This window comes from Pinus tabuliformis, chromosome 4_1, assembly GCF_031772625.1.
Source record: "Pinus tabuliformis cultivar Carrire ecotype Pingquan chromosome 4_1, CPIR1, whole genome shotgun sequence".
NCBI classification, from domain to species: Eukaryota; Viridiplantae; Streptophyta; class Pinopsida; order Pinales; family Pinaceae; genus Pinus; species Pinus tabuliformis.
Genome location: NC_142303.1, coordinates 15,366,001 through 15,510,179, shown reverse-complemented (window position 1 = coordinate 15,510,179; position 144,179 = coordinate 15,366,001). Strand labels below are relative to the sequence as shown.

At 40.6% G+C, this 144,179-nt stretch overlaps 1 protein-coding gene across 1 annotated transcript; it reads left to right on the top strand.

Annotated features, from left to right (window-relative positions):
- The first annotated feature begins 52,586 nt into the window (after positions 1 to 52,586).
- On the top strand, positions 52,587 to 128,153 carry LOC149173984 (O-fucosyltransferase 7-like). The gene is made up of 10 exons (XM_089420699.1): positions 52,587 to 52,727; positions 103,801 to 103,896; positions 104,141 to 104,204; positions 104,294 to 104,361; positions 104,787 to 104,875; positions 105,005 to 105,188; positions 105,330 to 105,458; positions 113,090 to 113,223; positions 113,400 to 113,613; positions 128,094 to 128,153. The coding sequence occupies exons 1-10, from the start codon at positions 52,587 to 52,589 to the stop codon at positions 128,151 to 128,153; spliced, it is 1,179 nt and encodes a 392-aa protein (XP_089276825.1).
- The last annotated feature ends 16,026 nt before the right edge of the window (positions 128,154 to 144,179 follow it).

Here is a 144,179-nt window from a genome sequence, read left to right as displayed (position 1 = left end):
TATTGCTACAAGAGGTCCTATAATACGACAGGAGGGGTTTCGAAAACCTTTTTAGCATGAAAATGATGCCTTTATGGCATGAAGAGGTGGATGGAGGTTAGAGAGAGTGAAGGAAGTTTGGGTTCAACCCCCTAGCCAAGACCAGGACCTCTCAGAGGTCTATCTTGCAACAAGATGAATACTCACAATGTCCTATATATACTATATAGAGTGAATGTGGAAACAAATTTTTGGGAAAAAATTGAGGGATGGAAAGAGAATTTGGAGGAGTCCAAGATGGAGGTGGAAGACATGCCCTCCACTGCAGATCAACATATCCTTACAACCAGCCACATGAATACATCCATTGATCATTAAAAATTTGATATAAACTATATGGAAAAGATGAGTTGAATTTAAATAACATCTATCTTATGCCATAACACTACTATGCTAACTAAACTGACTTCTAAGCTACATAAAGAAAATGAAAAAAAGAAAACATAAGATTCATTTATTTCCAAGAAATGACAAACACAATATTTTAGGACCGAGATTGTGAATCCTTCCAACCATTACCCCATAAGGGAGGTGATGTAGAAGCTTGCAATCACAAGTTTTATATAGCTTAACCTCTACTGAAATGAGGGAAAGCTATGAAATGCTTGGAATCAAGAAAAAAACAAAAGTAAGAAATAGGTACCAAAGCCTCTGGGCTGGGCCCAAACCCAAGGGTCTAAACCCTCTAAAACTAACTCATATGCATCTCAATAACCAACTTCTCATTATTAGAAAGTAAAAGTCTCATACATCACATAAAAGTTAAAAATGACAATGCCAAGATCTAAGCTCAATAGCTACACCTAGTTGAATCAAATTATTGAATCCTAATAAGCTTTTCATCTCGTTTGTTTATACAAAATGGGAGTTGATAGCAACTCCCTTAAAAATAAGAGTGATTCCCTCCTTGATCTCTGAAATGGTAGATCTGGCCCCTCTTAAGCTTCACTTGCACTAGGAGTTACTCAGATGCCAATGAATTCAAACCGGTGAGAGAGAATGATGTGATCCCAAGCAGATTTATGGAGTTAAGAAGGTGTACAAAACCCCTAGATTCTCTACTAGTAGTCTCCATCAAGCACCTACATAGTAATTGCCTAAAAAATTCTTCGTTTTCCTTCAATTAAACCAAATTAGGCCACCTACTTTGACAAACACATTTTACTCTTCTTATTGAGCATAATATAACAAAAAATGTGAATTAATGTGAGTAAAGGATAGTTTCAAGGATGGAGGATGGCATGATGATCTTCAAAATGTGCCTATTGATGGGACTCATCACTATTGAGCATTGGATAATAGGCAAAAATATCACTAGGAATCTATTATTGAGATGGATGGTAAGATTTCTGATCAAGTTCTTTCCATTTTGATTTACCTTGGATATAATTATAGTTATGTTAATCCTAACCTGTTGGATAAGTGTTGTTTGAGTAAAGAAGTGCATGCGAAATCTCGATTATTGCAGTTGGCTATAGGTACAAAGAAGAGAGTTCATCACTAGCTGAGAGCTTGTATATTTGAGTTGAATGGTATGCCTACATCAACACATTTGAATGTATTGTTGTTGGGATCATATAGTATGTTATTGGGCATGGACTGGTTTTATCTTCATAGGACCAAGGTGGACTATTATGGCAATGCTATTGAGTGCCTCTATGACAATGGGGATCTAAGATTCTTGCAGGGTAAGAAGGAGGAAAAATCGGTTAGAATGGTGACAAATATGCAGGCAAAGCGCACTAGTAGAAAAGGGTGTGTGTTATTCACAGTGCATATTTCCAATGAAAAAGGAAATGAATTTGAGGATGCAGATGTCTTTAGCAGGTACCTAGTTCTATAGGAGTTTCAGGATGTGTTTCTGAAAGATATTTAGATTTTCTGCGTCATAGGGAAGTGGAATTTTCTATTGAGTTCGCACCAGGGGTAGCACTAACATCCATGGCACCTTACAGGATGAGTAGACTAGAGTTGGTGGAGTTGAAGTAGAAATTTCAAGAAATGCTTGACAAGGGATACATTAGGTCAAGTGTGTTGCCTTGGGGTGCACCAATGTTGTTTGCGAAGAATAAGGATGGTACTCTCATGTTATGCATTGATTATAGGCAATTGAACAAAGTGACCATTAAGAAAAAGGTATCTATTTTTGAGGATTGATGACTTGTTTGATCCGTTGAAGGGAGTAGCAAGGTTCTCAAAGATTGATCTGAGATCATGATACCATCAGGTACTCATCAAAGAAGAATACATCTACAAGACTCCTTTTCGAACCAAGTATGGGAATTATGATTTTGTGGTAGTTCCATTTGGTTTGACTAATGCTCCAACTAATTTTATGTGCTTAATGAATGGTGTGTTGAATCCTCATCTTGACAAGTTTGTTATTGTATTCATTGATGATATATTGGTATATTCTAAAAATGAGTTAGAACATGCCTAACATTTGGCAACAATATTGAGATTGCTAAGAGAGCATCAATTGTATGCCAAGCTCAGTAAATGCAGTTTCGTTTAGATAGAGGTACATTACTTGGGACATGTGGTTTCCAAGGAAGGCGTAATAATGGATCCAGAGAAGATAAGGGCTATCATGGAGTGGGAAACTCCCAGAAATGTGGATGAGTTAAGATCATTTATGGGGTTAGCATGTTATTACAAGAGGTTCATCAAGGACTTCTTATAGATTTCTTATCCTATTATGTCATTGGAAAGGCAATATATTTGAATAGAAAGTGGAATGTGCATCCTTTTTTATCAGTTAAATAAGTCATTGAAAAATGCTCTAGTTTTAAAGATTGGAGATCTCGAAAAAGAGTTTGTGGTATGCACAACTACTTGTAAGAAATATCTTGGTGGAGTCCTATTGTGCTATACAACAACCCTCCCCATTTCAAAATTTTCATCCAAAACATTAACAAGAAATGGGTCCCCTTTTTAGGAATTAGATAAAATCAATAATTCAATAACAATCGCAAACTTTGCAAATTCCATACAACAAATGAAAATATTTATGAAAGGGTCCGATCCAATTTAAATACTAAACAAGACCTTCTCGTAAAACAATTATAAAGGAATGTGTTGCACCCTTTGTTTAAAATATAGACTTAAGGCTGTTGGAAATAATACTGAGAGGGGGGGTGAATCAGTATTATCAAATTCTTTTCAATATGCCTTCCAGATTTATACTTTAATTTATTCTTCAAATATTGATCATTAATTTGTATGTCAGTGCCATATAATAATGAACAAGAGCAAGAAAAATAGATAAGCACACCAAAGAACACCAGATATAAGGTGGAAACCCAATGTGGGTGAAAACCACCTGCTGCAATATGTCTCTATCTTCTTTCAATTAGAAATTTCTTTTACAAGGATTTTGTACTGGTGCAGTCCTTTACCAGTATGTAGGCTACAACTTGCAGAGAGCTACAACTATCTCTCATTTTACAGTCTCTCCTGGAAGGGAGCTACAATCCGCTTTGCTCTTCTACTTCTTTAAGGACCATGTTTCATTAATTTTCAGACTGGATCCAAGAAGATCAAATAATCATCAAGTATATGCAAATCACCCAATCTCCTTATACAATCAACCAATGAATCACCCAACTTCTCAGAATGTTGTAAAGAGAAAAGTAATACCAAAAACCTAAACCTAGAACTCTGCAGCAATAGATAAAAGACAGTCAACAAATGTTTCAAGACAGGTCCGCAACTTCACCGATATAATCCTGCGATATCCGCAGTCTTTCTGTGCCTGAACTGCGCAAATCCACACCGTACCCTTCTGTTGCTTTGTGTACCACCGCACCTTCTCCTTCTGCTGAACTGCGTACCTCAACTCAGATACACACTGCGCTGTCCGTCTGACCATGTACCTCCGCACTGTTCCTTCTGTTCCTCTGCATATCTCCGCACTCTACTTTCTTCTGCACTGCGTACCTCGCACTGCGCCTTCTGTTGCACTGTGTACCCCTGCACTTCGTCTTCTCCTGCAGTGCGTACCCCCGCACCTACGTAGTGGATCGCCTGTGAACCTCTGATTAGGGCCAAATTAACAGTCCTCCAATGTGCCACAGTCAGTCAGATCCATAGATCTGATCATGCGCTCGAGAGATCACGACTGATCAATAGAATCGCCTTAAGTTTTCTCCTTGATTTAGATCTGGCTTTGAAAAACCAATCACCCAAAATTTTAGATCTTAAGATATTCAAATTTTCACATGTGTCTAGTCAAGTGATCTCCTTCCCCTTTTTATAGTCAAACCATTATCCACACCATGGGACAAAACCATCAAAAACCAATACAAGGGGTCCAAACCGGGGTTCAATAAATTAGATCCTATACCACAGGCCAAAAGCATAGGATCGTAAAAGACGGGCTAAAAACCAAGGGCCAAACATAGGATACTCCATGTGAGCGCGCTTCTCTACATTGGAGTGAGTGAACTGGGGGACCGCACCTTATGAACGGTGAACTTGCGGGTATATCTGCACTCCCTGGATGGCGAACCTGCGGGTCCGCACCTTTTGAATGCTGCACCTGCGAACCTCTTATTTTCCATCATTTTAAGAGCCTGAATAGAAATTTGCCACTTGAGTGAGTTGCCATCAAGTACAACACCTGTACCATAGAGCCAAACCAGAATCATAATGCCAACAATCTCCCCCTTTGGACTTGATGGCAACCTCAATGAGGATCAAGATCCTCATCGTCATTCTCCCCCTTTGACATCAAGGGCAAAGGGTTATGCTCCCCCTGAGAACATGCTCCTCCTGACGGTAAACCAGATTTATACACCATAAGAGAAAGAGATAGAGACATATTGCAGCAATATTTAGATCAGCATCCATGATCTCCTTCTGTACTTCCTCCAAGATCTTCTACCATAATGCCAACAATGCATTATATGCTCCCCCTGAACCTGTGCCATTCTATCTTCGACCAATCCGCAACCCAACATGCGTACAACCAACAGATGAGATTCAACAACAAGATGATACATCAACAACCCCCAGCTTTTGCCTGAGGTATTCAAAGGTCTCTCTAGGCAATGGTTTGGTGAGTATATCAGCAACTTGTTCCTTAGAAGGAACATACTCCAACTTGACCTTTTGTTCAAGCACTTGTTCCCTGAGAAAGTGATACTTGATCGGGATATGCTTGGTCTTTGAATGCATGACAAGATTCTTTGAAATGCTGATTGCACTTGTATTATCACATAAGATGGAGATGGGTGGAGTACAAGTGATTTGAAAATCCTGCAAGGTCTGTATCATCCAAAGGAGTTGAGTGCAACAAGATGCAGCAGCCACATATTATGCTTCAGCTGTAGATTAAGTAATCAAACTTCGTTTCTTGCTGAACCAAGATACTAATATGGAACTCATAAAGAATGCACCACCATTTGTGCTCTTCTTGTCATCCATGCTTCTGGCCCAATCTGCATCTGTATAAGCATGAAGTGTGAGATCTGTATCTCTAGGATACCATAAGCCATAGTTTTCAGTTCCTTGAAGGTACTTGAAAATTCTCTTCACTGCCTGAATATGAGTTTCCTTTGGATTTGCCTGAAATCTTCCAACTATTCCCACTGCATGCATGATGTCTGTTCGGGTACCTGTTAAATAAAGTAGAATTCCAATCATAGATCTGTAGGTTGGTTGGTGCACTGCTGCTGATTCACCATTTGCACTGAGGCTACATCCTGTGACCATGGGGGTACATACTGGTTTTGCATCTTCCATGCCACATTTCTTCAAAATCTGCTTGAGATACTTGGTTTGAGACAAAAAGATCCTGCCTTCATTTTGTTGGATTTGCAATCCAAGAAAATATGTCAGTTCTCCAAGAAAAGACATTTCGAATTCTTTCTGCATCACCAAGGCAAAGCTTTGACTCATAGCTTCTTCATTGCTGCCAAAGATAATATCATCTACATACACAACAAGTATTAGTAATTTGTCATTTTCAATTTTTATGTAAAGATTGCTATCTGTTGATCCCTTTGAAAGGTTGATTTCACGTCCATTTGAAAAACTTTGAACTTCTGAAATCTTGAGAGAGCAAGGAACATACGGATGGCCTCAAGTCTAGCAACGGGAGCAAAAGTTTCTTTGAAGTCTATTCCTTCTTGTTGAGCATACCCTTTACACACAAGCCTGGCCTTGTTTCTAATTACTTCTCCATTTTCATTCAACTTATTTTTGAAGATCCATTTTGTCCCTAGGACATTCTTATCTTTTGGTCTAGGAACCAACTCCCAAGTGTTGTTCTTTTCTATCTGCTCAAGTTCTTCATCCATCGCCTTGACCCAACATTCATCTTTGCATGCCTCTCTTACATTTTGTGGTTCAGTGGAGGAGAGCAATGCCAAATAGCTTGAGGCTTCTGCAATTGTTCTTCTTTTTTGTACCCCTGCTTCTTTCTGCCCCAAAATCTGAGATTCTGGATGATTCTTTTGAACGTACTTGGATGGAGTCTTCTCTTCTACCCTTATTTTCTCCTCAGGTGCCTCTTGAGGTTCTTCTTCATCATTTGTCTGATTTGGAGAGTAGTCTTCATCCTCTTCGATATTTTCATGATTTACTTGCCTAGGGATGTATCCTTTTTCATTAACCACTACATCAATGCTGTCAACAATTCTTCCAAGTCTTTTATTGTAACACTTATATGCTTTGCTATGGGGAGAATAACCAAGGAGAATGCCTTCATCTACTCTAGGTTCAAGTTTTCCAAGTTGTTCATTAGTGTTCTTGATATAGCATTTGCTCCCAAAAATTTTGAAATGATTTACCGAAGGAGTCTCACCATACCAGAGCTCATGAGGAGTTTGAGTGTTGTTCACTCGGACATTTGTTTTGTTGAGCATAACAACCGCAGCAAATGCAGCTTCACCCCAGAAGGTTGCGGGAGTCCTAGATTCATCAAGCATAGCACGCGCCCTTTGTTGAACCGTTCTGTTCATCCTTTCCACCACTCCATTTTGCTGAGGAGTCCTAGCTGTAGAGAATTCTCTTCTTATTCCATGTTCCTCACAGAAATCGAAAAATTCATTTGAGGTAAACTCCCCACCTCTGTCAGACCCGAGGCACTTAATTTTGTGATCTGATTCGTTTTCAGCCAAGGCTTTGAAAGATTTGAATTTTTCGAATGCTTCATCCTTGTGTTTCATAAGTCCCAAACAAACCATCCTGGAGAAGTCGTCAATGAATAATATATAGTATTCTTCTCCTCGAGGTGACCTTGTCCTAAATGGACCACATACATCTATATGGACTAGTTCAAGAGGCCTGCTGGCTGATCCTTCCTTCTCAGGGAAGTTAGTTCTGGTTTGCTTACCAAACTGACATGATTTACATATGGTGTTGTCTAGAATTTTGATATCTGGAAGACCACGAACTGCCTGGTATTTGCATGCTTTCCTTATTTGTGAAAAGCTTAGATGCCCCAATCTTCGGTGCCATAACCAATGTTCATCATCCTTGCTCAAATAGCATTTTTTTTGTCCTTCTTCAAATATGTATAGATTATTTGGAGTTCTTCTACCTTTGATCACTGTTTTTCCTGTATCAAGATCACGAACGCTACATCCATTTGATTGAAATATGACCTCGGTTCCTTGATCACACATCTGACTGAAACTCAGTAGATTATGCTTCAAGCCATCAACATATAAAACATTTCCATCTTTGACATTTTATTTCAAATGAGCAGTGCCTTCTCCTTTTATGGCTGCAGGGGTATCATTTCCAAAAGAGACTTTCTTACCCTTTTCTAAAGTAGTATATGATTCAAGTTTTTCTTTATCACCTGTCATATGCTTCGAACATCCGCTGTCGATGTACCATAGATTTTCCTATCCTTATGCATAAAAGGCTATCCCACATCTTTCTGGTTGTGGTTCCTTTATTCTCCAGGTTTGGGTGCTTGAGGCTTGTTCCTTTGTCTGCTGAAACCTGCTCCTGCATTCAAAATCTTCATGACTGAAGTTATTACAAATAGAACATTCAATTTCATTTTCAAGGGCTGAAAAGTTGTTATAGGTCCTTTTAGTAATCCCGGTCATACTTCTTTCTTTTTGAGCTTCTCTAGTCATGATTGTCTTATAGGCAACACATTGTGCTGCTTTGTGACCAAATTTATGGCAAGAGAAACATTTGCCATTGAAGAAACTTCTATGATTATCAAATCTACTAGCCAGATAATTGTAATTTCTACTGTCATCCATTATTGAAGCAAATTGAGAAGTTTTTACCTATGGCTGGTTGTAGCTTTTGTTCACCCTTAAGATGGATTGCCCCTGGTTTACCTGGTAGTCTTTGTTTTTTCTTGATGTAATTCGTCCCTGCTTTACCTGATGATCTCCATCAGGATTTTGCTCATTCCTCCTTGCTGCATCAAGATAACTCTTTGAGGTGGATGCTTGAGATTTTTCTCCATTATAACCCAGACCTGTCTTGATTAGTGGAGAACGCTGTACATTGATAATCTCATCCAGAGTTTCAGATCCTTTAACAAAATTAAGATTAAGAACCTTTGTTTTCTCAATTTCTTTTCTAAGGCCAACAATTTCACATTCTAACTTCTCAAGAGATTTTTCCTTTTCATCAAGTTGGAATTGCAGAGTATCAATGATCATATCTTTTTCTTCTAAACAGATTTTGAGTCGAGAAATCTCTTCATAAAAACCATCTACATCTATAGCATCCATGTAATCATCGTCTTCAAAGGCCATTAAAGGTTTATAATCATTACCTCGTTCATCTTCGTCATTATTTGATAGACCATCACTGTCTTCATGAGTGTAGTAACTTTTCTTAGTTGCATTCTGTTTCTTGTTCCATCTAACAGGTTCCTTCCCTTTGTCGATCTTATCCTTGTGAGGACATTTGGCAGCATAGTGACCGACTCTTCCACAAGCAAAGCATTTGAAAGGTAACTTACCTCAGAAACGACCAGTACCCCGTTGAAGATTTCTGACAAAATTTGATTCTTCTTCCTCCTCTGACACGTGTCCTGACTCATAGTACTCTCCTTTGCCTGAAGCCTTGAAGGCAGCTTCTCTCCTGTCTGATGGACCTCCTTTCCTCATTTCATAAGCAGTTAGAATTCCGTGCAGCTGTGACATTTTAAGGTTTTGTAGATTCTCCTTTTCTTCTATTGCAGAAACTTTAGATTCAAACCTAGGGGACAGAGATCTTAGAACTTTTTCAACCACAACTGCCTCTTTTATTTCTTCACCCAAAATTTTCATAGAATTAACAATCTCATCTACACGAAGAAAATAGTTAGCCACACTTTCATCATTATACATCCTGAGATTTTCATACTGAATTCTGAGGGTTTGAAGTTTTTCTCGTTTTACCTGATCATCTCCTTCATAGTTCAGAACAATCTTATACCATATCTCTTTTGCGGATTTAAACTGCATTACCTTAACAAATTTTGATTGAGATAGGCATCCTAATAGAGTATTAACCACCTTTGAATTTGTTTCATATTTCTTCTTCTCAGCCGGATCTGTAGGAGTTGCAGATGGAAAAGTATACCCTGTATCTATGATATCCCAGACTTCTGTACCAATAGATTGAAGATAGGCAGTAACTCTTACCTTCCAATAAACAAAGTTTGTCCCATCAAAAATCGGTGGCCTGATTGATGCTTCCCTCTCGTAGTTGCTCATGATGAAAGATCTTTCTTCAAGCGATCAAGCTTCTTCTGAACAACCTGCTCTGATACCAATTGATGGAAATAATACTGAGAGGGGGGGTGAATCAGTATTATCAAATTCTTTTCAATATTCCTTCCAGATTTATACTTTAATTTATTCTTCAGATATTGATCGTTAATTTGTATGTCAGTGCCATATAATAATGAACAAGAGAAAGAAACATAGATAAGCACACCAAAGAACATCAGATATAAGGTGGAAACCCAATGTGGGTGAAAACCACCTGCTGCAATATGTCTCTATCTTCTTTCAATTAGAAACTTCTATTACAAGGATTTTGTACTGGTGCAGTCCTTTACCAGTACGCAGGCTACAACCTGCAGAGAGCTACAACTCTCTCTCGTTTTCCAGTCTCTCCTGGAAGGGAGATACAACCCCCTTTGCTCTTCTACTTCTTTAAGGACCATGTTTCATTAATTTTCAGACTGGATCCAAGAAGATCAAATAATCATCAAGTATATGCAAATCACCCAATCTCCTTATATAATCAACCAATGAATCACCCAACTTCTCAGATTGCTGTAAATAGAAAAGTAATACCAGAAATCTAAACCCAGAACTCTGCATCAATAGATAAAAGACAGTCAACAAATGTTTCAAGATAGGTCTGCAACTTCACCGATATAATCCTGCGGATATCCGCAGTCTTTCTGTGCTTGAACTGTGCAGATCCGCACTGTACCCTTCTGCTGCTCTGCGTAGCACCGCACCTTCTCCTTCTGGTGAACTGCGTACCTCAACTCAGATACGCACTGTGCTATCCTTTTGACCGCGTACCTCCACACTGTTCCTTCTGTTCCTCTGCCTATCTCCGCACTCTGCTTTCTTCTACGCTGCGTACCTCACACTGAACTTTCTGTTGCGCTGCGTACCCCCGCACTTCGTCTTCTCCTGCACTGCGTACCCACGCACCTACGCAGTGGATCGCCTGCGAACCTCTGATTAGGGCCACATTAACAGTCCTCCAATGTGCCACAGTCAGTAAGATCCACAGATATGATCATGCGCCCGAGAGATCACGACTTATCAATAGATTCGCCGTAAGTTTTCTCCTTGATTTAGATCTAGCTTTGAAAAACCAATCACCCAAAATTTCAGATCTTAATATATTCAAATTTTCACAAGTGTCTAGCCAAGTGATCTCCTTCCCCTTTTTATAGTCAAACCCTTATCCACACCATGGGACAAAACCATCAAAAACCAATACAAGGGATCCAAACCGGGGTTCAATAAATTAGATCCTATACCACGGGCCAAAACCATAGGATCATAAAAGACGGGCTAAAAACCAAGGGCCAAACATAGGATACCCCATGTGAGCGCGCTTCTCTGCATTAGAGTGAGTGAACTAGGGGACCGCACCTTATGAACGGTGAACCTATGGGTATGTCCGCACTCCCTGGACAGCGAACCTGCGGGTCTGCAGCTTTTGAACGTTGCACCTGCAAACCTCTTATTTTCCATCATTTTAAGAGCCTGAATAGAGATTTTCCACTTGAGTGAGTTGCCATCAAGTACAACACTTGTACCATAGAGCCAAACCAGAATCATAATGCCAAGAAAGGCTTCCACTGGAAATCGTCGATGTGATAACGCTATCGAAAAGTGCAAATCACAAGTTATTAAGGAAGCATTCCAAGGGTCCATGTAAACCTCCTGATGCGATAATCCAATCACAATCACCTATCACTGAAAACATGAAACACATAACGAATGCCAATTTGGAATCCGCTGATGCGATTTCATTATTGGAAAAGTGTGCTTTTCAATAAAAGGTGAAATATGATTATTAAACGAATGTTTGTGGGTCTAAAACTTAAATCAATTATAAATGAAAAACAAACGATTCATTGATTTCCTAAATATTATCTCGCCTCCCTATGAAAACTCACTATTTATCGATTGTGCCCCCAATCTGCGATATGTGAATTTCGCTAATCGCTGATCGGGAAAGTCACGATATTCACTTTAAAGAACTGTTACTAATATGAGCAATGCAACATATCATTATGGCATTCAAGTATCACAATTGGCAGTTATGGAAATCATTAATAGAGTAGTTATGGTTGAATCCTTCGAGGATTTCATCCGTGGTAACATTAAAGTTCATATTGCTTATCACGCTTAAATTACCATTAATCTTTTATATTCTGCGTTGGCTTTGAATAGATTTTTCTCTATTATAGTCTTCTATTTCTTTTTGCAGAGCAAGCCTAAGTTTATGAATCCAATGAAAATGACAAAGAAATCAAAGGAACCAAAGGCCCCGTCATAGCCAAAGAGGAACTAGTTAAAAAGGTCTTGATAGCTAATACTACTTGCCTCGGTCTAGGCAAGGCTTCATGGGAAAGTATAAACAATTTACTGGAAGTTGAGGATCTGGAAGAGATCGAAGAAGAAAAGGGAACAGTAGATTCCACTGACAAGTCAGAGAGTACTCTTAAGGATTTGGCTAGCTCTTATCTTCACAGAATAGTAGCCCATGCCAAAGTATTACCCTACAATGACTTGGTCATGTGGGTAATTGAAAGTATCAGCATAACAGACAGAACATTCTTTACGGCTGATGGAAGTATCTTCGGGTCGTTTAGAGTGGAAGATATCAAAAAGATGTACGATTTTCCTGAACCACAGAAGCAGTACAACAAAGCATTTTTGGAATCCTTCGTCAAGGAAAATGTCGTGGAGTCATAACCTATCAGACGGTGAAGGCATTACCCAAAAAAACATAAGCATGAATCATCGGGTATGTACTCCGTAGACTCATTAGCATCTCCTTACTGTTATGCTGGTGCTATGATATGCAGACTCCTTGGAGTCCAAGATTCGGCTAGGTTTTCTATAGCGATGGTAACTTTAATGGAGGCAGTAGTTAACTCTTATATCATGGATTAGGTGACCATTTTGTCTAATAAAATGGCCAACCAAATCCTTGATTATAGGAATAACAGACTTGTGACTACTCGGGTAATACCCCCATTTTATATGAGTGCCTACATTTTGGGCATTATCTATCAATTCTGACTACCCCATTTTAGGTTGGAAATGGACTCCACAGGACCCGAACCCCATTCATATCTATCATAAGGAATTGTGGAAAGCCCATTATAAAAATCATCTTTATAGAATCTATCATGGTTTCATCGTGCTTGTTCATTATGCTATATTCAATAGACCCGCTCCTAGGTTGTTCGATGAAGCCAGTGTTGACTTAACATCAATTGGTAGCTGGTTTGGTGAAGAGAAGTTCACCTACATCAGAATTTTTGGTAGCACTACTGATCCACATGTCCTCCCCTTATACATCCCTAATAAATTATTTGCCAGAGAAATAGCTTATCAGATAATAGTAGAAGGTATGTCAAGGAACCTAAAGAAGTCCAAAAAAAAATGTGGCCTTCGTTCCCCCTCGATGAGGTACTTTCACGCTGCATGACTTCAAACATGCAGAGAAGGAAGTTGAGAAAATTAAAATGTTAAAGTTAGTAGTCATCCCAAAGAGGCAGTATGATCCAAAATCTGTTGCCTATGATTTCACTTCTCATGTCAAAATTGTCAAGTTTGAACATGAGAAGGATAATTATGATGATTTGTTTACTTCAGCTGAGTTATTTTCTCAAGTAAAACAATTGGCAAAAATCAAGTTGGGAGCAGAGGGATTAGAGGAATTTTTGAGGTCCAGGACACAAAGATTGAAAACACTACCTCTGGACTTGTTAGATACTACCTCTATGGTGCAATTAGAAGGCCACTGTGAAGAAAAAATTATGGAAAAGACTCGTGAAAATGAAAAGACCCCAGAAAGGGAGTAGACAAAGGAAGGAACTAGTGAGACGCATGATACGGATATGACTATTGATCCTGCTTTAATCAAGGAATGGGAGCAGTTTGACCTAATCATCAAAAACCCAAATAAATCCCAAGAGCTCACTACACCAAAATTTCCTGTAGCACAAAAGCCTGAAGTTATTAGTGTTCCAATTGAAGGGACAAATGGCCTACCCGGGATTTATAAAGATATAGAAATCATTCCCGAAAATCCTACAGAGGAGATTGTACTAAGAACAGAAGAAATACCACCCCTAGATGTACTCTATAGTCTAAAGCACAGGGCTATGTGTTGTAGGGAAAAGTATTCGACTCGGATGACCCTATCCCACTCTAAGGGTGATAGTACCTCAGCAACAACTGTAAAGAAAACTACTTAAGGTTTACTTCTTTACGAAAGCAAGAGACAATGAGGAAATGCACTAACCGTTGCCTTGCGCTTAAGGTCGAATCCAAACTCTTCTCTTTGGCTGCTTGCTCCCAGCTCCTTGCTCTTTTGCTGGCCCAGCTACAATGAGATCCTGCAAAATAACAAAGAAGGAAACTACAAGAAGCATGCAATCATAACTGATTCAAGGATTAGCATAAATCAAATATACAATTATCACAATATATCATTGAAACAAGTGCATATAGAAGAACCTCAATAGCTTTTATTAATGAAGAAGTAAAGTTCTGAGAGAGTTACAACCATTGAATGCCCCAATCCAGCAACACCTCCCAGCAGAAAGAATTTCTCCTCTTCACCTCCTTCAAGCAATCACCCAATAGCTCTATAGTAAAACCAACAGCATATCATTACTTTGCACAAAATTCCAGCCTCTTGAGCTCATAGGAGAGAGCTCAATATATAGATGAATTGAGAAAGGATGAGTCAGCTTGCAACTGATGTGTAGCTGCCTTGTGTCCTCTCTCTCTTCAGTTGATCTTCAGTTCTTGAGTCCACTTGGAGAACCTTGCTTCCACTTGGAGAAACAGAGCCTCTGACTCATCACAAGGCGATATCCCTGATCCAAGTGTCATTTTTGGAAGATTCCAGAGCAATGACTCAGTGTGCCACTTGTCCCATCTCGCTCAGCGTAGGTGGCCTTTGTTCCACTTGCTTTGCAACGCAGGTACACCATGGAGGAGTTGAGTTTCAGCGCAGAAGCCTAGTGGAGCACCTGCTTTGATTTCAGGATTGCTTGTTTTTGAGTGTTTTCAGGTGGAGAACTGATCTGAGAGCTGTTGGTTTGCTGACCTTGTTCCTCTAGGGGTAGGAACATCATGTTTAGGGACTTTGGATCCCTTGGATTATTGACAATTCATGCCTGATGCTGCAAGGCACAAAATTGTCTATAACAGATGCCCCCTAAAGTATGAGGTCGTTTATCGGGTGAAATGCTTTATTAGGAGGATCTGAAGTTCATTCAATCTACTGAGAAGTGTCCTGTAATAAGATACAATACAATACATTATTTTTCATTCTTTTTCATGATCTAGCTGAGGCGGGCATTCCCATGCTCAGCTTTATAAATACATTTTGGTACATAGAACAGACGATCGTCTGATGATAGACTGATAATTCTCTGCTGAAATTATCATCCTTTGAGAAGGATGATCATCTGCTGCAATGATGTACATATCAAATGTCTTTATATCCTGAATATATATCGCAGCCCGGATGGATGAAACTAGATCCGGGGTCTTCAATCTCTTCCGATCTTCACTCGATGTACAAGTCAATCCATGTGAGAATTTCTTGAAGTCGAACATGGAAAGACATCGCTTGATTACCGGTCAATGATGTAAACCGTTAACAAGCGCGAGAGGAATCACCGATAAGGATGATGACCCTCAAGGTACGACAGTACAATTCACATGGTGGGAATAAAGGACTTGGCGTCTACCACCATGCAAAATCTTCTGGTCGAAGGCCATTGATGTATACCTGTCGCCGGAAGTGAGAAACTTGCCATTGAGGCATGCAAGCTTCAAAGTACTGAAGGGGGTGTTCCTAGATCAACTCCTTGGATAATGAGCTGATGTCGACAAGGAGCGATCCGTCAAAGGAGGGCCTTAATGAATCCCACATCAGTGACACAGAACGGAGCTAGTGATTGTGATGAGGTGAAAACAAACTGTGATGTATGATTCAGGGTGGTGGTCATGAAATGGATGAAGGACAATGTATGGCAGTGGATGGGACTCGGTTGACTCTTTGCAGAACAACATCTCTTGAACATATAACGACACTGATGTGATGGATTGGTAGCATTACCCCAAATGTGGATGGTGTGGCGAGGACCATGGTGATGAGACCGGTGAATGAAACAACCCAACCCGATGTGATACGGAGGACAAAGTGTCATGTTCAAGAGTGACTTGCTACCATTAAAGCTGTGAGGTTCTCCCAATTTTTCCCCAGTCATTGCTGACCAGTACCTCTTTATTTTTATCAAGCTTGAGGAGGATAACATATGCTTGTTCTATAACCTGCCCTTCGGGCAAGCCCATCGCTATGTTTTAACGAGCCTAGCGATAGGGAAACTCGTTCTCGTCTAAAGACAAGTTTGTCGCTATTTAATGAATTTAACGAGTCTAACGACAAGGATAACTCGGTCCTTTTCATTTTTAGAGAGTCTGAAAAGGTACATAAAGTCAACTCCAAAATTCCTTTTTCGTCATCTAATCCCTTAAGTCCGAAAAAGTATAAAACAATACAGAAGGGATGAACTTTCGATTGCTTTAATGAGCCGAACAAAACAAGCGCTCGATCTTTTTGTGCAATAATCCCTCAGGTCCAAAAAGATTAAAATCTAGAGGAGGGATAGCTCTTCCGGTCGTTTAACGAGCTGGAAGGCCAAAACTCGGCAAACTTTTCATATTTTACAAGTCAGTGAAAAGAGCTCAAAGAAGACTCGTCTTTTGAGGAACGAGTGATGAACAGGGCAGCAGCAAATTCCAGGTACAGGTTGGAATATTCCAATCACGGCAGTGTCACAAGGATGGCTAAGCGAAATCACTCTTCGCAGCTATTCCTCAAAATGGGTAAACAAGCATATGGAGATGAACGATTGGCCAAATGAACGGATGGAGGTGAGACTGCAAGAACATGACCAAGGGCTTTAATATGGCTGTCAAAGGTTACATTTACCAAGGTTATTTACCGGTTCATTTTTTCTGAGTGAGGTTGAACTCTAGGGGAAGATTGCTCACAACTTATGTTTATTTCTTAACGAGCATGAACTATGTGCTAAAACTGCTCGGATCTTGCGTTTATTTTTTAAACGAGCATGAACATTGCTAAAACTGCTCGAATATACCAGTCTTAATACAAGGAACGCCTCAGGTGAGGTAGTCATATTTAAGGAGCTATACCTCACTAGTTACTCCGATTTGGCAAGTTTTAACTTTTGCCCCACATCCTTTCTTTATGCAAGCTGGAAACGGCTAATCCTACGAGTTTAACGGGTTAGACCTACAGGTTTAAAGGGAGGACCTAAAAATTTAAAAAATAAATAGTCGTCCCGTGCTTGCACTCCAAAAGGTTCGCATGCCCCCAGGTATAAAGTATAATTTCAAGGCTACCCCTCCTCTGTCCCACCTCTATTTTTCTACTTGTCGTCTTGCTATATTTTTAACGATACTTGTCTTCTCGTTATTTTTCGGTGCCGACGGTACTTGTCTTCCCATCAGTTCACTTTTCTATTTTTGCAAGATCGCAACAGATAAAACATTGGCGTTACGGAGGGAGGTTTGCCTCTTACTTATTATCCGAAAAATGGTTTTGTTTGCTGCCGCAAACTAAACTCTTTTTCCGGCGATGTCTATTACTAGGTTACTAAAGATGGTGACCACTTGTTGCAGCAATTTCATCTCTTTCTTTGGAGGCTGCCCCTACTTATCCTTCAAAACATATGTTTTAATGGGTGAGGCTTGCCTTCAAAGATGGTGGCTACTTGCTGCCGCAAATGGTCCCCTTCCTCGGTATCCTACTTACCTAGACAAGGGGAGCGAGAAGCTGATTATCTCACTCACATAACTTTGACAAAAGAACTTTATCCTAGAACAACCCTCTCTTCCTTCCTTCGGACGGGGTACGGACTAGTCCCATTCTTCTGCGGAAATTAACTTTATACCCAAGGTTTCCTCTACCCAAGGCAGGCCAGGGTGCATGCCCCCTGGGTCCCAGTTACATCTTTCCGAATCACTCGCATTCATCGGGAAGTAGAACCGGGGGTGGAGGCATTCCTTGAGCGAATAAACCATTAAGGGATGGTATTTGACTATTTGCGATGCGTGATCCTGGAAATGAAAGCTGGTCTACGAGCTTGACCATTCTTCCTTCGTGCGGAAAACACATAACTCTAAAGAGTGAGGACACTATCGCCTCCATGCAATATATATAGTCTCGTCCAAGGAGTAAGTTATGTACCAAGGGTCCCTGGGCGACCATGACGTTCATATGAACTGTCTTCCCTTTCAATGTAATGGGAACATTGGGGAGAATCCCTAACGGGTGACTGGTTCCTTTATCAAAACCCGATAGATTTCTCATCTCAGGTAAAAGCGCCGGGGAACCCAGTGCTTTCCAAGCAATAGAGGAAAGGATACTCACAGATGCCCCTTCATCAATGATAGTTCCAGCCATCACCATTCTGTAGATTTGGACGATGATTCTGAATGGGATACTGGCTGGTAACCGGGGTCTGCCTAGTTGATTCCAATCAAAGGATACAACTACGTTGCTTGGTGGTGGGACCGAATACATGGCCGGATACGACCCTGACGATGTTCCTTCCTGCGATAAAGGAATGGGCGCATTGCCCTGATGCTCATCAGAGTCTGTGTTGATGAAAAGAATATGGACGGTGTCATCCTTATCCTCTTCAGTGAGGGTGTCATTTGAAGATGGGTCTTCAATGACGGAGTCATTTGAGGATGAAACCTCTGAAGGAAGAACCGGGTCAACTGCCGTTTCGACCTTTAGACTTTCGTCTGGTCTGGATTCAGTAGGTTCATTCTCAATGACCGACACTTCAGCTGACCACTTGATCGGGCCAGCTGGATTTTCAACTATCGAGGGACTTGGCACGAGTTTTTGGTATCCAGGAGGAAGTCGTAACGGTAAAACCGGACGATCTTCCAAAACTCTCTTCGCCTCGTCTAAGAATGGACATCGGTGGATGGCGTGATCGCCTTCACACAACATACAGGGTGATATTGGTCTCCCTTTTCATCCTTCACTCTCGCTAGTTGACGGACTGCAATCAACATGATTACCAGAGGTTGATGCTACCGGATTGTGCAACCTGGGGGACCAGTCCCTTAGTATCCGGGGAATACAAGGACAATCACGATGGAAGTGGGCCCCTTTGCAAATGACACATGGCGATTTAGGCCCGGTCGGTGCAGTGTGTGGATTTCTGTCAGATGTCTTTTGCTTGCCCCCAGTCGCCTTCGCCTTAGGCTCCTTCTGCTTCTCTTCTTTCTTCTTCTTCTCCTTCTTCTCCATGGAAGGCTGACTTTTTCCGGCTCTACCTTGCGAAGATGAAGGATTAGAGGAAGAATTGTAAGAAGTAGAAGGCTGGTGGGTAGCTCTAGACTGGTCTGACTGTTGATTCGACTGCTCAGGATTAGTGGTGATCTGAACTACATTAGTTGAAAAGAGCCATACAGGTAGGCCAATTGTCAATCCTGGAAGTGACAATGTGGCCATATGAGGCGCACCAACATCTCCCCAAGAGGAGAAGGGATTGGGACTTCCACCAAGGTGACTTCCTTGGTTGGTGGGCTCCATACTTTTCAACCGAAAGATCAACGTGGGAATAACAGGTGATTATGTTCCGATTAAAATAAATTTTATTAACGACGCTTTAGACACAACTTTGCTTTTTCATGTTTTAAGAGTCGAGAAAAAGCTAAAGATGACTCTAGTCTCCTTCGATGTTTTAACGAGCCCGAAGTGACAAATGCTCGGATGGACGTTTTCAGTTATAGAGTTTGAAAAAGACCAAAAGAAACTGCTCTGGAGTTCTAGGCAGAGGGCGTGCCAAACTTTTCGCGAAACCACAGAATACGTTTTACGGTACGGGTGGTCGATCTTCGTGAATGTTGTGTTCACTGCATCGCGATCAGTAGGGCGGCCGACACGGCTTCCTATGGATAAAGGCTTTGTTCCTATAGGGGTCTCCCAATATATACGCGACGGTACGTGGGAGCACAAGTCCGTATTAGTGCCACCGACTCTCAGGAGGAATCACCCACCTTCGTATAGATCGACAGTCACTACGTTTAACGACGCTGGAACACGTCTCTACCTAGACCTCTATGTGTTTGCGTTATGTTACAAAGCGTTGTTATGTAAATTGAATTTATTTTAATGTTGATCTTGTTTAGTAGTTTTCCTTTAAGGATCACCACGAGATGTATGTAACAAATTCCTGAATGCAGTCTAAGATGAGAAGCAAACTTTTCAATCTTTCAACTTTGAAAATCTTAACTACTGAGGGAGAAGAAAGGCAAATCTTTTCACACAGATCATAGAGCACACACTAATGCAAATTTTCCTAAATCAGCATGCAAACAGTCAAATGCAAAATGCACAATGCATGTATTTTCTTTTCCCTTTCTTAATGTTGATGTATTACAAAAAGAAAGTTGTTATATAACTTTGATTTCGATTTCAAGCGAAAGTAAACAAGCTAGTCCAAAATCAAAAGACACCTTAATATTTACTTGTTTAAACACTAGAAATACATGAAATCAAACCATAATGATGAAAGTAAAAAGACTAATCAGCTATGGACAGCAAACAAGCTAACTCTTTAGACCAGCAAAATGCCTAACACAGGTTCAGATCTAAGAGGCCAAAGAAAGACTGGTTAACTTTCGTTATGGGAAATTGTAAATGATGTAAGAAATACAAAAGAACAAGTACAATTTCGTTATATAACAGAGGCGGAATGATGGCAAGTAAGGTTGGTTTCAGAATAGGTATAAGACTGACAACTAGCAGCAAAATCTATAGTGAAACCAGGCAAGAAAAAGGGAGGAAACCCCAACTGCACAAGGCAAAATTGGGCCAACGCAGGTGCTGCACAGCCAGTCTGGCTCTCAGCGCAGGTAGCCCCTTCGGGACCTGCATTGCAAAGCAGGTAGCCTATGTACTACCTGCTTTGGAAAACGAAAGTTGCGTTTTCTCAGTTTCCGGGTCACAATTTTCTCAAAAATGCACAGTTTTTGCTCAAATCAGAAGCAATCAATCAAGCACACACTAAGGGATGACAAGGAGGATGAAAAGCTATCACTAAGAGCTTACAAGGATCCTTGTAGATCAGCTCTTCAAATCATGAACATGCTCAGAAATGAGCTAGAGTGGCTGCCCTCTACTTCGCTTTTGATATAGTCAAAAGCTTTTCGATTTGGTACTCTTTTGTTCAGGAAATGAATAGAAAAATACTACAAACAATCAAACAGATACGTTCCCCAGCGGAGTCGCCAGTTTGTTGTAGGGAAAAGTATCCGACTCGGATGACCCTATCCCACTCTAAGGGTGATAGTACCTCAGCAACAACTGTAAAGAAAACTACTTAAGGTTTACTTCTTTACGAAAGCAAGAGAGAATGAGGAAATGCACTAACCGTTGCCTTGCGCTTAAGGTCGAATCCAAACTCTTCTCTTTGGCTGCTTGCTCCCACCTCCTTGCTCTTTTTCTGGCCCAGCTACAATGAGATCCTGCAAAATAACAAAGAAGGAAACTACAAGAAGCATGCAATCATAACTGATTCAAGGATTAGCATAAATCAAATATACAATTATCACAATATATCATTGAAACAAGTGCATATAGAAGAACCTCAATAGCTTTTATTAATGAAGAAGTAAAGTTCTGAGAGAGTTACAACCATTGAAGGCCCCAATCCAGCAACACCTCCCAGCAGAAAGAATTTCTCCTCTTCACCTCCTTCAAGCAATCACCCAATAGCTCTATAGTGAAACCAACAACATATCATTACTTTGCACAAAATTCCAGCCTCTTGAGCTCATAGGAGAGAGCTCAATATATAGATGAATTGAGAAAGGATGAGTCAGCTTGCAACTGATGTGTAGCTGCCTTGTGTCCTCTCTCTCTTCAGTTGATCTTCAGTTCTTGAGTCCACTTGGAGAACCTTGCTTCCACTTGGAGAAACAGAGCCTCTGACTCATCACAAGGCGAAATCCCTGATCCAAGTGTCATTTTTGGAAGATTCCAGAGCAATGAATCAGTGTGCCACTTGTCCCATCTCGCTCAGCGCAGGTGGCCTTTGTTCCACTTGCTTTGCAACGCATGTACACCATGGAGGAGTTGAGTTTCAGCACAGAAGCCTAGTGGAGCACCTGCTTTGATTTCAGGATTGCTTGTTTTTGAGTGTTTTTAGGTGGAGAACTGATCTGAGAGCTGTTGGTTTGCTGACCTTGTTCCTCTAGGGTTAGGAACATCATGTTTAGGGACTTTGGATCCCTTGGATTATTGACAATTCATGCCTGATGCTGCAAGGCACAAAATTGTCTATAACACTATGGTTAAAAGACAGACGAAAAAGAGGAAAATTGATCAAAGTCCTGTTCTAACTCCTCCGGTAGAAATGATGAATGTGATATGGAAAGTAGAAGTCAATCCCTTTGAGGATTTAACAAAGCTATCTCAGTATTCAGGAGCTTACACAACAACGACAATGGACAAAGCCTTAGAGGTTAGCTAGCTAATGAAGGAAAAAGATCAGAGGATCACTCAACTTGAGGTGCAGTCACTAGAAGGACAACAAAGGCTTAGTCAACTTGAAAAATAGCTAGCAGAGCAGAGACACTAAAATGAGTGACTAAGAGAGTATTTAAAACTAGAGAAACAGATGATTGATGAGAAAACTCTCCATAAACAACAAGAGTTGTCTCAAGAGTTAAGCAGGCTTCAGATGATAAGTGAGCAAGAAAAGAAGGCAAAGGAAGATCAAATTGCACAAATGAAAGAACAGATAGAAAGGTACAGGGGTTATCCATAGGTTAGTGAATTTAGAAAAGAAGCCTTGGAGAAAACCAAAGCCTTGTCCCAATAGTTGAACATTCTTTGCCACAACATATCATTGGCCAACCCATTGTGCGATATCTCTACATCACTAATTGAGAAGGCAGTGGATGCCAGACTAGAATTGGAAAAAATAGATGAAAGGATAACAAATTTTCTGTCTTGGCAAGATTGCATAGAAGGAATGGTTGCCAACTTGCCAAAAATACAAGAATCGCACAAGGAAATCCTATTTTCAGAAAGGGAGTCCCAGTTAATGAAATCCGAAAGAGCAACTTATAGATGCAGAGCTACAATGAACGGTTTGATCGAATTAATAAATAACAGTTTACATATGTCTAATTTGATCTCCGATTGCTCTCCAGGTAAACCCCTGAAAGCAAAGGCACTGGAACATCATTGGAAATAGGATCTAGTGAACAGAGAAAAATAGATTGGAGAAGTCCAAAACTTGGCATAGGAAACATTCTGGTCTTTTCTAGTTAAGCCACATAGCCAAAAAATGGCCATGAAATTCCCTTCTGACGCGGTAAACTGCATGATCCCCGAAATCTCTGATGCCACCTACACAACCTAGCTACACTCCAGGATGAGTCAACCTCCAGAAATCTAGCCAATGCTCGCAATCTATTAGCTACAATCACAAGAAAAGAAGTTGATTCAGTGAATTAGTTCAACCGCTACTGCACTGCTATTTTTATAGTGAATCCCAGATTTTCATGTCTACAGTTAGAATAGCACATAGCGATTTTTATTGATAGTTAGTTTTTATTTTTATTATTTAAGACCCTTTCATGTATTTAGAAAGGGTACTCAATTTGTATTAAAACTTGACTTGGGAGTTACACTTTTGTACTTCTAATATTTTTTTTGTCAAAAGTGAACCAAAGTTTTGCATTTTTGTGAAAGAAGGTTTTGCAAGACTCACACTTTTGCATCTTCTTAGGGTTTTCTCAAATAGGAAAGCTGAATCTAAGTGATTTTTACATCGGGACAATTCAAATGCATACAGTACTATTATCACTGTTTTTGTTTTATTTCTCTATGTGTATGAACATTTCTTAAAACTTGCTATTATTAATATATGTATGTTTTTCAAACAATTCTTTAGCATATCATTTCTGAAGGTTTTAGAATTGTTATCATTTGGATATATATGTCAGTGACATATATTGTGATGAATGTGATAATGTTTTATAATTACTTTGTTTATCTTCTTAAACAAAGTAATCATTATATCAATGCATCTTTCTATTTTATGAATAATCCATCTTTATGATTATTTGTCTAATAGAAATAATAAAAAATTGTGTTGTTAACAGGATACTTGGGTTAGATTAGTTATATTTGTATATTTTTGAATTGCAGGATAAAAAAGTTATCACCTTCATTACACATTACAAAACAATCACCCATCAACTCATACATCACTGGGAAAATGGTCCCATTATATCCAGTCAGAGGCACCACACCAAATGGAAAAGGAGCTGCACTAAGGTCTGGACTGGGTGGTTTTCCCCGATGTTGATGCAATGATTTTAAAGGCATCAACATTATTGGTGCTAGAAGGAGCACCGGAACTATGAATGGCGAGCAAATCCAAATCCATAGCCCATTCTGAGAGTAAATCTCCTTCACCGTCTCCTCCAACTTCTCCCTCGCATTCTAAATCTCCAATTTTCAAGCGAGAAGTTGAAAAAACAACACCCACTACTGAAAAATTGAACATATCGTACAATTCTTCTCTTGAACCCCCTAAAGTTCAATCTTTGATTCATAAATTTCAAAGGATTTCAATATCTCAAGAAAAGTCTGAGTTATCCGAAGGCAGTGTGACTTCACAATACATTCCTTCTTAGCCTTTTACAAGATTACAGAGTGAAAAGCTTGGTATTGAACCAACGAAATTTCCTATGTCTAGTTGGAAAAGAACTAGGAAGAAACCTTTAGAGTCTGAAAGTGAGACTCTTTCATCATCATCATCCATTTCATCCAATCCATTGCAAAGTAAACTATCCACTCCCCAACTTCATATCATAGTTCAAAAGGGTTCAGGTACTCTGACATCCTCTACCCAACCACTTGTAACTACATCCTCACTTTCCTCTATTGTTAGTGTGACAATGGCACAAAATCAACCACAACTGAGGCCATGGACAAATCCAGGGGGAGTCGTAATGCCCGCACCCTTGAGTCAATTATTGGCCCACCCTGAAAAGTGGTTGCCAAAGTTTAATCCGATATCATCATACTAGCAGAAGAACACATAAACAACTTTATGTTGCTAATACACTTAAATGGCATGATAGAAGAAGATGCTGTTGTGAGGATTTTCCCATACACCTTACAGGGATCAGCTAGATCATGGTATTTTTCATTACCACCAGGATCCATTAATAGTTGGAATGCTTTCTAAGAATAATTTTTCACTAAATTCGGAGATGATAGGTCCATAACGACATTAATCAACGATCTCTCCAATCTTAAAATTGAATCAAAAGAACCCATTAAAGATTTCAACTTGTGATTTAATGAGCTCTTAAATAAAATTCCTACTACGTCTAAACCCAGTGAAGAGGTCTGAAGCAAATGGTATATTTCTGCTTTACCTTCGAATATAGCCATCTTCGTTGATAGAGCTGCAAAGCCCACCCTGTCAGAGAATATGAAAGAAGCGATCGCTGTTGAGAAACGTATTATTGCTTTAGAAACAGAAACCGCTCTTGAAGAAAGAAAGTCCAAAAAACTTACTTTTAAAGATGATTCGAAAAAGAAAGAAGCTAAAGAATGATATGGTGGGTTTGCAAAATGTTTTGAAGACTATGTCCAATGAAATGGTAGAGATAAAGGAACAGGTAGCTAAAACCTCCAGTAAAAATCCATTTAGGAACTTCAACAGAGCTGAATCAAAGCCACCTAATGCCATATCTAATGCGGAATTAGATCCAGATAATGATGAGGATGAAGACACAATTTTTTCATCAGAAGAAACAGAAGAAGATGAGATAGTTGAATTTCACTGTATGTGGGACTTCATTTTGCCTAATTCTGATACTGAAAATGAACAAGAAGCTCTCCCAGTAAATACCAGAAGTAAAATCGCTACAAATCCTATTCAATCTACTCAAAAGAAGAAAGATACAATTCATACTGCCAAAGATAAGGCTCCCATGAAGAAAAATTTAGTTTTACCTACTCAAAATCAGCCATCATCTTCCAATCCACCCTCATCATCCAAGACATTGGTAGCCTTTGACTCTATGGATTACAATATTTTTGAAGACATGAAGAAGACTAGAGCGAATATTTCTTTATTTTAGCTTAGCAAGCTCAAACATCAACAGAAATTGTTGCTCAAAGAGTTAAATGTGGTACCTTCTTCTCCTCTTCCAAATGTAGTACTATCCAAGGTGGCTAAAGGAACATGTAAGCCACCATCAGACAAAGTAGATGCTACTGATGTTGTTTTGATTGGAGATAGATCTAATTCTCATACTCTTCCCTTTCTCTTGACCTATGAGATCTACATTAGAAATCTGCACAACTACTTAATAGATTTAGGGGCTTCATCAAACATAATTCCAGCCTTGGTTTGCTCAAAATTAAACATTGAGCCCCAAAAATCTGCAATACATATTGTTTAGTTAGATCAAACTAAGGTTCAATTATTAGGAGAGATTAATTCAATCACCATTAGGTTATCAGCTGATCCTAGAGTAGTTTAGAGAATCGATATATTGATTGCTGACATCCCTGAGTTTTATGGGTTAATTTTAAGCAGGGATTGGTATGAGAAACTCCGTGGTTATATTTCTACTGATTGGTCTCATATGTCGCTTCCCTATAAAGGGAAACCAAATCAAATTAAAATCGATCGAGAGAAGCACAAGACCCATACTTTAATGGAGTTTGAGAAGGAAAATCAACCCATAGCTTTCAATAACAACATTCTCGGAAATTACTCAGCTAAATCATTCTTTGGTAATTTTAATGCTCAATCGTCACCTTTTTCTGTTAATAGTTTCACATCAAAGATAGAAAATTTTTCTCATACAGATACATCAAGGTGTGTTAATATTGTTGAAGAAATTGTAAATAAACCTATAGATAAGTCTGTATTTTGTTCTTTATATTTTGCTAGATCACAATCCAATGTCAGTGCAGGAGCAACATGTATTTTAGTTAGTCCTGAAGGGGAAAAAACTGTGTTATCATGCAGACTAGTATTTGAGTGTATAAATAATACCATTGAATATGAGGCACTGATTCAAGGGCTTTATAAAGCGATAGGCCTAAAGATTCAATATCTAAAAGTATTTGATGATTCTGAGATTGTCATCAAACAGGTAAGGAATACTATCCATTGCCTTTCAGGACATCTCAAGCATTATCAGTCTTTGGTTCAAGACCTCATATCTCATTTTCTAGCATCTAATATTTCTCCTATTCCCAGATCTTAGAATGTAGCAGCTGATTTATTAACTAATGTTGCTTCTAAGCTCCTTCCATCTGAGGATTACAGTCATGATAGGTTTTCAGTTGAACAAATTTTTAGACCATCTGTTCCAGACAATGTCGCCAATTGGCGGGTATTTAATCATGACAAAGACATTTTGAATTTCTTAACTTTTGAGAAATCTTATGATGACCAGATTATTGATGAGGATGATCATGATCTTCAAATAAAACAAAGACAGAATGAGAATTCCATACCTAAATCTGTGGTCAAAATTGAATATTTTTATGATACCAAGGATAGGTTTAAACAAGTCACTAACTCAAAACTTCAAAGTTCTACTTTGAGGTTTTAATTAATAAATCTTAGCATTAAGGCCAAACCACAAAACATTAATCTGGGACTAGGGCTCACTTCAAAAGAAAGATTTGCTTTTATTAGAGTGTTGAATAAATATAAAAATGTTTTTTCTTGGAATTATGATGATCTAAAAAGTATGATACTTCTATCATACAACACACAATTCCAATGATTTCTGAGGAGAAATCTGTGCAACAAAAATTGAGGAAAATTTACCCGAATCTGGAGAGCCACATCAAAGCAGAGTTGAATAAACTCTTGAGAGCTAAGATAATTTTCCCAATCAAACATTCTAAATGGGATTCTAACTTTGTACTTGCTATGAAGAATAACGGTGATATTAGGATTTGCATTGATTTTGGAAATCTCAATAAGGCATGCCAAAAAGATAATTTCCCATTACCAACAATGGAGCAGGCTCTTCAATCGGTTGCTGGTTCCAAGTTAAGGTCTTTTCTGGATGGTTTTTTTGGATGTAATAAAATACTGGTGCATCCAGATGATAGGATAAAGACTACATTTAGAACCAAATGGGGAACATGTGCCTACCAGAAAATGCCTTTCAGTTTGATTAATGTTGGAGTTACTTTCCAAAGAGAAATGGATATAGCATTCAAGGGTTTGATTAACAGGTCAGTTGTTGTCTACCTAGATGACATAATTGTCTTCTCCAAGAAAAGGGAAAATCATCTACATGATTTGAAACAAATATTTGAATGCTGTGAAATGTACGGAATTTCATTAAATCCCAAGAAATCATTCTTCGCTCTTGATGAAGGTAAACTCTTAGTGTTTATCATATCTAAATATGGCATTTACATTGATCTAGAAAGGATCAAGGAGATTTCTGATATTCCTCTACCACACAATAAAAAATCAATGCAATCATTTTTAGTTCAAATAAATTTGGTAAAAATATTTGTTCCTAATTTTTCATGGATTTTTTACCTTTACAGAAAATGATTAAGAAAAATTAAGTTTTCAAATGGGGACATAACGAAAAAGAAGCCTTTGATTCAATCAAACAGGCAATCATTAATGCTCCTGCATTAAATAATCCAAATTTTTCTAATCATTTTATTTTGTATACTTTAGCATCCGAAACATCTTATGCAGCTGTGTTAACACAGATCAATGATCAACAAGTTGAAGCACCCATATCCTTCTTCAGTTCTAATTTACAAGGTGCTGAACTTAATTATTCTGAAGTAGAAAAACAAGCTTTCGCTATGTTTAAATATATTAAACACTTTAGGTCTTTCCTTGTAAAAACTCATACAAAAGTAATAGTCCCATTCTCGGCAGTGAGACAATTGCTAATCCAAAGGGAAGTAGGAGAGAAGAGAGCCAACTGGGTTACAACATTACAATAATATGATTTAGATATTAAACCAACGAAAATTGTAGGAGGTCAAGGTTTTTGCAGGTTGTTAGCAGGAGCTTCAAAAATTCCAGAACATGAAGATTTAGATAATGCTCTTCAAGTAAACGAGATAAGTATCATGAATTCTAAATCTCAATATGCAGATCCGGTCTTTTATTTAAAAAATGGATATGCTCCTCCTAGTCTCTCTCACAAAACAAACGTGCCTTAAGATTAAAAGTAAAACACTTTGAAATCATCGATGATGTGTTATTTAGAAGAAATTATGATTCGATTTTGCTAATATGCCTTGAAAAACGTGTAGCATAAAAGGTGTTGCAGGAATTACATGATGGTCCAGTAGGTGGACATTTTGGAGGTGATACAATAGCTCACAAGATAATACATGTTGGATATTATTGGCCCAGTTTATTTAAATACACCCATGACTATGTAAGGAAATAAAAAATATGCCAAACTGCCAGTGGAAGACAAAGGAAACTAGCGTTTCCTTTACAGCCAGTCAACATTGAACAACCATTTGAACAATGGGGATTGGATATCATAGGAGAGATTATTCCACATACTTCCAAGTAGCACAAATATATCCTTATAGCCACGGATTACTTCACGAAATGGGTAGAAGAAATTCCTTTGAAGGTGGCCAATTATAAAGCAATCATTGAATTCATTGATCAATTCATCATTACAAGGTTTGGTGTACCTAATGCCCTCATTTTTGACAATGCATCTTATTTTTCTGGAAATACCATACTTGAATGTTCTCTTAAGATAGGATTTAAATTAAAATATTCTGCAAACTACTACCCTCAAGGTAATGGTTTGGCAGAATCAACCAATAAAAATATTATTAAGATCATTGAGAGAACTGTTGACTAGAATCAAAAGAATTTGCACAAGTCTTTGATATTTTCATTATGGGCAGACTGCATAACTTAGAAGGCCTCAATAGGTACTTCTCCATTCAACTTAGTGTATGGAAAAGAAGGTGTAATACCAACAAACTTAGCACTCCCATATCTAGCCCTAATGCAATTTATTGAAGAAAATCTCGCGTCTTCTATTCAATTAAGATATGATCAAATCCTTAAATTAGAAGAGGGAAGGGAAAAATCCAAAATAACACATGCAAAACATCAACAGGTCATTAAATCTTCTTTTGATGCAAATTATACCTGCCCAAAATTTTTACAAATTAGTGATCTTCTTTTGAAATGGGACAAAGCGCATGAATACAAAGGCAAACATGCTAAATTTCAAAAGATGTGGCTTGGGCCGTTTCAAATCATTGAGAAGATAGGCTCATCAATGTTCATATTGCAAGACCTATCAGGAAAGAGAGATTCTCTTCCTGTCAATGGGCTTATCTTGAAGAAATTCTTTACTTAAGGAGGTAACCCCTTCTTACCTGTAAATATTTATTATGGAACTTTGTTTATTTTAAATTTTTATTTGTAGAAAATAAGGTTGTAAATAGTCTTCCATTGACCTTTTACTATTGGAAAGTTCTTTAAGGAAATATTGTAAATACTTACTTTCGATAGATGGAAACCTTTAAGGAAAAGACTATAGTTTTAGAAAGTTAGATAAAACATAAAACTTTGAGAACCTCTTTTAGATTTGTAAAATATTCACAAGCCTTGAAAATACTATAAATCATTCCAAGTTTTAAAGAGCTGAGAGAGGTTATTTGTAAAAAGGTAAATACTTTTCCAAACTTAGCATCTACAACTCCAAAATTGTCATCCATAAACTCTTAAGGAAAAATTCATTCACCCCATCCACTAAGTTTATGATTTTTCAGAGTGTAATTCCAAAATATGTCTGATATAAAAGATAAGGCATCTCATCATGAACCTGCTTACCATGATAATAGGGAACAAATTAAACTGACATTACCAATGCTGCATAACAAAACAAGGTAATGGCTTATAATCATAAGACAAGGGGTCTCATCACGAGCCAACTTCTTGAGTTCAATTACAACTAGTGAATGGCATTGTCAATAGCTGGCCACCAAACCAGGACAATGGCTTTTTATATTTTAAAGAAATTGACAGAATAGAAAACACAAAAAAGAGAAAATATGTGTATACATATCTTTTGGAATTTATCTTTCAAAATTTATACTCTTAGATGGATGGGACAATGAATAATTAAATGGCTAAAAGGTAACCCTATCGAGACTATAAATGTCTGCTAGCAGCAGAGGCACTACCTGTGACAATAGAGTAAACTTAAAAGCTAAGTTGGAGAAGCCCCCTTATTTATCTATACCAACCAATCAAAGCTTGAATAAGCCCAGAATTTTTTTATTTTTAAGAGTGGAAAAGGAATTACAAAAAATTGTCATTATATTCAGAGTTAATTTATATTTAACTATTCTTAGATTGTTTTCTTTATCCTCAATGGTTTTCTTTAAACTCGTTAAAACAATAGCGACAAGCTTTTCAATTCTAGACAAGACCGAGTTTCACTGTTGCTAGACTCGTCAAAACATAGTGATAGGTTTGCCTGAAGGGAAAATTATAGAACAAGCATATGTTATCCTCCTCAAGATCAAAAAAAATAAAGAGGTACTAGTCAGTAATGATTGGGGAAAAAGGGAAAAAACTTGAAGAAATTTATGGTAGCAGGTCGCTCTTGAACATGACACTTTCACTCCATCACCATTATTGAGTCGGGTTGGGTTATTCCTTTTGTTGGTCATATCACCATTGGTCTTCCACACCATCCATATTTTGGGGTTAAAGCTACCGATCCACCTTAGTGTCGCTGACATGTTTAAGGGAAGTCATTCAGTTGATAAACCACAATCCAGTTAATGCCTCATCCAGTGCAATACCTTCAACCTTCATTTTTCATGACCGCCATTCGTGAACCTTGTATCATCATATTGTTTTCACCTCCAGAAATTATTTTCTTCATTTCGTGTCATAGATGTGGGAGACATCAAGGCCCTCCTACGATGAGTCACTTCCTATCAAAATCAGCTCATTATCCAAGAAGTTGACTTAGAAACACCCCTCTCAATACATTGAAGCTTGCATGCCTCAATGGCAAGTTTCTCACTTCCAGTGACAGGTTGACATCAATGGCCTTTGACCGAAAGATTTTGCATGGTGTTCGACATCGGGTCATATACTCACACCACATGAACTGTACTATAGTACCTTGAGGGTCATTATCATTATTGGTGATTCCTCTCACATTTGTTAACAACCCACATTATTGGCTGGTAATCAGGCAATGTCTTTCCATGTTCAACTTCAGAACATCTCTTCACATGGGTTGACTTGTACATCGAACAAAGATTGAATGAGTTTCAAGACCCCGGATCTAGTTTCATCCATCCAGGCTACAATATATTCAGGGATATAAAGACATCAAATGTACAAAGAAGCTGCACAGATGGTCATCTGGGCCAAGGATGATGACTCTACATTTGAAGAATCACCAGTCTGCATCTACAGGCAACTATTTGATCTATGTACATGAAATGAATTTATAAAGCTGAACATGGGAATGTCTGCCTCAGCTAGATCATGAAAAGTTATATTATGATGATGTATTGTATTGTAACTTATGTAGGTCACCTTCCAATTTGAAACCTCGGATCCTCATGATAAAGCATTTCACCCGACATCAAGATTTAACACTTCATGCTTTAGGGGGGCAACTGTTATAGACATATTTTGGCACTTCAACCCCAATCTTATATGTCGATAAACTATGGCTCTTCAACCCCTATAAGAGTTGTTTCATACCGTAAAATAACATGGTCATCTGATTACATCATTCCCCAAAAGTTCCACTTGAAAAACCATCCAGAAATGGCATAAACTAAACCATACTGACTGCTACACTAGCTAGGTGTGATGCATACTGAGTGGTACTGTTGTTGGGAAAAGTATCTATTCATAACGCCCCTATCCCACTCTAAGGTGTGATAGTGCCTTAGCAACAAAGAAGGAAAACTACTTGAGTGTTCTTCTTTATGAAATGTAAATGAGGAGAAAGGATGTAACTAACCTGTGTCTTTCGCTAGTTTGTTGATCCAATCGCTCCTCTCTTCAATAGCTCCCAGCTCCCTGCTCCCTTACCGGCCCAGCTTCACCGAATTCCTGCAAGATCACAAGAGAGAGAAACTACACGAAGATATAGATATACATTCATAAAAAGCTCAGGATCATATTAAGCTAAACATGCAAATATAACAAAACATCATTGATACACAACATGTAGGAGAAACTCAAATAATTTTATTGATATGATAAGAAAGTCCAAGAGGAGATACAACCAAGTGAGTCCGGATCCAGCATCTACCTCCCAGCAAAGGAATCCCTTCCTCTCCTCCAACAAAGCATAAATCACCCAATGTACTAATCTCAATCTCAAACCAACAGTAATTCTCTGCAAAGTACAAAATTCCAGCCTATGGATCTCTAGGATGAGGGATCCATATATAGATGTCAGCAGAGAGGATGAGTCAGCTTATGTTTTGACTTGTGGCTTCTCTCTATCAGTTCTTGCTTCCACTTGGAGACTGAGAGCCTCTTACTCATCACTTGTTCGAATTCAGTGAGGCAAGTGTCATTGGAGAAGATTCTGGAAGCTTCCATGGTCTTTCCACCTCGTTGAATGACTCTACCACTTCTCATTTCCCGCTCAACGCACCTGGGTAGTGCATTCAAGTGCATTGCAACGCACCTAGCCAGTGTATTTGGGTCCTTTGCAACGCAGGCAGCTAGTGGAGCTTCTGAATTGATCCTGATTTGACTAGTTCTGAGTGGTTTTTGGTGGAGAACTTCTGGGAGAAGCTGTCATTGGTTGACCTTGTTCCTATAGGGGAAGGAACAACACTTTTAGGGACTTTGGATCCCTTGGATTATGGACATTTCATGCTCAAAGCTGTAAGGCACAAAAATGTCTATAACTGTTACACAGTAATTTGTCACCATCCCTGTTACTCCTCTTGTCGTACCTTGGAGGACTCATCTCGGGAGTTATAAGAAGTGACAAAGTCTAAAAACACTTGCATTATGTTCCCCTGAGTATGTACTTCATGTTCCCTGAAGACACCTTCTACAGATTATCCCTAAAAAATGCTCTTTTTCCATTGGCGCGGGTCCACAGTATCTTACCCGCGCCAATCATGGAGATCCTCAAAAGAGGGCGCGACCATTGGCGCTCTGTCTTAGAGAAACAGTCGCGCCAACCAAGTTTGGTCATGCTTTTTGCCTTAACGCACGTCCGACTACTGTTTCCTTCATTACATGGAGCTTTTTGAGGATAAAAAATCAGTCTTATGTCGAGCTCTATCCTATCTCCATCTTTAATGGCTTTTGGGGATAATGTTAATCCACAATAAGTGTCCCAGTTCATCGTATCCTCCTCCCTTCTTCATCTATATAAGCTTGTCCTTGTGCATTTGACAAGCTAGTGCTAGTCGTTACTGATAGTAGTGATAATCGTTAGTCATGGAGTGTTATATGTTGATTTCTTGAGTTCTTGGAGGAATGCTATTGAATGCTAGAGAGGTTATGCTGCCGGAGAGGAGATGCATTGCAAGACACATATAGTTACTCGCCCAGCCAGGAGAGTTTCAACGTCAGAACCATGGTTGTAACTTTTCCTGTTTGTTATTAATGAATGAGCGACTGCTATTATAGTTCCAATCTCATTGTCTATTATGGTGATGTGTTGATTTATTTCCTTTCTGACTGAAATATAGTTGTGCCTCGGTAGATGTTATGTTGGTATCTGTCTCTTCCTTTGCATGTGCAGGTGTTCGTTTATGATCTGCTGGAGCGAGGGAGTGGGGATATCAACTCTGCTTCAATCATAGCGTTGGACTCCAGGTTGGTCTTCTTAATTCATCTTTGATGCATAACTAGGAACTTGCGTAGCCGCATGGTTTGATTGTGGCTAGTTCTGTTTTAGGCTAGTGGGATCGCCTCTGTCCGCAGAGGGGATTTACCTGACCAACAATTTGGCAACTCCACTGGGGAGAAGCTATTTAGAATTTGTCTTGCATGTTAATTTTCTTCTGCTTGCTTGAGTGAATGAGCTTCCTGAGTCAGTTTTCAGTTTATTCTTTACTGTTTGACCCATCTGAGCACTGTCAACCCGACCTGAGGTCGTATCATTTATTTTTCTAGCCGGCAAGCTTAATTGGCGCGGTTATTTCTCTGACAGTCGCGCCAGTCGGCGCATGTTGCTCAAAAGCAACTCGCGCCAATCCTGTTGTAGCGCAAGTTGCAGGCTGACAGTCGCGCCAGCTCTATAAATTTTGCCTGTGTGTGGGTGGAAAGCTCTTTCAGTCTCTTTTTATATCTCTTACAGCCTCTGGAACTGTGTTGAACCTCTGCTTGACTGGTCTTAGCCTTTATCCCTCAGCTGTTTGCTTATTTCTATTGATTTTTGTCTCAGCCCTAGGACATCTAGTGACTTTGCATGTCTAGCCTTCTGTGGGAAGTTTCGATCTCTTGATTATCCAGTCAGCTTGTTGGTTGTGTTCTGCACCTATCCAGTGATTTGTTAAAGCTTGATCTTCTATACTCTGAGTGCTTCACTTCTAGCCTCTTTGGATTTCACTTGACTTCATTCGAACTTAGATTACATGGTTCAGTGAAAGTCTTTTGTGTTTTTCCTTGCTTGCATGGTTCATTTTGGTGTTTCAGAATTGGTTCTATTTCATTGAGTGAACTTGGATTGTGCATATCTCTTAAAAAAAATTTACATGCATCATGCCATCTTAAAGGAAAGAAAAACAAAAAAATCTTTTGCATCATATTAGTTAGCATTTATTGTTATTTGTTGCTATTAAAAAGAAAAAGAAAAAATTTCATTTCTTGTTATTAGCTGCATTAGGATCTTTGTTGTTTGTTGAGTGATCATTTCATTTGTGAAAAAATCTCAACCCTCCTGTAGATATAATTCATCGAATCAAATGATTTAATTTTGGCATGTAGTTTGCATTTAAGAAGTTTTTGAGATATCACATACGGTAGGACCAAAAACTGAAACATAATCGAAGATAAACTTTAAAATGAACTCAATGAACATAACAATGCATTGGAACATAACGCAAATACTCTAGAGGTCTAGGTTAGAGACGTGTTCCGGCGTCTTTAAACCTGGTAGTTTATCGTCGAGTGGTTGGGTGATTCCTCCACGGTGAAACGATAGGTGCCAATACGGACTGTGCTCCCACGTACCGTCGCGTATATATTGGGAGACCCCTATAGGAATAAAGCCTTTATCCATAGGAAGCCGTGTCAGCCGCCCTACGATTCGCAATGCAGTGAACACAGCATTCATGAAGATTGACCACCCGTACCCTAAAAAGTATTCTGTGGTTTTGCGAAAAGTTTGGCACACCCTCTACCTAGAATTCCAGAGCAGTCACTTTTGATCCTTTTCGGACTCCCTAAAAGAAAAGGTGCCTGTGAGCATCTTGTCACTTCGTGCTCATTAAATATTCGAAGGAGACTAGAGTCATCTTTTATCCTTTTCTCGACTCTTAAAAAATGAAAAGGCTAAGTTCAGTGTCTTAAAATTTATTGGCCACGATAACATCTACCCAATTAGATTTTGTTTGCGTTAGCTTGAGTAGGATTGTTTCTCGTTCAATGGCAGCCTTCCCGGTGCCCACCGGCCAAGGTGTTCCTCCTGATGGAAACCCTAGTCCATTTCCTTCTGTTGGAAATGTCGGTGTTCAATATATCGCAACTTTGTCTTTGCCTGGGTTAACCATCGGTTTGCCCGTATGGTTGTTTTCAAACTCGGTGGTCTCGAGTGTGATAACTTCTGCTCTGAATGAACCCACCTCCCAGGTAATACCCACTTCGAATGTTACTTCCGAGGTCAATGCCGTCCAAACCACCATGGAAAACAAAGCCTCGAAAGCAAAGAAGAAAGGGAAACTGAACAATAAGCCAGATCAACCCAAGAAGGAAACCCCAAAACCTCAACCTGAGGACGGCACTAAACGCAAACCCAAGTATCCTTGTTTTATCTGCGATGAGGATCACTATACCAAGGATTGCTCGAGGCGGTCCGAAGTTAATCGTTTGTTAAAAGGCACCCCTGGGACTCCTCCGATGCTCAAAGAGCCCTTTCCCACCTAACACACTCAAAAAACTCAAATGGTGGTTGACCCTACTCAGCCTCCCTCTTCCTTTGGTTCTCAAGTGTTTATGGCTGGAACGATACCCATCAATATCAGTACTCGAACAAAAGATTACCTGCCATCTACCGGGAAGGAGCTTGAGATACCCTCTAGTGCTCCTCCGTTCAGTTCGGGTCAACCACCACCTTCTCCACCTGAACAACGTCTTGCTGATTCCAAGGTGGACCCTTCCCCTTCTTCGCCTAATGCTGCGTCCTCATCTTCTACTTTGCCTGGTGAACCTCTGGATTCTAGTAACCAGGTGGCTAAGAAGAAGAAGAAGAAGACAAAGAAGAAGAAGACTCCTAAACTAGAGGTTAAAAGTATAACCCAAGTCGAGCCACCTTGTGCTCCTCCGCGGAAGGTCAAATTTCCTTGTAAGTTGTGCAAGGAAGACCACCTTCTCCGCGATTGTCCTGGCATTCCCAGGGTTTTAGAAGTATGGTCTCATGATCCGGACCACCCTGAATCGTCCTCTGTAGATCATGGCGATGTTACCTTACCACCTGGAAACGGTAAGGGAAAGGAGAAGATTCGAATCCCTTGTAAACCTTGTGAAGGCAATCATCCCCTTCACCTTTGTCCATTCATGGATAGAGCCTCTATTGTATTGGAAAGTCTTACAGTTCCCTCAACCCAACTTCCTACTGGTTATCAACGTCTTTCTGCAACTGCAGAACATTCCCTTGCTGACAAAGAAATCAACCAAGATTCCTCTCTTGTCCAGCCTCCTCTTCCTGAATCTGGCTCTGCCAAGCCTGTTCCAGACCAACCATTGGTCGGAAAGAGTGTCGACTCGAGTTCACCACCCGCCGACCACTCTATTTCGGAAGAGCATTCTCATGTTCTTCTCGTCTCCTCAGATTCTCCTAAGTCTGGAAATGACTCTCCTATCCCAGCTGTTTCCGAGAGTCCTACGATTCCCCCACCAAGTAGTTCAGTCGTTTCCTTCGACTGGAGACGTTTGACTACCTTCCGCCTCCCATCCCATGTGCCTTTCTGGGTCACGGTACACGCCTATGACAAGGCAATACCTGGCACTGTCTTGGATGAGGGCACATCTGTTAGTCTTCTGTCTGCCACTATTTGGCAAGCTTTGGGTTCCCCACAGCTTGTGCCCGTAGCATCGAATCTGACTGCTTTTAACGGAAGAACTAGCCAACCATTAGGGCTCCTTCCAAAGTTCCCTATTACTTTGGGAGGCAAGACCGTCTATCTAGACGTATGGGTTACCCAAGGTGCTTTAGACTTCAATCTTCTCCTTGGCCGTGACTATGTTTATGCCATGGGGGCCCTTGTCTCTTCACTTTTCCGTGTGGTTTGCTTTCCACACGATGGAAGAATTGTGACTATCGATCAATTATCGTTTGTTCGTCCACAGTCCCCTCCTGCGCAGTCATCATCCCCTCCTGGTTGTCATCCACCAGTTGCATCTGCCCCACCGCAGGTCAACTACGTGGCCACCTATCCCATGCCTGTATCCAGCAATGCCACCGTTGTGCATAGTGTCCTGGGGGCATTGGGTCCTGAATTCTGAGATGTTGACATCCCACCGGGAGAGGCACTCTTGGAAGCCCCGACTTCCTGTTCATTATGATGAAGGTCGGGTGGAGCATAGTTCGTTTTCCTATGTCAAGTCCTTAAAAAATGAAACTAGGTCGGGTGGAGCATAGTTCGTTTTCCTATGTCAAGCTCCTTAAAAAATGAAAATAGGTCTGTTGGAGCATAGTTCGTTTTCCTATGTCAAGCTCCTTAAAAAATGAAACTAGGTCTGTCGGAGCATAGTTCACTATCCTATGTCAAGCTCCTTAAAAAAATGAAACAAGGGTTATGAGGATAGTTCTTTTACTGTGTCACCCTCATTAAAAAATGAAACAACTCCCTTTCCAAATCGAGTCTTTTGATTAAGATCTCGTAAAATACAAGTCGAGTCTTTCATAGATTTTGAGAGTGAAGCTTCATTCCATCCACTCCGTGAATGCCATGAAGCTTGGGGGGCATGTACCTCGATTTCCATTATCATGCTGGGGGCATGCAAACTTATAACAAGCATAGTTTTTCGTTTCACGCTTGTGTAAACATGAAACCGAATCCAAGCAAAGTTCTCCATGGTTCAAGCTTGTGTAAAAAATGAACCCATACCTGATTTACATCCCGTGATTGCCTTTCATCTGTTAAATCCTGCTAGATGAGCCTTGGTTGTTTCATTCCATCTCCTTGGCCGATCATATGCTTTCACCTGGTTGTTTATCCTTTCCTGAGGAACTGCAGCGATGAGTGGTTTTATTAGCCAACCTCTTAACCTTTACATGTTTCGAGCAAGTTCCACCATTACCGGAACCAGTCGCTACCCTTTATACCACTCGTTCCTTCAGGACGAGTCATCTTTACGCTCTTTTCCGACTCGTAAAATATGAAAAGATTGCCGAGTATTTTTCCTTTTTGACTCGTTAAAGAAAATAAAAATGGAGGTCTGCTTTCAGCTCTTTTCTGACCATTTAAAGAGGAAAAGATGGCCGAGTTGCTCCTCTTGACTCGTTAAATGTTAATAAGGGGCGGTCGTTTTAAGTTCTTTTTGTCAACCGTTAAAACATAAAAAGATTACCGGGTTTTTGTCGTTTCAAACTCGTTAATGGTTACGAAACGATGTGGTTTTGACCGCTTTTTTACTTTTTCAGGTCGAAATCACTAATTATGAAAAGTACTCCTCGATCGTAATGATCGGGCGGTTCTTTCAGGTATTATTTTATACTTTTTCGGGCCCGAGAGACACAACTTTACGAAAAAGGACATCCCTGGAGTTTCCTTTTCTGCTGTCTTTTTAAACTCTCTAAACATGAAAAGACGCCGAGTTATTCCTTTGTCAGACTCGTTAAAACTTAATGACATCGGATTTTGTCACAACACAAGAATATGCTATCCCCATCAAGCTTGTTAAAAGTAACTGGGGTACTCGCCAGAAATGGCGGGGGGAAAAGAAAATTTTTGAACCATAATTATTACCGTGACGGCAGTATGTCGCTCTTGAACATGGCACTTTTCTGCTTTCGTGTCCGGGGTGGGGATATCTCATCTCATATCTTTCACTTGCTTCCATGGACTTGGGTACCTTATTTGACCTATCATCCACTCATTGCCTCGTCATGATGACCTTTGATACATTGATGTCAAATACTGCCGATTCCATTAATGTGCCGCCGATATGTTCAAGAGAAGTTGACCTCTGAAAAGAAACAACCTCCCTCTGATAGTTCGCACAATCTTGATTCACAACATTATCTCTCTATCTCATGTCGATGATGTGGGAAACATTATGGCCCACCTTCGATCAAGGTCACTTCCTGTCGACTTCAACTCATTATCTAGGAAGTTGATCTAGAGACTCCTTTCCGGTGCCTTGGAGCCTGCATGCCTCAATGGCAGGTTCTTCGTGTTCAACATGAGGTTTTCATCATTGGCCTCCGATCGAACGATTCTACGGGTGTTCGGCTTCAGATCATTAACTCACACGCCGTAGATTGTACCTATAGTACCTTGAGGGCCATTGTCATTATTGGTGGTACTTCTCGCGTCTGTTAACAGTTTCCACTATTGACTGGTAATCAGACGATGTTCATGCATGTTCATATATTCACATGCTTGAACTTGTACTCTTGTTTGGGTCGAGATGGAGCGCAAGACCCTGGATTGTGTCTGTTGTAATCCAGGCGTGATTTTTGATACTTGACTCATTCACTGGATGGTTGCGACCATACCTGAGTCAATTCATTGATCCTAACCAGATGACTGCATCCATACTATGGATCTAGATTATTTATGTACTCTCTTATGGATGGTTGCGACCATACCAAGTACATTGTGTAATTGAACTATCAGTCATGTCTCTTAACATGGATCCTCGGCGACAGCAACTATATGGGTTCTTGTGTATTCTTGTAAAGCATTTCACCCCTCTCCACCTCTCGGACTTCATGCTTTAGGGGGCATCTATTACACAGTAATTTGTCACCATCCCTATTACTCCTCTTGTCGTACCTTGGAGGACTCATCCCGGGAGTTATAAGAAGTGACAAAGTCTAAAAACACTTGCATTATGTTCCCCTGAGTATGTACTTCATGTTCCCTGAAGACACCTTCTACAGATTATCCCTAAAAAATTCTCCTTTTCCATTGGCGCAGGTCCACAGTATCTTACCCGCGCCAATCATGGAGATCCTCAAAAGAGGGCGCGACCATTGGCGCTCTGTCTTAGAGCAACAGTCGCGCCAACCAAGTTTGGTCATGCTTTTTGCCTTAACGCACGTCCGACTGTTGTTTCCTTCATTACATGGAGCTTTTTGAGGATAAAAAATCAGTCTTATGTCGAGCTCTATCCTATCTCCATCTTTAATGGCTTTTGGGGATAATGTTAATCCACAATAGGTGTCCCGGTTCATCGTATCCTCCTCCCTTCTTCATCTATATAAGCTTGTCCTTGTGCATTTGACAAGATAGTGCTAGTCGTTAGTGATAGTAGTGATAATCGTTAGTCATGGAGTGTTAGATGTTGAGTTCTTGGAGGAATGCTAGTGAATGCTAGAGAGGTTATGCTGCCAGAGAGGAGATGCATTGCAAGACACATATAGTTACTCGCCCAGCCAGGAGAGGTTCAACGTCAGAACCATGGTTGTAACTTTTCCTGTTTGTTATTAATGAATGAGCGACTGCTATTATAGTTCCAATCTCATTGTCTATTATGGTGATGTGTTGATTTATTTCCTTTCTGACTGAAATATAGTTGTGCCTCGATAGATGTTATGTTGGTATATGTCTCTTCCTTTGCATGTGCAGGTGTTCGTTTATGATCTGCTGGAGCGAGGGAGCGGGGATATCAACTCTGCTTCAATCATAGCGTTGGACTCCAGGTTGGTCTTCTTAATTCATCTTTGATTCATAACTAGGAACTTGCGTAGCAGCGTGGTTTGATTGTGGCTAGTTCTGTTTTAGGCTAGTGGGATCGCCTCTGTCTGCAGAGGGGATTTACCTGACCAACAATAACAGTTGCCCCCTAAAGTATGAGGCCGTTTATCGGGTGAAATGCTTTATTAGGAGGATCCGAAGTTCTTTCAATGCTGGGAGGAGACCTGTAATAAGATACAATACAATACATTATTTTTCATACTGTTTTCATGATCTAGCTGAGGCAGGCATTCCCATGCCATGCTTCATAAATTCATTTTATGTACATAGGACAGACAATCGTTTGATGGTAGACTGATGATTCTGGTGAAATCATCATCCTTTTGGTAGGATGATTATCTGTTCTGCAGTGCTGTACATGTCAATGTCTTTATTTTTCCTGAATATATATCGCAGCCCGGATGGATGAAACTAGATCCGGGGTCTTCAATCTCGTCCGATATTCACTCTAAGTACAAGTCGATCCATGTGAGAAATGTTTTGAAGTCGAACATGGAAAGACATCGCTTGATTACCAGTCAATGATGTAAACTGTTAACAAGCGCGAGAGGAATCACCGATAATGATAATGACCCTCAAGGTACTGCAGTACAATTCACGTGGTGTGAATAAAGGACTTGGCGTCGAACACCATGCAAAATCTTTCGGTCGAAGGTCATTGATGTATACATGTCGCCGTAAGTGAGAAACTTGCCATTGAGGCATGCAATCTTCAAAGTACTGAGGGGGGTGTTCCTAGATCAACTTCTTGGATAATGAGCTGATGTCGACAAGAAGCGATCCGTCAAAGGAAGGCCTTGATGAATCCCACATCAATGACACGGAACGGAGCAAATGATTTTGATGGAGGTGAAAACAATCTGATGATATATGGTTCAGGGTGGCGATCATGAAAGAATGAAGTATAATGTATGGTAGTGGATGGGACATGGTTGACTTCTCTGGATGACTTCTCTTGAACATATCGGTGACACTTATATGATGGATTGGTAGCATTTACCCCAAAGGTGGATGGTATGGCGAGACCATGGTGATGTGACTGGTGAATGAAACAACCCAACCCGACTCAGGCACGGAGTGGAAGTGTCATGTTCAAGAGCGACTTGCTACCAATAAAGGTTCTTTGAGTTTCTCCCCAATTTTTCCCCAGTCATTGCTGACCAGTACCTCTTTATTTTTTTCAAGCTTGAGGAGGATAACATATGCTTGTTCTATAATTTGCCCTTCGGGCAAACCCATCGCTATGTTTTAATGAGCCTAGCGTTATTGAAACTCATTCTCGTCTAAAGACAAGTTTGTCGCTATTAATCTTTTTAACGAGTCTAACGACAAAGATAACTCGGTCCTTTTCATTTTTAGAGAGTCTGAAAAGGTACGTAAAGTTAACTCCAGAGTTCCTTTTTCGTCATCTAATCCCTTAAGTCCGAAAAAGTATAAAACAATACAGAACAGATGAATTTTCGATAGTTTTAATGAGCCAAACAAAACAAACGCTCGATCTTTTTGTGCAATAATCCCTCAAGTCCAAAAAGATTAAAATCTAGAGGAGGGATAGCTCTTCCTGTCGCTTTAACGAGCTGGAAGGCCAAAACTCGGCAATCTTTTCATATTTTACGAGTCAAATGAAAAGAGCTTAAAGAAGACTCATCTTTTGAGGAACGAGTGATAAAATGGGTAGCAACTGATTCCAGGTAAGGGTTGGAATTTTCCAAGCACGGCAGTGTCACAAGGATGGCTAGTGAAATCACTCTTCGCAGCTGTTCCTCAAAATAGGTAAACAATCATATGGAGGTGAATGATCGGCCAATGGAAAAGTGGAGGTGACGGTGCAAACACGACCAAGGCTTTAATGGCTGATAATGTTACATTCACGGTGGTTATTTACCGGAGGATAGTTTATTTTTTAACGAGCTTAAACGCGGGTTGAAACACTTGCTCAATTTTATGTTTATTTTTTAACGAGCATGAACTATGTGCTAAAACTGCTCGATTAATCCAGTCATATGATAAGAATGTCTCATTTAAGATGCCATTTTTTATGGAGCTTGCACCTTACAAAGCTATGCCCCTCATCCTTTCGTTATGCAAGTTCGGAAACGACTAATCCTACGAGTTTAAAGGGTTAGACCTACGGGTTTAAAGGGAGGACCTAAAAATTTAAAAATAAATAGCCGCCCCTTGCTTGCACTCCAAAAGGTTTGCATGCTCCCAGGTATAAAACAGAGTTTCAAGGTTACCTCTACTATACTTTCGCCAAAACAATTGTTTTACCGAGAGAGGCCTACCTCTTTCAGGTCACCCAAAGATTGTTCTGTTAATCTTTCAAACAAAACACTTCTTCGGCGATGTCTACCGAGATAAACAAAGGTGAGCGACGAAGCCCGCCAACTCACATAACTTTAACAAAAGAATATTATTCTAGAATAACCCCTATCTCAATCACGGACGGGGTACATACTAGTCATATTCTCCCGCGGAAACCTACCCTATACCCGAAGTTTTCCTGTCGAAGCAGACCAGGATGCATGCCCCCTGGGTTCTAGTCATATCCCTCTGAATTACTCGCGCTCATCAGGAGGACGGACCATGGGTTGAGACATTTCTTGTGTGAAGAGACCACTTAGGGATGGTATATGACTATTTGTGATGTGTGATCCAGGAAATGATAGCTGGTCCACGAGCTTGACCACTCTTCCTTCGTGCGGAAAACACATTACTCTAAAGAGTGAGGAGACGATAGCTCCCATGCAATATATATAGTCTCGTCCAAGGAGTAGGTTATAATCCAAGGGTCCTTGAACGACCATCATGTTCATTTGAATGGTCTTCCCTTTCAATGTTATGGGCACATTGGGGAGGATCCCTAAAGGTCGACTGGTTCCTTTATCAAAGCCTGTCAGATTTCTCATTTCAGGAAAAAGCGAAGGCGAACCAAGCGCTTTCCAAGTAATAGAGGAAAGGATACTCACAGATGCCCCCTCATCAATGATGGTGCCAGCCATGACCATTCTGTATATTTGGACGATAATTCTGAATGGTATGCTTGCTCGCAAACGGGGTCTGCCTAGTTGGTTCCAGTCGAAGGAGACAACTAGGTTGCTTGGTGGTGGGACCGAGTAGACGGCCGGGTATCGCTCTGACGAACTTCCTTCCTGCGATAAAGGAATGGGTGGATTGCCCCCGTGCTTGTCGAAGTCTGTGTTGATGAAGAGAATTTAGATGGTGTCATCTTTATCCTCTTCAGTGACTGTATCATTCGAAGATAAAACCTCTAAAGGAAAGACCGGGTCAACTGCCGCCTCGACCTTTTGACTTTCGTCGGGTATGGATTCAGCTGGTTGATCTTCAATGACCGGCGCTTCAGCTGACAACTTGAGCGGGCCAGCTGGATTCTCAACTAACGAAGGACTTGGCAAGAGTTTCTTATATCCAGGAGGGAGTCGTAACGGCGAAACTGGACGATCATCAAAAACTCTTTTAGCTTCATCTAAGAAGGGACAACGGTGGATGGCATGATTGCCTTCGCACAGTTTACAAGGAGATCTAGCTCTCCCTTTTTGTCCTGGGACTTCACTTTCGCTAGTTGACGATGTGCTTTCAACATGGCTATCAGAGGTTGACGCCACCGGATTGTGCAAACGGGGAGACCAGTCCCTTAGTATCCGAGGGATGCAGGGACAATCTCTGTGAAAGTGGTCTCCCTTGCAAATGACACATGGCAATTTAGGCCTGGTCAGTGCAGTGTGTGGATTTTCATTAGACGACACTCGTTTGCCCCCAGTTGCTTTTGGCTCCTTCTTCTTCTTCTCTTTCTTCTTCTTTTCCTTCTTCTCCTTATGAACTTGACTTTTGGCTTTGCCAGCCTCATCAAGCGAAGAGGAAGGAGGAGAGGAAGAATTAGAGGAAGTAGAAGGCCGGTGGGTAACTCTGGACTGGTCTAATTGTTGATATGAATGCTCAGGAATAGTGGTGTTCTAAACGACATTGGTCAAGACGAGCTAGACCGGCAAGCCAATTGTCAGTCCTAGAAGCGACAATGTGGCCATATGGGGCGCACCAACATCTCCCCAAGAGGAGAAGGGACTAGGATTTCCACCAAGGGGAATTCCTTGGTTGGTAGGCTCCATTTTCTCAACCTAAAGATCAACGCAGGAAAAAGGGTATGAATATTCTGTTTAAAATAAATTTTAACGACGCTTGGACACAACTTGCTTTTTCAATTTTAAAGAGTCGAGAAAAAGCAAAAGATGACTCTAGTCTCCTTCGATTTTTAATGAGCCCGAAGTGACAAGTGCTCAGATGGACCTTTTCCGTTAACGAGTCTGAAAAGGAACGAAAGGGACTGCTCTGGAGTTCTAGGTAGAGGGTGTGCCAAACCTTTTGCAAAACCGCAGAATACTTTTTAAGGTACGGGCGGTCAATCTTCCCGAATGCTGTGTTCAGTGCATTGCGATTAGTAGGGCGGCCGACACGGCTTCCTATGGATAAAGGTTTTATGCCTATAGGGGTCTCCCAATATATACTTGATGGTACGTGGGAGCACAATCCGTACTGGCGCTTATCGTCTCTCAGGAGGAATCACCCAACCATTAGTGAGGCTGACAGCCACCAGGTTTTACGACGCCGGAACACGTCTCTAGCCTAGACCTCTATGTTGTGCGTTAAGTTACAAAGCGTTGTTAAGTTCATTCAATTTATTTTAAGTTGATATTTTTTAGAAGTTTGCCTTTTTGGATCACCACGAGATGTAGATACAATTCCTAAATGCAGTCTAGAGATGATAAGCAAGCTTTTATCTCTTTTCAACAATGAAAATCCTAACTACAAGGGGAAAAGAAAGACACAATCTTTTCTCAAAGAGCATAGAGCACACTGTAAATGCACTTTTCCTAAATCAAACCATACAAACTATCAATATGCAAATGCAAAAATGCATGTATTTGTTTTCACTTTCTTAATATTGATGCCTAACAAGAAAGCTGTTGTACAAATTTGAATTCGATTTCAAGTGAAAACACAAACATGTTTCTTTTTGAAATCAAAAAGACGATTACGACACTTTATGATTTTGAAGTAAACACTTGTTTCGACACTAGAAATTCACAAATTCAAACCAAAACACAAAAGTAAAAGCGCAATCAACTGTCAACAGCAAACAAATTTACTCCTAAGATCAAAACGACACTTATGACAGGTCTAGATCTAAGGGCGACAGTATGACTAGTTTACTTTTGTAATGGGAAACTTCAAATGATGTAACAGATACAGAAAAAAAATACAGTTTCTTTTATACAACTGAGGCAGAATTAAGGCAGAGAAAAGGGGTTTTCAGATAGGTACATGATGAGCCCCAACAATGTACAATTATTTGGGCTCATTCAACTTCCTAATTTGACTTAATCCACCATTCTCATTTGTTTATTGCATGTTTTTGATTATTTTTATGTTAATAGAGTGAATTTGGTTAGTCATTATGCCAACAAGTCTAATGGGTGCTTTGTGTAGCCTTTTTGGTCAACTTGGAGACAAAATTGAAGGTCTTAATGAGCACTTGGCAGCCAAATTCGTGGGAGCACAAGCTAGAGGATTTGGAGGAAACTGTCCCCCTCATTTATGGACCCTTACCTCGAATTCTCCACCATCAGCTCGGAGTTCAAAGGCCACCAAATTAATGAGCACAAGGGCATCCAAGCAAGTCAAGTTGGACTGCTGTTAACTCCAAGTCTTGGGCAGCCAAGTCCCTAACTTTTAGGAGGACTATTGGGTCCTCAAATTGTATAAATAAGAGGGCTTGGGGCCTCATTTTGGTTAGCTAGTGGTTGGTCATTTTGGTTAGCTAGTTGGTAGTCATTTTTGGTAGCTAGTTAGTCATTTTGTTTTAGCCATTAGTTAGCTAGCTTGTAGTTCGATTTCTAGGCCATGGATTAGCTTTGCTTTCAGCTCATTCTCAAGCTCTCCTTATGGACAGTTTTGATGTACTTTTCATTTCTTGATTAATAAAGATGGATCCAGCTTTGCACCAGCTCTAAATCGCTCTTGGGATGCTGTAGTTCTTGGGGTTGGGCCCATCTCAAGTGCCCAGTACCTCCCTTGTTTATCTTTATGTGTTTGCTGAGTTCTTGAAATAAAATCTGCTCTTTAGATTTAATTCGTGCTTTGTTACTTAGGTTTCTTTTGATGGTTCAAGTAGCTTCTCATGTTTATAATAGATTGGTAGGAGTATGTATGCATTTAGATCTTTTGGCATGTTCTTTCTCATGTGATGTATATGGTTCTCTTTTCAAACAAGGCTGCTGTTTACTCATTCATTAACAATTGGATTGAGTTAGCTAGGACTTGGTTTGTTTGCAAGAATTCGTTGATTTGTTTGAATAAGCATTGTGCAGGGCATCTCTATCACCTTCATCACCTCCTCATTCATATGAGCCTCGTTCAGGTCAGCTCCTCCATCACCAAGTCTATTTCTTCATCTCCCATCTTCTCTTTTGCCAAGTAACCTTACCTTCTTCCCCATTGTTGTCTCAACCACCTTCAAGCCAAGTCAGCCTTCCACATCATCCCACCACCCCATCCATTAGTTCCTAGGTCACTTCAGACCCCCATCCTACCTCCATAACCATCCATGCATCTTCCATCAACCATCCATCCTCAAAAATCCAATTCGTTAACATCATGTAGAAGAATTACAGAACATCCTGTAGAAGACTTACGGGACTATCCTGTAGAAACCCTTGCAGACTTCCTGTAGAAGTTCATAAACACGATTGCATGGCCTCCAGACTTTGTGAAACTCTCAGAAAGAATGCTAGGGATCCCTTAGACCCTCTCTGTACCTGCCTGACCTCTTCCATGCATTTCATCCCTTGATCCATCCCTACACAGTGGAAAACTAGTTAGAAGCACATGCATGATAATTCCACCAACTTAATCAAAAATACAAAAAGATGTTTTCTTCAGATAGTGATAACTTAGACACATGCATTTTCACTTATTATAAGTAATGGCATCATTGGTAGAAGTTTCCTTCACATTCTTTGCATCATAGAGATTAGATTAGTTAAATTAGGGTTTCCTAGGGTTTCCATGTTTTGATTTGCTTTCAGTTCATTTTTTCCAAGTAGATTAGTCTTCTTTGAGCTAGCTTTCGTCCTTTATTTAACAAGCTTCTTCTGAGAGCCTATAGAAGTTGGCTTGAGCCCTAGCGGACTTGTGCCAGCTGACCAAGTGACAGCTGCGACAAGAGCTAGTACTTGTGCATATAGCACCGCCGCTTCCAAGTTTGTACGAACTACCGGGTTGAGAAAATTAAGAGACAGGAAGCCCCAGGAGTTGTAGCATTATTGCTACAATACTGGAGCTCACCATCTTTTTGGCGCCGTTGCCGGGGAAGCGGCAGAGTATTGGTGATTGTTGCTATTCTTCTATTTTCTACTACAACCTTCTTCTAAGTAGTTTCTTTCATTTCCATTATGCAATTTCATTTATGCAAAAGTAGATTAGCCTTTCTTGCTTTCCTAGATTAGTATTTCCCACTTTCATAGATTAGCATTTCCTGCTTTCCTAGAATAGCCTTTCAATTCCGCATTTCAATTCTGCAAGCGTAGATTAGTGTTTCAATTTCGCAAGCGTAGCCTAGCATTTCATTCTTGAAATTTCATTTGAGCAAAATAGATTAGTCCTTTCCTGCTTTCATTTCAATTTCGCAAGATAGTTAGTTGCAGTTCAATCTATTTCATGCCTTGTAGGAGTAGAGCTAAGTTAGAAAAATGATTGCACAACACCCCCACTGCTTCACACAGCCAACGTTCTTCTTCGATGGCTGTGATGAAAGAGCCCCTGGGTGGACATCAAGACATATCTAAAGAACCTATAGGGGAGAAGAAGAAGAAAACATTCCTCTGAAGCAAATGGCTACAAGTAGAGATGTTGGGAGCAACATCTTGTCCAAAGATGAACTTGAAAATCAGATCAAAGATTTCAAGAGTGATATGAGGCAGTTTCTTGCCATGCAACTGGATACCTTGCGGATCCAAAAGAAGCAAGAAGAAGCCAAGAGGGCTTTGGTCATTTTTTGTCCTAGGTGCCTTAAAAAGCATCCCAGGAACGAATGTCCAATGCACTCCCTAGAAGTGTGTTTTGTATGTGAAGAATACCATCCTACAGATCAGTGCCCTTCCTTGCCCAGAATCAAAGTTGCATATCAAAGAGCCAAGGGAGCCACTGAATCACTCTATTATATGAACCAAAGGAGGCCACATGGACCTAGATCTTACCAGCAGGAGATGCAAGGGATACCCGAGACCTATTATGACCCTTATCAAGCCACTTTCATGCCTTCTTGGGATCCCCCTGCTCATCCTTCCTGGTCTACACCTCCTCCTTGGTCATATCCTCCTTGTTCCTTCACAGATCCATATCATGCCCAACCAGTTGCTCATTCATTTCACTCTTATGCTCAGCCACAGCCTCAGTGGAATGCACCTTATCAGGAGTGGAGGCCCCAGTACAACTCTCATCCCGCTCATTTTCCTCCACCACCTGCTCATCCACAACCATCGCCTCCTCCTCCACCAAGGCAACCCCAAATGCCTACCCAACCACAATGCCATCCATCTCCATCTCAAACTCACACCTCCACTCATCTACCCGTACCTCCATTTCCAAAACCATGTAATGGAGCAGCTCAACCCAATTGCAAATCTGAGGCACAACACGTGCAAATGATTCCTCGTGAGCTCAATGATGTTCACCAAAGCTCAGGAAAAGTAATGCAAAAAAGAGATCATCTTGAAAGCATTGAAGGACCAAAAGCAAAAGAAGAATCAAAAGAGGAGATCAAAGAACCATGGGTTGCACTTGATAAAGAGAAGACATCAGAAGCAGAGATAAAGAAAGATCCCTCATGGTTACCATTAAATCCTCCATGTACTCAAGAGAAAGATCAGCAAAAAGAGGAAGATGAGAAAGTCATGATAGAAAGTGACCTGAAGAATGATACAGATTAGCAAAAGGACCAAGGATATCAAAGCTATATTGAGACATGGTTCCAGACAGTCACTAAGTTGCAGCAGTACTCTCTTCCTCAGCTATGTTTTGTACTTTCAAAGTCAGATCATTTTGTCTCTGAAAGTTGGATAGTTGTCAAAGCATGCATTCCGAGCCTTTACATCATCTTGTCTCTAATCTCGATGTGCACATGGCTCCATTGGAAGTATTCTTATACTTGAAAATGATTTTTTTTTTCAAGTAGGGTAGGGTAGGAAAAAAAAAAGAAAAAAAGGAAAAAAGTAAAGAAAAAGAAAAAATGAAAAAAGAGGAAAATAGAAATCTAAGGTGAAAACCTCCTCGGAGGCGCCTTAGATTGGCTCATTGATTGAAAACCTCCATGAGGCGGTCAATGGGTTGAAAAAAAAAAAAGAGAAAAGAGAAAAAGATCTTTGGGTGAAAACCTCCCTTGGAGGCGCCCAAGGCAGGCAATTAGGGTGAAAACCTCTATGAGGCGCCCTAGTTGTTTTTCAAAAAAAAAAAGAGAAAAAGAAAAAGGAAAAATAAAGCTAATCTCCATTGAATAAGTTCATGTTGTAGCAATGACATTGCAGGTTAAAGGAGGACGTGTCATGACAGGAGGAGCACTCAGATCAAAGACAAAGGAGGTTTTGTGCCTTCTACAGGAAGTTTCGTATCTTCTACAGGAAGCTTACAAAAAAGCCAAATTGATCTCCAAAGAGGACCTGAAGGCTTGGAATATGTCCATGAGGCCTACACTCATCTATGTTTCCACTCCTCACCACTTTTCCATCATTCTTTTCATGTCATTATGCTTCTTTCCTCAAAATTGTGTTTTCTACAGGATGCTCTGAATTTCTACAGGAAACATCCTGTAGAACCTTTGGACGAGCCAAATTCAATCTCAAAAGTGAATCTAATGGTGGGAATCTATTGGTTAGGCCTGCAAGCACTTGTGTGTCCATCCCTTGCCTTCATCCATCGTTTCTTCACCTCCTTTTGCTTCTCATTGTGCTTCTACAGGATCTTCCTGTAGAAATTGTGGGAAATTAGGCATGCATTTCAAAATGTGGTTTGGCGAGCATGATAGCTTCCTCAAAGGTTCATAAGCCCTCCTGCAATCTTCCAACTCCTCCTCCATCATCTCCATACCTGCATCACAGCCAAAATTCATTTTGTCATACCATGCAAACACATGCAAAATGCCTTGAAGCCAAAAACACATAGAGCAGAATTTGTTTTTGCCATAGCTTGAGAACCATGCATCCATTTGACAAACCTTTCTATGGGGGATTGTACAAGGTCGATGACAACATGCCTGAGCAGTTTCATGCAATTCCGGTGCACGGTTTCCAAGAAATCAGCCTCCATCACCATCAGCCATTTTTGCATTCTCTCCATAACCGTGCATCCGTTTCAAAACCTGTTTCATGGGGAGATGCATGTGGGTGATAGAAGCCTACCCAAGCAGTTTCAGCCAATTCTGATGCACGGTTTCCGAGAAATCAAGCTCTGAAATCTTCAGCCATTTTCCAATTTTCTCGAAATCCGTGCATCCATTGATCACGAATTTGCTATGGGAGATGCATCATGATGGTAGGAACATGCCCACCGAGTTTCAGCTTGATCCGCTTTGGCGTTTGGGAGAGATGTCAAAAACAAGTTCTGGTTTGGTGAAGATGCAGCAACAGCAGCTTGGATGTGCAGACTTGAACGTGGAAACAATCGTCTGGAGCTTGGATCCGGCAAGAGGACACCTGCACATGAAAAACACAATCAAAGATTAGCAGCCCAGCCTCATGCAACCATAAAATCAAATGCATGCAGCAATGACAGCCCACAGCAGCTCACGGCAGCCATTCAACTTCGAGGTATGTGACAAACCCATTCTTCTATTGCATAAAATTAATTTGGAAACTGCATGAATGAATGAAATGGTGAGATTAAGCCACGGATTAGCAAGGCTCAACCGATTTTCTTCCCTAGCACTCAGTTGAAAATCACGCAGCATGCGTGGATAGTCATTCACGTGGAAGTTGGAAAGCACAGTTAGTGGCAGATCTGTTGAACTCTAGTGCACAGGACGTCCAATAATTAACAGAGAGAAGAAGACATGCAGTTCATAACATCACTGCAGTTTGAAAAATCTAGCGCACATGTTTTTGCCACCTCATCACCAAATCACGCAGCAATTCAAGGCGGCTTGGCTGAAACTCATGAACTGCTGTTCATCTGCACTTTCCACGTCCTCAACTGAAGTGTGCACAATCAGTTAATTGGTTCTCTATCATCAACTCATTGATGGTTGATTTATTTCTCTCCGAAATGGTTGTAATGATCATGATGCGAACATTGAACCGTGGAAGTTTAATGACCGCTATGCTGCTATTATGGATGTTTACGGGTTTCTTTGCAGGGTATGCATTGTCACGTCTACCTAAGATGTTCAGGGGCACAGAACAGAGGAGGAACATGCTGAAGGCCACATTCTTGTTTCCAGGCATTTCCTTTTGCATTTTCTTTATTCTCAATGCACTGCTATGGAAAAAATCAGTTGGTGTAGTTCCTTTCGAGACTATGTTTGCCTCAGTCCTTTTATGGTTTGGAGTTGTATCCATTGGACTGTTCTTCAGATTAACTTCAATATGGCTGCATCAGTTCTACTGTATATTTGGGTTCCTGTTCATTGTCTTTGTGATCCTCATGGTTACATGTGCAGAAATCACTGTTATCTTGTGCTACGTTGAAATGTGCAGTGAAGATTACAACTGGTGGTGGAGATCTTATTTGATCGCAGGCTCCTCAGCATTTTACTTGTTTCTCTATGCCACATTCTAGTTCTTCACCAAGCTGGAGATGACAAAACTTGTTTCTAGAATTTTATATTTTGGCTACATGCCCATCATGTCATACTCATTTCTTTGCTCTGACCGGTATAATGGGTTTCTATGCATGCCTTTGGTTTGTGCGCACAATATACTTATCAGTGAAGATTGACTGAGGCTCTGCATGCAGCTACCATTTTTCAGAGGGGCCGTTTAAATTTCAAAGATGGACACAATCCGGTCATGGGGCAGACTTCTACAGGAAGCTACAAGACTTCCTACAGGAAGTCTGGAAATAGAGCAGCAAGGGGGAGAAGATGAAGGTTGCCACAGCAAAGCTGGAAGGAGAAGGAACCCCCAACCAAGCAGACCAAAACAGTTGAAACGATTTCTACAGGAAGACAGAGTCTGTTTCTACAGGAAGACAGAACAGTTTCTACAGGAAAGTTTGAAAAGAGGGAAGCCAAAGGAGAAATCGGCCGAAATGCTAGCCAAGGAAGTCACCAAGGCCATCAAGGACAAGGGGAGAGATTTGGTTGCTCAGAGGATGAGCAACACTTTCAGTAGGGGGGTGATGATGAGCCCCAACAATGTAAAATTATTTGGGCTCATTCAACTTCCTAATTTGACTTAATCCACCATTCTCATTTGTTTATTGCATGTTTTTGATTATTTTTATGTTAATAGAGTGAATTTGGTTAGTCATTATGCCAACAAGTCTAATGGGTGCTTTGTGTAGCCTTTTTGGTCAACTTGGAGACAAAATTGAAGGTCTTAATGAGCACTTGGCAGCCAAACTCGTGGGAGCACAAGCTAGAGGATTTGGAGGAAAGTGTCCCCCTCATTTATGGACCCTTACCTCGAATTCTCCACCATCAGCTCGGAGTTCAAAGGCCACCAAATTAATGAGCACAAGGGCAGCCAAGCAAGTCAAGTTGGACTGCTGTTAACTCCAAGTCTTGGGCAGCCAAGTCCCTAACTTTTAGGAGGACTGTTGGGTCCTCAAATTGTATAAATAAGAGGGCTTGGGGCCTCATTTTGGTTAGCTAGTGGTTGGTCATTTTGGTCAGCTAGTTGGTAGTCATTTTTGGTAGCTAGTTAGTCATTTTGTTTTAGCCATTAGTTAGCTAGCTTGTAGTTCGATTTCTAGGCCATGGATTAGCTTTGCTTTCAGCTCATTCTCAAGCTCTCCTTATGGACAGTTTTGATGTACTTTTCATTTCTTGATTAATAAAGATGGATCCAGCTTTGCACCAGCTCTAAATCGCTCTTGGGAGGCTGTAGTTCTTGGGGTTGGGCCCATCTCAAGTGCCCAGTACCTCCCTTGTTTATCTTTATGTGTTTGCTGCGTTCTTGAAATAAAATCTGCTCTTTAGATTTAATTCGTGCTTTGTTACTTAGGTTTCTTTTGATGGTTCAAGTAGCTTCTCATGTTTATAATAGATTGGTAGGAGTATGTATGAATTTAGATCTTTTGGCATGTTCTTTCTCATGTGATGTATATGGTTCTCTTTTCAAACAAGGCTGCTGTTTACTCATTCATTAACAATTGGATTGAGTTAGCTAGGACTTGGTTTGTTTGCAAGAATTCGTTTATTTGTTTGAATAAGCATTGTGCAGGGCATCTCTATCACCTTCATCACCTCCTCATTCATATGAGCCTCGTTCAGGTCAGATCCTCCATCACCAAGTCTGTTTCTTCATCTCCCATCTTCTCTTTTGCCAAGTAACCTTACCTTCTTCCCCATTGTTGTCTCAACCACCTTCAAGCCAAGTCATCCTTCCACATCATCCCACCACTCCATCCATCAGTTCCTAGGTCACTTCAGACCCCCATCCTACCTCCATAACCATCCATGCATCTTCCATCAACCATCCATCCTCAAAAATCCAATTCGTAAACATCCTGTAGAAGAATTACAGAACATCCTGTAGAAGACTTACAGGACTATCCTGTAGAAACCCCTGGAGACTTCCTGTAGAAGTTCATAAACACAGTTGCATGGCCTCCAAACTTTGTGAAACTCTCAGAAAGAATGCTAGGGATCCCTTAGACCCTCTCTGTACCTGCCTGACCTCTTCCATGCATTTCATCCCTTGATCCATCCCTGCACAGTGGAAAACTAGTTAGAAGCACATGCATGATAATTCCACCAACTTAATCAAAAATACAAAAAGATTTTTTCTTCAGATAGTGATAACTTAGACACATGCATTTTCACTTATTAGAAGTAATGGCATCATTGGTAGAAGTTTCCTTCACATTCTTTGCATCATAGAGATTAGATTAGTTAAATTAGGGTTTCCTAGGGTTTCCATGTTTTGATTTGCTTTCAGTTCATTTTGCCAAGTAGATTAGTCTTCTTTGAGCTAGCTTTCGTCCATCATTTAACAAGCTTCTTCTGAGAGCCTATAGAAGTTGGCTTGAGCCCTAGCAGACTTGTGCCAGCTGACCAAGTGACAGCTGCGACAAGAGCTAGTACTTGTGCATATAGCACCGCCGCTTCCAAGTTTGTACGAACTACCGGGTTGATAAAATTAAGAGACAGGAAGCCCCAGGAGTTGTAGCATTATTGCTACAATACTGGAGCTCACCAGTACACACACTGATAACAGGCTGCAAAAAACAGAGATAAAACTGAACACAAGGATGCAAAGAATCACAGCTGCACAGGGCAAAGGCTGATCAGCGCACCTGTTGCACAGAGAAACTGAATTGCAACGTAGGTAGCCCTCTCGGGACCTGCGTTGAAATGCAGAGTCTCTTCACAGAGCCTGCGCTGAAGCAGAAACGAGAATTGTCTCTGGGTTCTGGGTCACGGTTTGCAGTTTGATCTATGGTTTTTGGCCGGATAAAAGCTATCAATAAGGTACAATTAGAAGGATGATTTAAAGGAGGACTAAGAGCTATCACAAAGGGCAGTTAGAGCATTTGTGGATCAGCTTGTTTAGATCATAAACAGGCCCAGTGAGTGGACTAGAGTGGCAGATCTCTACTTTGCATTTGTAAATGGCAAATGCAGTTCGATTCACCACTCCTAAGTTTATGAGAAGAACAACAATAGAAACACAAATAAACTAACTAGATACGATCCCCAGTGGAGTCACCAATTTGTTGTTGGGAAAAGTATCTATTCAGAATGCCCCTATCCCACTCTAAGGTGTGATAGTGCCTTAGCAACAAAGAAGGAAAACTACTTGAGTGTTCTTCTTTATGAAATGTAAATGAGGAGAAAGGATGTAACTAACCTGTGTCTTTCGCTAGTTTGTTGATCCAATCGCTCCTCTCTTCAATAGCTCCCAGCTCCCTGCTCCCTTACCAGCCCAGCTTCACCGAATTCCTGCAAGATCACAAGAGAGAGAAACTACACGAAGATATAGATATATATTCATAAAAAGCTCAGGATCAAATTAAGCTAAACATGCAAATATAACAAAACATCATTGATACACAGCATGTAGGAGAAACTCAAATAATTTTATTGATATGATAAGAAAGTCAAAGAGGATATACAACCAAGTGAGTCCCGATCCAGCATCTACCTCCCAGCAAAGGAATCCCTTCCTCTCCTCCAACAAAGCATAAATCACCCAATGTACTAATCTCAATCTCAAACCAACAGCAATTCTCTGCAAAGTACAAAATTCTAGCCTCTGGATCTCTGGGATGAGGGATCCATATATAGATGTGAGCAGAGAGGATGAGTCAGCTTATGTTTTGACTTGTGGCTTCTCTCTGTCAGTTCTTGCTTCCACTTGGACTGAGAGCCTCTTACTCATCACTTGGTCGAATTCAGTGAGGCAAGTGTCATTGGAGAAGATTCTGGAATCTTCCATGGTCTTTCCACCTCGTTGAATGACTCTGCCACTTGTCATTTCCCGCTCAACGCACCTGGGTAGTGCATTCAAGTGCGTTGCAACGCACCTAGCCAGTGTATTTGGGTACTTTGCAACGCAGGCAGCTAGTGGAGCTTCTGAATTGATCCTGATTTGACTAGTTCTAAGTGGTTTTTGGTGGAGAACTTCTGAGAGAAGTTGTCATTGGTTGACCTTGTTCCTTTAGGGGCAGGAACAACACTTTTAGGGACTTTGGATCCCTTGGATTATGGACATTTCATGCTCAAAGTTGTAAGGCACAAAAATTTCTATAACCGGTACACTGATCAGGTGCGATGCATACTGATTAGGCCTTCTATAGGGTGTGATGGGCGAGGATGGAAAAATGGCTGAGATAATTTTCTAAGTGGATGCTCATGGGATCTTCTAGAAACTTCTCCTATGACACTTACCTCTCTGAATTCGCCCAGGGATGAGTAAGAAATCCAAGAAATCTCCAAGTGGAACCAATTGTAACAAGTGGAATGACAGTAATCAAAACCCCAGAGATGACTCACACCCTTACACACATCTATAAATGGATCCCTCATCTAAGAGATCTAGAGGCTGGAATATTGTGAATTGCAAGGAAGTGTTGATAGTTTGTATTTGAGAAAATAGCATTGTATTGTTGGTGTGGTCTTGCTATTTCATGAGGTGAAGATGGTTTTATGCTAGGAGGATGATGCTGGATCAGACAATTGGGTTGTAATTCTCCCTTCTATTTAATAAAGTTCTACAAGTTTTCTTCCATATGATTGTGCAATTGTGAATGTTATCATTTGTGAATGCTATTTTATGTCGATTATATATCTGATTCTGTAATGTTTATGATATAATAGATCAAGATTCTTTGATGGTTGTTTGTTACTGTGTTTCTATAGGTACTCTCCAAGTAGGATAAGTATGGGGAGGAGTTGCAAGCTCTATCAAGGGGGAGAGAGATAAAGCAAGGGATTAAGTGGAAGCTCCAGGTTGGTCCCATTGTCTTTCTCTTATCTGTTATACATAAAAGAAATCCTGAATTGCTTTAAACTGTTGTTTCTAGGGTAGCTGCCAAACCTAGATAGCTAGTCATTCGAAAAGACTCTAGTTTTCTCAGAAACACATCCCAAGAAGAATTTTGGAATCAAGCCTCACTCAACATTATTCATTGATCGATCTGTGCAATCTCATGTGGATGCATTCACTGTCATGACCCCTCATCAAACAACTCCACCACTGTCGAGTTATGTTGAGTTTCATGCTCACACACCTGTTCATTTTTCACATCCTCCCAACATCACCTCACTTAATTTTCACGTAGATTTGGTTGTGAGTCCATCGAGTTTTCATATGCATTACGTTCCACAACCTTCGTCTTCACACTCGGTTGTTCCTCCAGATGATACTATCTTCTGTTCTTCCATTCCAGACTCTTCATTTGTTATGTGCGAGGAACAAGCCACTGACAAAGTTGGTGTGGCAAAACCAACATGCACTGCCATTCATGAAGAGCGTTAGTGGGAGCTTGAACATCACCACTCGGTGAAGGATGACTCCCTTCCATCCGAGCCCTCTCCATTCTTTCCTAACATCTTTGGTGAACTTTGCATCCATGATTTTGCATGTGTGCCTTCATCCATGGATTGATTACTCGCAGGACACACTGGATGTTGGTCCATCATTTGACAATAGAGAGGATAAGTTATTCATTGAAAACCCACTTAATATTTCATCTGCCTTTTCTGGAAACACATAGGATGAGTTTGTTCACTTTTCATCTACCCCTCTGTTTGATTCATCTAATCATGAGGATGCCGATGAAATCATTGATTTTTCTAATGGTGGTGGTCATGATCCATTTACTTCCAATTTTATGATGATCGTGACTCTATCAGAGCTGATATTTTGAAGCCACCATTTATGATGATATACCTCATGATGAAGTTGAAACACCCAAGATTGTCAAGGCACTTCAGCCTGAGCTAATGGTTATTTTAGGCCCTCACTCTCTTGGGGTTAGTCTCACTTCCAATCAAGAAATTGTTCAATCACCAAAGGCTCCTCATCACTCATTTGTATGCATTGAAGATCCATCTCACACATAGATCATACTCCCTCTACTCAAATTGCACGATCCTATCGCTCATGCATCGGAGGAATCTTACATTGCAAGCACATTTGCACGACACAAGTTATCTTTGTTTCTTTCGTTTGCTTGCACATCACAGTCAAGAGTGTGCTTATGCTTGAAAGTTGCACACAGTGTCGCATAGTTTCATGATAAGTACATAGACTGCTCGTCATGTACTTGTACTCACTTATGTCCTTTGGGTACTTCACATGAAGTGTGGTTGTATTTATTGTTATATCTTTATTGCTTGTTGGTTCACATAACTAGGTTGCTCACGGACCAAGCCTTCACCAACATGGGTCAACCACTATGCCGGTGGATGCATTGGAGATATCACTTCACGTGATCAAGCCCATGCATCGTTAGCTTAGGAGTAGGAGTAGTGTTTTCTTTCAGTCAGTTTTCTTCGATGCTTGTTTAGTTACTTGCTTTGTTTGTTTATTTGTTTTCTTTCTTGCTTTATTACTTTCTTAGCTTTCACTTTTGCTCTGCTCTTGCTCTTTTTTCTTGTTTTTTAGTTCGCTTGTTTCGTTCATAGGATAGTTTTACATGAAACCATGTATGACTCTTGAAACAAGTTGGGTAAAGTACAAGAGGGCTTGTACAACTATCACTACATGGTTATCTATCATCTTGCCTCTGTATGAAGAAATTCTTACTTTTAGTCCATGATACATTGAAGCAAAATACGTACTGTTCAAAGTGAACCTTGGTGAAAACACAACGCTTGCGTGCTAACTGGTGTCAACTACTCTAGTTGGTTGTTTTTGGGTTAACCCTTGTCAACTTAGTCAAGTAGAGTAAGGTGAGGGGGAAAACCTTAACAAGCATGTAAGAGCTATAATAAACTACTTCTCTACAGGAACAACTTCTTCTTCTCTCAATAAATCAGGATCCCTCTTCCACCTCTGAAATGAATAAGTGCGATGCACAGTTCAAAAACATGAAAAAATAAAAATGAAAACATGAAAAATAAGAAAAATTCAAAATAAAAATGAATAAGGAGAAAGAAGAAAAAGAATTCCTACATAGAGAGGTGATGCAAGTAAATCTGTCAGGGTACTGACCAGGCTCGCTAGCAATGGAGCCATGATTATGTTCCTATGTGACTTCACCGGGGTACTATCCAGTCCTGCTGGCAGCAGAACAAAACTAGAGATGAAACTAAGACTCTGATGACTATACTTCTTATGCACCAATATACCCCTCAACCCGAATCAAAACAATTATGTTGCCTTCATTTGGAATGTGTGTCAATCAACTAAGATCTTGGAAAATGTTACATCTTACAATGAAGCTAGTGTGAAACAAAGATGAGCTAAGAATTGAACAAAACTTCTAGAGGTGTTAGACTTGCTTTTCATGAACAAGGTCCATTTAGAGAGCTATAGTTCTACTAGTGTGTCACCAAGTGTTTTAGCAGCTACAACCACCCTAAAACATTTTGCCTTAGCTTCGTTTTGGAGCCTCCCTACCAAATTTTCACAACACCTTGTCTTGCTTCATCAAGTACACAAGCTTCAGTGTTTTTCTTGCGCAAAGGCAGTCTGTGGATCACAGCTTGATGCATTACCTTCACATTTTGTTCATCTGGACTTGGTTCATCTGCAGGCTAAGAATCTCCCCCAAGAAATTGCGCATTTTTGGAAGGAAACTAGCGTTCCCTCCAGAAATTGCGCAATCCTGTCTGGCAGCCTGTTGGGCTCTAGAATTGCCCAAATCTACAAGTCAACGCTTATGGTGGAAATTTCACAATTTTCCCCAGCAAGGCTACTCATCCCATAATTTGCATAAATCTAGGCAATAGTCAACTGCTCGACCCAGAAATTACGCAAATCTCCTGGGCAGCCGGCCCAGCTCTTGACCAGAAATGCGTATTTCCTTCAAGAAGTTGAGAATCTTCATGCATAAGTAGTTAGGTTGACCAGTTCCACCCCGGACCAAGGAAACTTGACCTGCATGCATGGCTTGCTTTTTCCCAGAGTAGAAAAGGCAACATGTAAAAGGAATCCCATGATCTAGGGAGTTACTTTTAGCAGTTGGAGGTTACATGCAAAGTTGTTTTAGAAACTTTCCTCCAAGTGTTTCATTTTCCTAGATTTGTGGCATGCACGTCATGAGCTCAAAAATTATTTATTCAATGCATCAGAGCTCATTCGTTCACATCAATCTTGTAGCTCTGACATCCCACAACACATCCAGGACTCGTTGACACATTCAGATCAACTATTTGTGGGTAAGTGGCCTCAAATTGTCTTTTTCAGCATTTCTATAGCCTTTTGTGCATTTTCTTGTGTGAGTGATGTTTGATTGATTTATTTGAGCGCTTGTTGTCGATTACATACTAGCTTGTCCTATCACTGTTTCAGTTTTCGTTGTTGTCGCATGCATGAAATTGTTTTGTGTGAATGATTGCCAATTTGATGACTCGCTTCACCCACATGCATGTTGATCTGTTTACTGAATCTTTCATTGATGTTTGCATGCACTCTCAATCACTTCTACTTTCACTTAGTGTTGCCATGCATTCACTTTCTTATTTTCTTTAAGTTTCGCGTCGGTGAGTTTGGCCAACCTTGGCCCAGACTCTACCTTCACTAAGACAACATTTCACAATCTGGGGAAGGAGGGATCTATATTCCTCTGCAGAAATTCATATTTCTACCCAGCACTATCCTCTAGGAATGATTTTCACATTTCTGAGGGACAGTGATTGCTGGCCCAGAAAATTGCGCAATGTAGTCACTGAGCCTGCAGTCACTCCCAGCTGGAATTGCACATTGCGCAATCCCAACAGCCAGCAGCCTGTCTGGTTTGCGTATTGCACAAATCCAATAGCTAGTATTGCCTCCAACACAGCCCAAACTTCCTTTTGCATAGTTTTGGTAGCCAGTCACCCAGCCTCCCAGAAGAAATTGTGCAATCTTGCCTATCCGTTCCCCAGGTATGTGTCGTGTCATTCCCCGAATTTGCTTTGGTTTTCACTGGCAAATTTCTTACCATGCATGTTGCTTGTCTCCATACCTTTCATGTGTTCATCTGCCTCTTAGCATTATAGGATCAATGGCTTCCAACAGAGCGAGATCACAGGACACTGATGGAAATGTAGCTGGAGCAGCAGTTGAGTGAGTGTCCTCTAGTTTAGCGATCTATGAAGATACAAAGTTCTTTCCAGACAAGGAAATCAAATTGAAGTGTCAAGAGGTCAATGAATCATTTGCAGGCACTTTTGAGGAAGACCTAGAAGACCGTTAGGTGTACGTGAACATTCACAAGCCCGGATTGTACCGATTACATGTAGATACCCCGCATTTCCATGCGTAGACATTATACACTGGATCATCTCTCGCACTCATCTTGAGACGATGACCTTAAGCAGTATCAGTGGGACGATTTGACGTCAGAACAATGGTTGTATTCTTCTTTGTTATTTATTAATAATAGATGACTATCATTATGGTTCCACTCTCATTGTCTTATGTTTGATGTTGAGTTATATCTTTTCTGACTGATATATAATTGCATCTATTGGATTTTATGCTTGTATTTGTGTTGTTCTTTGCATGTGCAGGTGTCCAATCACAGAGATCGTGGGGATCGTGACCGGCCAAGGCAAAGGAACGAGGGTGATATCTCTTCTACGAACACTAGCATTGGAATCGAAATAGGTTCTCACCATCCACTTTTTATTTGCAATTAGGAACTTGCGTGGTAGCATTGTGTGATTGTTGCTAGACCCGGTCTGGGCTAGTAGGGATCATCTCTGTCCGCCGGGAGGATTTACCTCCACAACAATTTGGCGAATCCACTGGGGAGTTAGCTTGTTGTTTGATTTGTAAACTTTAGACGGAGCCTGAAGTACAGCCAGATAGCCTTCGAAACGCTATTGCTTTGCATTAGCGAAGTAGATCAAAGCCACTTCAGTCAATCTCCGGTTTGGTTTGCGGATTAAACAACTTGGAGTTTGTCTTGTCTCTTTGGTTTTCTCTTGTTTGGATTGCTTAGATAGGTTTCTGGGTTGGATGATCTGTTGTCTCTTGTTGCCTGGTCTGTCTGGACACTGTCGACCAAGCATTGGACTGCTTGTTTTTATTTTTAAGCTAGAAAACTTGATTGGCGCTCTTTTTGCATGACAGTCGGGCCAATTGGCGCCACTTGCCAGTGTACATCCCGCGCCAATCCTCTATTGGCGCTAGTTTTCCGCCTGACAGTCGCGCCAGGCCTGTGAAATTTTCCAGTTTGCTTGTTTGCAGCCTTCCAAGCTTGGGTTTTGTGTCTAGCTACACCTTTTTCAATCACTTGAGTGTGTCAGAGTCTTGTTTGACTGGTTTTGAGTTTTTTTTGGCAAATTATTAATTTGATTTCCTTTGATCATTACTTGGAGGTTTGTCTCAGTCTTTTCACAATTTTGCATCTTTTTGCTTTTGTTTTTGCAAAAAAAAATTCCCCCTCATTCACCGGGGGGGCTAAATTGCGTATGAGTGTTAATCGCCTTTGAGTGTTTTTAGTTTATGATCTTTGGAACTCACACCCGTTTTTCTTGATTTGCACTTGATTGATTCTTAGATTACAATCATCTTGTGTTTGAGAATTCTCGTGCATAGATCACACTTGCACAATTATAATTCTCATTTTCAGGATATGAATGAAAAGTGTGCATAGATTACATTTGCATACTTTGGGTGTTTACCATTTTCTATCAATTTCACGTTTTAGCCCTAGGACATCTAGTGGCTTTGCGTGTCGAATTTTTGGTCTTCTATCATTCCAGTCGACTTTTTGGTTACTCTCTTGCACTTGTTCAGTGGTTGTTAAGTATTTTATTGCGCTATTCGAGTGATTTACTTCTTTTTCGCTTGGATTTCACTTGGCTTCGTTTTGGGCTTAGATTACATGGCCCATTGAGGTCTTTGAGATCTTTTTTGGTTTGAAGGACTGCCTTAGTATTTCGGGGACATGATTGTGTTCTCATTGAGTGAAGTTTGTCTCTTTTACTCAGTGTTATTATCTCTCAAAATTTGTTTAGTGCACTTTGCCATTGAAAAGAAAACGAACAAGTCTCTTTTGCGTTGAATTAGTTAATGGAAATTAGAGCTTTTCATTGATTAGTGATCTTGGAAAAAGAAAAAGTTTCGTTTATTGCCATTAGCTACATTAGAGTGGTTCTTGATTGTTTATGGTCATTTTGTTTGATTGAAAAATTCTCAACTCTCTCGTAGTTAGTGTTCATCGAATGAAATGATATTCTTTGGCATATAGCTTGCATCTAAGGAATTGTGAGAGATTACATACGGTAGGAACTAGAAATCGAAACCTAATCAAAGATCAACCATAAAATGAACTGAATGAACTTAAAAACACATTGGAACTAACGCTCACTATTTAGAGGTCTAGGCTAGAGACGTGCTCCGGCATCGTTAAACCTAGTCACTTTTGTTTCACTTAAGGTTGGGTGATTCCTCCTTCCGTGACGCAACAACTAGTCTAGCACGGACTTGAGCTCCCACGTACCGTCGAGTATAGGGGAGACCCCACTAGGTTATCATCCTTTATCCACAAGAAGCCGTGTCTGCCGCCTTACAAGCCGTAACGCACTGAACACATCATTCGGGAAGATTGACTGCCGTACGGGAAGTCCTTGGTTTTCATATGACTGCCAAGGTGTATATGCTGTTTTACGGATTTGTTTGGTAAACCTTTTTGCCTAGCTCTCTAGAGTAGTCACTTTTGATCCTTTTCGGACTCCTTAAAAGAAAAGGCTCACTTGAGCACTTGTCACTTCGGGCTCACAAAACATTCAAAGGTGACTAGAGTCACCTTTTTGTCCTTTTCTCGACTCTTAAAACATGAAAAGGTCAAGTTCAGTTCCTTTGTCTTAAAATTTATTCGGCCGCGTTCACATTTACCCGGTTAGATCTCGTTTGCGTTAGCTTGAGTAGGCTTCTTTTCATTCTCGATGGCAACTTTTCCGGGGTTCACCAACCCAGGGACCCCCTCTGACGGGAAGCCTGGTCATTTCGCTCCTTTTGGAAATGTTGGTGCTCCTTATATGGCAACATTGTCCCTCCCAGGGTTAACTGTTGGGTTGCCGGTTTGGTTCTTCTCAACCTCTCTGGTCCCTGTCGTCTCACCTACTGATCAGTCAGTCCCTCCACCTGAACAACATCATGTTGATTCTAAGTTGGATCTCTCCCCTTTGACGCCCACTTCTATGTCCTCATCTCCTACTTCACCTGGTGGAAGTCTAGATTCAAGTAACCGGGTGGCTAAGAAGAAGAAGAAGAAGATGAAGAAGAAGAAGAAGATGAAGAAGAAGAAGGCTCCTAAGGGAGAGGTTACAAGTGCAGCTACCCCCTCGAGTACACCTGAAGTCGGGCCCCCTTCCGCTCCTCCGCGGAAGGTCAAGTTTCCTTGTCGATTATGCAAGGAGGACCATCTTCTTCACGATTGTCCTGGCATTCCCAGGGTACTAGAAGTATGGTCTCACAATCCGGCCCACCCCTCATCATCCTCTGAAGCTCACGGCGATGCTACCTTATCAGTTGGGAATGTTAAGGGAAAAGGGAATATTCGAATCCCCTATAGACTTTGTGAAGGCAATCATCCCCTTCACCTTTTTCCACTCATGGATAAAGCCTCCGGTGTTTTGGCAAGTCTTACAGCTCATTCACCCCAACTACCCGTTGGATATCGACATCTGTCTGCAGCTGCAGATTGTCCCCCTGCTGACAAAGAGATTGCTTCAAATTCTTCTCTTGTCCAGGCCCCTCTTCCCGAACACGGCTGTCCCCAGCCTGTTCCAGATCAACCATTGGTCGGAAAGAGTGTCGACTCGAGTCCGTCGCTCGCTCACTCTATTTCAGAAGAGAATCACGCCCATGTTCTTCTCGCCTCTTCAGATTCTCCTGAGTCCCGAAATGACTCTCCTAACCCATCTGCTCCCGAAGGTTCTCCTTTGGTTCCTTTAGCACATGGCGGCAATCATACGATTCCCCCACCAAGTAGTCTGGTCGCTTCCTTTGATTGGAATCGCCTGATCGTCCGTCGCCTTCCATCCCATATGCCTTTCCAGATCACAATACATGCCTGTGCTAAGGCGATACCTGGCACTGTGTTGGATGAGGGAGCATCGATCAGTCTTATGCCTGCCACTACTTGGCAAGCCTTGGGTTCCCCACAACTTGTTCCAGTCGCACCGAATCTGACGGCTTTTGACGGAGGAACTAGTCAACCATTAGGGATCCTTCCACAGTTCCCTGTTACTTTGGGAGGCAAGACCGTCTATATAGACGTATCGGTTACCCAAGGTGCTTTAGACTTCAGTCTTCTCCTTGGCCGTGACTATGTTTATGCCATGGGGGCCCTGGTCTCTTCACTTTTCGGGGTGGTTTGCTTTCCACACGATGGAAGAATCGTGACGATAGATCAATTATCGTTCGTCTGTCCCCGGGTGCCTCCCGCGCAGTTGTCATCCCCTCCTGGTTTTCATCCACCAGTTGCATCTACCCCACCATAAATCAACTATGTGGCCACCTATCCCATGCCTGGATTGAGTGATGCCGCCATCGTGCATAGTGTCCTGGGGGCATTGGGCCCTGACTTCCAAGATGTTTCCTTTCCACCAGGAGTGGTAATCTTGGAAGCCCTGAATTTCTATTCATTATGATGAAGTTCGGGTGGAGCATAGTTCGTTTCCCTGTGTCAAGCTCCTTAAACAATGAAACTAGGTTTGGTCGGAGCACAGATCCTTGTCTTGTGTCAAGCTCGTTAAAAGATGAAACAAAGTGTCCGGAGCACAGTTCCTTGTCTTGTGTCAAGCTCGTTAAAAAACGAAACAAGGTGGTCGAGCATAGTTCCTGATCTTGTGTCAAGCTCGTTAAAAAATGAAACAAGGGTTATGAGGATAGTTCTTTTACTGTATCAACCTCATTAAAAAATGAAACAACTCCCTTTTCAAATCGAGTCTTTGATTAAGATCTCGTAAAATCTAAGTCGAGTCTTTGCAAGATCTCGAGAGTGAACCTTCATTCCATCCACTTTGTTGAATGCAATGAAGCTTGGGGGGCATGTACCTCGTTTTGCGTCATTATGCCTGGGGGCATGCGAACTTATAACAAGCATAGTTTTTCGTTTCAAGCTTGTGTAAACATGAAACAGAATCCAAGCAAAGTTCTCCATGGTTCAAGCTTGTGTAAAAATGAACCTATACCTGATTTACATCTCGTGATTGCCATTTTTATCCGCTGAATTCTGCTAGATGAGCCTTGGTTGTTTCTTTCCATCGCCACCATCTCTTTGGCTGATCATATGCTTTCACTTGGTTGTTTATCCTTTCCTGAGGAACTGCAATGATGAGTGGTTTTATTAGCCAGCCTCTTGACCATTATATAGTTTGAGCAGTTCTACCATTGCCGGAACCAGTTGCTACCCTTTATACCACTCGTTCCTCTAGGATGAGTCACCTTTAAGCTCTTTTTTGACTCGTAAAATATGAAAAGATTGCCGAGTATTTTCCCTTTTTGACTCGTTAAATAGAATAAAAATGGAGGTCTGCTTTCAGCTCTTTTCCGACCGTTTAAAGATGAAAAGATTGTCGAGTTCCCTCTTGACTTGTTAACTGGAAATAAGAGGCGGTCGTCTTTAAACTCTTTTCCAACCGTGTAAAAAATGGAAAGATCATCGGACCCTTGTCATTTCAGTTTCGTTAATGGTTACGAAACGACGTGATATCGATCGCTTTTTTACTTTTTTAGGTCGATGTCACTACATATGAAAAGTACTCCTCGATCGTAATGATCGAGCAGTTCTTTCGAGCATTGTTTTATACTTTTTTGGGCTCGAGAGACACAACTTTACGAAAAAGGACCCCCCTGGAGTTCACTTTTCTGCTGTCTTTTCAAACTCTCTAAACATGAAAATACGCCAAGTTCTTCCTTTGTCAGGCTCGTTAACACCTGATGACATCGGATCTCGTCAAAATGACGCCTCACAAGCATATGCTATCCCCGTCAAGCTTGTTAAAAATAACTGGGGTACTCGCCAGAAATGGTGGGGAAAATGGACCCATAATAATTGTCGTGTCGGCAGTATGTCGCTCTTGAACATGGCACTAGTCTGCATTCGTGTCTGGGTGGGAACATCTCATCTTGTTTTACACTAGCCTCCGTGGGTTTGGGTGATCCTATTTGACCTCTCATCTGCTCATTGCCTTGTCACCATGACCTCTACTCATTTGATGTCAAACACTGCCAAGTCCACTGTCGTGTCGCCGATATGTTCAAGGCAAGTTGACCTCTACAGAATTACAACCTCCCTCTGATACCTCACATAATTCTGATTCACCACAACATCTTTCCTCTGTCTCATGTCAATGATGTGGGAAACACTATGGCCCACCTTTGATCAAGGTCACTTCCTGTTGACTTCAGCTCATTATCCAGGAAGCTGATCTAGAGACTCCCTTCGGTGCCTTGGAGCCTGCATGCCTCAATGGCAGGTTCTTCGTGTTCGACGCGAGGTTTTCATCATTGGCCTCCAATCGAATGATTCTGCGGGTGTTCGATGCCAGCTCATTGATTCACATGCCGTAGATTGTACCTATAGTACCTTGAGGACCATTGTCATTATTGGTGGTACCTCTCGCGTCTGTTAATAGTTTTCATCATTGACTGGTAATCAGATGATGTTCATGCATGTTTGACTTCAACTCATGTATTCACATGCTTGAACTTGTACTCTGTTCGGGTCGAGATGGAGTGCAAGACCCTGGATTTTGTTTATTGGAATCCATGCTGTGATTTGTGGCTTGTTATGATCATTACATGACTCATTCACTGGATGGCTGCGACCATGCCTGAGTCTACTTTTCGATCCTCACTAGATGGCTGCACCCATACCTTGGATCTAGATTATTATATACTCTATTATGGATGGTTGTGCCCATACCACATACATCATGTACTTGAGATATCAGTTGTACTTCTTTACGCAGGTTCTCCAGCGGCAGTGTTTTCAGTCATGCATGTTCTTGTAAAGAATTTCACCCCTCTCTCTCTCGGGCCTCATGCTTTAGGGGGCATCTTTTACACAAAAATTTGTCACCTTTTGTCACCGTCCCTGTTATCCCTCACCCGCACACTGGAGGACTCATTCTGGGACTTGTGAGAAGTGACATGACCTCAAACCACTTGCATCATATTCCCCTAAGTATGAGCTTCATATTCCCTGAAGACATCTCCTGCAAAATACCCATGAAAACAACTCTTTTCGCATTAGCGCGGGTCCACAGTTCACTGCCCGTGCCAATGAGGGAAATCCTCCAAAAAGGGCGCGCCGTTGGCGCTCCGTCTCAGAGTCGCACTTGCGCCAACCGAATTGAGTAAAGTTTTTAACCAACAAGTTCCCGAAGGTTCTCTTCAACCCATTCACCAACTGAATCTATGTTGAGCTAGGATGGTTTGGCTTCAAATCTCCATAGAAGGGAAAGTGGTTTGCCACCTTTCATGGAAGTTTCCAAGTGATAAATCCAATCCCATGAATAATGTGGTTGATCCTATCTCTTTCTTCTCTATCTATAAAAGCTTGCCTCTATGCCTTGAGCAAGCTAGTCATAGTTACAATAGTTCCAGTTCTAACATAGTGATAGAGAGTTTGAAGCTGCAAGAGCCTTCTTTGCACCCATAAGGCCAAATCTAAGTAAGGAGATTCTTGTCACCCAAAGAGAGAGAGGCTTGTTCCTCATCCCAACAAGCTTTGCAAGACTTGTGTAGATGACTACCCAGCCAAAGGAGGATTTGACGTTAGAACAATGGTTGTATTCTTCTTTGTTATTTATTAATAATAGATGACTATCATTATGGTTCCACTCTCATTGTCTTATGTTTTATGTTGAGTTATATCTTTTCTGACTGATATATAATTGCATATATTGGATTTTATGCTTGTATTTGTGTTGTTCTTTGCATGTGTAGGTGTCCAATCACGGAGATCGTGGGGATCGTGACCGGCCAAGGCAAAGGAACAAGGGTGATATCTATTCTACAAACACTAGCGTTGGAATCCAAGTAGGTTCTTACCATCCACTTTTTATTTGCAATTAGGAACTTGCGTGGTAGCATTGTGTGATTGTTGCTAGACCCGGTCTGGGCTAGTAGGGATCGTCTCTGTCCGCTGAGAGGATTTACCTCCACAACAAGAACTGGCTCGATTCAGGTTGACACCCAACTAGATCTACAAGACAAAGATACTGCGAAAGGCGTATCAATAATTGGTCATATTTTCATGTCAAATGTATGGCCAAGAAAGCACGGAAACCTTCCCACAGGATTTGGTGATCACGTTGGACCAACTGGCCAAAGAAGGAAAACCATGTAACTTTTCCTACATGTTGGATCATCAACTGAAGGAACAAGTAACAAAGGCTTGAAAGTCACCCAAATGTATGCATGCAAATATTTACATGTCCGCCTACATCTTAGATGCAATCTGTGCCTGACAAGAGTTCTCAGGCTTAGTGTGGGTATGGTCACGGACGAAGATTATTGTGAACACATATTTCAAGTTGTTGTCCGAATGCAGCTTCAGAAGAGTAATCACACGACTGTCCAATCACTTTTTCACCCCAGTGTACAAAATGATATTTGAGCAGGATCCACCCTATAGGTCGAAGGAAGGAATGGAGGCATTGATAGGCTTGCTAATTGTTATTCCTCGCCATCGAGCACCTTCATCCAAATTTTCGACATAAATAATCCTCCGCATTTTCTATCAAAGTTTTCCTTGCATGTACTTGTCATGTAGGAAGTAGCATATCACATCTCTATAGGATTGACAACAAGACTGCACCAGAAGAATAAGGCACCTTGGCCCACTTTTCTATTCCGAATTGGGTTATATGAGATCCGGAGTATCAATCAAGCGTATTTGAAACCAAAATTGATGAAGAAGTATCCATTTGACCTTTGAAGCTACAATCTGTATGACCAACATTGCATTCTGAAAGATCACTACACGAGAGTTCAGTTCAACTGGATGCATGGGGCATGTCATTGGGCAGAGGAGGACCCATAGAGATATTGCTATTGTTACACAATAATTTGTAACTATCTTCACTCTAGTCCTTCTACTGTGTCATGTGTCCAAGTCAACCATGCTCAAATGCTCTCTTGTGCTGCCAACAAACCCATTTTTCCTAAGTTATCTGCCTCATCGCGTCTGTGGACTAAATATACGCGCTGAAGGGAGCTCATAAACGATTCAGATGCGCTGTGAGCGTGGAAGTACAACTGATTCCCACGATGGTCCGATTTCATGTCCCAGCACAAGGTTACTTATAATCTTTAGCGATGATATGACTAGCTACGTTACTCACTAGCGATGTCAGCGCTATAGGTCAGTTATGCCTCTGTGATGATCTAGATTGGGCGAATTTGTTCCAATAGTTGGCCTTCCAGATGACTCCAGACATGGTTGTTGGCATAGTTTGTATCGCCCTCCTTTCTCTGGCATGGTAGATCCATAAATTGTGCTACCTTCCTTTGGGATAAGCTCACTCTTCCACATTTCATGGAGACTCCTTCTCCTATTTAAACTATCACCATTGTTATGCATTGCTAGTTTTCTGATAGTTGGCTAGTGGAGCAGTGTTGTTAGTGTTTGTGAGTTTGCTAGATAGATGGTGTCAGTGTGACAAGTGTGGGATTGTTGATAGCTTTTGGAAGGTTGTGTAGTGCCCTTAATCTTGTGTAAAACTTATGAGTGAGAGAGATCTTGTATGTTGGGAGATCCATCTTCAAAGAGTGAATGCTTGAGGAACATGCGGCTGGATCCCTCTGAGAAGGCTTGTGATGTCAAGACTTTGGTTGTAAGCTTACTCTTATTTCATTATTAATACAATCAATGATGTTTTCCTATGTCTTGTATGTAATTTACTTGATAGCTCATGACTTCTTGACTTTGTGAGTAAATAGATCATTGTTGTTTTCCGGTTATGTGCTTTTTTGTATTTCCTTTGCATTGTTTTAGCTTGATCACTCGTTCTGGAAAAGGAAGAGGAAGCTAGAGTAGTGCAACGGAACTCCATCGACCACTGGTTGAGATAGGCCTCCAACAATGACTATTTAAGGAAAGCTATTGTTGATCTGTCCTTGTTTGTGACTAGACCCACTCTAGGGCTAGAGGGGTTGCCTCTCTCCGCAGAGGGGACACTTTCCCGCATCACAAATTGGTAACTCCGTTAGGGACGCTTGTCCTTTGTTCTTTTTTTGTTTGCTCTTGTCATGATTTTTGATTTGATCTCTTTTGAAGTTTGGGCATTAGTTACTAGTCTTTTGAGTTTCCTGGCTTGATCTGGGAAGTACCTCTATTTGATTGAAGGATTGACTGCTTTTGATTTGGGAGTTCTGGTTCGCCTGTCATTGTTTTGAACATCATCATAGCTTTAAATTTAACAGCCATGTTGTCATCGTGCCCACACTTTTGTAGTATTTTGTGCATCACGTAATTACGCCTCACTGTCGCGATGGTTCTGAAAATCCGACAATCACAGAAAAGTCGGGTACTTCTGCACTGACACCGCTCTGTTGCTCTGGCGAGTTCTTTATCAGCGCTTGTTGCTTGTGTGTTACCCATGCTGATTGCTGTAGAATTGATTTTCTCAATTCTGCCTCCTGAGTCCAACAGTCCTGTTGGTTCCTTGCTTTTCTCACCTGCTTAGTAGCTTGTTTTTCACTGTTTATGATTGAGGCACTTCTTTGTGAGCTCTGTTGAATGAATCTTACTTTTTTGTCTATGTGGCCTAGTTCATTGTTTCAAGTTTCTTGAATTAGCTAGCTTGGTTGCTTGTTTGCCCAAGGTTCATTTGCAGCTTTTTGTTCGTTTGATTGAGCCTTCCCCTTTTCTTGTTTTTGGTTGATTGTTTAATGATTGTTATTGAACCAATCTTTGGCATTGATTAAATTTATTTTCACTACCAAACATAGATCATAATTGTTTGGATCAACCGGTATTTTCCACACTTTCTTGTTGCTTATTTGTTTCTTTTAGATTTAAAGACATCAAAATCAAAAAGATTGCATTCATTTAGTGTACGAAAGTGAAAGTGAATTTTCATTTCAAGTTTGCATGTTGGAAAGCGAATGATAAGATCTCTCATTAGTAGTATCTGTGCACTTTAAGGCTTGATTTTTGTATGAATTGAGTGAATGCCTTTGTTGTCTTGGTTTTCTTGGTTTGGGAATGATCTCTCTACCCTCCCATAGGTAGGTGTTCATTGAAGAAAAAGGATTTTTCTTTCATTCTAGCTGCATCTTAGGATTTTTTGTATACATACGGTAAGGCCTAAAAGCTGAAACATAATCCAAGATCAAATCTAAAATGAACTAAATAAATCTAACAACGCATTGGAACATAGCGCACACTATTTAGAGGTCTAGGCTAGAGACGTGCTCCGACGTCGTTAAACCTAGTCACTTTTGTTTCCACTGAGTGGTTCCTCCTTCTGTGACTCAATAGTGGTCTAGTACGGAATTGTGCTCCCATGTACCGTCAAGTATATGTTGGGAGACCCCACTAGGTTATCATCCTTTATCCCTAGGAAGCCGTGTCTGCCGCCTTACAAACGGTAACACACCAAACACAACATTCAAGAAGATTGACTTTCATATGGAAAGTCATTGGTTTTCATATGACTACCAAGGTGTATATGCAGTTTTATGGGTTGTCTGGTAAACCTTTTGCCTTAGTTCTCCAGAGTAGTCACTTTCGTTCCTTTTCTGACTCCCTAAAACAAAAGGTCCATCTGAGCACTTGTCACTTCAATCTCATTAAATATTCAAAGGCGACTAGAGTCATCTTTTTTTCCTTTTCTCGACTCTTTAAAGATGAAAAGGTCAAGTTTTGTTCCTGTGTCTTAAAATTTATTCGGCCACATTCACATTTACCCTGTTAGATCTTGTTTGCGTTAGCTTGAGTAGGGTTCTTTCTCATTAGTTTTCCTAGGGTTTTTGAATCATCATCCTGGCAGAATCACCGATCCCGTCTCCCGTTCCAAGTGACCAAGGGTATCCATCTTCTATTGCTCCTGAGATACCAATTTTTAGTGATACTCTCCCTGATATTCTGAGTATCCAACTGATTAAATCTCACGCCCCAGAAGACGAGTCTTACGATATTCACTGGAACCCCATTTGGGAGCCTTCCGAAGAAGATATTCCTGGTACTCCTCCTAGTGTTTCGGTCCCAATGTCTTCTTCTGACATGGATGACACATCCCCCATTACGAGTGAAGAATCCATTGTGACGAGCGGTGAAATTCCTATCTCAACGGAGACTACACCCTTCCGTGTCACCCCTCTTGGTGTCACGCTGCCTTTACGCTATAAGGCTTTGAGGGATGTTATGGGTTCTAGGACCTCCCTTACGAGTTCCATGTGGTCTCATACTGTTACTCCGACTTCGAAGTCTTTTATTCCTCAAATTCACAATGTGTCTGTCACTTCAGTCTTGACTATTCCAACGGTCTGTGTGGCTTCTTCAACCCCAGGTGTTGGTGTCGTCACTGCGTCCTCAGTTGTGACCACTATTGCTAGACCTTTGTCCAGATCTGCGAATAGTGGCCCGTCGACATATACACCTGGAGTGGTTGATCCTACACTAAATGCCCCACCTTCTTTTGGTTCCGTTCCAGCAAGGGAGGCATACGATCAATATTTGCATGCTCTTCAAAATCCGGACCCTCAAGATCCATTTCATTATTACAATTCTCAAGGAGCTCATATTTACTACCCTAGACCTTTGGCCTCTTATCCTGCGGTTGAGGTCACAGTCCCATTATCCGTTGCTTGGGGTACCACCGGTTATCATGGTGGCCAAGTACCCCCTACCAATTTTCAAGGACCACCTTATCAAGGTCAGCTGTCTTACACGCAACCCTCCTACGGGCAGCAGTATTATGGACAGCCTTATCCAGGGAAACCTGGAGGCCCACAAGGACAACCCTTCCAGGGACAACCTTTGGCCTCTGGTAGTTCATCTTTTACTTATTTATGGCAACCTTCTAGTAATCTGGGACAACCTTACATGTAACAAGGCCAACTTGGTGTCCAGCAAGGCTAGCTTTCTAGGCAAGTCAGTTAACCTTACGTTCAGCAAGGCTAACCCACTGTCCAGTCTGGTCAACAATCTGGACAAGTTGGTCAGCCTCAAATCCAATCAGGCCAACCGGCTATCCAATTTTCTCAGCCATATAGTCCATCGAGACAGCCCTTAGTTGTGCAAGGACAACCCAATACCCAGCAAGCTCAACCTTCTCGGCTAATGGGTCAATCTCAATCTCAACTAGGTCAACCTTCTGGCGAGATGGCTCAGCCTCAATTCTCTCAAGGACATCCATCTAGGCCTGCTCAACTGGGCACTCAAATGATTGTTGCTTCTCAAGCTCCACCCAGTTTTCAGCCCGAGTCTATGCTCCAGACCCAACCTGGTCTTCAAATGCAGGTTGGATCTCAATCTCAACCTGCTTATCAAATGAAGCGTGGCTCCCAGGCTCAGTTTGGAGCCCATACGCCTTATGGTTTCAAACAATCCCAAGGGCAAACCAAATTTGCCTGGTACCAAAATTATCAACAACTGCATGTGAGTCCTTATGAGAATTACCAGCAACCGTATGTTGCTCCTACAGGCCAAGTTGGTAATCAATGGAATGCTGGGGGGAAAATCCAGGGTTAGCCATCCTATAACCCCTATGGACAAAATCCCTACGGACAAAACCCTCCTAGGCCAAATCCGTCCGGACAGAATCAATGGGGGCAATAAGCAGCTGGCTAGAACTCTAGTGCTACCTCCTACCCGCGGCCTCAAATGTCCTTTAACCCTCAATTACCCTTTTTAGCAACATTGGAATTACCAGATGTGTCCAAACTCACTAATGATCCTATTCTTCATACTCCGTATTGGCCACCGGTTCCAACTAAGATTCCCAGTGATTGTCCCAAATTTGACGGTAAAGCTGGAGAAGATCCCCTAGCCCACGTTATGACTTATCATCTATGGTGTTCGTCAAGTTCATGGCTTGATGATTCTATCCGGCTCTATCTTTTTCAAGAGACCCTCACAGGCTCTGCTACTAAATGGTATATTGAGTTAGCTCGCAAATCGTTTCAGGATTTTAACTCGTTGGATATGACATTTTTAACTCATTTTCAGTTGTCGATTCGATATGAAACAGGCACACATCTCCTGAAATCCTTAAAACAAACAATGGCTATGCATATCTCCGATCATATCCATGAATGGAGACGGCGTTGCCGTTTGATTAAGTTTTGGAGTCAAGATCAGCTTCTGACCGACTGGTACTTCATTTTTCGGTCCGATAGCACATGACATTGCTATGGGGGCATGTGTAACTGAAGAGCAGGCTATCACGCGTGCTCATTACCTTGAGTTGGTTTACACCCATTTCGGTACCCTATATGACTATTTGCCTAATGCCCCAAGGCCCAGAACTTCCAAAGCCCCGCCAACACCATCTATTGACGGCGTCATTAGTTCTATTAATCCACCCTCTAAGAAATCTTCCGCAAACCCTGGGAAGCAAAAGTCGAATGCTCTGAATGAAAATACTTCTCAGGCTGTATCCAATTCCAATAATACTTCTGAGGTTAATTTTGTCCAGTCCACCATGGCGGACAAAGCTTTGAAAGGAAAGAATAAGGGGAAAGGAAAGAATAAAGCTGATCAACCCAAGCAGGATTCCCCTAAACCTCCACCCGAGGAAGGTGCCAAATGCAAGCCCAAGTATCCTTGCCTTATCTGTGACGAGGATCACTATACCAAAGACTGCCCGAGGCGGTCTGAAGTTAGTCGTTTGTTGAAAGGTGCTCCCAGGACTCCTGTCATGCTCAAAGATCATTTTCCCTCACAGCAAATGCAAATGGTGGTTGATCCATCTCAATCCTCTTATCCCTTTGGTTCTCAAGTGTTTATGGCTAGGACGATTCCTGTCCACATTAGTACTCAGGAAAAAGAGTATCCGTCACCTGTCGGGAAAGAGCCTGAGGTCTCCTCTAGCGCTCCTCTGTCTAGTTATGGTCCGCTCCATATTGAGAGGCCTAGCACTGAGATGCCCTTCCGACCCCCTCCTAAAGGCGTACTCCAGAAATCTTATTACAACCCTAATGCTTGTGCTTCTTAGCACTATAGCATCATTGAGGACTTAGCCCAGGCTTCGTCAGCTATGTCTGCTTTAGAAGTTCTCTAGAGCTCCTCCTCTTAGAGGAAGTCCTTGCTATCAGCTATTGGTGGCATCGACCCAATCGACTCGGATTCGATCACTTTTGACCTCGACAACCATATATCGAGACTGCCTCACCAAATTGCCTTCCTTATCTAGGACATCATCAATTCTAAAATGATTCATCATATTGTCATTGATGAAGGCGCTTTCACTTGCATAATGTCTGTTGCTTGTTGGAAGGCTATTGGTTCTCCAACTCTGAGCCAGTCTCCTACGACCTTGGAAGCCTTTGATGGGAGAGAGTCTTGCCCTTATGGTATACTCCAATGCCTACCTATTACTTTGGAAGGGAAGATGGTCAAAGTGGAAGTTGAAGTCGTTGATGCCAATTTAACTTACAAGCTCCTTTTGGGACGGAGCTGGAAATATGCCATGCGAGCCATGGCTTCATCTATATTTCATGTCATTTGTTTCCGTCATCAAGGGAAGATCGTCACAGTAGACCAGCTGTCTTTCTTTGCCTCCTCTTCCGAAGGTAGTGTGCCCTTTGTGGAGCATACCTCCATCCCATGTGAGAGTGTGGGAGCTGGACTCTTTAAAGATCCTGCCCTTATGGGTGTTTTTTCACTCCCACCTCCCAACGTTGCTCCTATTAATATGATTTTTTTTTGCTCTGATCCTTGGGTTCTTCCCCCTGCCGATCAGATAGACTCTTGGGGCGATGAGATGCTGTTGAGTCCTACCGAGCTCAACTACATCGAAATTGTTCTTGCATCGGCTCCCCCCCCCCGAATCTGCTCCTTTGAACAGAGCTCTCAACTCGTACGCTCATTCCCATTGGCTTGGAGACGACACTTCTTCAAACCATCTAAAGGAAATATTTCCTTCTGATGAAGCCATTATTGAGACCATGTCTCTCGAGGAACCCCCTTGGTCTGATCATCACCATCGTTCCTCGTTTCTCCCTGCCCACCAGGAAATGCTTACCTGTCTCGAGCGGTTTTCTCCTTGTCTCCCATCCCAACCCCTTTAGACACCCATTCAAGTTTATCAAGTGTCTTCTGAAGGGAACATGGGAAACATCACATAAACCCATCCAATCAACATCTCTGTCAAACCAGGGATTGTCGAGCATATCCATGTTGGAGTGACTTGTACTCCGGCAGAGATTTAGCTCTATACTAATCTTTTTCGCAAATTCCATGATGTCTTTGCTTGGTCTTACAAAGAAATGCCCGGCATCAATCCTAGTATCGTGGTGCATGAGATACATACGTATCTAGGTGCTAAGCCTGTTCAGCAGCGTTTATGCCCCGTGCACCCTCGAAAGGCTGCGGCTATTAAAGCAGAAGTTGAAAAGCTTCTTAAGGATGGTTTTATTTACCCCATCCCACTCATAGATTGGGTCTCCAATATTGTCCTTGTGACTAAAAAATAGGGCACTATCAGGGTTTGTGTTGATTACCATGATATTGATCGAGCCTATCCCAAAGATAACTACCCCACACCCTTCATTGACCAGCTCATTGATGAGTGTGCCGGGAGTGAAATGTATTCATTCATGGACGATTTTTCTGGTTATAACCAAACTAATATCGCGCCAGCAGATCAGCACAAGACCACCTTTATCTGTCCATTGGGCACTTTCGCCTACAAAAAGCTCCCTTTCGATTTGAAAAACGCTGGTGCTACTTTCCAACTCGCAATGTCTTATGCATTCCATGATATTCGACACATTGTGCAACCTTACCTGGATGATCTACTAGCTCATTCAGCAAAACGCAAGGACCATCCTGCTCGCCTTCGCGAAATATTTCTCTGCTATCGGCACTACCGAATTTGGCTTAGTCCACATAAGTGTGTCTTCTGCGTTGAGTCAGACAGACTTCTTAGGTTCATCGTCTCCCGAGAGAGCATCTGTTTGGATCCCCTTAAAGTCGAGGCTATATTGAATCTCCCTACCCCTGAATCTTTGCAACAATTGCAGAGTTTGCATGGCAAAGCAAATTTTTTACGACGATTCATTCCGAACTATGCAGAAGTGGCCAAAGGGTATACGTGGTTATTGAAGCGGGACACCCCTTTTCTTTAGGATGCCACTGCTCAAGAGTCCTTCGAGTGCCTCAAGGTTCTCCTTGTTTCTGCTCCGTTGTTGCGTCCTCCTAATTATCATTGTGACTACACTCTCTATTTGGCAGCTGCCTATACCACTATTGGCATGGTTCTCATTCAAGATGATGACAATGACACTGAGCATGTCATTTATTATCTCAGTCGCAATATACTAGATACGGAAACTCGCTATGCTTACGTCGAGAAGTTGGCATTGGCCACCATCTGTGCCATCCAAAATTTCCACCATTATATCTTATTGCACACGACGATAGTGGTTTCTAATTGCAACCTGATGACATACATCCTGTCCCATCAGTTGCTATGGGGAAAGTACTTGAAGTGGATTGTTATCCTCCAAGAGTTTGACTTGGAATTCACTACTACCAATTCTAAGAAATCCCTTGTCTTTGTTGATTTTCTTTGCTCTTTGCCATCTCTTATCGCGCCCTCTCGATTAGAGGACCATATTCCAGACGAGACTCTGTTCTTAATTAGCACCCTCGATCCCTGGTACGGGGATATCATTGTTTATCTACAGGCATCTTCTTTTCGTCCCGATGTGTCTAAGGATGCTCGGTGATGGATTCTCCATCAATCTCAGCCCTACTGTATCATTAGGGACACCCAGTACCGTCTTGGCGCCGACTCTGTTCTCCACCGATGCTTGACATTCGAGGAAGCCAAGTGAGTTTTAAATGACTACCATTCTGGCACCTGTGGTGGTCACATGTCCGGATATGCTACTACTCAAAATATCCTCCGTGTTGGTTACTTTTGGCCCTCCATCTTTAAGGATTTCATTCTGGCCGTCCACTCCTGTCAAGAGTGCCAAATCTACCAGCGGAAGATGTGCATGGCCCCCCCTCCATTGCACCCTGTCGTTACCGTTAGCCCTTTTTCCAAATGGGGTATTGATTATATGACCTGTAACCCTCGCTCGGTCGGGGGGCATGGGTATATCATCGTTGCCATTGATTACTTCACAAAATAGGTCGAGGTGATGCCCACACTATCTGAAGATGGTCACACAGCGGTGCACCTTTTGTTTAATCATGTTATCTCACTGTTTGGAGTCCCTCAGGCTATCGTCACTGATCATGGTAAGCATTTTCGTAATCATATGATGACTGAACTAACAACCTAGCTAGGCTTGTGGCATGATAGCTCGAATCCATACTATCCTCAGGCTAAAGGCCAAGTAGAATCTGTTAACAAGGTTCTAGTTACAATGCTTCAATGCACCATTGGCATGCACAAGTCTAACTAGCACTTGATGTTGTTCTCTGCCTTATGGGCCTATCGAACTTCTATGAAGGATGCCACTAGTTTCACTCCGTTCCAATTAGTTTATGGACTGGAGGCTACCCTTCCCATTGAGTGCAAGATCCCTTCTTTGAAATTAGCCATCGAATTACTCCTAAAACACTACTCCGTTAGAAGAATGCCTTCTTTACCTAGAACGGCTGGATGAGACTCGTCGACTAGCCTCTGTAGCTATTGAAGCACAGAAGAAGAGAGTGAAAACTGACTGTGATCATATTGTCCATCCTCGTTCTTTTGTTGAAGGAGATTTAGTCCTACTCTACGATCAAGCGAATGATAAGCTGGGGGCAATAAAATTCGAGCCCATGTGGCACGAGCCTTATATTGTAAAGCAAGTTTTGCAAAAAGGGACCTACGAGCTGATTTATTATGAAGGGAACCCTCTAATAAGTCCTGAAATAGGCTTTACTTGAAAAAGTATTATGCATGAATTTCATGCACTCTAATTTGTACATACGTGTTTTTTTAGTAGGTGTGTTGTGTGTGTGTGTTTTCATGTTTTGGCTTGGTGTGGAGGTGTATTGCTGCTTATTATGTCTTTTGCTTCTTGTGCAGATGTCTGGTGCACCTTACGTTGGTTTCGCTGATGGTGCCTGCCGCAGTACCTGTAACCTATCTTTTGTGGCATGGGTGATCTACGATCCTCATGGTGAGCTAGTAGACCTTCAAGGTGTTTGTCTAGGTTATACCACAAACAATGTCATTGAATATAGTGTTGTTATTGAGTTACTGGCCAAGGCCACCAATCTCTATATTCGTACATTGGTTGTGAACCTGGATTCTCAGTTTGTAGTCCATCAGCTCAATGGGTGATATTCCATCAAAGACCATCGAATTTTGAGGTTGTATTTACATGTTAAATTGTTAGAAAGGAATTTTGATTTCATCACATATCAGCATATTCCACGAAGATTAAACACGTTAACTGATGCATTGGATAACCATGTATTAGACAGACATTTTCGTAACATGTAATCAAAAAAACATATAAGAAGCATGTAAAACACAATAATAAACCATAGGAATATGTATATATATATATATATATATATATATATATATATATCTCGTGTGGCACACCGAGGCACTCAAAAAATAAGTGTACATGTCCGAATAGAGTCTGTGTTCTCCATACATTCGAGACACATGTCTCTACAAAAATCATCAGCAGGAAAGAAAACCTAGGCATTTATTACGATGGGTTATGCTACCTATAGCACACCACTGCTCATGCCACCCGCCTCAACAGGCGGTGCACCCTAGGTACTACCCCTACTGTGTGGATCTGAAACGTTATGGGGCCTCCTCGACCCCCACGTAATCAGGAATCCCTGCCGTCAGGGCCTCAAGGTTTCGGGCCACTGCCTCCACCAGATCATCAGCTGGGGGAGCCAAGGCTAGTGCTACAATGCCCTGTGCATCCCTCTACACCTCTGGAGCAAACCCGACGAGTCTCACTGGTCCCACATCTGCATAGCATAGCGTTTGTCATTAGGACATATACATGAAAAATTTTAAAAACAACATAAAAAATAAAATGAAAAAATAATGTGATCAAGTGTCTTACCACCACCATCCCACTTCTCTCCAGCGGGCAGCTGCACGTTAGGATCTCCGCGAAAGTCCATGCCAGCATATGGCCAATCCTCAACAAAGATCGTCTGGCGCTCGAACCACTCTCGAAACAGTGTCCCCCATGACACTGGTCGTTCACCACCTCCTCGTGGCATGACGTGTGCCCACAGTGTGGCCTTAGTCCCACATGGTCTAAGAAAATCCAAATCCATGTCCTGTAACTGCAATGCCAACACCCGCTCTAGCATGAGCGGGACTAAGATCGACCTGTAGCCAAACTTCTTCGTCTCTCCTCGACGGCAGTTGGTAAGTTGCCTCTTCATATTGGCTGTCACTATTTCTGCCCAGTTGAACATGGTTGGATTGAGACATTCGAGAGCCAACCGGAGATGGGTCTTTGATGCCTCGTGTTGGGCTTGGGAGCCCGCTACCCATGTCACCATGAATAGCATAGCGCGAAGAACTACGTCCTCCACTGTCAGGATTGCCACCTTCCCACTCCTCGTTTTACGTGCCCGTGGGCACACTTGAGCCATTAACATCTCTAGGGAATCACCCCCGGGTTGCTGCCCCTCTAGAATGGGCCTCTCGCCACGATGGGACAACTCGATCAGAAAATATATGTCTGTGGCATCAAACTCGATGTCCCGACATCAGGTAATGAATTTCCCATCTGTGGGATTCCAAGCTCGGATCAGTAGCTCCAGTAAATCGGGTTGAGACTAAAGATGTGGTGTAAGGAAGAATTTTAGCAATCCACATGCCCGTAATGCATTTCGGCACCCCACATCGGCAAAAGCTTCCACATCATTATCATAATGCATTCGTTCTTGCTAGACAAATGCCATTATGACCTGCATGACGAGAAAAAACGAATTAGCACTTCGTTTGCAAAATTCAACGCGTAATTTGCACAAAAACATAATTTTGCGTCGTCATCGCATCTGTTTTTAAAAAAGATGCGATGACACGAGGTTTCTAGTTCTATTTTTTCGCGGTCATCGCGAAAGTACATAACTTTCCCGCGATGATCGAAGAACGTTATGTGTAAATTTTTTTGGTCATCGTGGAGCCGAGCGGTATACCCACGATGACTGAGCAGCAGAGCCCAACTCAAAAAATCCGCCTAAACTAGCACATATAACATCAAAATGAATAAAAAAGACATTGAATTGAAGCACAGGACAAATTCTATCTATCTGGAAGGAGGTTTAGGATGAATGGTGGACGAACAGGGCCGAAATCAGCTTGCCAACTTTGGTGCTCCGAGGTGAAATGAATAGTACCAATGGTAAAAATGAATGAATTACCCTCCTTTTATAGTAATTTTTGGTTAAAAAAATTGGTTTTTAAACTATGTTTTTATGTATATCGTTAATTTTATATCGAATGGGTTTATGTTTGACATGCTTTGTGCAGAGCTACAGGTAGTGGAGTTATGATAGCTTCATGTAAACTTGATCCATAAAGTCGTCTTTAATGCTCTTTTCCAACTTAAAAAATGAAGAAATAGCCGAGTTGTTCCTCCTGACTCGTTAAAAGAAATAAGAGGCAGTCGCCTTTAAGCTCTTTTCCGACCGTGTAAACATGAAAAGATTACGGGCCTTTGTCATTTCAAGCTCGTTATTGGTTATGAAACGACGTTATTTCGACCACTTTTCTACTTTTTCGGGTCGAAGTCACTAGTTATGAAAAGTACTCCTCGATCATAATGGTCGGGCGATTCTTTCGAGTATCGTTTTATACCTTTTCGGGGTCGAGAGACACAAATCTATGAAAAAGGACCCCCCTAGAGTTTTCCTTTCCGTGTCTTTTTCAAACTCTCTAAACATGAAAAAGACTCCGAGTTTTACCTATCTTGGACTTGTTAAACCCTGACGGCATTAGACTTGTCACCATGACGAGACTCGAGCTTCTCCTTCCTAGGGCTTGTTAAATTATTACTAGGTTGGATTCAACAGCAGCATTATCATTGATTATCTATGGCAGCTAGTCACTCTTGAACATTGACACTTCTGCTTCTTGTCAGGCTGGGACATCCATACATCATCATTTGGCCTTCCACAGGTTTTGGGTTGTCATTTAGCCTCATTCCATCTGATTCACGCCATTTCCTTCGTGCCTTTGATCCCTTGGTATCTGAATGTTGCCACCCTCTAGAGTTGTTTCACCGACATGTTTAAGAGTATAATCCTTCTGCAGTTTACACCCTCGCCTTCTCCTCTGATACTCTGTTTCGCCATCTACCACTTGTTCTTTATCTCATGTTGTTGATGGGGGAAACATTATGGCCCTCCTGTGATGGGTCGTCTCCTGTCGACATCAGCTCATTATCTAGGATATTGATCTAGAGATCCCCTTTGGTACCTTAGAGCTTGCATGCCTCAATGGCAAGTTCTTCGCACCTGACAGTTGACTTTCATCATTGGTCATCGATTGGGTGATTCCACCAGTGTTCGACTTCAACTCCTTCTTCACACTTTGTGGATTGTGATAGCTAGTACCTTGAGAACCATTTGCATTATTGGTGGTTTCTCTCGCGCTTGACGGTAATCAAACAATTTTCTATCATGCTTGACTTCAACATATCTATTCACATGCTAGAATTTGTACTATGGTTGTTACACAACAATTTCTCACCGTTTGTCACCGTCCCTGTTACCCCTCACCCGCACACTGGAGGACTCATTCCGGGACCTGTGAGAAGTGACATGACCTGAAACCCCTTGCATCATATTCTTCTAAGTATGAGCTTCATATGCCCTGAAGACATCTCCTGTAGAATATCCATGAAAACAAATCTTTTTGCATTAGCGCGGGTCCACAGTTCACTGCCCGCGCCAATGAGGGAAATCCTCTTAAAAGGGCGCGCCATTGGCACTCTGTCTCAGAGTCGCACTCGTGCCAACCGAATTGAGTAAAGTTTTCAACGAACAAGCTTCGGAAGGTTCTCCTTAACCCATTCACCAACTGAATCTATGTTGAGCTAGGATGGTTTGGCTTCTAATCTCCATAGAAGGGAAGTGGTTTTCCACCTTTCATGGAAGTTTCCAAGTGATAAAGCCAATCCCATGAATACTGTGGTTGATCCTATCTCTTTCCTCTCTATCTATAAAATCTTGTCTCTATGCCTTGAGCAATCTAGTTCCAGTTCTAGCATAGTGATAGAGAATACCAGGAGTTCAAGAGTTGGAAGTTGCAAGAGCCTTCTTTGCACCCATAAGGCCAAATATAAGTGAGGAGATTCTTGTCACCCAAAGAGAGAGAGGCTTGTTCCCTATCCCGACAAGCTTTTCAGGACTTGTGTAGCTGATCACCCAGCAAAAGGAGGATTTGACGTCAGAACTATGGTTGTATTCTTGTTTTTTATTTATCAATAATAGATGACTATTATTATTGTTCCACTCTCATTGTCCTTTGTAATGATTGATGTTGAGTTATATCTTTTATGACTGATATATAATTGCATCTATTGGATTTTATGCTTGTATTCGTGTTATTCTTTGCATGTGAAGGTGTCCAATCACAAAGATCGTGGGGATCGTGACCAGCTGAAGCAAAGGAACCAGAGCGACGCGTCTTATAAGAGCATTAGCATTGGAATCCAAGTAGGTTCTCATCATCCACTTTTAATTTGCAATTAGGAACTTGCGTGATAGCATTGTTTGATTGTTGCTAGACCCGGTCTGGGCTAGTAGGGATCGTCTCTGTCTGCAGAGAGGATTTACGTCCACAACAATTTGGCAACTCCGCTGGGGAGTCTTGTCTCTTTGGTTTTCTCGTTTGATTGCTTAGATAGCTTTCTGGGTTAGATTTCTTGCTGTCTCTTGTTTCCTGGTCTGCTTGGATATTGATTTCAAGCCCTGGATTGCTTGTTTTTGTTTTTGATTTAGCAAACTTGATTAGCGCGCTTTTTAGCCTTACAGTCATGCCAATTGGTGCAAGTTCCTCAAAGACAACCCGCGTCAATCCCATAAAAGCGCGAGTTGGAGCCTGACAGTCGCGCCAGGCCTGTCAACTTTTCCAGTTTGTTTGTTTTCGAGCTTTCTGAGCTTGGGTTGGTATCTTGCCACGTCTTTTTCAATTACTGGAGTGTGTTTGATCCTTATTTGACTGGTTTTAGACCTCCATCCTTCGGGTGTTTGCCTCTTTCTATCGATTTCACATTTTATCCCTAGGGCATCTAGTGGTTTTGTGCATCGAGCCTTCCATAGGAGTCTTGAGTTCTTTGATCGTCCAGTCGACTTTGTGATTACTTTTTGCACTTGCTCAGTAGTTGTCAAAACCTTTTATTGATATTCAAGTGATTTGCTTCTTTTCCGCTTGGATTTCACTTGGCTTCGTTTGGGCTTAGATTACGTAATACATAGAGGTCTTTGTGTTTTCTTCTTGGTTTGAAGGACTATCTTGGTGTTTTGGGGATTTGATTGTGTTCTCATTGAGTGAAATTCGTCTCTTTTGCTCGGTGTTATTATCTCTCAAAATTTGTTTAGTGCACTTTTCCATTGAAAAGAAAACGAACAATCTCTTTTGCGTTGAATTAGTTAATTGAAATTAGAAGCTTTTCATTGATTAGTGATTTAAAACAAAAAAAAAAGTTTCGTTTATTGCCATTAGATGCATTAAAGTGATTCTTCATTGTTTGTGGTCATTTTTTTTGTTTGAAGAATTCTCAACTCTCTCATAGTTAGTATTCATCGAACGAAATGATATTCTTTGGCATATAGCTTGCATTTAGGGAATTGTGAGAGATTACATACGGTAGGACCTAGAAATTGAAACTTAATCAAAGATCAACCATAAAATGAATTGAATGAACTTAAACACATTGGAACATAGCGCTCACTGATTAGAGGTCTAGGCTAGAGACGTGCTCCGGCGTCGTTAAACCTAGTCACTGTTGTTTCACTTTACGGTTGGGTGATTCCTCCTTTTGTGACTCGATAGTGGTCTAGCACAGACTTGAGCTCCCATGTGCCGTCGCATATATAGGGGAGACCCCACTATGTTATCATCCTTTATCCACAGGAAGCCGTGTCTGCCGCCTTACAAGCCGTAATGCACCGAACACAGCATTCAGGAAGATTGACTGTTGTACGGGAAGTCCTTGGTTTTCATACGATTGCCAAGGTGTATATGCAGTTTTACGGATTTGTTTGGTAAACCCTTTTGCCTAGTTCTCCAGAGTAGTCACTTTTGATCCTTTTCAGACTCCTTAAAAGAAAAGGCTCACTTGAGCAGTTTGTCACTTCGGGCTCACAAAACATTCGAAGGCGACTAGAGTCACCTTTTTGTCCTTTTCTCGACTCTTAAAACATGAAAAGGTCAAGTTGTGTCCTTACGTCTTAAAATTTATTTGGCCACAATTAACATTACCTGGTTAGATCTTGTGTGCGTTAGTTTGAGTAGGGTCCTTTATCATTAGATTCCCTTAGGTCTTGTTTGAAGTTTGTCATCTTGGCTGAACCATCGACTCCCGTTCCAAGTGATCAAGGGTCTCCGTCTTCCGTTGCTCCTGAGGTAGCGGTTGTAAGTGATACTCTTCCTATTATCCCGAGTATCCAAACAATCAACTCTCGTGCCCTGGACGACGAGGATTATGAAATTCATTGGAACCCCATCTGGGAGCCTAAAGAGGACGATATTCCTTTTACCCCCCCTGGTGTTTCGTCTCCAATGTCTACCTCTCACATGGATGAGACATCTCCTAGAGTGAGTGAGACACTCGTTTTGTCGAATATCGACACCCCTATTTCGGCCACTTCTCCGGTACCCTCACGCTATAAGTCGTTGAGGGATAATATAAGTGCCAGGATCCCTACTTCGAGTATGTGGGACCCCCATATTACTCCCACTTCGGGATCTTTTGTTTCACGAGTCCACAGTACACCTGTCACTTCAGTTCCAACGAATCCAACTATTTGTGTAGCACATTCAACTCCGGTTGTTAGTGCCGTTACAACATCTTCAGCTCTGAATAATGGTGCTGGTCCCCCTCACGGTCAAGTGAGTAGCGGCCAGCCGGCACACACACCCAAATTTTTCCATCCTGCACAAAGTGCACCACCCTCTTCTAGTCCCGTCCCAGGAGGGGGGCCGTATGATGCCTATGGACAAGCTGTTCAGGATCCCATATTATGTGCAAACCCCCCAAGGGCAGCAATATTATGGCCAGTCTTACCCAGGACAACCTGGGGGCTTACAAGGACAACCCTATCAGGGACAACCTTCGGCCGCTAGTAGTCCATCTTTTACTTATCTGAATCAACCCTCTGGTTATCCAGGGCAACCTGGTACCCAGCAAGGTTACCCGTCTCGACAACCAGGACAACCTTACATCCAACAAGGTCAACCTGGTATCCAGCAGGGTTATCCCTCTAGATAGGCTAGCAAACCTCAAGGTCAACTGGCAGTCCAGCTCGCTCAACCATCTGTTCCACAAGGACAACCCTCGGTTTCTCAAGGACAACCTGGTACCCAGCAAGCTCATCGTTCTGGGCAAACGGGTCCATCCCAAGCCCAACCAGGGCAACCTTCCGGCCAGATGGTCCAAGCTCAACCTGTTCAAGGACATCCTTCTCGGCCCCAGACTCAAATTGGTTATCAAATGCAAGGTGGGCCACAACCCCAACCTTCTTACCAAGCGCAACCTTCTTATTAGGCTCAGTATGGATCTCAGCAACCGTATGGTTACCAGCAACAACAGGGGCAAACTCAATTTACCCCTTATCAAAATTATCAACAAATGCAGGTCACCCCTTACCAGAATTATCAGCAACAGTATGTTGCACTTGCAGCTCAAGTTGCTAATCCATGGGGTGCTGGGGGGCAGACCCAGGGTCAGCTGTCTGCTTATGGATAGAATCCTTATGGACAGAATCCTTATGGACAGAACCCCTATGGGCAAAATCCCTATGGGCAGAACCCTTATGGGCCAGGCCCATCCGGACAAAGTCCATGGGGGCAACCACCACCTGGTTGGAACCCTGGTACTACCTCTCTTCCACAGCCACAAATGTCCTTTAATCCTCAGTTGCCTTTCTTAGCGACGTTGGAACTCCCAGATGTGTCCAAGTTGACGAATGATCCCATTCTTCATAATCCATATTGGCCACCAGTTCCAACTAAGATACCCGGTGATTGCCTGAAATTCGATGGCAAAGCTGGTGAAGACCCTCAAGCCCATGTCATGACCTATCACCTTTGGTGCTCATCCAACTCATGGCTTGATGACTCCATCCGGCTCCGCCTCTTCCAAAGGACTCTCACCGGCTCGGTCGCTAAGTGGTATATTGAGTTGAATAGCGGAACATTTCAAGATTTCAACTCGCTCGCTATGGCATTCCTAACTCATTTTCAGTTACCCATTCGGTATGAGACAGGGACACATCTCCTTACATCTCTCAAACAAGACACGACCATGCATATATCCGATCATATACATGAATGGAGACGGCGTCATCGCTTGATCAAGTTTTGGATCCCTGATCAACTCCTAACCGATTGGTTCACAACCTCCTTTGTCCCTTCGATCGCGCGAGACATTGCCATGGGAGCTTGTGTGACTGAAGAGCAAGCTATCGCACGTGCTCAGTACCTTGACTTAGTTTATTCTCAGTCAGGTACTTTATATGATTATTTTCCAGACGCCTCGAGACCCGGAACATCCAAAGCTCTGCCAAAACCATCTATTGACGGTGTTATTGGCTCTGTAAATGCTTCTTCAAAGAAATCATCCGCGAACCCTGGGAAGCAAAAACCGCATGCTTCTAATGGAAACACTTCTCAGGGTCAATCTAATTCTGGAAACACTTCCGAGGTTAACGCCGCCCAGTCCACCACGGCGGATAAATCCTCGAAAGGGAAAAAGAAAGGGAAAGCCAAGAATAAATCCGAACAGCCCAAACAGGACTCCCCTAAACCTCCACCCGAGGAAGGAGCCAAACGTAAACCTATGTATCCTTGTCTTATCTGTGATGAGGATCACTACACTAAAGACTGCCCTAGGCGGTCCGAAGTTAGTCGATTATTGAAAGGTGCTCCTGGGACTCCTGCTGTGTTTAAAGAACCTTTCCCTTCACAACAAACTCAAATGGTTGCAGATCCATCACAACCCTCTTCTTCATTCAGCTCTCAAGTATTTATGGCTGGGACGATCCCCATCCATGTCACTACTCGAGCAAAAGAATATCCATCTCACGCCGGGAAAGAGCCTGAGGTCCCCTCCAGCACTCCTCCATCCAGTTCTGGTCCACTCCACATCGAAAGACCTAGCAATGAGACGACTATCCGACCCCCTCCAAAAGGTGTACTCCGGAAGTATTCTTACAACCCTAATGCTCATGCTGCCCAGCACTACAGCATCATTGAGGACTTAGCTCAGGCTCCATCTGCTATGTCTGCCTTAGAAGTTCTCCAGAGCTGCCCCTCCCAGAGGAAGTCCTTGCTATCGGCCATCGGTGGCATAGGCCCGGCTGACTCGGATCTGATTTATTTTGACCTCGAGGGCCATACGCTCAGACTGCCTCACCAAATCGCTTTCCTCATACAGGTCATTTTCAATACTAAAACGATTCATCGTACAGTCATTGATGAAGGTGCCTCAACTTGCATCATGTCTGTTGCCTGTGGGAAAGATATTGGTTCTCCGACGCTGAGCCAGTCTCCTAAAACATTAGAAGCCTTTGACGGAAGAGAGTCCCGTCCTTATGGTATCCTCCAACGGTTGCCCATCTCCTTGGTAGGGAAGACGGTAGCAGTGGAGGTTGAAGTTGTCGATGCTAATCTTACCTACAACCTCCTCCTCGGACGTAGCTGGACATACGCCATGCAAGTCGTGGCTTCCTCCCTTTTCCGTGTCATTCGTTTCCCTCGTCAGGGGAAGATTGTCACGATGGACCAGCTCTCCTTCTTCGCCTCCTCTTCCGAAGGCAATGTGCCTTTCGTGGAGCATACCTCCAAATCATTCGAGAGTGTGGGAGCCGGACTCTTTAAAGAACCCGCCCTGATGGGTGTCTTTCCCCTTCCACCTCCTAATCTCGCCCCGATTAACATGATTTCCATGCGGTCTGATCCGTGGGTCCTTCCTCCCGCTAATCAAATAGAATCTTGGGGCGATATGATGCCCTTGAGTCCTACCGAGCTCAACTACGTCGAAATCGTTGTTGCATTGGCTCCCCCTCCCGAACCTGCTCCTCCAAGCGGTGTTCCCGACTCGTATGTTCATTTCCCTTGGCTTGGAGATGATGCTACTTCGGATCCATTAAAGGAAATATTCCCTTCCGATGAAGCCATCATAGAGACCATGTCTCTTGAGGAACTCGCTTGGTCAGATCATCACCACCATTCCTCGTTTCTCCTTGCCCATCAGGAAATGATCGCCTGTCTCGAACGGTTTGCTTTGTGTATCCCATTTCAGCCCCTTCAAACACCTATTCAAATTTATCAAGTGTCTTCTGAAGGCAATATGGGAAACATTACGCAGACCCAACCCATCGACATCTCTGTGGAACCAGTGATTGTCGAGCACATTCATATTGGAGTCACTTGTACTCCAGAGGAAGTTTAACTCTACACTGATCTTTTTTGCGAATTTCGTGATGTATTTGCTTGGTCCTACGAAAAGATGCCCGGCATCGGCCCTAGCATAGTGGTGCACGAGATACCTACGTATCCAGGTGCTAAGCCTGTTCGTCAACGCCTATGCCCTGTGCACCCCCGAAAGGCTGCAGCCATTAAAACAGAAGTCGAAAAGCTTCTCAAGGCTAGTTTCATTTACCCCATTCCACTCACGGATTGGGTTTCTAATATAGTCCCTGTGAACAAAAAGCAAGGTACTATTCGAGTCTGTGTTGATTATCGTGACATTAACCACGCATGTCCTAAGGATAACTTCCCCACACCTTTCATCAATTAGCTCATTGATGAGTGTGCAGGAAGTGAAATCTACTCATTTATGGACAGTTTTTCTGGGTATAACCAGATCAATATTGCACCCGCTGATCAACATAAGACTGCTTTTATCTATCCTTGGGGCACTTTTGCTTATAAGAAGCTCCATTTTGGTTTAAAGAATGTCGGCGCTACCTTCCAACGTGCAATGTCCTATGCTTTTCATGACATTCGTCACATTGTACAGCCATATCTGGATGATCTTCTAGCTCATTCAGTCAAGCGTCAGGACCATCCTTCCCATCTTCGTGAATTTTTTCTCTACTGTCGACACTACCGTATCAGGCTCAATCCCCATAAATGTGTCTTTTGCGTTGAATCAGGCTGACTACTCAGGCTTATCATCTCCCGAGAGGGCATCTGTCTAGAGCCCCTCAAAGTCGAGGCTATTCTGAATCTTCCTCCCCCTGCTTCTTTACAGCAGTTGAAGAGCTTGCAGGGCAAAGCAAATTTCTTAAGACGATTCGTTCCGAACTATGCCGAGGTGGCTAAGGGTTTTACACAGTTATTGAAGCGAGATACACCCTTTCATTGGGATGCTATCGCTCAGGAGTCTTTCGAGCATCTCAAGGGTCTCCTTGTCTCTGCTCCATTATTGCGACCTCCGAACTACCACCATAATTATACTCTGTATCTGGCCACCACCGATACCACTATCGGCATGGTTCTCGTGCAAGACGATGATGATGGCAATGAGCACGTCATATATTACCTCAGCCACAACCTCTTGGATATGGAAACTCGATACGCTTACGTCGAGAAGTTGGCATTGGCCGCTGTTTCTGCCGTCCAACGCTTTCGGCATTATATCTTGTTGCGCACCACGACCGTGATTTCTGACTGCAACCCGATGACGTACATTTTGTCACGTCAGTTGCTGGGGGCCAAATACTCAAAATGGATTGTAATCCTCCAAGAGTTTGACTTGGAATTTACTGCTGCCAAGTCTAAGAAGTCCCTGGTCTTTGCTGAGTTACTCTGTTCTTTTCCATCTCCTTCTGCACCCTCTCTTTCAGAATATCATATCCCGGACGAAACTCTTTTTCTGATCAGCACCCTCGATCCCTGGTACGGGGATATTATTATTTATCTACAGATGTCCTCTTTCTGCCCCGCTGTATCCAAAGATTCTCGGTGGCGGATCCGCCATCAGCCTCAACCTTATCGTATCATAGGGGACACCCTGTACCGTCTCGGCGTTGACTCCGTCCTCCGCCGATGTCTAACCCTCGAGGAAGCTGAGAGAGTCCTGAATGACTGCCACTCTGGCACCTGTGGTGGTCACATGTCCGGATATGCCACAGCTCCGAAAATCCTTCGCGGTGGTTATTTCTGGCCCTCCATTTTTAAGGATTGCATTCTTGCCGTCGGCTTGTGTCATGCATGCCAGATATACCAACGGAAGATGCATGCGCCACCGGCTCCACTGCACCCTGTAGTCACCGTAGGCCCTTTTGCAAAATGGGGCATTTATTATACAACCTGTAAGCCTCGCTCGGCCGGGGGGCATGGGTTTATTATCGTTGCCATCGATAACTTTACAAAATGGGTCAAGGCGATGCCCAAATTAACTGAAGACGGTCATACAGCGGCACAGTTTTTGTTCAATCATGTTATTACGCAGTTTAGAGTTCCACAGGCCATCGTCACAGATCACGGAAAGCATTTCCGTAATCACATGATGACCGAGCTGACAACCCAACTAGGCTTACGGCACGATAGTTCAACCTCGTACTATCCTCAGTCTAACGGCCAGGTTGAAGCCGTTAACAAAATTTTGGTTACGATGCTTCAACGTACTGTTGACATGCATAAGTCTAATTGGCATCTGATGTTGTTTCCCGCCTTGTGGGCCTATCGAACCTCTGTGAAGGATGCCACTGGTTTCACTCCATTTCAAATAGTTTACGGACAGGAGGCTACCCTTCCTATGGAATGTGAAATTCCTTCGTTGAAAATAGTCGTCGAGTTGCTTCCCAACACTACTCCGGTAGAGGAACGGCTTCTTTATCTAGAACGGTTGGATGAGACCCGTCACCTAGCCTCTCTAGCCATCGAAGCTCAAAAGAAGAGAGTCAAGACTCACTTCGACCATACCATCCATCCTCGTTCCTTTGTTGAGGGAGATCTAGTCCTGCTATACGACCAAGAAAATGACAAGCTGGGGGCAGGCAAACTCGAGCACATATGGCTAGGCCCTTATATTGTAAAGAAAGTGTTGCAGAAAGGGGCATATGAGCTAGTGGACTACGAAGGTAATCCTCTTGATAAGCCCCGCAATGGGCTGTACTTGAAAAAGTACTATGCATGATTCATGCACTTCGATTTAGACATACGTGTGTGTGTGTGTGTGTTTTCATGTTTTCAGTTTGGTGTGAAGGCGTGATTGCCTCTTATTGTGTTTTTGCTCCTTGTGCAGATGTCGGGTGCACCTTATGTTGGTTTCGCTGATGGGGCCTGCCGCAGCACTCGCAATTTGTCCTCTGCAGCGTGGGTGATCTACGATCCTCACGGTGAGTTGATAGATCTTCAAGGTGTGTGTTTAGGCTGTACTACAAACAATGTTGCTGAATATAGCACTTTTATTGAATTATTAGCCGAGGCGATTAATCTCGGTATTCGTACATTGCTTTTTAACCTAGACTCTCAACTTGTTATCCATCAACTCAATGGGCGATATTCCGTCAGAGACCGTCACATTTTAAGGTTGTACTTACATGTTAAATTGTTAGAAATGAATTTTGACTTCATCACATATCAGCATATTCCACGACGATTAAACACATTATCTGATGCATTGGCTAATCATGTATTAGATATACATTTGCGTAATTTATAATCAAAACATTATACAAGCAAGCATATAAAAGCACAATAATAAACCATATGCATATGTATATATATATATATATATATATATATATATATATATATATATATCTGTGTGTGTGTGTGTGTGTGTCGCAAAGTTTTTCACGCGTGCATTACATAGTTCAAAAAATAATACATGTTCATCCTAGTACATCTTGGGACGACATGCCCCTCAAAATATATGCATGAAAAAGCCTAGAAGTCTAGTTGCGGTGGTGCTCATGATAGCATGTCACTGCGTGCACCAAGCGTCTCAATAGACGATGGATGCGAGTCGGCACCCCCACTGTGTGCCTCTGGTATGCAAAAGGCACGTCTGCCAATCTAGCATAACCCGGAATCCCTCGGGTGAGTCCCTCGAGATTCTACACCAACTCTTCCCCCACGACACCCCTTGCCTTAGGGTCAGCTGTGAGTTGGCCCCTCTGCGCTATAGGAGACAAGCCGGCTGGTCGCTCTGGGCCTACATCTGCATATACATAGGACTGTCATCCGAACATGCATGTATTAACAAAAAAAAATGAAAATACGTAAAACATCCAAAAACAAAGAGATCATACCTAACTCCTCGTCCCATTCCTCTTCCTCTGGTAGTGGGAGGTCTGGACTCCCCATGAAATTGGTCCCCGCGTATGGCCAATCCTCTACCACAATCAGCTGACGGCGAAGCCATATGAAGAATTCGGGCCGCCAAGACCTCTGCTGGCCCCCTCCTCCTCTGGGCATCAATGCTGCCCAGCGAGCCATCCTAGGCTCTTGTGGCAATGGATCAGCCACTACAGCTCCCTGAATCTGAAAGAGGGGTAATCATTCCAGGAAGAACGACACCACAATCGAGCCATACCCAAACTATTTCACTTCTCCGCGCTCACACTTTGTAAGTTGCCTTTTGATATTGGTAGTCACCGTTGTAGCCCAGTCAAAGATGGTGGGGCTGAGGCATTCTGTAGCTAGTAACAGATGATTCTTGCTTGCCTCATGGGGCGCCTGTACCCCAGCTGCACGTGTGATGGTGAACAGTATCACCTTAAGAACCAAACCCTGGATGGTGGCGATATCCACCTTGGCACTGTTTCTCCCAAATTGTGCCTCTGGACACACTCGAGCCTTTACTTCACCTATCTTCTCTTCGGAAGGTCTGCTTCCGATCAAAATAGGGCTCACCCCTCTCTGTGACAGCCCAGTAATGAAGTACACATCAGATACGTCCAACTCTAAGGTTTGGTCCCGTAAGCGAAATACTTGGTCATCAACATCCCAAGCATCCACTATGAACTGTAATAACTCAGGCTGAGCTCGTAGATAAGATGTGAGGAAGAACTTCTTGAGACCACAGTCTCTCAAAGCATTCATACATCCCTCATCCTCGATGGCCAAGGCGTCCACGACATCATGCTCCCGTTCTTTCCATTCCACCACCATTTTTGCTTGTTTCCTGCACCCACAAGGACGAATAAATCATTATTAGAACACTGGTAAACTTACAAACCGTACGAATTTCAAAAATAATGAGAAAATTCAAGGTAAAAATTAGGTTGCGCGGTTGGTGTGACTGTTTCTAAAACAGTCGCACCAATGGCGCGGTACCTTTGGGTAAATCACCCCATTGTCGCAGATCCGTGTCGGATACCTGTGCCAATGGGGCGCGGCCCTAAATTTTAAAATCCTCATTGCAGAGGCTCAATCAGGGAACAAAATGCATAAAAAGGGTATGAAAATGAAGCTAAGGGAAGCGCCTCTTACCTGGAACTGGCGAAATCTCGAATGGTTGCATGGATTGGCTGTAATCACTATTTGAAGTTCGCTCCCAAAATGGACCACTGCTACTATGCAAGAGGTAAAAAGTAAAAGTAATTCTATTTTTTACATTTTCACCATATTTATAAACTTTTTGACTTGTACTTAGGTTTAAAAAGTTGTTTTTTGAATATTTTAATATATTTTTGGTCGAAAATGGATTTTACACTTGCTTCTTGTGCAGCGACAGGTCTTTTACGCAACTTCGATGGTGAAACGAGTTGTATTTTATACTTTTTCGGACTTGGTAAACACACGGAAAAGTCACTGTGGAGTCATCTTTCAGCTCTTTTCTGACTCGCTAAACATGAAAAGATTGCTGAGTTATCCCTCTTGACTCGTTAAACGTAAATAAGAGGCGGTCGTCTTTAAACTCTTTTCCGACCGTATAAAAACGAAAAGATCGTCGGACCCTTGTCATTTCAGGTTCGTTACTTGTTACAAAACGACGTGATGTTGATCGCTTTTTTACTTTTTCAGGTCGATGTCACTATATATGAAAAGTACTCCTTGATCGTAATGGTCTGGCGGTTCTTTCGAGCATTGTTTTATACTTTTTCTGGCTCGGGAGACACAACTTTATGAAAAAGGACCCCCCTGGAGTTTTCTTTTCTGTTGTCTTTTTAGACTCTCTAAACAGGAAAAGACACCGAGTTCTTCCTTTGTCAAGCTCGTTAAAACTTAATGACATCAGATTCTGTCATAATGACACCTCACAAGCATATGCTATCCCCATCAAGCTTGTTAAAAATAGTTGGGGTACTCGCCAGAAATGGTGGGGAAAATGGACCCATAATTATTGGCATGTCGGTAGTATGTCGCTCTTGAACATGGCACTTGTCTGCATTCGTGTCTGGGTGGGGACATCTTGTCTTGTTTTTTTTACACTAGCCTCCGTGGGTTTGGGTTATCCTATTTAACCTCTCATCTGCTCATTGCCTTGTCACCATGACTTCTGCTCATTTGATGTCAAATACTGCCAAATCCACTGTCATGCCGCCGATATGTTCAAGAGAAGTTGACCTCTGCAGATTTACAACCTCCCTCTGATACCTCACATAATTTTGATTCACCACAACATTCTTCCTCTGTCTCGTGTCACTGATGTGGGAAACATTATGGCCCACCTTTGATCAAGGTCACTTCCTGTCGACTTCAGCTCATTATCCAGGAAGCTGATCTAGAGACTCCCTTCTGGTGCCTTGGAGCCTGCATGCCTCAATGACAGGTTCTTCGTGTTCGACGAGAGGTTTTCATCATTGGTCTCTGATCGAATGATTCTGCGGGTGTTCGACGCCATCTCACTTATTCGCACACCGTAGATTGTACCTATAGTACCTTGAGGACCATTGTCATTATTGGTGGTACCTCTCACGTCTGTTAACAGTTTTCACTATTGACTGGTAATCAGATGATGTTCATGCATGTTCGACTTCAACCCATGTATTCACATGCTTGGACTTGTACTCCGTTCTGGTCGAGATGGAGCGCAAGACCCTGGATTTTGTCTATTGGAATCCAGGCTGCGATTTGTGGCTTATTATGATCATTACACGACTCATTCACTGGATGGCTACGACCATGCCTGAGTCTATTTATCGATCCTCTCTAGATGGCTGCGCCCATACCTTGGATCTACATTTTTATGTACTCTATTATGGATGGCTGCGCCCATACCACATATATCATGTACTTGAGATATCAGTTGTACTTCTTTACGTAGGTTCTCCGGCGGCAGTGTTTTCAGTTACGCATGGTCTTGTAAAGCATTTCACCCCTCTCTCTCCCTCGGGCCTCATGCTTTAGGGGGCATCTGTTACACAGCAATTTGTCACCATTTGTCACCATCCCTGTTACCCCTCACCCGCACACTGGAGGACTCATTCCGGGACCTGTGAGAAGTGACATGACCTGAAACCACTTGCATCATATTCTTCTAAGTATGAGCTTCATATGCCCTGAAGACATCTCCTGGAGAATATCCATGGAAACAGCTCTTTTTGCATTAGCGCGGGTCCACAGTTCACTGCCCGCGCCAAAGAGGGAAATCCTCTTAAAAGGGCGCGCCATTGGCACTCTGTCTCAGAGTCGCACTCGCCCCAACCAAATTGAGTAAATTTTTCAATGAACAAGCTTTCGAAGGTTCTCCTTAACCCATTCACCAACTGAATCTATGTTGAGCTAGGATGGTTTGGCTTCGAATCTCCATAGAAGGGAAGTGGTTTGCCACCTTTCATGGAAGTTTCCAAGTGATAAAGCCAATCCCATGAATAATGTGGTTGATGCTATCTCTTTCCTCTATATCTATAAAAGCTTGTCTCTATGCCTTGAGCAAGCTATTTCCAGTTCTAGCATAGTGATAGAGAATACCAGGAGTTCAAGAGTTGGAAGCTGCAGGAGCCTTCTTTGCATCCATAAGGCCAAATCTAAGTGAGGAGATTCTTGTCACCCAAAGAGAGAGAGGCTTGTTCCCTATCCCGACAAGCTTTGCAAGACTGGTGTAGCTGATCACCCAGCCAAAGGAGGATTTGACGTCAGAACTATGGTTGTATTCTTCTTTGTTATTTATCAATAATAGATGACTATCATTATGGTTCCACTCTCATTGTCCTTTGTAATGATTGATGTTGAGTTATATCTTTTCTGACTGATATATAATTGCATCTATTGGATTTTATGCTTGTATTCGTGTTATTCTTTGCATGTGCAGGTGTCCAATCACGGAGATCGTGGGGATCGTGACTGGCCAAGGCAAAGGAACGAGAGCAACGTCTCTTCTACGAACATTAGCGTTGGAATCCAAGTAGGTTCTCATCATCCACTTTTAATTTGCAATTAGGAACTTGCGTGATAGCATTGCTTGATTGTTGCTAGACCCGGTCTGGGCTAGTAGAGATCGTCTCTGTCCGCAGAGAGGATTTACCTCCACAACAATGGTCGGTTGGGTTCAAGACCCGAACTCAGCGTACACATGTTCAGGCTGCGTGGATTGGTTTATGATTGGATGACACATTCATGGATGGCTGCGACCATACCTGAGTCTTCATGGATGGCTGCGACCATACCTTTATCATTATGGTCTAATTAGCTGGATGGCCACGTCCATACCACAGACCTATTTCATATGTCTTTTGGATGGTTGCGCCCATGCCTAGACTACATGTATTTCATCATCAGAGATATCAGTTGTAATTGCATGCAGGTTCTTCCCGAAGGTGTTCTAGCTCAGTCAGTTTTGTAAAGAATTTCACCCCTCCCACTCTCTCAGGCTTTGTACTTTAGGGGGCATCTGTTACACAATAATTTGTCACTGTCTTCACTCCAGTCCTTCTACTGTGTTATGTGTCCAATTCAACCATGCTCAAATGCTCTCTTGTGCTGCCAACATACCCATTTTTCCTAAGTTATCTACCTCATTGCGTCTGTGGACTAAATATACGTGCTGAAGGGCGCTCATAAACAGTCCAAATGTGCTGCCAGCGCAGAGGTATATCTGATTCCCACGATGGTCAGATTTCATGTCCCAACACAAGGTTACTTATAATCTTTAGCGATGATCTGACTAGCTACATTACTCACTAGCGATGTCAGCGCTATAGATTAGTTATGCCTCCGCGATGATCCAGATTAGGCGAAATTGTTCCAACAGTCGACCTTCCAGATGACTCCAGACCTGGTTGTTGGCATAGTTTGTATCACCCTCCTTTCTCTGGCATGGCAGTTCCATCAATTTTGCTACCTTCCTTTGGGATAACCTCACTCTTCCACCTTTCATGGAGACTCCTTCTCCTATTTAAACTGTCATCATTGCTATGCATTGCTAGTTTTCTGATAGTTGGCTAGTGTAGCAGTGCTGTTAGTGTTTGTGAGTTTGCTAGATAGCTGGTGTGAGTGTGACAAGTGTGGGATTGTTGATAGTGTGTGGAAGGTTGTGAAGTGCCCTTAATCTTGTGTAAAACTTATGAGTGAGAGAGATCTTGTATGTTGGGAGATCCATCTTCAAAGAACAATGTAAACTATGAAACGGGAACTATAAACTCAAAACGGGAACTCTAGCAAAAAAAACCTCGAAAAAACATCAAAAACAGTGCTAAAAATGAAAAGTGTTGATGCTGGAATAACACCTTTTTTTTTCTTGGGTAAATTTTCAACATGTTTTAAAAATGGCGGTGAAAACAATTTTTTTGAGCAAAAAATATCCAAAAAACACCCTCAAAACGAAAAGTGTTGATGCTGGGAGAACACTTTTTTTTTCAACAGTAAAATTTCAACATTTAGAAATAATGGTGTAAAATATTTTATCATGAACCCGAAAAACATTAAATTTTAAAAAATAATGAAAACATAAAAAAATAAAAAAAAATAAAAATTAAAACAATGAAAAAACACAAAAAAAAAGAGTTAAAAAAAAATAACAAAACATAGATTAAAATATATACTAAAAGGAAAATATAAAATAAAAATAAAAAACAAAAAAAAAAAAGTCAATCATAAAAATGTAAAAAAAACAAAATTAATGATAAGAATTAAAAAACTAAAAAAAAAAAAACTATAAACAATTAAATAGTAAAAAAAATATTTAAAAAAATGGAGAGAAAAAAGAAAAAGATTTATCTTGTAAAACATAAAAAAAAATTGCCCAAAAAAAAATGGAAAAGAAAAAAAAAACATTTAAAAAAACAAAAAAATTAAGTAGGTGAAAATAGAAAAATAAAAAATAAAAATTAAGGAAAAACTAAAAAACTAAAAATTAAAATGAAAAACCAACTAGATCTACAAAAATAGAAAATTAGCAAAAAAAGGATAAAAATTACTAAAATTAAGATTAAAATGTTGATTACTTAAAAAACAAATATAAAAATATATATATAAAATAAAAATAAAAAAATAAAAAATGTTAAAAAATATTATCTCACAAACCATAAAAAAATTTAGAAAACAAAAAAACAAAATATATATATATATATATATATATACTAAGTAAGTAAAAATAGAAAATTAACGAAAAAAATTGAAAAACTACTAAAATTAATATTAAAAAAAAAAAAAAATTCAAATTATAAAAAAAAAAAAAAAAAAAAAAATGCGTAATTTAAAAAAAAAAAAATGTAATTATTTTTTATTACAGATACATATTTTATTTAAATATATATATATATATATATATTAAAATTTAATTTTTTTTTTAAACAACCTTTTTTATATTTAAAAAAAAATTATAATTTTTTAAAAACAATTTTTATTTTTATTTTTATTTTTTCCCTAAAAATACAAATTATTAAATCTACTTTTTATATTTAAAAAAATAAATAAATAAATAAAACCTAAATTTAAAAAAAAAAATTACATTTCTTTTTTTATTTAAAAAAAATTAATTTTCTTTTTTAAACAATTCTTTTTTTATTAAAAAAAAATTATAACTTTTTTTTTAACATTTTTTTTGTTTTTTATTTAAAAATATAAATAATAAAAAAAAATGATTTAAAAAAAAAATTATATATATATATATATATATATATATATTTTTATTTCAATATTAAAAAATTATTAAAAAAAATTAAAAATTTAAAAAATTTAAAAATTAACGTTTTTTTTTAATTATTAAAAAAAAATTACGGGCCGCCCACCGGCCGCCCGTGGTGGCGCGGCGGTGGGTGGAGGGGGCTGTTGCACGCAGCCCCTCCGCCCACCGCCGCGCCACCACGAGCGGCCGGTGGGCGGGTCGTCGATTCCGGGAATCGGCGGGCCACCTGTGATGGCAAGACGGTGGGCGGAGGGGGCTGCACTTCCAATGCCATCTTCTTTTCCCTTTCCTTTGAGGTCTGGCCAACTTACTTGGACAACTCAGTTAGAAATTCGAGCTCGTATCCAATCTTAGATACTTGGTACTAACTAACTAGAAATTTTATCGAGTACAAACCTCTGTTGTCATGGAGATGTCTCCAATGACATTTCTGTTCTTATATTTCATCAGTCTAGTCAGTCATGACTTGTGATGTTTTCTGCAATTGTAAACAATATGGGTAATTTCATTGCCATTTCCATTGTAGAAAGTTGAAACCTAGATTTTTGTGATCTATCTTGATCTTGATTGCAAAAACTATATCACTGACATCCATTTTAGCTTCATTTTGCAGCAAGGTGAATTTGGTGTGCAGAGCAGTAGCAAATTAAGTTGGACAAGGGAATCGACCACTCCACATTTATCTAGATTGGCGCAAAATTCTCAAAAGGTGCTTCATTCTACTTTAGCCTGATTTATTTGGATGTCATGATATTATGAATGTTCAAGTTGTACTATTAACAAATGGTCACTTTCAAGTTTATTGGAATACATGTTTGTGGCCACCTATTCGTCCATTGCCAGGTCAAATGAATATTCATGGATAGTGCCTCAAAGTTGTTCATCTTTTCATGTTTTCACTCCCCTAGACTTGACAATTGGATGGTGTGGGTGAATGGCCGGGTTATGGAAAGTTATGGAAGCCTGCACCAAGCCGAGGTTTTAAACCATGTGTGAAGCCTAGTGAGTCATATGAAGGTGGGTTTCATCAATCAAAGATGCTTCTTGGATTGCACAATGTATAATGATATAATCTTTATTTGTATCTGAATATTCTTTACTTACAGCTCCTGGAGAGTCTCGAGGCTACTTACTGGTGTACACAAATGACGGGCTGAATCAAATGCGAGCTGGTGTAAGTGCATGCATTTGAAATCTGTTATCCCCCGTAATGATAGAGCAACAAAGTTGCGCTTATTGTTCATACACTCTAGCAATACAGGTCTCCCCTTTTGCTATTTTCAATAAACTAGGGAGAAGCATATGATCTTTCTGAAAGGATTACTGCAAGTTGTAACTTATCACTTTTAAATGATTGGTATGAATGGATGGGAAAGAGTTTACATTTTCATGTGAATGACTTGCTTGTACAAGTTTCAATCTTGTTATAATGCTTATCTTCTGATTCTCATTTTGCATTTTCAATTGAATATCCAATCCTGTTATTCATGTTTATTTTCAGATGCTCTTTGTCCAATAAGACTCAAAATATTTCATGAATAAAATCTTTTATATGCATTTACAAGATGGCAGTGGTCATTGGTTGTCTTGAATTTGCAGATCTGTGACATGGTCGCAGTGGCCCGCATTATCAATGCTACATTAGTAATTCCAAAGCTGGACAAAGGATCATTCTGGCAGGACTCAAGGTGAGGATACCATTTTTTATTTGTGTAAAAGCTTTTGATATAATGTGGTGAAAGGAAACTCTCTGTTGTGCCTCCACAAATTCATTTTGGTCTCACTATTTGCAATGGTGGAAAATTCAAATGTTGCAGCAATTTTTCTGATGTTTTTGATGAGGAGCATTATTTTATAAATGCTTTGGCAAATGACGTCAGAATTGTAAAGAAACTTCCAAAGGAGTTCTCATCTTTCACCAAAGTAGTAAAGCATTTCCAAAGTTGGTATGGCATGGAATACTATCAGGAGGAGATAGCTCCTCTGTGGCAGGAATATAATGTCAGTTCTGCCCTTACTGACTGTGGAAAATTGATGGTTCATGTGGAGTTTCTATTCAGCATGTTTATTTAGATCTCTGTTTTATGATTGACTTATGTGTCTTCCTATTTAATTAATACACAAAAATGCTTGGTTTTGCAGGTGATTCGAGCTGCCAAATCAGATTCTCGCCTTGCAAATAATAACTTACCCCCAGATATCCAGAAGTTGCGTTGCCGAGTGCACTATGATGCTTTGCGTTTTGCCCCACATATTGAAGCAATGGGAAAAGTAAACTAAATCTTTTCACATGTTTGCATTTTCTACAATTTAAGTTTTTCTTTAGCAGTAATTGAATGTTGATGGCGGGGTTGCAGGCGTTAGGGACAGTCTCCCTAATCTGCCAGTAAGCTCTTCAACGTCTTCGTCAATCTCTTTTCCTTCAGGCCTGAGCACATCAGTCATCAAACTTATATTTCATTTAAAAAAAACAAACCCACCGTTGAGCCTTATCGTCAAACCATGGCCTTTTAACGAAATTCTTAAAAGAGATGCACACAACATATATATGTCTACACATATATCCACGGCACCTTTATTATCAACAAAGGCTCGTATTAATGCATCGACCTCACCAAAGACAACGGTATTGCCATATGCTAGACTCGTTTATAAATATATCACACCGGTTTTATGCGTTGGCTTTAGTCATGGATGAAGGCTCTTAAATCATGGACCGAACCCACTTATATAAATATATCTCTGTTTGCCCTAATTTAAAGTCGAAATACATATACAAGTCGCAATTCTGCCTGCGCTCTTTATATTTGTTCTATTATATAATTCGGCGATCGCTTGACAATCCTTCTCCCTCTGGACCCGATACAACTATAGACAAGGTTTTATACTTCGCTGGTTCCGCAATTCGCTGGTCATTCTAATTCCAGCTTTGTTGCTTCCCCGATGGTGGACTCAGCGAAATATATATCAATTCAATTTTATATCACATCGGCTCCAAACGCATTATCCATCGGACTCTATGATATATATTTGCAGCTTATAAGGGTTGTTCTCAAATCCGGAACCGCTCCTTGTTGTGCTATTGCTTCTCAACAGAGGTCTTTATGAACAGAGCACTACGCCGGCATATATTATAACCACGAGGTTGAGGCTTATGGTCATAGCTTTTTCCTTCGCGAAAACCATAAAATGGAGATCGCAAGAACAACTACGATATCAAACCATATGCGCCATTGAAGAATCAAGACCGCTTTAAAGTTGCAAATCCATTACAGTCAATTAATAAAGCCACAAGAACTCCAAGTGTAGACAGAGGCATATATACAACCAGAATTCAAGCCTGGAACAACATAAAAAGAAAGGGAATCGATTTCTGTAATTAATGTAAAGTACTGGCAGCTCGAGGAAGTCCAGTCACCGATTCAACAAAATAAGTTATGCAAGCAATTTACAGAATCATTAAATAAGAGACACCAAGGAACAAAATTTCCAACTAATGCTAAGGCACTCGCCCCTCTCCTATGTCTGATGAGAGCTTTACTGCCATTTTATTTATAATTAAGGATAGGCCCTCTCGTCCTTATCCAATACAAGAAAAGCATGCTTTACAGGTGATTTAAAGCTTGAAGGCTCTGTTACAATTAGCATGATTTATTGCTAGATTTATTCTAATTTTTAACTAAAAAAACATAGAAATTGCAGGCTAAAGGACCCCACTCCCTTGCCTGTAATTTTTTTTGGATTTTTGGAATAATTTGGAATATTCTTCCCCTCTGAGTCACATGCTCCCGCATCAGACTCCTGAGGACAAAAATCTTCATGGGCTCCTGTCCATGAGTTCATCTACAGATTTTCCCAATTTCTGTAGAATGTCTTCTGTAACCCAAGTAGCTTCAGTAATCGGCTGTCCCTTCCATTTTACCAGATACTGGAAATACTCCCGTGCTCTTGTCTTCTTATACAATTTCTTGTCCAGAATTCTTTCTGGCTGTAAATTCTTGGCTGTGGGTAACTGTTTCACCCAGTCAATCTCTGGAGTCTCTTGATCTTGTGCTGTGTCTTCTGCAACTTCATTCTCATACTTGTACAGGTTTGCAACATTAAAAATTGGTGATATTCCCACACCAGGTGGTAATTCAATCTCATAAGCATTTGCAGAGAATTTCCTCAGTATTCTGCATGGTCCAATTTTCTTGGATTTTAATTTGTTATATTCTCCCTTTGGAAATCTCTCCTTTCTGAGGTGTGCTAAAACCAAGTCTCCAACTTCAAAATTCATTTCTCTTCTCCTCATGTCTGCCCTGGTTTTATATTTGATGTTGCTGTCCTGTAGTTGTTGTTTCACCTGTTCATGTATTGCCTGCATTCTTGAAGCAAAGTCTTCACCTTCTCCACTTCTTAATTCTTCTTTTCCCAGATTTCTTAATTCAGATATTCCCCTTGGGTGCATTCCATAGACAATATGGAATGGGATCTGTCCTGTGCTTCTGTTTGGTGAATCATTATATGCATATTCAACTTGTGGTAACACTTGATCCCATTTCTTTGGATGCTCTGCAGTAAGACTCCTCAAAAGATTGCCTAAACTTCTATTCACAACCTCAGTCTGTCCATCAGTCTGTGGATGATAGGTAGAACTGAAATTTAATTTAGTTCCTAGCTTCTTCCATAGTGTTCTCCAGAAATTTCCAACGAACTTTGAATCCCTGTCTGACACAATACTTTTGGGTAATCCATGTAATCTTACAATTTCTTTAAAAAACAAGTTAGCAATATGAGAAGCATCACTAGTTTTATAACATGGAATAAAATGTGCCATTTTTGAAAATCTGTCCACTACCACAAAAATTGAATCATAGCCTCTTTGAGTCTTTGGCAATCCTAGCACAAAATCCATACTTATCATATCCCAAGGCCTATCTGGAATTGGCAATGGAATATACAACCCTGTGTTCTAGCTCCTTCCTTTTGCATACTGACAGACTTTACAATTCCTTACATACTTCTCTACTTCAGATTTCATTTTCGGCCAGAAGTAAAATCTGTTGAGCTGTTCAAAGGTCTTTTCTCTACCAAAATGTCCTGCAAGTCCTCCACTATGCTTCTCTTTAATTAAATTTTCTCTCATTGAACAGCTGGGTATGCATAGCTGATTTTTCTTGAATAACAGTCCATCTTATATAAAATAATCCAGCCACTTGCTCCTGTCCGCCAAAACAGGATTCTTACAAGCCTCATATGCCTCCTTAAAATCTGAATCGGTCTCATATAATTCTTTAAGAAAATCGAAACCCAACACTTGGATTTGACTTTCTTGCAGCAATATACTCCTCCTACTTAAGGCATCTGCAACTTTATTTGACTGTCCAGTTATATGTTTCAACACAAAATGAAAGCCTTGAAGATATTCTACCCATTTGGCATGTCCCTGGCTGAGTTTTGGCTGTTGCATTATAAACTGCAATGCATGATTATCTGAGTAAAGAATAAATTCTTTCGACATTAAATAATGCCTCCACTTCTTTAGTGCCTGTACAACCGCATAAAACTCTTTATCATAAGAAGAATACTTTCTTTTTGCCTCATTTAGCTTTTCACTGAAGTAAGCTATTGGTCTATCTTCTTGGCTCAAAACTCCCCCAATTGCTTCTGCACTGGCATCACACTTAACTTGAAAAGTTTTGTTAAAATCAGGAAGAACCAAAACAGGCTTTTCAGTTATTTTCCTTTTCAACAGCTGAAAATTTCTCTCTGCTTTAGCAGTCCACTTGAATGGCTGTTTATCTTTCTTTATGGTCTCAATAATGGGTGCATTAATCTTACTAAAATTCTTAATAAATTTTTTGTAGAAACTAGCAAGACCATGAAAACTCCTTACCTCGAAAATACTCTTGGGTGAAGGCCACTCCACAATTTCTTTGATCTTTTCTGGATCCATCTTCAATCCTTCAGCTGAGATAAAAAATCCCAAGTACACCAGCTCTTCTTTCATAAATAAACACTTCTTCAGATTCAACAATAATTTTTCTTGCTGCAGCTTCTGTAGAACATAATTTAAATGCCTCAAGTGTTCTTCCTTGGATCTGCTATAGACTAATATATCATCCAGATATACGATTACAAATTTACCAATGAATTCTTTGAGGACTTCATTCATAAGCCTCATGAATGTACTTGGTGCATTGGACAGCCCAAAAGGCATTACTCTCCATTCATATAATCCCTCATTGGTCTTAAAAGCGGTTTTCCATTCATCCCCTTCTCTTATCCTTATCTGATGATAACCACTTTTAAGATCTAACTTCGAAAAATATTTTGCGCCAGATAAACAATCCAGTAAATCTTCAATTCTGGGTAATGGAAATCTGTACCTGATTGTGATCTTATTAATGGCTCTTGAATCTATACACATTCTCCAGCCTCCATCTTTCTTCGGGCTCAGCACTGTTGGCACTGCACAAGGACTCAGGCTTTCTTTAATTAACCCCTTGTCAAGCAATTCTTGCACCTGCTTTTTAACTTCCTCATTTTCTGCAGGAGTCATTCTATATGCTGCTTTGTTAGGTAGACTTGCTCCAGGAATCAAGTCTATATGGGGACTGATTTTTCGAATTGGCAGTAATTCATTAGGCAAATCATCAACAATAATATCACAATAATTCTCCAGCATTTCTTGAATTTCAATGGGTAATTCAGAAATTTTAGTAGAAGTCAATATTACCTTGGGCTTGCAAATCATAGCAAAATTTACCTCATTTTCTCCAATCTGTTTCAAGTATTCCTCCCCCCCAAGCAACAGAGTTTTTGGATCAGTCTTCTATCCCGGTATATCTTCTTCTTGCAAAGGCAACAATGTATGATTAACACCATCTTTTCCAAACTTGTAGGTGTTCCGCTTCCCGTCATGTATGGCTCCTATGTCATATTGCCAAGGCCTCCCAAGCAATATGTGACACACGTCCATAGGCATCACATCACAAACAATTTTATCCTTGTACTTGCCCACTTGAAATTCTACTTCACACTGTTCACTTACCAACAGTTGATGTCCCTTTTGTAACCATGACACCTTATAAGGTGTTGGATGCTTCATTGTCTTCAGCCTCAATTTCTCCACTACCTCTGTAGAGACCAAATTATCAGTGCTGCTACTATCAATGATCATCTGGCAACATTTCCCTTGGACTTTGCACACTGTCCTGAACAAATTTTTCCTTTGTGGCGGTTCAGCAGCCACCTCTTTCACTGGCTTAAGTAGAAATTTATTTACCACCAGAGATTCTCCCCTTTCTGGTGTGTTTTCCTCTTCTACCACCACTGCCGCTGGTGCTTCTACTTCAGCTGGAGCAACAATTGCATTCCTCTGCTTTGTGTCAGCATTCTCTGGGCATTCAAAAGCTCTGTGTCCCAGTTTGTTACACCTGTAACATCTTATTTCTCTGCCTCTTCCTCTGCCTCCTCTTCCTCTGGAAAAACTCCCTTTGCCTCTTGCATCACCTTCTCTGGGTGCATGCTGGGTTGAGCTGCTACTAGCTCCATCTCTAGGTACTATAGATCTACCTCTACCACCTTGACTTCCTTTTCCTCTGAAAGTCCCTCTCCCTTTGGCAGACTGCTTCCTTATGAGCTTTTCCTCCGCTTTCAGTGCTATCTGATAAGCTTCCTCTACTCTTTTAGGAGACAACAGGCTTATTTCATCCTGAATGTCCATTATGAGGCCACTCATATATCTAGCCACCTTCTCATCTGTGTCTTGGGCTTCTCCAGCTCTTATACTCACTTTATAAAACTCTTCTGTATATTCTTTTACTGTTAAAACTCTCTCTCTAAGATTTTGCATTTGTCTAAACAATGTTTGCTGATAATTACTTGGCAAGAACTTACCTCTTAACTTTGCTACCATTCGGCTCCAGTTCTTGATTGGCTACTTACCAAGTCTCTTCCTTTCCACCTGCACACCATCCCACCAAAGTGCTGCATGGCCTTTTAATTTGGTGACAGCAAACTTCACTTTCTTCTCATCCTCTGTTTCTTCGTAATCGAAGAATTTCTCCATGTTGTTAATCCAGTCGATCAATTCTTCTGGATTCAATCCTCCTTGATATACTGGTACTAATTGGTTCCATGGCCTGGCTGTGGATTTTAACACTGACTGGAAGAATCTCATCTCAGGAGTAACCTGTACAGCTTCCTCTTCTTCAGCAGCTTCCATTTCAGGCTCACTGACATCTCCATCATCTATATTTCGATCTGTAGTTAAAGCATCCACTCTAGCTCGCAACTCCTCCACTGATTCAAATAATTCAGCATTTGCAGCAGGTCGTCCTCTTCCACCACGTCCTCGTCCTCTTCCAACTCTGAAAGCCATCCTTCTTCTGCTCCTGAGATTCAATTCAATGTCAGTTGTGGGCTCTCATACCACTAATGATGGCAGGGTTGCAGGCATTAGGGACAGTCTCCCTAATATGCTAGTAAGCTCTTCAACGTCTTCGTCAATCTCTTTTCCTTAAGGCCTGAGTGCATCAGTCATCAAACTTATATTTCATTTAAAAAAAAACAAACCCACCGTTGAGCCTTATCGTCAAACCGTGGCCTTTTAACGGAATTCTTAAAAGAGATACGCACAACATATATATGTCTACACATATATCCACGACACCTTTATTATCAACAAAGGCTCGTATTAATACATCGACCTCACCAAAGACAACGGTATTGCCATATGCTAGACTCGTTTATAAATATAACACACTGGTTGTATGCGTTGGCTTTAGTCATGGATGAAGGCTCTTAAATCATGGACCGAACCCACTTATATAAATATATCTCTGTTTGCCGTAATTTAAAGTTGAAATACATATACAAGTCGCAATTCTGCCTGCGCTCTTTATATTTGTTCCATTATATAATTCGGCGATCGCTTGACAATCCTTCTCCCTCCGGACCCGATACAACTATAGACAAGGTTTTATACTTCGCTGGTTCCGCAATTCGCTGGTCATTCTAATTCCAGCTTTGCTGCTTCCCCGATGGTGGACTCAGCGAAATATATATCAATTCAATTTTATATCACGTCGGCTCCAAACGCATTATCCACCAGACTCTATGATATATATCTGCGGCTTATAAGGGTTGTTCTCAAATCCGGAACCGCTCCTTGTTGTGCTATTGCTTCTCAACAGAGGTCTTTATGAACAGAGCACTACGGTGCCATATATTATAACCACGAGGTTGAGGCTTATGGTCATAGATTTTTCCTTCGCTAAAACCATCAAATGGAGATCGCAAGAACAACTACGATATCAAACCATATGTGCCATTGAAGAATCAAGACCGTTTTAAAGTTGCAAATCCATTATAGTCAATTAATAAAGCCACAAGAACTCCAAGTGTAGACAGAGGCATATATACAACCGGAATTCAAGCCTGGAACAACATAAAAAGAAAGGGAATCGATTTCTGTAATTAATATAAAGTACTGGCAGCTCAAGGAAGTCCAGTCACCGATTCAACAAAATAAGTTATGCAAGCAATTTACAGAATCATTAAATAAGAGACACCAAGGAACAAAATTTCCAACTAACGCTAAGGCACTCGCCCCTCTCCTCTATCTGATGAGAGCTTTGCTGCCATCTTATTTATAATTAAGGATAGGCCCTCTCGTCCTTATCCAATACAAGAAAAGCATGCTTTACAGGTGATTTAAAGCTTGAAAGCTCTGTTACAATTAGCATGATTTATTGCTAGATTTATTCTAATTTTTAACTAAAAAAACATAGAAATTGCAGGCTAAAGGACCCCACTCCCTTGCCTGTAATTTTTTTTGGATTTTTGGAATAATTTGGAAGATTCTTCCCCTCTGAGTCACATGCTCCCGCATCAAATGTCAATATAACCTGCAGTTATTAGTTGAGAGGATGAGATCATATGGCCCATACATAGCCTTGCATTTACGCTATGAGAAAGACATGCTGGCTTTCAGTGGATGTACCTATGGCTTAACAGCTGCTGAAGCTGATGAACTAATGGCCATAAGGTATTTTTTATTTATTTTTCTCTTTCCTCTAGAGTCTAGCTAATCAGTGATTATATCGGTCTTGTTTACAGCCTTTTGTTGTTAATGGAGGCAAGGCAATTGTTTGTAGTTGAAGCTAGTGAGATGTTTTTAGTAGATGGAGTTTTATAATCATATAAAACTTGGATTTATTCTAGAGAGAGCACACCATACTGGAAGGTCAAGGAGATAAATTCCACAGAACAGAGGGCTAAGGGACTATGTCCGCTTACTCCAAAAGAGGTTGGCATTTTCCTTGAGGCTCTTGGTTATCCACCAAGCACCCCAATCTATATTGCTGCTGGAGAGATATATGGTGGTGATCATAGAATGGCTGAGCTTGCATCTCGGTTTCCAACATTGATAAGAAAGGTAGACAAATGTCTTGGTTGCTTTTCATTGTGTTTGTTATGTTTCTAATGAAGGCACTGAAAATTTCTGGACAAAAAAATGAATAAATGTCTCACACGCAGCCCCCTCCGCCCACCGCCGCGCCACCACGGGCGGCCGATGGGCGGCGCGTAAATTTTCCTTTTTAATAATTAAAAACAAAACGTTAATTTTTAAATTTTTTAAATTTTTAAATTTTTTTTAATATTTAAATAAAAAATATATATAATTTTTTTTAAAAAATCATTTTTTTTATTATTTATATTTTTAAATAAAAAACAAAAAAAATGTTTAAAAAAAAAGTTTTAATTTTTTTTTTTAATAAAAAAGAATTGTTCTAAAAAGAAAATTAATTTTATTAATTTTTTTTAAATAAAAAAAGAAATGTAAATTTTTTTTTTTAAATTTAGGTTTTATTTATTTTTTTATTTTTTTAAATATAAAACGTAGATTTAATAATTTGTATTTTTAGGGGGAAAATAAAAATAAAAATAAAAATTGTTTTAAAAAAATTATAGTTTTTTTTAAATAATAAAAAAGGTTGTTTAAAAAAAAATAAAAAATTAATATATATATATATATATATAAAATAAAATATGTATGCTTAATAAAAAATAATTACATTTTTTTTTAAATAAAAATTACGTATTTTTTGTTTTTTTTTTTTATTTTGAATTTTTTTTTGTTTTTTTAATATTAATTTTACTATTTTTTCAATTTTTTTTCGTTAATTTTCTATTTCTTTTTCTAAACTAGTTTTTTTTTTTTTTTTTTTTTTTTTTTCCAGTTTTGCTATTGTTTTTTTTTGTGAGATAATTTTTTTAACCCTTTTTTTAAATACTTATTTTATTAGTTTTTTTAATTTATTTTTTGGTTAATTTTCTATTTTTTTTTTAAACTAGTTTGTTTTTAAAATTTTATTCCTGGTTTTGCTAATGTTTTTTTTCTTTTAATTTCTCAATTTTTATCGACTTATATATATATATATATATATATATATATATATATATATATATATATGTATATAATTTTGTTTTTTTTTTTTTTCCAAAGTGTTTTATGGTTTATAAGATAAATTTTTTTTAACACTTTTTTATTTTTGTCTTTTTTATATATAATTTTATATTTGTTTTTTAGAGACAATTATTTCATTTGGATTGAAAATTGAATTAACGATGTATAAATATGTAAAATATGGAAAATGCAAAATATTGACCTTCTTTTTTAAATATGCAAATCAATAAAAACCTCACTACCAAAAAAAATAAAAATAAAAGTAAAAACAAGAAAATTTGAAGAAGAAGACCACTTCCAAAATTATTAAATTTACAAAATAATTATTTACATTACATACATTAGAAAAGTTAAAGTAAAAAAATAGGTCTTTTAAAAAAAGGGTCTAATGCAGAATAACCACTTTTTAAAATCAGCATGAAAATCACTACCATTCTAAAACACAATGTACATAAAAAAAATTAAAAAAAATTAAAGTGCAAAAAACTATGCTCTAAAAAAACATGTGTGTTCTGCATCGCCCCTTTTCAAAATCGGGTCACTTTTTTGCTATCTCTACAAAACATGTGTATTCTGCATCACCCCTTTACAAAATCGGGTCACTTTTTTGCTATCTCTACAAAACGGGTAACAGTATCAGTTCCCGTTTCAAAGTTTACATTGTTAAAGAGTGAATGCTTGAGGAACATGCTGGTTGGGTCCTTCTGAGAAGGCTTGTGACATCAAGACTTTGGTTGTAAGCTTACTTTTATTTCATTATTAATACAATCAATGATGTTTTCTTATGTCTTGTATGTAATTTACTTGATAGCTCATGACTTCTTGACTTTGTGAGTAAATAGATCATTGTTATTTTCCAGTTACGTGCTTTGTTGTATTTCCTTTTCATTGTTTCAGGTTGATCACTCGTTGTAGAAAAGGAACTCCATCGACCACCGGTTGAGGTAGGCCTCCAACTATGACTATTTAAGGAAAGCTATTATTGATCTGTCCTTGTTTGTGACTAGACCCACTCTAGGGCTAGAGGGGTTGCCTCTATCCGTAGAGGGAACACTTTCCTGCATCACAACTATAGTTTCTACAGACCCAATGAACTGGTAGGCTTCGCTGTGGAGTGGTTAGCAAAGCAACATGAAGCAACAACATGGAGAGCACCACCAGTAGCAGTAGCAGCAATGGCAGTAGAGGCAATCATACCAGTGCGCAACAAAGGTAAGAGGAAGGTTGTTGATCTCATGGAGGAGGAGAAAAGATGCATGTTTCGAGCAGATCCATTAGTAGAGAAAGCAGCTATGGCTATTGAGGCAAAGAGGCACCAGCAGGACATGCGAATCACGCAAAGGCTCAGGTATAAGAGAAGGATGGAAGAAGAAGAGAATGAGTTGCATGAGTTGAGGGAGAAACTTTGAAAAGAACAAGAGTTGCACAAAAAGGAGAGGGAAGCACAACAACAACAGATACAGAAGGGTGGCAACATGTGTAAATAGATGAAACAACACCCATACAGGTAGTTGACTTATCAAATTAGTTGGCATCGGGCCAAGAGGGTGAACCATCGCAGGAGCAAGAGTTTGCTCATGAGATAGAACAAGCACTTCAACACTTGGATGCAGACATGGAGAAACAAGAGTTGGAATAGGACACCAACCTCATGCCTCATCACCAAGAGGTCGACTTACCTGCTTCACCACATCCAGATGATGAGCAAGTATCAAGTGACCAAGGATGCACTCAGATCCTTGGTGATCAGCAGGAAGGAGAGATGCACAACATCTCATTCGATGAATCTCAACATATAGTTGTGAAATATCACAAAGTTTCAACTCCTGAGGATCATACATCTCCTACGCAAGTTGAGGAACGAGTGATCATGATTGATATGTGCAAAAATCTAGCAGCCTTGCCTGATGCAACCAAAATGTCTACAGAGGCACTAGCACAAGTGTTCTCTTTCTGATAGATGAGAATGAGCGAATGTCGAAGGAACTACAAATTACCAACCAAGGAGGAGACTTGGTGACAATGTTTGCCTGAGCTGAACTGATGAAGGCAATACGAGATGAGGTATTGTCAGTTAAAACAATTATGCGGACATTGTACTCCAATTTTGGCACTATGCATAAGGCGGTCATCCATCTCAACAGATGGCAGTAGCGATGTGCTAGAACAACATGTACCTTAATGAACTTGCACGCTACTGTTGATGACATGCAAACATGGATGATGAAATACAAGGGAGCCCCACTTCCCTTAACTAAGATGATGAGGGCCAATGTAATCGAGCTAAAGGAATGTATCCAAAGTCAGATCCAGAACTATGAAGAGCTCGTGAATACACGCAATCCCATCTATTGGGACTCTCACCCAGGTGAAGACAAAGAAACAGGTCCAACTAGAGCTTGACTCATACTTTGACGAGTTGATGCGCATTGCCACCAGCCTAGACTTTCCTATCAATGCAGACATCATGCACAAGTATGTTCCTGGTCCGGCCACATCGAGGACAATGATGTGCATGCTTTCAGATGAGTTGGACAGAGGAGCCCGAGCAATGTACCCGGATTCCATGGAGGCAAGAGTCAGGTTTCAGACGAATGTCACCGCGGAACACACAAACACCATCAAGGACTACCGATCTTGGCATTGATATGCTACTATCGATCAGCATGAAGATGTTGAGGAGTTGGACTTCCATGGTTGTCTAAGTCAAAGTGATGTCTAGCTTGACTTGATCAAGCCATTTTGTTTCAAATGGGTACATGTGCATTGAAATGTAAATTCATGTCATGTGTAATTCAAGTTGTGATAGTTGGATGTAACAGTCACAGAGTAGGTGAAGAGTCATGAGGGTAGTTGAACTGTCACAAAGGGGAATGTCAACGTTCACCCCACCCTTTGTTATAAATAGTCCCTCATAACTCATTGTAAAGGCTTTTGGTCAGCCAAGCTTCCAATAAGACTATCTTGGAGAGAGCTTGGATAGTATTGTAATGAGCCTTGGCTTCTCCACTGCGTAGAGCTAGTACATCTCTTTGGAGGAGCAAGTGGATGTGGCTGTAACGTTCGAATATTGGAACTAGTGGTTGGACATGGATGTATTGTATGAATGGAACTTACACTTCTTTATATAATAAGAGTGAGCATGTTTTATGCATATGTTGTATTGTATTCTATGGTATCTGGTTTACTCTAAATGATATATGTATTGTTTTCTTACGCATGCATGTGTGGCCTATTTTGTATAATTATGTATGAATCTTTCTGAAATATGTTGTTGGTTTAACCATCACTTTGGATTACTTTCTAACTTTCTTTCCATCTTGTGATGCAACTTCACTCGTGTGTTCCCTTCCAAGCCGAGTACTATTACAGGTTGCCAAGGGGCACACTCATCTAAACCCCCATGTGTTAGAACCTCTCATTCACCTTCCTTGACTCATTGCAACTGTCACACCCTTGCTACCAACAGAGTTATCTTACTTGCCTCTGTGTGAAATCGTGGTCAAGGAATTACCATACGACCCACTTCTGGGACTCCTACACCAAACGGTCTAAGGTCTAATTGGGACTTCTTGTTGGGGAGATCCCCTCACATGTTGGCGGGTCCAACACCATCAACAGGATGACTCATGGAATGAAATTCCCAAATTTAAAGATGTAGATAACACATCAAAAATTCAAAACAATATGGTCAAATAAGGTTATTTGAATGTAAGCCATTACTAGATCCTCCAATAGAGCAATCAAAATAGAGAATGTCCTCGTTAAAGGAGCAATGGAATCCAATTGCTGGCAACATAACATAGTAAAGCTTTTGGAAAGAGCTTCTAAGTAGGAAAACTAAAAATAAAAAAGGGCCAAGTAAGTTCATATCGGGATAAAAACAAACTAGAAAATACAATGTAAAAGAAGCTTACAACATAAAATAAATTTTGCATCAATGATATATCATAACATATGGAGAAAGATATGGAAATCAAATGTATTTCCAAAAGTTTATTTTCTCCTCTTTTGGAACTGGGTAAAGGTCTAAATTTAGACAGGTTGCAACATAAAAGCTTTTAGGGATCCCCATTTCATCTTTTCTCCTCAAATTCTGAAAATGAAAAATAGTTTATTAATGTTCAATGTCCCTTCTTCTCCTTTCTTTGGGACAAAGGTGTTCTCACTCTTCATCAATTTGATAGACTAAGAAACAATATAAAATCTTCACCATCTGATTAAAATTTGAAAATGTGATCACTACATAAATTGATGAAATAATGTTACACATAAATACATGTAGTGTTGTCTCAATATAGGTAGACTATCTTGGATATGCAATCACTTGGTTGAGACAATTCCTAGATAATGGGAACATAATCCTTCACAAAGAATGAATCACAACTGAGACAAGTAGGAATTATATTTTCCAAGTCACCCCCTTAATGACTACTTGTCTCGATCTCGATCTCAATCAACAAAATCTAGTTGTTTTCCTCATGTTTACAAACTTGATTAAAATATATGTGCATGTCCATGTAAAGAAACAACCATATACCAGAATGCATGGGTCCCCAACCGCCGCTACTGCCAGTCTACTAGGATTCCCTTCACATACAAGGTTTCGTCAACCATTATAACTGCATACCTATACCTGTACCTGTAAATCCCCCTCCATCATCCTCATCATGGGTTTTATGGGGTTACCCATAACCATGCTTTGGGTTTTATCGGCTTACCCTAAACCATGCCTAGGGTTTTTTCCGCATACCCTAAACCATGCCTACAGGAATGCCTGTCCACTTCACTCTCACACGTGGTTTCTTGCTTACCAAACACCTACACTGCAAAGTGGTTTCCGACTTACCACAAACCTGAACTTACATACACTCTCATAAGTGGCTTACCACAAACCTGCACTTACACACACTCTCACAAGTGGCTTACCACAAACCTGCAATCACAAAGTGGTTTTAAGATTACCATGAACTTCATGGGGGTACACATGCCTCATGAGGCTTACATTACACATTCCAAATCATGGAGTTACTAGGTACATACTTTACAAAGACCACTAAAAAACACCATAGATGCTTACAATTAATACGTGTGACTCATAATAGAACATGTTAGTAAGTCGATCCCACAAACTCACACTAACTCACACAAACTTTCACTTAGGGGTCCATCATCATTTGATCTCAAATGTAGCTTCTTTGATGTCATCCTTATTGTCATGTCTTTAATACATCTGGTAGTCAATCATTCCTCCAAACAAATTTGTCTATTGTTGGAATGGGAAATTCTAAGATAGAGTCAAAATCATCACAATAGTTGGCTAGACTAAATGTCACAACAAAAAACGTTCAATTGCTTCAAGCCGATTTACATTAATGAATTTTTACATGAAATAAAACTCCTTGAAAAAATCAAGGTTAGAGTAAAGGAACCATGTGATTATGAGTTGAAATGATAATATGAATATACGATCCACTGAAATCATAAATGTTCACAAAGTCAAAATGCAACAAACAATAGAATTGGAGAATTAGTAAATCCCACACGGCACTATGCTCATGCTAGCTACACTCTAACTCTGGTTTTGGCACAGCTTAGCAGTCAATGATTTGATGGCCAATGATTTGGACACTAAGATTGATTTTGATTAAGATAAACCTCATTTATAATTCATAGGTATCTTCTTCTATGAGCCTCACATAGGCGGGGAAATTATATACCTTCTAGAATCAGGTTTTTAATTGAGATATCCATAAACTACCACAATTCACCGCTCTCAAGTCCACAAATCCTCACACTGATAAGTGAGGTCTCATAAATGAGCCTCAACAATGATGCTTGGATAATTCATCAAAGCTTCCTCCTCAAGCTTGTTGAACTAGTCACTACTTCCTGTCATGATGCTAGAATTAAGTTATGCTACACCTGTGAGGTGGGTAATATCAATTTAGGCACATTGATCATTCAATTAGGCATGTGATGATTGATCCTCAAACCCGAATACAACATAATAAAAGGTAGTAATTGTTGTAACATTTTTTGGTTTTGATAAGATAAAATATTTGAAAAAAAGTGAAGTTAGGATATGGACATAACAATAGTGAATAAATGTTTTTAAAAGAAAATATCTTGATGATGATGTCCATATCAAAGAAAATGTTAGGTTAGATGTCCTAAAAAATCAAGACAAAAAGAAAATGTTAGGTTAGAAAGAAAAGAAAACAAATAAACTCTGAAAGTGAGCAAGTCTAAATACCACTACTATTTTTCTCTAAATAATAGTTCTGTGTAGCTTGTAATAAATGCCACAACTCATGATAGTCAAATAGTTTAATCATGACTACTTCATGCTTTAAATTTGATGTTATAGTTAGAGAATAAAGATCTGGCCAAACTGTTTAATCTTGGCAAATCAGTAGTTAGGTAGAGAATAATAAGGTGCTCATCAGCTTAATCTGAGCCCTTGGAAGTTATAAGGGTAGATTTAGATAGTTTTCTTTTGTAAAATAAAAAGAGAGGAAAGGGTTTGCTATATTAAATGCACCCATTAAGTGAAGAAAAAATGATAGGATAAGCAAAGGGTAAGTAGATAAAGGTTGCAGAAGTTTTATTATTGATTGGACAAAATCTACATTTATCATGTTTCTATGTCCATGAGGCAATTACACAAAGCAAAAGAAGGTCTACAAGATCAATTAATTAACTTCCATCATCCCCACTCATCCCTATATTCACTAATTTCCCCTTCCTACCTTCATACATTCATATACATTCATTTTCCACAAAAATCCCTTTTCCTAAGGTGAAAACCCTTTTTACCTAAGAAAAGTGAAAATCCCATGTAAAATCCCTTTTACCATGTTAAATCCCATTTTACCCACAAAAAGGTGTTTATCCTAAGTATTGATGCATATATGAAAAGCATATAACCCATGAAAAAGCATAATACTTAGTCTAATTCTCTTTTTCACCTATATTTCCCCTTTTCATGTATATTTTCCCTTTCTGCTCATATTTTCATATTAACTCTAACTTATAGCATTAAACCCCTAAATTCCCCTTTCCCATATATATTAAGTCCTTTTATTAAAATAATCCAAAACCCTTAGTTTTATTATAAAAACTATATATTTCATAAAATATCGCATCACAACCTTTTAACGTGCATCCACTCTCCTCCGATTGTGATATGAGACCCACGATGGACTCAGACCCAATGCAATATATATTATAATCCATATTCATATCACATCCGCCCCCATTGCAAGTCCCGGCTAAAGCAATAACCCCGGTCGTTGCGATCTCCGATATGTGATTGGGACCTGGACCCCATCACATATGATACATGGTTTATTTCCACGTTGCATCCGACACCTATCACATTCCTTTGCGATGTGTTTTCCTTTGCTAAACTTCGATTGCGATATGCAATTAACTCGAACCCGATATCATTATCTGCACGGATTCATAAAATTTCAAGTCCTCCATATCTGTTTTGCGAAGGTTTTCTTTGTTAAATCGTTTTTATGATTTTAATGAAGAATTAACCTTAACCTCCATTTAACCCTGCTAATCATAGTTTTAACACGTAATAAAACCATTGCCACCATAATTGACCACTGGGACCCTCCGTACTACTCTTTCACTCCATCACCGTCCAATCTAACGCATTCAAATCCAATGGCCCACAACGATTTCGGGTTGGCTCTTTGTACAGGTATTACCCACCTGAAAGTGGTATTCCACCATCCTTCATTGCTATGTGTCAGGCTTTAAACCATATCAGATGACCCCTCCGAAAACCGACCATGCCTCATAAAGCAGTGCCATGAAAACCAAAACCACCTTCCGCATAAAGACAAAATATCCACTATTCACTTCGCACCGTATTTCAAAAGGTAGACTGGTTTTCCGTTTAAATGCCAAAATCACCATTTTCCTTTGTTTTTCCCTGTTTACATAGCAAAGACTCCATAAGACCTACGACCAATAAAACCTTTGTTTTACCTTCCGATACGTTATGAACTCGTTCCAATGACCTTTCAAGCTCAAATAAAGCCATTGAAGACCTTCTATGTCACCTATATTTTTCTTAACACTTTCTGTATTTTGCAAGTAAAACCTTTGTTTCAGGTTTACAAAGAAAAAGCCTACACATAGTTTGAAGACAAATATGAAGATCATATCAAATTACTTTACCATGTGACACAAATCTAGAAGGATTTACTATTGAAAAACACAGTAAAAACCTAAAAAGCACTGTAAAGGTAAAATGCACAGTAAAGGTTACTCAGCAGGGTCAAAGGATATTTACAAAGTTTAAAGAGTAACAGATGAAAGATCACATGAAGGAATCAACCAGCACAAAGGATTGAAACAATTTAGTAGCTTAAAGGGAAAAATATCAAATAACAAAGCCAACGGAACTTGAATAAAAGGGACAGCACGAAGCAGTTCAATAGCTTACCCTATCTTCTAGCATGAAGATATTTCCTTTCCTAGAATAAATCTTAATCAGTTTTAGGATATTTTTAGTTTCATTATTTATAAATAACTCTCTTCTCGAGTTATTATAGGTTCGAAGTTCAAGATTCATTGTTCATTTCTTGTTAAGTCTTTACTGTTAATTCTACTTTGAACTTGGAAGCTACCTTTCAAGGAAGCTTTTGTAGACGCTTCATGTACTCAGTATTTCTGGAACCTTAATACAAAGTAAAGGATTCTAAATTTGGTTTTACACAGTTTGTGTTATCCTGTAAGTTTTTCCAGTTATCAATCATTATTTTTTTCTTCATATTCTTATGACTTATATAGATATCTAGGTAGGAAGAATTGTGTCTCAATTTATTCCTATAAGCTCCTGAAGTGATCATCTATTAAGAAAATGGATTAATGAACTGTCTGTTTAGCTAATCCCCTCTAATAAATAAATCATCAACATCTTGTGTATTCTTAAGTATATTTCCTTGAATGTTTGGAACGTAGTTTAGAAGGTTTTCCTACTTATGATTGTTCTGTTTTACAGTCTGGAAACTGTGACAATCATATTATTTGTTTTCTTCTTCTCACCACTATTTTGATCTATATCGCTGTGTAAAGTCTTATAGCAGCCCTCTGCTGAGATATTAATATAATCCAAAGGATTAATTACTTCAATTCTACATCTGTCTTCATTCATTAGTCTTCCAAAAAACTAAAACCAAAAACCCCAAAACAATTATTTTAGATGCCCTGGCATTGGTAGCTAACCTACGACTATCTTAGGGGTACAACATCAAACTAGCGCCATTGCCGGGGATTCAAATTTCATTTAAGTTTCCCTTGGGGCAAAAATATTCATTTATTCATTCTTTTCCTTTAAAGGTGATTAAAGGTTTAGAAAGGTTGAAATCATTCACCTAGGCGACTCCTCACTCCCAAGCTGGCACCTTTTAAACATACCAGATCTCATTCAGACACTGACATAGTTGGTCCTCTGTTAGATCCTGAAAGGTTTCTGCGAAAAGCCAATTTTAAGAGGGGACAACATCCATCTTATTCTTCCTCTTCAGTCCTACAATCTAAAGAATTAGAATCATTTTACCCCTATAGTAATATCCCATATGATCCTGATTACTCCCATTTATCACCTAGGGTGGTTAAAGTTTTAAATAGAGGAGCTGATTTTAAGTTAGCCTACATTATTCATTCATTAGAATATCATCCAATACCCACATTACCACTAGGATCACCTAAAACCAAATCTGAGTTGGGTGTTGATCTACCAGAATATAATTGCACAGATTCCATATCCCCTACCACCTATCCATTTCCTTCCATTTTTGATCGACCTGAAGCTTCTTCTTTGAAACGAAAGAAGGTATTCCTTTATAGGTCCCAAAGTTAGTTCTTAAGACTCCTTTGAAATCTTTCAGGAGATCTCCTCCTCCTTCACCTCCAACTAGTTCACCAATCCCTAAATCACCATCTTCTTCCTCTACTTCTTCTTCATCCTCTACATCGACACAAACACCTCATACTCCACCTAGACAAAATCATATACCTCAAGCACCTCATACACCACCTGCTATCATGGCTTTCTGACCTATTGTATAGGCTAGATATGTTGCCTTAGTCTTACCTAATAAGCTTGGTGCATTCCCAGCTGGATACTTAAAATACCTTCCCCAGTACAATGGAGAATCTGGTCCCTCAGCTGAGGACCATCTTCAAGCTTTCCTAGACTTTGCAGACAATATGAATATTGAACAAGAAAATGTTTATATGAGATTGTTTGTAAAGTCACTTGAAGGAAATGTGAGGATTTGGTTTAGGCAGTTTCCAGCAGCTTCAATTAGAAATTGGGAAGAGATTAAAACCATATTTAAAAATCAATGGGGTGTGAAAAAGGATCCTCTTTATTTCCTCACAGAATTTGAAGAGCTTAAAAGGAACTTTAGTGAACCAGTATTATATTTTATGAAAAGATTCAATAAACTCTATCACAAAATGCCTGCTGATTCTAAGCCTCCTCTAGTAGAAGCTAAGTCTAGATTTTCTAAAGCTTTTGATGATGAATTTGTTGTTATGCTATGAGAGAGAACTTCAAGAAGTCTTGAAGATATGCAAACAAACGCTATAGAAGTAGAAGCAAATAGGGTAGCCTCAACTTCTTTAAAACTTAAGGAAGAAAAGGCCCAAAGAAAACTCAAATCTGTTCAAGAAGCCTCTAGTTCCTCTAAGACTAAATCAGAAGATTCAAAAATAGATGAAATAACATCTCTTCTTAGAAACCTATCAAATAGGATTTCAAAGATTGAGACCCAACCTAGGACCATATAACAAACAGTTACTAGACCTCAAAATCAAAATCAAAGTTGGTATAAAAGAAATCCACCACTACAAGTTCTTCAGAGACCTAACAATGATCTACAGGTTCCTACTCCTCTACTGATAGATGACCAATAACCAGATGATAATACTATGACAATTACTTAAGATATTAATAGTATGGATTCTTCTTCCAATCAAATAGCCATCATTCCTCTCTCACAATAGAATCAGGTTCAAGAAGATCAGGAATCTTCACAGGTCTCTAAATATCATGTTTTCTCTGAATTTTTAATTGTAGAATTAAACAAGAGGTATGATCTTAGGCCTAGGCCTGGTCCCGAGAGACCTCCAAAGGAAACTCCAGTAATTGAACCATGTACCAAAACTGTTGAAGCTCAAACAACTCTTATTCATCCCTTAGATCAGTCAATTGATTGTACCCAAACTGGTAAAAAAAATTTGACTACATTTAACGTTGAAAAAGATTTAGAGAGGGTTAAGATCCCAATTCCACTGTCATAAATTTCTATAGACCCTGGTTACAAAAGACAAGTCACAAAATACCTCAATTGATGTTGAAGGTGATGTCATAAGTCTGCAAGATGAAAAACGAGCAGTAGTTTTTGGCCCTAGTTCAGACATGATAGATGAGATAGTGCCTCCTTTCTATGTAACTCTTAAAACCAATGACTCCATGTTGTATAATTGTATTCTTGATTCAGGAGTATCACACAACCTTATGCCAAAATCTATCATGGATCATTTGAAACTCGACATAACTAGATCCTACAATGACCTGTACACCTTTGATTTTAAAAGGGTGCCCCGTTTAGGATTGATCAAGGATCTAGTGGTTACCCTTGCACAAATTCCATTGAAAAGTGTAGTACTTGATATTGTTATCACAGATATCCCTCCCCAATTTGGAATGCTCCTTTCTTGGTCTTGTTGTGCCAAATTAGGGGGAACTGCGCATATGGATATGCCATATGCTACTATTCCTGTTTATGGAGGAGAGCAATTAAGATTATATAGAGAGGTAAGATTTATACATACTATTTGTAAGACTGGCCAACCAAGGAACCATCAAATTTATGCAATAGATCAAGACTTTGGTTGTTTTCAACTCACTTCAAACCAACATAAAGCTCAAGTCAAAATTGAAGAGGTAGTTGAAAGTCCTGAACCAAACCAAAATGATATTTGGAAACTATTCTTTGATGGATCTTGCATAAAAGATGGGGTAGGAGCTGGAGTAATTTTAATTTCACCTGAAAAAGAAAATATAACCCAATCATGTAAATTAGATTTTGAAGTTACCAATAATGTTGCTGAATATGAAGCTTTCCTTTTAGGAATGCAATTAGCCAGAATCTTAAAAGTTCAAAACTTAAGCGTTTTTACTAATTCAGAGCTTATTGTTAAGCAAGTAAGAAATTCTTGCCAGACCAAGCAACCTAGACTTAGGTCCTACCAAAATGAAGTATGGGATTCAGTTGAAAACTTCTTTGATGCTTTTATTCTGACTCATATTCCCAGAGATCAGAATATTCATTAAGATGCCTTAGCTGTCTCTCCTATCTCTTTTAAAATTCTTGATCATACTGATGTACTCTATCAGATACAAGTCAAATATAGGCCATCTATCCCAGATAATTTGAAACATTGGCAAATATTTGAACATGATGAACATTTGAAATCATTTTTGCAATTAATAGATGATTTTTCATTTCTAAAAATTGATGAAGATAGAGCTGAAATAAATGAAAATGCAGATGGAAATGATATCTCAGATTTTAAAACCCAAATTTCTAATCATGACGTTATTCAATTATCCAATATTTTTATTCCAAAGGGACTCATTTCTTTAGAAAAATTGTTTGATCAAAATGATTTCCTTCGAAACCCTAAGTCCATTTCGTCAAAAGATGACATAGAAGAGATTAACATTGGAACTGATGAAGATATCAAAAACATCAAAGTATGTGCATCTATAGACCTTGAGATCAAAGCTCAATATCTTAAGTTACTGCAAAATTATAAGGATGTTTTTTCTTGGACTTATGCTGATCTAAAGACCTATGATACTTCATTGATACAACATAATATTCATTTGAAGCCAGAAGTAAAACCTTATCAACAGAAACTTAGAAAGATAAATCTATCCCTTCTACCAATAGTAGAAAGGGAGATTAAGAAAATTCTAGATGCTCAGATTGTCCTCCCTCTTAGATATTCTATTTAGGTTGCAAATCTAGTTCCTGTTAGAAAGAAAAATGGAGAAATAAGACTCTGTGTGGAATTTAGAAATTTGAACAAAGAATCATTACAAGATAATTATCCTTTGCCCAAAATGGATCAGTTACCTCAAATGGTTTCAGGAGCACAAATACTTTCTATGCTTGGTTGTTTTTCAGGATACAATTAGGTGAATGTTGATACAACAGACAAAGAGAAGACAACCTTTACTACACCCTGGGGTACATTCATGTACGGTGGGATGCCATTTGATTAACCAATGCTAGAGCAACATTTCAGATAGCTATGGACATAGATTTTATGGGTCAGGTAAATAAATTTGTGGTTTTTTTTTTTTTTTTTTTTTTTTTTTGTGTAAGTAAGCTTTTGTATTAAAGGAAAATATAGTACAAAACTTCTGCAACTGCAGAAAACGGGCTGCTAAACAGCAAGCCTAGCTTCAGGAAACTAGAAAGAAAAGACTGCCCACCACACAGGGTGGCATAGAACCTCGTGACTGAAAGGGCAGCCGGAAAGGATAAAATATCCACCTCGGCTCCCAAGAGAAGAAGAGACTAGAGCAGAGCTGAACAAACAGAACTAGAAGAAGAAGGAAGTCCGGTCCAAACCGAAGAATCTACCCAGCGAGGGTGGAATCATTTGGTCGACCTTTTTTCCCTTTCTTTTTACCTACTTTGACCCAACTATTTGGACCATGTTGGTCAAGAACAATTTGTAAACTGGGTTGGGCTGGAGGCGAAAGCTCCTTGTCTGAGTCCGGTGGAGATGACTCATGAGTTCGTTTCTGAGAGATGGGAGGGACTGTTGCTTCCTCGTGACGTACTGAAGGAGAAACCTGTTCTGACATTTCATCCATGACTTCCTCATCTTCCTCCTCATCTTCTTCATCTGAGCTGGAAAAAACATCCATTGGGGGAGGATCATGAGGTTTCCAGCTCTTGGATTTTGGCTTGGATTTGGCTTTCTTTTTTTGGAAGGGCATTGAAGGACACGAACTTTGAAGGTGCCCTGTGAGATGACAATTTCGGCACCGAAATGCTGTATTCTCGAAGTCCAGAGGTTGAGTCCAATGGAAATCGCCTATTTTGAGAATGATCTGATCAGGAAGTCCTTTGCTTATGTCTATTTCTGCGCAGATTCTGGCGAAGGTATAAATTCCTTTTAGCCCTCTTGAGGGATCTGTGTCAAGGTAGCGACCCAAGGAATTGCCGATAGCTTCAAATACAACAAAGTTCCATAAATGCGCCGGAAGGTTAGGAAGTCTAACCCAGATCGGGAGTTTGGTGATGACTGCTGTAGAAGGATCAAACTCTGGGAACCACGGAGTAAGGAACAGACCCGCAGGATTCCAAAACCAAGGGCCTTCAGTTAAGACTCTTTGGTAATCGTCACTGTCAACAAATAGTGTTATAAAGAAGCCTTTGGAACAGAAAATGACCTTGCAATTGTTGGTCCAATTTGCATGAATCCATTTGTACAGATCTGCTGAGCTAGGCCAAAGACCGTTGAACCTGCAAATGATGCCAAGCTCTGCAAACAGCTGGTGCTGCCTATCCAACAGGGGATGTGCTATTTCAATGGTAGGGGTATCCTCCAGCTTGTCCACTAGGAAGGGCTTGGGAGCTTGAGCAGGCGGAGCTCTTTCCGTGGGCTTCTGAGTGTGGACAACATCTTTATAGGAAAAGGCTGCAGCTGAGGAGGATTGTCCACCAGCTCCCCCTCTTAGACGCAAGGACAGGGTAATAGAAGCATTTCTTTGAATATTATAACAGGACAGGGGACAGGTATCCTCCAATTGTTTACCTTCATAGAGGAGACGCTGAAAAGATGATGGAATCCCCTCCTTAATTTCTAGGATTTGCTTGAGGTGCTCCACCAGATCTGAAGATCTCACCCAATGCAACATTGATTTACCTGAGATAAGTACAATCAGAACCTGGAATGGTTCTGAAATTTCTGTTCTCTGCGGGCTATTGAAACCCTGATATCCAGGAAGACTGGTATGCACGCCTTTGTCTGGGAGGGAGGCATTCCAGGGACTCACAGTTGTTTGATTTGCAAGATTATCCTTGGGCCATGCCTCCGCTGAGATGTGAGAGTTGAGTCGGAGACTTAAAACCTTTCCAGCGCAGTCCGTTTGAGCTACAGCAGAAAACTGGCCCCTGTTTGGGAGAAAATCTCGAGGGGGCGTTTCGTCAAACACATGCCCTGCATCCTCCTTGGTTCCGACAAAACAGGGTGGCCGAAGCTGGTACTGGACAACCAAGCTTCTAGAAACCCTTAATCTCCATCTTCTTTCCCTTTGGGCTTTGCTGGCTACTGCAAAAGAGACGCCCACAGTCAAAGCTGGAACCAAGGCCATGAACTCTTCACCTGGAGATTTCCGCACTCGGCCGCATCCAGCAAACTCTTTTAAATCTGGGTGAGAGGAGTCGAAAACCCAGTTCTCAGCATTGCTGGCCCCTACGCAGATCTCGCCGCCGCTCAGCATGCTGTGATTAAGCCTGTGCCGCGACATTTTGTCTCCCCCAACGATCTGTAGCCGCCCCTTCAGATCTGTCGCATGCTGTCTGTAGTCTTCGGTCAGCCATGAAAACGCGGGCAACCGGCATCCATCCAGTTCTGTGGCCGCACGGAGCAGGCCATTCTTGCCCAGGAGACGAGAGCCGAAGGCATCCATTTGAAAACCTATAACCGCCGTTTGCAGAGCTCTAAAAAATTTTTTGCGCAGAATTAATTGTTAAATAAATTTGTGGTTATTTATCTTGATGACATAACTATTTTTTCTAAATCTGATCATAAACATCTAAAGAACTGATGAAGGTTTTTGACAGGTGTAGAAAATTTGGAATATCATTGAACCCTAAGAAGTCCTTGTTTGTTGTCAAAGAAGGAAAACTGTTGGGCCATATAATTTCAGAGGAGAGAGTAGTAGTTGATCCCAAATGAGTATCTGCCATTGAATCGTTGACCTTGCCTAGAAACAATAAGGAGATTCAAGGTTTTCTAGGCAAGATTAATTTTCTAAGGAGGCTTATTCCAAATTATGCAAAGATTGTAAAAGATATAATTGACATGTTCTGAAAGGACCATGAAATCAAATGGAATCCCTCTTCTAGGCATGCATTTGAACAAATAAAAAGGGCTATCTCTGAAGCTCCCACCTTAGCCAACCTTGATTATACTGAGCCATTTAGTATTTTCACTTTTTCCTCTGAAACAACCCTTGCTGTCGTTCTATTACAGAAAAATGAAGATTCCCATGACCAACCCATAGCCTTTTTCAGAAAGGTTGTGAGAGATGTTGAGCTTAAGTATGACATCATTGAGAAGCAAGCCTATGCCCTCATTCAAGCCCTGAAGTCATTCAGGATGCATGTCTTACATTCACTTATTACTGCTTATGTTCCTCATAGTGTTGTCAAAATTGTCCTAACCCAACCAGACAATGATGGGAAAAGAGGTAGATGGACCACTAAATTTCTGGAGCTTGATCTAACTATCAAGACTACCAAGTTAGTAAAAGGTCAAGGATTGGCCAAGCTTCTAGCTAATTCCAACTGTAAAGTACTTGGAATCAATTATGTTTTAGAAATAAAATGGAAGAATACACAAGAACCTTCTCTCCTTGCATAAGGTAAGAATACACAAGAACCTTCTCTCCTTGCATAAGGGAAGAATACACAAGAACCTTATTTTCAACCTAAAGAGGAGAATCGATAAGAACCTTCCCTTCATCCTAAAGGGGAGAATCCACAAGAACCTCTACCTTTAGAGTAGATCAGTCCTATACACATTGATGAAAAATTCTTGTTGTCAAACTAGTATCAAGATATTGTAAATTTCTTGATCCATTTTGAGTGTCCAGCATCATTCTCCAAAACCCAGTGTAAAACCCTTAAGTTAAAATCAGTCAAGTACTGCATTATAAATGCAAATTTATATTGGAAACATCCACTGAATATTTTTTTATTATGTTTAACAGAATCAGAAACTGAAGGAATCATTGATCAGTTTCATACAGGATTTTGTGGGGAACATTATGCTTGGAGAGCAACAACATACAACATTCTGAGGTGAGGATTTTATTGGCCCACATTATTCTTACAAGTAGGGGCAAAGGTCAGAGGTTGTGTTCCTTGTCAAATGTTTGCTGGTAAACAAAAATTAGCATCTCTTCCACTCGTTCCATCAATAGTTTCAACACCTTTTTCTCAATTGGGATTAGATTTTGTTGGAGATATTCACCCCACTTCAAGTATTCAGCATATATGGATCCTCACTGCAACAGACTACATTACTAAATGGGTGGAAAAAATTCCAATAAGAAATGCTACTGATTGAGTAGTAGTTAAGTTTATTAAGGAGAATATCTTATTTAGATTTGGTTGCCCAACTTAGATTGTCACTGATAATGCATTAGCTTTTTCTAGTGTGAAAATGATTGAAGTTTTCTAGAAATATCAGATTTTGTTACATCATTCAAATCCATACTACCCTCAAGGTAATGGCCTTGCGTAGTCATCAAATAGAAGCGTGGTAAAGGTAATTAAAAAGACTCTATCTGATCATAAGAAGAGTTGGGATTCACATTCGATTTATGCAGTATGGGAAAATAGAATTACCCCAAAGAGATCAACTGGAAAATCTCCATTTCAGTTATTCTATGGGAAATATGCAATTTTCCCTACCAATTTGGCCTTCCATGTTTTAAAATTCCTGCAGGATTCGATAGATGAACCTGATGATTTTTCAAGAAGGATAAATCAAATTATTGAACTCAATGAAAAAAGAGATGAAGTTCAATACAAATTGAATAAAAATTAGAATAAATGAAGATCCTATTTGATAGAACAGCCATGGAAGGGGACTTTAAGGAAGGTAATCTAGTTCTAAGATGTGATCTGAGGAGAGAAGAGAAACAGAAGCATGTAAAATTTTACAATCTACGGTTTGGACCTTTAGCAATTGTTGAACTAAAGAGTAACAACACCTTTGTGTTGTAGAATCTTGAGGGTATATATTCCGCTTATCGTGTAAATGGAAGGTTTCTCAAACATTACATTCAGTACTAAAAAGTTGTAATACTTTCATTGTAATACTCCTGTTTTCTTTTACTTTTCAAGATGTTAGTGTGATTTTCTTATAGCAATGACTCCATAGCCTGAGGAGAAGGCACATGGATCTGCAGGTTCTCTTTATTCTACAGGAGAAAGCAGTCCCCAGATGGAGCCAATGTTGTAACATTTTTTGGTTTTGATAAGATAGAATATTTGAAAAAAATGTTAAGTTAGGATATGGACATAATAATAGTGAATAAATGTTTTTAAAAGAAAATATCTTGATGATGATGTCCATACCAAAGAAAATGTTAGCTTAGATGTCCTAAAAAGTCAAGAAAAGAAGAAAATGTTAGGTTAGAAAGAAGAGAAAACAAACGAACTCTGGAAGTGAGCAAGTCTAAATGCCACTACTATTTCTCTCCAAATAATGGTTGTGTGCAGCTTGTAATAAATGCCACAAATCATGACAGTCAAATAGTTTAATCTTGACCGCTTCATGCTTTAAATTTGATGTTATAGTTAGAGAATAAAGATCTGGCCAAACTGTTTAATCTTGGCAAATCAGTAGTTAGGTAGAGAATAATAAGGTGCTTATCAACTTAATCTGAGCCCTTGGAAGTTGTAAGGGTAGATTGAGGTAGTTTTCTTTTTCAAAATAAAAAGAAAGGAAAAGGGTTTGCTAGATTAAATGCACCCATTAAGTGAAGGAAAAATGATAGGATAAGCCAAGGGTAAGTAGAGAAAGGTTGCAGAGGTTTGATTATTGATTGGACAAAATGTACATTTATCATGTTTCTATGTCCATGAGGCAATTACACAAAGCAAAAGAAGGTCTACGAGATCAATTAATTAACTTCCATCATCCCCATTCATCCCTATATTTTCTAATTTCCCCTTCCTACCTTCATACATTCATATACATTTATTTTCCATAAAAACCCTTTTCCTAAGGTCAAAACCCTTTTTACCTAGGAAAAGTGAAAATCCCATGTAAAATCCCTTTTACCATGTTAAATCCCATTTTACCCACAAAAAGGTGTTTATCCTAAGTATTGATGCATATATGAAAAACATATAACCCATGAAAAAGCATAATACTTAGTCTAATTCTCTTTTATGCCTATATTTCCCATTTTCACGTATATTTTCCCTTTCCGCTCATATTTTCATATTAACTCTAACTTATAGTATTAAACCCCTAAATTCCCCTTTCCGATATATATTAACTCCTTTTATTAATATACCTCGAAACCCTTAGTTTTATTATAAAGACTATATATTTCATAAAATATCACATCGCAACCTTTTAACGTGCATCCACTCTCCTCTGATTGTGATATGCAACCCATGATGGACCCAGACCCAATGAAATATATATTATAATCCATATTCATATCGAATATTCCCCCATTGCAAGTACCGGCTAAACCAATAACCCTCCGTCGTTGCGATCTCTGATATGCGATTGGGACCCGAACCTGATCACATATCATATATGGTTTATTTCCACGTTGCGTCTGGCACCTATCACATTCCTTTGCGATGGGCCGTCCTTTGCTAAAATCCGACTGTGATATGCAATTAACCCAGACCCAATATCATTATCCATTCAGATTCATAGAATTTCAAGTCTTCCATATCTATTTTGTGAAGGTTTTCTTTGTTAAATCGTTTTTATGATTTAACGAAGAAGTAAACTTAACGTCCATTTAACCCTGCTAATCACAGTTTTAACACATAATAAATCCATTTCCACCATAATTGACCACTGCGACCCTCCGTACTACTCTTTCACTCCATCACCATCCGATCTAAGGCATTCAAATCCAACGACCCACAATGATTTCGGGTTGGCTCTCTATACGGTCATTACCCAGCCGAAAAGTAGTATCCCATTGTCCTCCATTGCTACTTTTCAGGCTTTAAACTAGATCGGGTGACCCCTCCCAAAACCAACCGTGCCTCATAAAGCAGCGTGATGAAAACCAAAATCACCTTTCGAATAATGACAAAATAACCACTGTTCACTTCGCGTTGTATTTCAAAAGGTAGACTATTTTTCCGTCTAAACACCAAAATCACCATTTTGCTCTCTTTTTGCCTGTTTACACAACAAAGCCTCTATAAGCCTTTGCGACCAATAAAACCTTTGTTTTACCTTGTGATACGATATTTACTCCTTCCAATAGCATTTCAATCTCTTATAAAGCCATTGAAGACCCTCTTTATCACCTATATTTTTCTTAATAGTTCTTGTGTTTTGCAGGTAAAACCTCTGTTTTAGGCTTACAAAGAAAAAGCATGCAAACAATTTGAAGACAAATATGTAGATCATATCAAATTACTTTACCATGTGACACAAATCTAGAATGATTTACTATTAAAAAACACAGTAAAAACCTGAAAATCACTGTAAAGGTAAAATGCACAGTAAAGGTTACTCAACAGGGTCAAAGGATATTTACAGAGTTTATAGAGTATCAAATGAAAGAATCAACCAGCGCAAAGGATTCAAACAATTTAGCAGCTTAAAGGGAAAAATATCAAATAACAAAGCCAACACAACCTGAATAAAAGGGACAGCAAGAAGCAGTTCAATAGCTACCCCTATCTTCTTCCATGAAGATCTTTCATTTCCTAGAATAAATCTTAATCAATTTTAGGATATTTTTAGTTTCATTATTGTATAAATAACTCCCTTCTCAGGTTATTATAGGTTCAAATTTCAAGATTCATTGTTCATTGCTTGTTAAGTCTTGACTGTTAATTCTACTTTGAACCTGGAAGCCACCTTTGAAGGAAGCTTTTGTAGACACTTGATGTACTCAGTCTTTCTGAAACCTTAATACAAAGTAGAGGATTTTAAATTTGGTTTTACACAGTTTGCGTTATCCTGTAAGCTTTTCCAGATGTCAATCATTATGTTTTTCTTCGTATGCTTATGACTTATAGAGATATCCAGGTAGAAAGAATTGTGTCTCAATTTATTCCTATAAGCTCCTGAAGTGATCATCTGTTAAGAGAATGGATTAATGAACTATCTGTTTAGCTAATCCCCTCTAATCAATAGATCATCAGCATCTTGTGTAAGCTTAAGTATACTGCCTTGAACCTTTGGAACGTATTTTAGAAGGTTTTCCTACTTATGATTGTTCTGTTTTATAGTCTGGAAACTGTGATAATCATATTATTTTTTGTCTTCTTATCACCACTATTTTGATCTATATCAATTTGTAAAGTCTTATAGCAGCCCTATGCTAAGATATTAATATAACCCAGAGGATTAATTCCTTCAGTTCTACATTTGTATTCACTCATTGGTCTTCCAAAAAACTAAAACCAAAAACCCCAAAAAAATTATTTTAGATGCTCTGGCATTGGTAGCTGACCTACTACTCTCTCAGAGGTACGACAGTAATGGGATTCAATATGATTCCATTTAGTAATGGAACCGTTCGACTGACCTCTCAGACTAATACATGAGCTACAAAAATCCATCCTTCATGGCCTCGAGGTCATAATTCTTCTCCCAAACCTCATGTAGCACCGCGAAGAGCTTCCAATGGAGAGTCTGACCAACATAAAATGGTAAGATGCAAATCCATATGAACAGGGCCAAGCATAAGCCCATTCTAGTCACTTGGCCTGCCATTAAAAATTTCTTCTAACGTTGAAAATCTTTCATAGATTTCGATAGAGTCAATAGCCTCAATGCACCATGACAACCACGATACCATGAATCTAGCAGGGTCTTCATTACTCTCCAATCAAAGCCACAAATCTCATTACTTTAGACTAGACATAGGCACAAATATGTTGTCACTCGCCCTTAAATGGGGCACCAATGCTCACACTGACCATCGCTTCTCTTCACAAGCAGGATGCTCTCTAGGTCACAAATATGGATAACTTGTTTCCACAAAAACAAACTAGATGGTCCATTTTTTTCATGTTCTTTGCAACCACTGTGTCTTTCCCTCACACCTTTCTAATCAACGCATTATGCAGGCAACAGCGATCACCGCCTGTAATGAAATTTTCCCTCCTTGATAGTGCTTATCCTAGAAGCAATCAGAACTACCATCTCCAACAAATCTTCCAAGAGTGTTTCCACTTGATCTTACATAAATTCTAACAAATCTTAAACCAAAATGACCCTCCAAATGCAACTTGCAAGTAACCTCTAACACAACTTCCAAGCAGCCTCGACTTGCATTCAGATCTGTGGGTGGGACAAGAATTATCTATTTTAACGCAGGAGTCTCTCCTTGTGGTTGTGGATTTGTATCGCTTAATGACCAACATAGTCTTCTCGACACAATGCAATTCCTTGCACTTACATAGGCTTGAGATTAGCATGACACTCCCTAGATCCTCAAGCTCACAACTCCAACAGAACGCTCGCCACTGTTACACAGTAATTTATCACTGCCCTCCTGTCAGTCACCCTGCTGTGTCCAGAAGTCACAATCACTAAGTGTTTGATCCCTGAACTGGCTTAAAACCCATTTTTCCAAAGTTTTGTGCATCAGCGCGTCTGTTCCTAAAATAACCGCGATGACCAGCGCCTCACAGTGTATCTCGTGCGCTGCCATCGCGGAAGAACATCACTTTTCCGCGATGACGCACAGCGCGGCTTTCCCGTGTTCTTCCGCGCTGACATGACTTGTTCAGTTATTGTTATGTGCTGACAGCGCGGCAGTCTCCATATAATCCGCGCTGATCCAGTTTGGGCGAATTTGTTCAAACAACCAGCCTTCCAGATCTCTCCAGGCTTGGTTGTTAGCTTTGTGAATATCGACTCCCTTCTATGGCATGTCTGTTCGACCCTTTGCAACAACTCCCCTTGAAGATAAGCTCATCCTTCCACCTTTTTAGGAGACTCCTTCTCCTATATAAACTTCCACCATTACCATGAGCAGCTAGTTAGAAACTAGTGGGAACTAGCTAGACTTAGCTTGGATTGTACAGAGCTTGTAGTGCTCAGATTGCTGCTATAGGTTTGGCGTGTTAGGAGTGGAAGTGATTGATTGCTTGGGGAAGTTTGTTTGTGACATTTGTGTGAGAGAAAGAGAGTTGTCTGTCTTGGGAGAACCATCCTCAAAGGTGAATGCTTGAGATACATGCTAACTGATCCCTCCTGAGAAGTTTATCGACGTCAGAACATTTGGTTGTACTCTTCTCTATTCTGATTAATAATAGATGACTGCTATTATTGTTCCATTCTCGTTTGTTTATGCAATGGATAAATGTGAATTATGTCTTTTCTGACTGGCATATAGTTACTTTTACTAGATTTCACGCTTGCGTTTGCCTTCTCTTCGTGTGTGCAGGTGTCCGTTCGCGGGGATCGCGGAGGACTGTGACCAGCCGAAGCGAAGGAGCGAAGGAGACATCTCTTCGTCCAACGACAGCGCAGGAATCCAAGTAGGTGCTCTTTACTTCTTGTTTAAGTGTAACTAGGAACATGCGTGGCAGCATTGTGTGATTGTTGCTAGACCCCTATTGGGCTAGTAGGGATCGCCTCTATCCGTAGAGGGGATTTACCTCTCCAACAATTTGGCGACTCCGCTGGGGATCAGCCTTTTTGTCTCTTGAGTCCACTTTTGTGTTTGGCTTTGATTGATCTCTTTTCGAGTTTTTGGGATTGTCTTTTTGCTTATGAACTTTCTGGGCGTTTCTGGGAAGCATTTTTATCATTGAAAAGCTCCTGCCTTTGGTTTGGGAAGTTTTATTTCGGTTTTCCTTGTTTTTTGCTCTCAGTGCGTTTTATTTCGGAACAGTCGCGCTGACATCGCGACTCTGTTCTTTGGTTTTCTCTTCATCGCGCCTGTACGTCTAACAGCCGCGCTGACCTCGTTTTCAAGGGCAGCGCGCTTTATTCGTGTTCTTCCGCGCTGACATCGCGCCCACTCTTCTTTGTGATTTTGGTCGTCGCGTCTGTGTGCCTTATATCCGCGCTGATTTCGTTTCTTCTAGGGCAGCGCGCCTTTTCCCTGACTTTCCGCGCTGACGTCGCAAAGTTGCTGAAGGCCTCCCCCTGTCAGCGCCAAGTTGCTGAAGGCTACCCGCGCTGAGCCTGAAAAACTCATTTTTGTCCAAATTGACCTCCTAAACCTCTTGCTGTGACTTTCCCTTCTTCTCCCCACTTGTCTGATGACTTGTTTTTCACTCTCTGAACTTTGAACTGTTTGATTACGGAGCTCAACTCCATAGGGTTTCGTTTTGCTTGGTTTTGAGTTTGCAAACAACTTCCCTTCTAGCTGTTTGGTTCGTGTTTTCATCCTTACTTTTGCGATTACTGGATTGTGTTTGGGTCTCCAATTGACTGGTTGCGACTCTGGTCCGTCGGATGTTTGCTTTTCTCTATTGATTTCGCACTCTGAACCCTAGGACATCTAGTGGTCGTGTGTGTGTCAAGCCTCCCGTGAGGATCCCTGTTTGCTTGATTGACCAGCTCGTTCTAGACTCGTTTTTGCATTTTTTCAGTGATTGTCAGAGTGTATTGGATTGTGCTTCCAAGTGGTCTTTTTCGCTTCCTCCTTGCTTGCGATCCTTGCTTGTTTTGCAGAGCTTAGATCACATAGCTCGTGCATTGCCTTGTTTCCTTTTGATTTCGAGACTTCGGTTGAGTGTTTTTGGGAACTTTGTGTGCTCTCATTAAGTAGTTTACTTGGTGTTCAGGTTCCTCCAAATTCCTTTAGGTGTTTTATGTCATTGAAAAGAAATCAAACTAGTAGCTTTGCTTTGAAAATTGAAAAGGAAAAGAACATTTCATTGATTTACATTTTCAAAAGAAAAGTTTCCTTTCCTCGCTTTAGTTGCATTAAGGTGCTTGTTTGCTTGTATTTGTTTTGTTTGATTAAAGATTCCTTGCCCTCTCGTAGCTAGAATTCATCGAACAAAACGAAGTTCTTTGGCATATAGATTGCATCTAGGTAATTGTGAGCGAACATACGATAGAGCTTGAAATCGAAACTTAATCTCAAGATCAACTGTAAAATGAACCAAATGAATCTAAAAACGCATTGGAACTAAACGCAAATATCTAGAGGTCTAGGTTAGAGACGTGTTCCGGCGTCTTTAAACATAGTCACTGTTGTTTCACATTAGGTTGGGTGATTCCTCCTTCTGTGACTCGATAGTGGTCTAACACGGACTGCGCTCCCACGTACCGTCGCGTATATAGGGAGACCCCACTAGGCTTTTATCCTTGATCCATAGGAAGCCGAGTCTGCCGCCTTACGATTCGCAATGCAGTGAACACAGCATTCACGAAGATTGACCACCCGTACCCTAAAAAGTATTCTGTGGTTTTGCGAAAAGTCTGGCACACCTTTTACCTAGAATCTCCAGAGCAGTCACTTTTGATCCTTTTCGGACTCCCTAAACGAAAAGGTGCCTGTGAGCGTCTTGTCACTTCGTGCTCATTAAACATTCGAAGGAGACTGGAGTCACCTTTTTGTCCTTTTCTCGACTCCTGAAACATGAAAAGGTCAAGTTTGGTTCTTGCGTCTTAAAATTAATTTGGCCACGATAACATCACCCAGTTAGATCTTGTGCGCGTTAGCTTGAGTAGGTTTCGTTTTCGTTTGCTATGGCAACTTTTCCAGGATTCACCAACCCAGGTTCCCCCTCTGATGGGAATTCGGGACAATTCCCTCCTCTTGGGAATGTTGGTGCCCCGTATATGGCGACGTTGTCCCTACCAGGGTTAACTGTCGGGTTGCCTGTATGGTTGTTTTCAACCTCTTTGGTCTCTACCGTATCGGCTATTAGTCCATCAGTCCCACCACCTGAACAACATCATGTTGATCCAAAGGTGGACCTCTCCCCTTCGACGCCTACTTCTACGTCCTCATCTTCTACTTCGCCTGGTGAAAGTCTTGACTCGACTAACCAGGTGGCTAAGAGGAAGAAGAGGAAGACCAAGAAAAAGAAGTCCCCTAAGGGAGAGCCTACACACACAGTCCCCCCCTCAAGTCCAGCTATCCACTCTAGTACACATGAAGTCGGGTCACCTTCTGCTCCTCCGCGGAAGGTTAAGTTTCCTTGTCGTTTATGCAGGGAGGACCATCTGCTTCGTGATTGTCCTGGCATTCCCAGGGTATTAGAAGTTTGGTCTCACGATCCGGCCCGCCCTTCATCGTCCACTGATGATCATGGCGATGCTACCTCATCAGTTGGGAATGGTAAGGAGAAAGGGAAGCTTCGAATCCCCTGCCGACTTTGTGAAGGCAAACATCCCCTTCACCTTTGTCCACTCATGGATAAAGCCTCTGCTGTGTTGGAAAGTCTTGCTGCTCCTCCGAATCCATTCCTCGCTGGTTATCAGCGTCTTTCTACAGCTGTAGATCGCGCCCCTGTTCACAAAGAGATCGCTTCAGATTCTCCTATTGTCCAGGCCCCTCTTCCCGAACCTGGCTGTGTCCAGCCTGTTCCAGACCCGCCGTTGGTCGGAAAGGGTGTTGACTCGAGTTCGCCTCCTCTCAACCACTCTGTTTCGGAAGAGCAAAATTCTCATGTTCTTCTCGTCTCCTCAGATTCTCCTGCGCTTGATCAAGGTTCTCCTGAAACCTCTCCGAAGAATTTAGATTCGGTTCTTTCCGAGCAGGGGGGCAACCATATGGTTCCCCCACCAAGTAGTTCGGTCATCTCCTTTGATTGGAGTCGTTTGACTACCCCTCCCCTTCCATCCCATGTGCCTTTCTGGGTCACCGCCTATGCCTCCCATATGGCGCTGCCTGGCACTGTGTTGGATGAAGGCGCATCGGTTAGTCTTATGCCCGTTACTACTTGGCAGGCTTTGGGTTCCCCATCGCTTGTACCTGTCGCACCGAATCTCACCGCCTTTGACGGAGGAACGAGTCAACCATTAGGGATCCTCCCGAAGTTTCCTATTACTTTGGGGGGCAAGACTATCTATATAGACATCTCAGTTACCCAAGGTTCTTTAGACTTCAGTCTTCTCCTTGGTCGTGATTATGTGTATGCCATGGGAGCCCTTGTTTCTTCACTTTTCCGTGTGGTTTGTTTTCCACACGACGGAAGAATCGTGACATTCGATCAATTATCGTTTGTTCGTCCACAAGCCCCTCCGGCGCACTCGTCCTTCCCTCCTGGCTTTCATCCACAAGTTGCATCTGCCTCGCCGCACATCAACTATGTGGCCACCTACCCCGTGCCCGTACCCAGTGATGACACCATCATGCATAGTGTCCTGGGGGCATTAGGTCCTGATTTCCAAGATGTCGGCCTTCCCTCCGGAGCCACTTTCTTGGGGGCCTCCACTTCCCGTTCATTATGATGAAGTCTGGATCGAGCATAGTTCACTTTCCTATGTCAAGCTCCCTAAAAAATGAAATTAGGTCTCGATGGAGCATAGTTCCTGCTCTTGTGTCAAGCTCGTTAAAAAATGAAACAAGGGTTATGAGGATAGTTCTTTTACTGTGTCAACCTCATTAAAAAATGAAACACCTCCCTTTCAAAATCGAGTCTTTTGATTAAGATCTCGTAAAATACAAGTCGAGTCTTTCATCGATCTCGAGAGTGAACCTTCATTCCATCCACTTTGTTGAATGCAATGAAGCTTGGGGGGCATGTACCTCGTTTTGCGTTATTATGCTGGGGGCATGCGAACTTATAACAAGCATAGTTTTTCGTTTCAAGCTTGTGTAAACATGAAACCGAATCCAAGCAAAGTTCTCCACGGTTCAAGCTTGTGTAAAAATGAACCCATACCCGATTTACATCTCGTGATTGCCATTTTTATCCGTTGAATTCTGCTAGATGAGCCTTGGTTGTTTCATTCCATTGCTACCATCTCTTTGGCCGATCATATGCTCTCACTTGGTTGTTTACCTTTCCTGAGGGACCGCATTTATGAGTGGTTTTGATTAGCCAGCCTCTTGACCATTACATGTTTTGAGCAGTTCCACCATTTCCGGAACCAGTTGCTACCTTTTATACCACTCGTTCCTCTAGGACGAGTCGCCTTTAAGCTCTTTTCTGACTCGTAAAATATGAAAAGATTGTCGAGTATTTTTCCCTTTTTGACTCGTTAAAGAGAATAAAAATGGAGGTCTTCTTTCAGCTCTTTCCCGACCGTTTAAAGATGAAAAGATTGCCGAGTCCCCCTCTCGACTCGTTAAAAGGAACGAGAGGCGGTCGCTTTTAAAGCTCTTTTTTCGACCGTTTAAACTCAAAAAGATTGCCGGGTTTTTGTCGTTTCGAACTCGTTATTGGCTCCAAAACGACGTACTTCCGACCACTTTTTTACTTTTTCGGGTCGAAGGCACTAGTTACGAAAAGTACTCCTCGATCGTAATGGTCGGGCGGTTCTTTCGAGCATTGTTTTATACTTTTTCGGGCTCGAGAGACACAACTGTACGAAAAAGGACCCCCCTGGAGTCTCCTTTTCCGCTGTCTTTTCAGACTCTCTAAACAAGAAAAGACGCCGAGTTTTTCCTTTGTCAGGCTCGTTAAAACACTTGATGACATCGGGCGTTGTCGAAATGACACTCTTCAAGCATATGCTATCCCCGTCAAGCTTGTCATCCAAAAATAATCAGGGTACCTGCCTGCAAAGGTGGGGAAAATGGAACTTTGATTACAGTCGTCTCGGCAGTACGTCACTTTTGAACATGGCACTCCGCTTTTTCGTGTCTGGGTGGGGTCATCTCATCTCGTTTTCACTAGCCTCCATGGGTTTGGGATATTCTATTTGACCTCTCATCTGTTCATTGCCGTCATCATCTTATCCGCTGCTCATTTGATGTCAAGTACTGCCAAATCCGTTATAGTGCCGTTATATGTTCAAGAGAAGTTTTCCTCTGCCCCAATGCAACCTCGTTCGCTATCTCGTCGCAAATCATTATATCTCTGTCTCGTGTCGATGATGTGGGAATCATCATGGCCCACCTTCGATCAAGGCCACTTCTCGTCGACTTCAACTCATTATCCGAGAAAGTGACTTAGAGACTCCTTCCAGGTGCCTTGGAGCCTGCATGCCTCAATGGCAGGTTCCTCGTGTTCGACGCAAGGTTTACATCATTGACCTACGATCGAATGATTCCGTGGGTGTTCGACACCAGCTCATTGATTCACACGCCACGGATTGTACCTATAGTACCTTGAGGGCCATTGTCATTATTGGTGGTACCTCTCGCGTCTGTTAACGGTTCTCATCATTGGCCGGTAATCAGACGATGTTCATGCATGTTCGACTCCAACCCCTGTATTCACATGTGTGGACTTGTACTCTGTTCGCGTCGAGATGGAGCGCAAGACCCTGGATCCTTGCTCACTGTGGTCCAGGTTGCGATTTTGTGGATAATCATTACATGACTCATTGATGGATGGCTGCGCCCATACCTGAGTCTTCATGGATGGCTGCGACCA

Excerpts from the sequence above, each read along its gene's own strand:
- LOC149173984 (XM_089420699.1), top strand. The coding sequence starts at position 52,587 with ATGCCCACCGAGTTTCAGCTTGATCCGCTTTGGCGTTTGGGAGAGATG. Across the intron at positions 52,728-103,800 it reads TCGTCTGGAGCTTGGATCCG|CAAGGTGAATTTGGTGTGCA; the intron begins GCAAGAGGACAC and ends TTCATTTTGCAG. Across the intron at positions 103,897-104,140 it reads TGGCGCAAAATTCTCAAAAG|TTATGGAAGCCTGCACCAAG; the intron begins GTGCTTCATTCT and ends GGTTATGGAAAG.